The sequence below is a fragment of the Hylobates moloch genome, unplaced genomic scaffold, assembly GCF_009828535.3.
Source record: "Hylobates moloch isolate HMO894 unplaced genomic scaffold, HMol_V3 SCAFFOLD_13, whole genome shotgun sequence".
Taxonomy (NCBI): Eukaryota; Metazoa; Chordata; class Mammalia; order Primates; family Hylobatidae; genus Hylobates; species Hylobates moloch.
The window spans coordinates 9663474-9805776 of NW_026652288.1; the positions used below are offsets into that span (position 1 = coordinate 9663474).

Consider the following 142303-nt stretch of genomic DNA (forward strand, 5'->3'; position numbering starts at 1 on the left):
CGCGCCACTGCACTCCAGCCTGGGTGAAAGAGCTAGACTCCGTCTCAAAAAAAAAAAAAAAAAGTTAAATAGGTGGTCACCTCTTGGGAAAGGAGAATTATCTCTTTTGGGAACAAAGAAAGTGACCATGGAGGCCCCGGAGCTTGTAGCAGCTCTCCGAGTGGTTGTTAGTCCCTTAGAGAAATTAAACGGGCAGGTGCTGACATGCAGTTGGATTTGGAGGGAGAGGTTAATCTAAACCAGAGGAGGAGTTGGGACCAAAACCCTGGCATAAAGCTAGGGGCCCCAGTGATACAGGAACTAGACAAAAACCCCATTGGCACAGTGAGGAAGATAAGAGTTTTAATCCTTCTGGATTCTTAAAAATAAAAACCTTCACATAACTTTGTGGTCTAGGAACTACTCGAAGATAAATGAATCCCCAGTACTGATCCCTAGCCTGGTCGCACAGGATTCCCACACGTGGGGTTCACAGTCCTAAATTAGAAACTCAGATAACACAACAGATAAAAGGGGGAAAAAAGCATGGTATGGTGAAGAAATAGATTTTTGGAATCAGGTAGAATGGGATACAGCATAACTACTAGAGTTCAGGCTCTTAGAGCTATTTCAACACAGTAAGATTAGACATAGCTGAAGAGTGGACTTGAGAGTTGGAAGGGATGTATCTAAGGGAATTATTCTAAAGAAGGTGAAAGAAAGCATGGAGAGAGTGGACAGGCAGTGTTTGAGGAGGTAATGACTGGTGACTTTCCAGAATGGACTCATCCTTGAGATCAGGAAGTCTACAAGGAATCACACATGAGAAGCAAAGACACATTCATTCCTAGGCTCATTTGAATGAAGCTGCAGAACATGAACAGAAAAAACAAGCATTAAACGAATGTTTCAACAGAAGCCAAAAGACTATGAAATCATATCTTCAATGCTGAGGGAATCATTGGATGAAATTATTCAGAAAGAAGATACATTTTCATGCCAAGATTTTACCATTCACATCCCCAAGCCAAAATAATTCCTAACGAATTGAGCCAAAAGAGGATGGTGATGAGCAGAGAAATTGGTTGGTCCACAGTGAATCAATAGAATCAAAAGGAACCTGGGCATCATGGTACATGCCTGTGATCCCAGCTACTCACGAGGCCGAGGCGGGAGGATCACTTGAGTCCAGCCTGAGCAACAGTGAGACCGAACTCAAACAACAAATGGAACTACAATAATGGATACTGCAGAGGGATAAAGAATACTAAGGTCTTTGTACTACTAGGCTTTGGAGATACATGGTTTAAAGTTTAAGGGTGACCACTGGAGGCATAGCACCAGAAGATTTAACTTCAACTTCCAAAGTGGGGGCCCTGGTAGGGGATGGGAGGGGCCTGTGTGCGGGTGTGGGATGTGTTGCAGGGGAGTTAAAGCTTGACGGGTTTAGTAGAAGGTGGAAAGGGTCAGGGGTGCAGCAGAGAAAAAGTCAATGGAAAGCACAAAATAAGATGGTAGAAATAAAAGCAGCACAATAGATGTAAATAAACTAAGAGTTAAAACTCTTAAGGCTCAAATTCTAGCTATAAACGATTGCCAAACTAAACACTTAAGAGTGTAAGCAATTACTATAGGAAAAAGACTTTAAAGCAAAAAGCCCATTAGAGATAGAAGTTATTGGCCTAAAGAATGATTGTTCCTCTGGGAAAACACGACGGTAATAACTGCACCAAGCAACGTGGTCTCTGCAGTGTTTGGGTGTGACCTCATCCCTGCCTCCCCAGGGACTGATGAGTCCTGGGCTCAGGCTCAGTGATGAAGTGGGGTGTTGTCTTGGTGCTGCCGTATTCTCTTTAGTCATGTGTTTTTTTTTTTATTCATTTTCCTCTGGCCCTACACACGGTCCCTGGGTTTGCTTTTATGCCAATTGCAGAGAATCTCCATGGCTCTACAGGCAATTGCTTGAGAGTTCACATTCCTACCGGATGTGAGATGTTCCATCTTTCTGTGTCCGGGCAGCACCACCAAAGTGCGGGGCTGGGGCAAGCCTGGATGGGGTAGGGTGTGGTCAAATGACTGCTCACAAATGAATGGTTTGGATTATGCAACGTGGCCACACTGGAATCTCAATAAAGGGCAGAGAGGTTGAGGCCCAGATGATACCAGGTGAAAAGACAGGTTTGCAGCATGTGCTGCGATGGAGATGCTGGGGCCTCCTAGTCTGGGGCAGTCTGAGCCTTCCTGGGTGTGGGTGGGCCTCCACTGTGTAGGGTGCTGTCCTTCCAAGCTTTGGCAAGATGGAATCTGTTGGGTGTGGATGTGGCCTTGAAAAGGCACGCTCTCACCTAGAGGCCACTGCTTGACCCCCTGTTGCCCTTTATCAGAGGTGCAGGTGGCTAGGTGTGGTGGCTAGTGCCTGTAATGTCAACACTGGGAAGCCAAGGGGGAATCCCTGGCTTGAGGCCAGGATTTCAAGACCAGCTTAGGCAACATAAGGGGACCCTATCTCTATAGAAAAATTTTTAAAAATTAGCCATGTGTGGCGGCATGCATCTGCAGTCCCGGCTACTCAAGAGGCTGAGGCAGGAGGATCACTGGAACCCAGGAGGTTGAGGCTGCAGTGAGCCGTGCTTGCACCACTGCACTCTAGCCTGGGCAACAGACCCACTCTTAAAGACAAATGCCCTGGCCATAGCCCCTGGGAGTCTAGTCTCCATACAACCAGGACCCCATGAACCACACTTTAAGGCTTTTACTTTGGGGGTGGGGGGTGTAGAAGGGGGGCCAAAGGTTGGGGCTGTTGAACCCATGAGAGTAGACCTGTCCAAGAGTGAGGCCCGGACTGAGGAAAGGAGAGCTGATCTACAGAGAGGCTGAAGCCTTATGACATTCATTTTCTGAGTCCAGCGAATCCTGAAGTCCACATCCCACATGTTTCACAGAAGTAGGTCAATACATTCCTGATAGGAGAAGGTTGATTTTCCTGCCACGTGCAGTCAGTTCCACCCCAACAGAATTCACTTGATCTGCACAGCTACCGTGGGGCAGAGATGATCGCCCCCATTTTACAGATACGGCCGGGAGGCTCAGGGAGGCCATGTGCCTCACAGAGGACTGGCCTGCACAAAAACCAGTGGGTGACCAGAACTTGAACCTGTCTACATTCGTCCTCTCACTGCATGTGCCCCTCTTGATGGGAGAGCAGGCACCTGCCAGCCCCATGCTGGTCTGCCCAAGGAATGGCTCCTGAAACCACCAGCTGGCCAGTGAGTTATGTGGAAGGGTTTGGTCATGCCTAGCCTCGTCCTGCCCTTCTTCCCTGGTCACTGCACTGTGGTAGCGGGGAAGGGTGACCTCTGCTTTGCCCCTTGTCACCGTGGCTGTGGGGATCCTGTCCAGATAGGACCAGGGGCTCTCTTACTGTCTGCACTTCACGAGTGGGGGCCACTTTCAGTTTGCTTCTACCTGGGACGCTCTGGGTATCATGCTAGAAAGGTAGCTTATGGCCACAAAGGAAAGTCTAGGGACAGGTACTCACATGCCCAAATGGAGCCTCATGCTTAGGAATGGGGTGAGTGGGAAGCAGCAGCTTCCCTTGGAGGTGGAAAACAGGGAGGTTTCAGTTTCCAGAAAGCCCTGGGGCAGCAGCTGCCTGGGTGAGGTCTTCCCTGAGCCTCTCTGAGTCTTCCCTCTCCTCTACTTCAGGGGGGCTCTAGCCTCTCTTCCAGAAGGGGTGCCAGGACGAGATGGGAGGGAATTTGGAAGGCTGGGAACAGGTCCTGCAGCTGCTCTGGCCTTCCTCTGGACTGATGTGGGTCCCAGTGTTACTGAGGGGCACTTCCAGGTCCTGTTAGTGCAGGGGCCACTGCAGCAAAGGGCTGACTTTAGGCTCCCTCTTTGTTTTGTTTTGTTTTTGAGATGGAGTCTCGCTGCAACACCCAGGCTGGAGTGCAGTGACGTGATCTTGGCTCACTGCAACCTCTGCCTCCTGGGTTCAAGTGATTTTCATGCCTCAGCCTCCTGAGCAGCTGGGATTACAGGCTCCTGCCACCACGCCTGGCTAATTTTTTTTTTTTTTTTTTTTGAGGTAGAGTTTCTCCCTTGTTGCCCAGGCTGAAGTGCAATGGCACAATCTCAGCTCACTGCAATCTCTGCCTCCCGGGTTCAAGCGATTCTCCTGCTTCAGCCTCCTGAGTAGCTGGGATTACGGGCATGTGCCACCATGCCCAGTTAATTTTGTATTTTTAGTAGAGACGGGGTTTCTGCATGTTGGTCAGGCTGGTCTTGAACTCCTGACCTCAGGTGATCCGCCTGCCTTGGCCCCCCAAAGTGCTGGGATTACAGGCATTAGCCACTGTGCCTGGCCAATTTTTGTATTTTTTGGTAGAGATCGGGTTTCACCATGTTGGTTGGGCTGGTCTCGAACTCCTGACCTCAAGTGATCTGCCCGTATCGGCCTCCCAAAGTGTTGTGATTACAGGTGTGAGCCACTGCACCTGGCTTGTCACCTCCCTTTTGAAAAATTGACTGCCCTTGGAGCCAGTTCTCACTGCTTATGAAATGGTTAGGGACATCACATCACTGCTCTCAGCGTCAGTTTCCACATTGTGAACTAGGATTTGTAATCCAGGCTCAACAGGCTTGTGAGAATTTAGATGAGTGAAGTGCCTGGCATGCTTTCATGAGAAACTTTTTCACGTGCCATTCAGTTTGCGCATCTAAAGGGTATGGCTCTTGGCTGGGTGTGGTGGCTCACACCCGCAATCCCAACATTTTGGGAGGCCAAGACGGGCAGATCATTTGAGGTCAGGAGTTTGAGACCAGCCCAACCAACATGGTGAAACCCCGTCTCTACTAAGAATACAAAAATTAGCCGGACATGGTGGTGGGCGCCTGTAATCCCAGCTACTTGGGAGACTGAGGCAGGAGAGTTGCTTGAGCCCGGGAGGCGGCGGTTGTAGTGAGTAGAGATTGCGCCATTGCACTCCAGCCTGGGTGACAGAGCGAGACTTTGACTCAAAAAAAATAAAGGGTACGGTTCAGTGGTCTAGTATATTCACAGGTATGGGCAGTCATCCCCACAGTTGAACATCTTGCCCACCCCAAAAAGAGCTCGTATCCCTTAGTCACTCCCTGTCTCCCGTCTGCCGCCTCAGCCCTGGGCAGCCACTGAGCTACTTTCTCTGGTTTGATCTGGCACTTCTAAAGTAGAAGTTATTATTGGCAAAGGCACTGGCTCTTATTTCTAAGAGATCATTTAGAATGCCAGGGGCAGCAGAGGATGGGTCTGCCTTGCAGAGAGAAGTTTGATTTACATTTCAGAAGGATCTTTCCTGGCATTTTAGGCCACTTGGCATTAAAAAGAGACTTGTGGGGCATTGTCTGGAAGGGGACTTTTGCCACTGTGAGCTGGTGACAAGCTGACTAGAAGTAGGGGTGTCAAAGGCTGGAATCACCACCTTGCTGGGGGCAGATGAGGGGACAGTTAGTGAATTTGGGGTCTGCTCTTTCCCATCTCTCGGTGACCCTTCCCCTCCATCACGAAAATGAGGTGCTGAGCCATCTCTATGGTCCAGGCCTTCGGTTTTGCTCTGTTCGGGGAGTTTCAGAGAGCTGGACTGTCCCAGGACCCTTGGGGATTGGAAGCAAGTCCTAGAACTTTCCGGAACACAGAGAGTAGTCTGTTGGGCCTTCTTTTGCTTCCTCAGTTCCCACCCTCCTCCTTCACTCCTTTCTAAGACTTTCCTTCCTCCACCCCTGGATCCTCCAATGTTAATGGAGCAGGGGTCAGGAAATAGCCCATGGGCTGGATCTGGTTCACCGCCTGGTTTTATACATGCCAGGAGCTAGGAATGTGTTTTAAAAATCAAAAGAATGGCTGGGCGTGGTGTCTTATGGCTGTAATCCCAGCACTTTGGGAGGCTGAGGCGGGCGGATCAAGAGGTCAGGAGATCGAGACCATCCTGGCTAACACGGAGAAACCCCGTCTCTACTAAAAATACAAAAATTAGCTGGGCGTGGTGGCCGGCAGCTGTAGTCCCAGCTACTTAGGAGGCTGAGGCAGGAGAGTGGTGTGAACCCGGGAGGCGGAGCTTGCAGTGAGCCGAGATCGCGCCACTGCACTCCAGCCTGGGCGACAGAGTGAGATTCTGTCTCTAAAAAAAAAAAAGAAAAAGAAAATCAAAAGGACATTTCGTGTTGCATGAAGATTCTATGAAATTCAAATTTCAGGGCCCATAAATAGCTTCGTTGGGGCGCAGCCACACTTGTTTATTTACGTATGGTCTGTGGCTGCCTTCACCATGGATAAGAGACTAGAATAGCTGCCGCGGTCTGTATTTTCTATCTCTGTCTTTACAGAAAATGCTTGATGAGCTCTGAGTAAGGCCTGACCTTGTTCCTGTGGGCTCCGTAGTGGACCTGATGGGAAAGTAGTGGATGGCATTGGTGGTGGCTGAGCCAGCGGGGTGCCCGCTCAGAGAGCCGGTTATTAATGGAGTGCTAACCAGTCACTCTAGATGAGAAATACGCAGATCACATTTAAACACAAGGAAAGCTGTTTACAGGAAAATGATAAAATAGCAGAATGTAAAATTATGGGTATACTGTGCTTACGTTGTCATAAAAATGTGTACGTATGGATAGAGAGGAAGGTGTCCCACGTGGAGAAATGAAAAGGTGCCTTAGGGGGCGGGTTGGGAGTAAGAGCAGTTTTTCTTTCTATTCTATTTTTCTGTTTAAATTTTCCTATAACGTTCTTATAATAAGTGTTGATGAGCACTCGCAGCCACTAGGGGAAGCAGCTACTCAGGCAGAAGGCTGTTCCGGGTCTCAGGTGGGCTTTAGGGAGAGGGACCCTGAGCTCTGGACCAGGGTTAGGAGGTGCCCCGGGCATGTGGCGGCTGGCGGCCCTCGCTCCTGTGAGCTGGAGGCTGGGGCTGCATCTTGCCCACGTTGCTGTCATGGGCGGGGCCCATGTTGTGAGTTGTGTGTCTGCTCACTATTGTGCTGTAGCCTCTGGAAGTTGCTTAGGAGCTTAGGATTTCGTGGAGAGGTGGGAGTCAGTTGCTTCTGTCCAAAGGGGTCAGCCAATGGGGGCCATTCTGAGTTCAGAAACCTCTGGCTTGGAGCCCGATGGACCCAGCCAGGCCCAGCTCTGCTGTTGACCAGTTGTGTGCTCTGGGGGCTCGGGTTAAATCTGCGGGTGGCATAACTGGCGCCTCCCATCCCATCTTCCCTCCATCTCTGCCCCCCACCCCTGTGTCTCACTCCGAGCCTCAGGGAGTTGGTGCCACCTAGGTACGCTCACTGACATGCATCTCGTGCTGTGCTAGGACGTTGTCCCCATGTTAGTGTGCCCTCTCCAGGGAGACTGCCAGCCCTCGTGGGCATGCATCTTCTGCTTCTGCATCCTCGGTCACTGCCAGCAGAGGCCTGGGCACATGGTGGTGGACAGTGGCTATTATCTGTGGTTGTGCTGGAATGGAGGAGGCCTGGTGTCTGGTCTTGGAGTCAAGAGTGCATGTGCTTAAGGGTTCCAAGATCACACAGAGGAGGGCGTGATTAGCTCTGGGAAGCGGGGAGGTAGGAAGGAGGGCAAGAGACCTCGACCTGTTCTTGGGAAGGAAAGAGAAGGTGAGGGTGGGGTGCTGTTCCAAGCACGGGAAACAGAGCACCAGGCAGTGGCCATGGCCCTGGGGCCGGGGCTGGGAGGCGGTTGCTCCAGCATGCAGTCACTGAGCCCTCCTGTATGCACTGCTGCAGGTTCTGGGAGACCGTGAAGTGCAAAGCAGATGGAGTCCAGGCCCTCGAGGAGACAGCACGCCAGTGAGGGAGACGGGGACCAATCATCCACCCAGTGTGCGGTAAGTCAGACGGTGACAAGCTCTGAAGACAAGGAAAGCAGGGAGGAAGGGGCGGGCTATGCCCCTGTGCTCTTTCATGTGGGGAGACAGAGGGAGCCAGAGGATGTGGGGATCGACCACGTGGTTAGGGGAGGAAAGCATGTTGCAGGCGGAGGGTGGGCAAGCACGTGTGTGAGTGGTCAGAGCAGAGTGAGGGGTGGGAGATGGGGCCGGGTCAGTGGGTTGGGGTGTGTACATGGCAGGTCTGTAGACCCAGGTGAAGAGTCTGGATTTCATTTCTAAGGGGATGAGAAGCTCGGGAAGGTCTGACCAGCCTTACGTCTTGAGAGGGAAACCCCTGCCTCTGCGTGTCAGGTGTTACTCGGGGTGCGCCAGTGGAAGCAGGAGGCAGTCGCAGCTTTCAGGTGAGAAATGATGGCCACTCGCACGGTGGGGGAAGAGGGGCCACCGTGGAGGTGGCTTGCGGGGTCTGTCACCTGCTGTTCCCTAGCTCAGTGAACAGGGCCCCCACGCACCCCTGCCAGGTCAGAAATCCAGGTACTGCCAGCCTCTGCCATTCTATGTGTGGCCAGGCGGGGGAGCCTTTGCCCTCCCATGTCCCTGGCCCCATGCCCCAGACAGCAGGGTCCTGTGATCCCCCTCCCATTCCAGTGTGCAGCATAGCTATATCCCTCCGGGGCTCAGGCCCCAACCATGGCCAGACCCACAGCCCCACCTTCACCCTCCCCCAGTCCATTGCACACATAGCCTCTGGAATGTGTGGGCAGTACCTTAGACGATGTGGCTGTGTTGCATGAGCCCCTCCCCTCACCGCAGCTCTCGGCCCTGCCTGAGCCCAGGTGCCCTCAGGCTCCCCCCCGCTCACCTCTGCCTTGAACCTTCCTGAGTCTGAGCTTCTTTGTTTTGTTTTGTTTTGTTTTGAGACAGAGTCTCACTCTGTCACCCAGGCTGGAGCGCAGTGGCGCGATCTCGACTCACTGCAAGCTCTGCCTCCCAGGCTCATGCCATTCTCCTGCCTCAGCCTCCCGAGTAGCTGGGACTACAGGCACCCACCACCTCGCCTGGCTAATTTTTTGTATTTTTAGTAGAGACGGGGTTTCACCGTGTTAGCCAGGATGGTCTCGATCTCCTGACCTCGTGATCCGCCCGCCTTGGCCTCCCAAAGTGCTGGGATTACAGGCGTGAGCCACCATGCCTGGCCCGAGCCTGAGCTTCTTAAACACCACATCCTCTAGCTTCCTGTCTTCACACAGGCTGTTCCCTTAGCCTGGACTTTGTCCCCACCCACCTGCTCCTGATCCTTCAGGTCTCAACTTAGAGGTCACTTTCCCTAGGAACCTCCTCAGACCCAGTGAGGCCAGATTAGGGGCCTCCTCAGAGCCCTCACGGCCCCAAGTGTTTACCACTTCGCTTTTTCATACTATCCAAAGTGTATAGAATCGTACACTTTTCTGATGCCTTGTTCTAGCTGTGAGTGCCCTGAGGGCAGGGATGGGGTCCGTGTTCCCCGGTATGCTCAGCCAGCACCTGGCCGGGCACTCTCAGTGTTGTTGAATGAATGAGCGAGTGAGTGACCTGCAGGGGAAGCTGCTGTGTCTGACAGGGTAACGTGCAGTTGTACTGGGGGGGCTTGGTTGAGATCATGACTGGAGCCCCTGGCCACCAGAGTGGGGGTCATCAGTGGGGCTCGCTACCTCTGCACACTTTTTACTTTTTTTTTTTTTTTGAGACGGAGTCTCGCTTTGTCGCCAGGCGGTGCAGTGGCACGATCTTGGCTCACTGCAACCTCTGCCTCCTGGGTTCAAGCAATTCTCCTGCCTCAGCCTCTTGACTAGCTGGGACTACAGGCGTGCACCACCATGTCCAGCTAATTTTTGTATTTTTAGTAGAGATGGGGTTTCACCATGTTGGCCAGGATGGTCTCGATTTCTTGACCTTGTGATCCGCCTGCCTCGGACTCCCAAAGTGCTGGGATTACAGGCGTGAGCCACCGTACCCAGCCCCTCTGCCCACTTTCTTCCCCTTCTTCCTCCTCTCCCGTCTCCACCAAGTCTGTCTCTGGAGTGGCTGTGGATGCTGACAGAATGCATGTCTGCTCTGCCGTCATTGTTCACGCACAGCACCTGTTGGGGACTCTACTGTAACCCAGAGGGGTGGCGGAAGGATGGAGCTTCAGGCCTTGAGGGCCAGGAAATGAACGTGAAAGACTGAATCCTCAGGGGACCCCAGCTCGGGCCGGGTCTGGGGCTCTGTTCTGAGGACTGGGAGTGGGAGGAGGTGGCAGCAGGAGACGGAGTCTGAGGCATCTCCTCACACTCTTCCAAGGTCAGAGACGAGGTCTCAGATCTGCTTGCTAATGCATGATTTATTTCTTTTTCAATTTCTTTTGGAACCTGTGCTGTGCAGATGTTCGCATGATGTGGTGGGGAAGTGAGTTTTATAAAACCCTTGGCAGAGTACCATTCGGCATCCCTGTGGTTCTAGAGATTTCTGGGGCCTCGGGCCTGTAGCACCAGCTGCAGACAGCTGCCTGCCTTCTTACAGCACTCAGCTTTTGGGTCCAGCAGCTTTCTTGATCCCGAACACGTGTGACCTCACGATTCTGGCCCTTCCATGATCCCCAACAAACTGTTCCTGTGTGTAGGTGGAATTCCTATTTTTAATAGCCAAGTTGTTGAGAAACTGTAGGGCTTCTACTTCCTTTTGAACGGAAGGGCTCCAGAGATATTTATATCTTTGCTTCTGTAGAATCTAGGAGGCCGTCTTCACCCAGGGAGGGTCAGCATGTGGAGAGGGTCACCTGGGAGAGGCCCCGGTGTCAGCCTGCACTTGCCTTCAGTAAATGGTATGACACTGAGCACGAAGGAGCTCAGCCAGCCCCTCTAGGGAAGTCCTAGCTGCCCACTGGGGGAAGAGCGGGGAGGCATGAAAACAATGACCCCACCAGCTGGCGGGGGTGACCCTGTTATGCAAAGTGTGCACCATCTAGCAAGAGCACCGGGCCGGGAGCCCCCAAGACTGCTGGGGAATCAGGGAGACACCAAAGAGGAGGTGGCCTTTCCCTTGAAGGGTGAAGGATCGGTAGGAGTCTGTGGGAGAGTGGAAGCTGCGGGAGGGGAAGGAGGGAGGGAAGGAGGCCTGGAGAGAGGAGGGAGGCTCTTGCATTCCAGGCGGGTATGGGAGCTCCTGGCAGAGTTTGCAGTACCCAGTGGCTCAGTGTGGTTGGAGTTGGCTGTGGGCCAGGTGGGTGGGTAGACAGGGGCCAGGTCTGGAGGGGTTTTTAGTGCTGTGCTGAGGGGTCTGAAGTCCATCCCGACAGTTGTAACTGGGGAGTGGCACGGTGGTGGGTTACAGCCACGTCATTCAAACTTTCTCAAATTCCCGTACATAGAGACCTAGTGTGCACACTCGCAGCCCAGGCTTGTGAGCTGCAGTCGCCCTTGCCATGTGCAGCTCGTTCTGGCGTGTTCTGTTCTGCTTCTATTCTGGCTCATTTGTTCTTTGAACAATGCTGTTTGCAGTCTTCTACATTGGCTTCCTGGCTCCCTGAATGTTTTTGATCTGCAGTTAGAACAACACTGGATTGGCAAGAGGGAGACTGAGGCGGGAACCCAGGCAGAGGCTGCTGTGAGTCCAGCTAGGATGAGACGCGAGTGCCAGGCAGTGGGCCTGGGGCAGACCCCAGGGACTCCACAGTGAAGACCCCACCTCAGTGGTCCTGGGCCCCAGGCCTCAAGAGACTTGGGGCAGCTCCCGAAGCAGCAAGAGGGGTCCTGTCATTGTGAGGCGTGTTGAGGATCCAGAAGCTGTGGTTTCATAACTCAGTCACTGTGTGGTGTCTGAAAGCCATTTCATTAAATGTCACATGGAATCAAAATAGAAATTACATCTCTGGGACAAAGCCCATTGAGCCAGGAGCCAGGGATTCTGAATTGGAACCCGAATAGCCTCCAAAGCTGGGACTGTGGATCCAAGGCTGCCCCCACCCCCTGGGTCTCGCTCACATCTGAACTCCCCAGAGGGGGCAGGTGGTCCTGGAGCCTAGCCTACTTGCTGAGAGTCAGAGGTGGCTGTAAGGGAACCATGACAGCCCTCCTTCTCACACTCATCCTGGGCACCCTGCACCAGCAGAAGGGTTTACGTGGACAATCACCCATCCCTGGCCCCTTCTGGGAGGAAAGCATATCTTACAGATGGCGACCTTGAGGATCAGGGAGGTTAAGGTGCCAGCCTGAGATCACACAGCCAGTGAGAGGCAGAGACAGGGCTTAAACTCCGAACGATGGCTCCAGAGCCCCCTCTCTTTTCCATGCCCTGGGCTGCCTCTTTCCCCAGTGCACCTTGCTTTTTGGAACCAGATGACCAACGTGGAGAGACATGAACTGATTCAATCAGAGTGTATGGGGAAGGGACTTAGAGACCCTGGCATTTTTAAAGCTCCCTCGTAATTCTCACGTGCAGCTAGGGTGGGGCGCCTCTGCTCTGGGGAATAGGGAAGGGGTGTAAGTGGCCCTGTGTCTGCCCTCCGTCCCCACCTGCCACCTGCTGGTCCATCCATTCAGCTGTTGCATGGACTGGTTGCCTTCTGGGGGCTGCTAGCCCCCTCGCACTGGGCGACGCTATGTCCCCTCTGCCCCTCCCCCCAGCATATGCTCCTCGCTCTGCCCTTGCTGCAGGTGGGCCATGCTTGGAGGGGCGCAGGAGAGCTGAGATGGGTTGGGGATGGATCAGGCCTTGAGGGAGTGCCTGGTAAGCCCCGGGAAGGGTAGGGAGGAGGAGAAGGGAGAGGAGAGGGCAGTGCAAGGGCAGCGACCCCCAGCCTTGCCCCTGTTTTGAGCATGGGGAAAGCGTACACAGGTAGTAAGGAAATGCCTGCATTTGGGTGCGTGTTCATTTCTAATCAATTTTCACTTTTTGTGTATTCTTTCTATCTACTTTTTAAGGTTTGTTTCTTTTCTAACTTCCTGTTTTAGATGTATACTTTAGTTTCTTTATTTTTATTTATTTTTTTGAGATGAAGTCTCGCTCTGTCGACAGGCTGGAGTGCAGTGGCGTGATCTCGGCTCACTGCAGCCTCTGCCTCCCGGGTTCAAGCGATTCTGCTGCCTCAGCCTCCGGAGTAGCTGGGACTATAGGCGTGTACTACCACGCCCAGCTAATTTTTGGCCAGGATGGTCTTGATCTCTTGACCTCGTGATCCGCCCGCCTCGGCCTCCCAAAGTGCTGGGATTACAGGCGTGAGCCACTGGGCCCGGCTTAGTTTCTTTATTTAAAGATAAAGGTTTTTTTTGTTTTTGTTTTGTTTTTGAGACAGAATCTCACTCTGTTGCCCAAGCAGGAGTGCAGTGGCACAGTTGTAGCTCACTGCAACCTCAACCTCCTGGGCTCAAGTGATCCTCCCACCTCATCTGAGTAGCAGGGACTACAGGCGTGCACTACCACACCCAGCTAATTTTTGTATTTTTTTTGTAGAGACGGGGTTTCGCCCTGTTGCCCAGGCAACAAGCAAATCTGCCCACCTCAGCCTTCCAAAGTGCTGGGATTACAGGCATGAGCCACCACGCCCGGCTAGAGATACCTTTCTCAAACTCCTGGGCTTAAGCCATCCACCCACCTTGGCCTTCCAAAGTGTTGAGACTACAGGTGTGAGCCTTTGCACTCGCCTTGAATTCCTTTTTCAACAGTATGTTTCCTACTAAAAACACTTATGAAAAGTGTGTATTTTCTCTTACCCCTTCTCCTTTTTTGCTATCTAATTTTAGATTATATTTCTTAGTGTTTGTCTTTAAAATGTACTTATACCTCTATGCTATCTTTTTCTTATTTTTGCCCTCTCCCCCATAAGAAATATAAAGAAATCAGAGACTTAGACCGGGTGTGGTGGTTCCCGCCTATAATCCTAGCACTTTGGGAGGCTGAGGCGGGTGGATCACTTGAGGTCAGGAGTTTGAGATCAGCCTGGCCAACATGGTGAAACCCTGTCTCTACGAAAAATACAAAGTTAGCCAGGCGTGGTGGCAGGCACCTGTAATCCCAGCTACTCCAGAGGCTGAGGCAGGAGAATCACTTGAACCTGGGAAGTGGAGGTTGCCGTGAGCCAAGATCATGCCACTGCACTCCAGCCTGGGCAACAAAGTGAGACTCTGACTCAAAAAAAAAAAAAAAAAAAAGAAAAGAAATCAGATACTAACAATTCGCTCCTTCTTTCTTTTCTTCCCAATTTTTGTTTAATGTATCATTTCTAAATTCAGGGTTTATATTTATATATGTCCTTAATCCTCACTCACGTTGGCCCTACAGGTAGATTCACTGCCCACTGTCAGTTCTCTTGCTGAAGTTTTCCTATTTTTCTCTTGATTTGCTGAAATTGCTTCTCCAGTAGTTTAATCAAAAGGGACTAAATGAAAAAAAATTATTGAGTTATTGCAAGTTCAAAAAGGTTTCTAGTCTTTGTGTTTGATTGACAGCTTTCCAGGATATAAAATTCTTAGGCCACACTTCTTTCCTTGAGAACTTTGCAGATGTCACTTCTGTCTCTAGAGTTAAATGCCATTGTGGGAAAGTCTGAGTCTAACTTCTATTTTGTTACCCTTTATGAATTGATGTTTTCACTTGACTGTCCAAAGTCTTTTCTATTTAGCTGTTTCCCCCTTTCTTTTATATTTTAAGTCTAGTTACTTTGATAGAAATTACGTTGTTATTGACAGATTTTTGTCATTTTCCCCAAGACATGGTGTGCCCTTTCAGTTTGTAGATTTATCTTCTTTTATTTCAGGAAAATTTTCTTGAATGATATCTTTAAATATTTATGTTCCCTTATTTGAGTTTTCTATTCTGGGATATATGATGGGTCCTTTGTAGATCTTCCAAATCTGTAATTTTCTCTGTAATCTCTTTACACCGTTCATTTTCATTTCCTTTTGCTCACTTTCCTCAGTCTTATTCTCAGTGTCTTGATTGTGTTTTGAGCAATATTTGATGCTCCTCTGCGCAGCTTTCCATTTTGTCATGACTTTGAAGATGTGATGTTTTTCCTTCTTTCTCCAGTTCTGTCAGCTCCAGTTTCATGTTCCCCTGAGCTCTCATATCTGCTTTGTGTGCTTGCTTTCTGGAGATGATTGCTGTATTAATTTTTTTTTTTTTTGAGATGGAGTCTTACTCTGTTGCTCAGGCTGGAATGCAGTGGTGGGATCTCAGCTCACTTCAACCTCTGCCTCCTGGGATCAAGTGATTCTCCTGCCTCAGCCTCCCAAGTAGCTGGAATTACAGGCTTGCGCCACCATGCCTGGCTAATTTTGGTATTTTTAGTAGAGATGGTGTTTTGCTATGTTGGCTAGGCTAGTCTCGAACTCCTGACCTCAGGTGATCTGCCCGCCTCAGCCTCCCAAAATGCTGGGATTACAGGTGTGAGCCACTGCGCCCGGCCCTGCTTTATTAATTTTTGTTGTTGTTTAATTTGCAGCGAAAAGTTTGCTGGCAATTTTCATCTGTTCTATGACAACGTTTTTACTAGTGAGTTTTCACTTGCCACTTGTTTTTCCTGTTCCTTTTCTCGTTTTCATTTTTTAATTCTTGCAGTGTCTTCCTGTAGATGCTGCGCTGTTTGCTTTTTTATTTCTCATCTTTGGGCAAGGTAAGTTTTTCTTCAACCATCTATTTGCCAGAGGTTTGTGTGGGAGAAGAAGCGAGGACTACACCCAGTGCCGTGTGCAGTTGTAGGGCTGCTCATGTGCAGTCTGCTGATTCCTCTTTGTGCCTGCAAGTGTGGCTTGTCTGTGTGATTGTCTGTGTCTGATCTGCTGCTTCTGCTTCTTGGTTCCAAGCTTACCTGTGTCTCAAATGCCGCTGTCATGAGATCACAGGCCCCACTCCTGCTCATGCAGATAAGGGACATTGGTTGGTGGGCAGTGCGATCCCTTCTCACAGCTTCTTCCCAAACATCTGTGTGGTATTTCCTGCTCTGGGCAAACCTCTGACTCGTTTCTAGTTTGGGTTTCATCTCTCTTCTGTTTTCATTGGAAATGGAGTGTAGCTGGGCGCGGTGGCTCATGCCTGTAATCCCAGCACTTTCGGAGGACAAGGCGGGTGGATTGCTTGAGCCCAGGAGTTTGAGAGCAGTCTGGCCAACGTGGTGAAACCCCATCTCTACTAAAAACACAAAAATTAGCTGGGCGTGGTGGTGCAAGCCTGTAATCCCAGCACTTTGGGAGGTCGAGGCGGGTGGATCACGAGGTCAGGAGATTGAGACCATCCTGGCTGACACGGTGAAACCCCGTCTCTACTAAAAATACAAAAAATTAGCCAGGCGTAGTGGCAGGTGCCTGTAATCCCAGCTACTGAGGAGGCTGAGGCAGGAGAATCGCTTGAATCTGGGAGATGGAAGTTGCAGTGAGCCAAGATCGCGCCACTGTACTCCAGCCTGGCGACAGAGCGAGACTCTGCCTCAAAAAAAAAAAAAAAAGATGGCATTTGCATCCTGTTTCTCTTTCTCCTTGTTACTGTGGGATGATTTCTTTTCTTTTTTCTTTTTTTGGCTTTATTGGTATATAACTGGCATACAATAAACTGCGCCTATTGAATGTGTTATTAGTAAGTTCTGACATGTGTATACACCCATGCAACTGTCACAGCCATCAGCCACTAGACAACCTGTCACCCTCCACAGCTTCCTTGTGCTGGTTCTTACCTCCACTCCCATTTTCAGACAAACTCTGACCTGCTTTCCATCGCTAGAGTTTACATTTTCTAGAATTTTATGTAAATAGAATCCTACAGTATGTTTTTTTTTTTTAATGTGGTTTCTCTCACTTAGCATAATTTTTTTTTTCTTTTGAGAAAGAGTTTTGCTGTTGTTGCCTAGGCTAGAGTGCAATGGCGCGATCTTGGCTCACTGCAACTTCCGCCTCCTGGGTTTAAGCGATTCTCCTGCCTCAGCCTCCCGAGTAGCTGGGATTACAGGTGCCCGCTACCACGCCCGACTAATTTTATGTATTTTTAGTAGAGATGGGGTTTCACCATGTTGGCCAGGCTGGTCTCAAACCCCTGACCTCAGGTGATCCACCCGCCTTGGCCTCCCAAAGTGCTGGGATTACAGGCATGAGCCACCGCGCCTGGCCTAGCATAATTATTTTGAAGTCCCTCAGTTGTATATAACAGTGGTTCATTCCTTCTTATTGCTGTGTTGCATTTCATTGTATGGCTATGCCATATTTATTCATCCATTCACCTGGTGATGGACATTGGGGCTGTTTCCAGCTTTTGGCTATGATGAATCAAGTTGCTGCCAGTCTCCATGTAGTTTTTTTTTTTTTTTTTTTAAGACAGAGTCTTGCTCTGTCGCCCAGGCTGGAGTGCAGTGGTGCGATCTTGGCTCACTACAACTTCTGCCTCCTGGGTTCAAGTGATTCTCCTGCGTCAGCCTCCCAAGTAGCTGGGACTACAGGTGCCCACCACCATGCCCAGCTAATTTTTTTTGTATTTGTAGTAGAGATGGGGTTTCACTATGTTGGCCAGGCTGGTCTTGAACTCCTGACCTCGTAATCTGCTTGCCTCGGCCTCCAAAAGTGCTGGGATCACAGGTGTGAGCCACCACACCTGGCCACATTCCTGTTGAGGAGATGCATAGGAGCAGAATGACTGGGTCATATAGTAGGTTTCACTTTTTAAGAAGTGACCAAACTGCTCTTCAAAGTGACCATACCGCTTTACATGCCTCTGAGCACATGAGAGCAACACAAGAGTCCCAGTTGCTTCACACCCTTGCCAACACTTGGCATGGCCAATCTTTTACATTTTAGCCCTCTGAGTGGGTGTCTAGTGTATATCCTTGTGGTTTTCATGTACATTTCACCAATAACAAATGGCATGAGCCTTTTTAAATGTACTTATTTTTTATATGTACACCATCTTTGGTGAATTGTTCAAATCCTTTGCCCATTTAAAAATATCAAGTTGTATTATATATTAGGTTTAACAGCTCTTTATTCTAGTTACACGTCTTTTATTAGATATATGACTTATAAATATTTTTTCCAGTCTGTGCCCCTCTTTTTCATTTTATTCAGTGTCTTTTGAAAAGTAAAAGGCTTTTAATTTTGGTGAAGTCCAATTTACTGTTGCTTTTTTTTCTTCTATAGTTTATGTTTTCTGTGTACTATTTTTTTTTTTTTTAATTTTTTATTTTTTGAGACGGAGTCTCGCTCTATCACCCAGGCCAGAGTGCAGTGGTGTGATCTTGGCTCATTGTGGCTTTGGCCTCCCGGGCTCAAGCAGTTCTCCTGCCTCAGCCTCCCAAGTAGCTGGGATTACAGGCGCCCACAAACACGCGTGGTTAAGTTTTGCATTTTTAGTAGAGACGCGGTTTCACTATGTTGGCCAGGCTGGTCCCGAATTCTTTACCTCAGGTGATTCGCCTGCCTGGGCCTCCCAAAGTGCTGGGATTATAGGCAAGAGCCACCATGCCTGGCCCCTGTGTACTATTCTTAAGAAATCTTTCCCTGTGGTGAAAAGGGAACTCCTGGACATGGTTAGTGGGGGTGTCAATTGGTACAGCCATTATGGAAAGCAGTATGGAGGTTTCTAAATAAATAAAAAATAGAACTACCATATGACTGACCAAAGGAAATTATATCACCACCTTGTAAAGATAGCTGCACTCCTGTGTTAATTGCAACATTATTCACATTAGCCATGATATGGAAACAACCTAGGTATTGATGAATGAAGGGATCAAAGGGCTGGGTGCAGTGGCTCACGCCTGTAATCCCAGCACTTTGGGAGGCGGAAGTGGGTGAATCACTTGAGGTCAGGAGTTTGAGACCAGCCTAGCCAACATGGTGAAATCCTGTCTCTACTGAAAATACAAAAATTAGCTGGGTATGCTGGTACGCACCTGTGGTCCCAGCCACTTGGGAGGCTGAGGAAGGAGAATCACTTGAACCTAGGAGGCGGAGGTTGCAGTGAGCCAAGATCGTGCCACTGCACTCCAGCATGGGTGACAGAGTGAGGCCCTGTCTCCAAAAAAAGATCTTTTTCGACTCTACGATACAAAGATGTTTTCTTCTAGGTACTTCGTAGTTTTTACATTTAGGTCTATGCACCCTTGTTAGTTAATTTTTGTGTATAGTATGAAGTTGGAGATTGGGGTTTATTTTTCTGTTTTCTTTGAGCCGGTTTCTGGGAGGAGAGGGAGGACCCACCAGCTCCTCTGCTGTGTCAAGCTATTATACAAGGCCCCATGGGCTGAGGTTTCTATTTTTTTCTTTTCTAGGAAAAAAATAGGAAAAGCCATCAGCAATACCAAGGGAAACAGTAAGCTAAGATTGGCACAGTTCTCAGCAAGCCTCACAGCGATTCTCTGCTCCCTCCCTCACCCCTTGCCTACCTTTAATCCAAAAATGATTTTACTAGAATGTCCAACAAATAAGACAAGACCCAAAAGCACTGAGAACTTTTTCTTGCTGCCAAGTATAAGACACAGACTGGTATAGTGGCTTAAAAAAGCAAATTCCCAGGAAAATTTAGAGAGATGGAAAATAGGACAGTAGAATAGCAGGGACTGGGGAGGGGAGAAGGGAGAGGTGCTGTTGAACAGGTAGAGTTTCTGTTTGGGCTGATGGAAGAGTTCTGGAAAAGAAAGTGTCGATGATTGCACAACATCGTGAATATTCGTAATACCGTTGAATGGCACACTTAAAAATGGTTAAAACGGTACATTGGGTTAGCTATGTTTTACCACAATTAAAGAGTATTTTTAAAAAAGCATATTCCCTCTGGGGTTAGTTAGCTGTAGTCAACATCTAAGTTCCCCAGTGATTAACTGAAGTATGGACCATCAGCATAAATGTGAATTAAAATTAAATATTGCCAGGCAGGCTGGGCGCGGTGGCTCACGCCTGTAATCCCAGCACTTTGGGAGGCCTAGGCAGGCAGATCGCTTGAGGTCAGGAGTTCTAGACCAGCCTGGCCAACATAGCGAGGCCTCACCTCTACTAAAAAAAATACAAAAATTAGCTGGGTGTGGTGGCGCACACCTGTACTCCCAGCTACTTGGGAGGCTGAGGCAGGAGAATCGCTTGAACCTGGTGGGTGGTTGGGTGGGGGGTGGGCATGCAGAGTTTGCAGTAAGCCAAGATGACATCATTGCACTCCAACCTGGGTGACAGAGCGAGACTCCATCTCAAAAAAAAAAAAAAAAAAAAAATTACCAGGCAGTATAAGGTTGCTTGGTTAATATCCTAACAGTCACAAAGCAAGCAAGTGATCTTGAGGGGGAGAAAGGGAGGAGGTGGGAAGAAAGGAGGAGGACCAAGTTCCTCTGAGTGGCTAATAAATATTATTATTAGTATTATTATTTTTTTTTTTTGGGACAGAGTCTCGCTCTGTCGCCCAGGCTGGAGTGCAGTGGCGCTCCCCCGTTCAGTTCCCCTTCCCCAGCCTCTCCGAGAACTGGGATACAGGGCCGCCACCAGCCCGGCTAATTTTTTGTTTTTAATAGAGAGGGTTTCACCTTGGTCGACTCTGACCTCATGATCCGCCGCCTTGGCCTCCCAAAGCGGGATTATAAATGACCACCGGCCTGGCCTTAAAAAATTTTTTTTTAAGTTTCATTCCACAGATAATCTGATTCTTTTTTTTTTTTTTTTTTTTTTTTTTTTTTTTTTTGAGACTGATTTCATTCTTGTTGCCCAGGATAGGCTTACTGCAACCTCTGCCTCCCGGGTTCAAGTGATTCTCCTGCCTCAGCCTTCCCAAGTAGCTGGGATTACAGGCATGCGCCACCATGCCTGGCTAATTTTGTATTTTTAGTAGAGACGGGGTTTCTCCATGTTGGCCAGGCTGGTCTCGAACTCCCGACCTCAGGTGATCCGCCTGCCTCAGCCTCCCAAAGTGCTGGGATTACAGGCGTGAGTCCGGCCTGTAAGTTCATGATTCTTAAGCCTAACATAGTTAAATTGCTCTGTAAAAAAAACAATGGCTTTATATTCAAGGCCATGTTGCTTCCAACTGAATTGGCCACTCACACTGGGATACTGAGCAGCGAACAGGCCCACAAGGAAGACGTCACTCTTGGATCCTGTTTGAAACCAACAGCTACAGCAAAACACTAGTCTTGATTCAGGGCCTAATAGGGTTTCTTTGATTAGCAAGTTTACATTCATGGAGTCTTGTGAAAATGGTTAGATAAATTGCAGAGACATAAATAAGTGTATATCCGAGTATTATTGTTAATTTCCACCTGGCTACATGAGGCTCCCTCCTCTGGGTTTTCTCTCTGTGCCCTTTTGCTGTGGACAGAAGGTACCCTGCTCATTCATCCATCCAGCCAGGGAGCAGCCTGGAGGGAGGAGTGGAGGGGATGTGGGCCTGGAATTAGACCGAGCTGGGTGTGTCCCTAGCTCAGGCCGCACTGCCAGGCCCTGGTTTCATTACTATGAAATGAGGGGTGGGCTGGGTATCTGGCCTCCCACTCCCTATTATTGAGGGGTTCTGGGGCTCTCCTCCACCCTCTGCTTCCTTCCCCTCTTCTGTTCCAGTCCAGAATGCCTCCTTTCTGCCTAAACGCCTCTGATCTTCATTTGATCAGCAGCAGCTGCAGACCCATGAGCCACTGGGCCTGACCTGGGAGACACTGGCCCTCCACTTCCAGTGCTCTCCAGCTGGGATTTCCTCCAGAACAGTGGCAAAGAGTTCGCCCAGAGCTGCATCCCCTCACTGGGAAGTGACTCTGAGTCAGGGTTACCTGGCTCCACTGTGCCCCTAGCGAGGTGAAATTGTACCGTCAAATTCGCACAATGACATTGGTTCTCCGTTAAGGATAAGGAGGCTACTGCCCAAGGAGCTTGTGCACCGCAGGCAGAGCCACTCAGGTCATCTTCCAGAGCGGGATATCTGACTCCAGAGCCCTCCAGCCCACACTGCTCTCCTAAGGACTGGGTTTCTCTGGCCTGAGTCTGCCTGAGTCTACAGGAAGAGCCCTGCTGACACCCCAGTAAGCCCCTCTAGACCTTGGAGCTCTAACTGCTCTCAGAGCTCACTTTTCAGTTAGCCTGTAAGGCAGGGGTGTCCAGTCTTTTGGCTTCCCTTGGCCACATTGGAAGGAGAAGCATTGGCTTGTGCCACACATAAAATACACTAAAACTAATGACAGCTAATGAGCTAAAAACAATTAAAAATCACAAACTCATAATGTTTTAAGAAAGTTTATAAATTTGTGTTGGGCCATATTCAAAGCCGTTCTGGGCTACGGGTTGGACAAGCTTGCTATAATGGATCAGAGATATGTACAGTCTTAAAGAAGAAACAGCTGCCAGGCCTGTAAGACCTATCAGGGTACTCACTGAATGCTGTGAGCAGAGAAAGGGGCAGTCCTGGGCAGTGGGGTCCTCTGTGGGGGTCCAGCTGTGTCTCCAGTTGTCTGGGGAGCTGGGAACAGCACACCAGGGTCTTTGCCTCCTGGGAAAGTTCTCACAGAACAGAGGTGCGAAAGCTAGGTCGTGTTCATTATTCCTTCATTCCCTATTTATTGAGCTTTGACAACGTGAGGGACTGCTTGATTGATTGACTGCTTGGTTGGGACAGGGTCTCCGTCACCTAGGCTGGAATGCAGTGGTGCAACCTCAGCTCATTGTAACTTCCGCCTCCTGGACTCAAGCCATCCTCCTACCTCAGCCTCCTGAGTAGCTGGGATTACAGGCCCACGCCACCACACCTGGCTACTTTTTGTATTTTTTGGTAGAGACAGGGTTTCACTATGCTGCCAGGCTGGTCTTGAACAACCAAGCTCAAGTGATCCTTCTGCTTCCCCTTGGCCTCCCAAAGTGATGGGATTATAGGCTTCAGCCACAGTGCCCAGCCAGAGGAACGTTTCAGATGCTGGAATCAATGGTAACGTGTTGGAGGAAGGGAGTTTCTGAGCTCAGCCCATTTCTTATACTTGGATCTTCCCAAAGTTTCAGTGCCAGGGGCTTCAATGGAAGAGAAGTGAAAAGGGAATGGGCCATGTCCCTTGGCAGCAGGGACAAGGGATGTAGCCTGAGCTTTAGCAGCATGATGGGTCAGGATGGGCCACACCATTGCAGGGAGCGGAAGAAGAGACCCACGTGGGGGCTAGGTGACAGCACTGTGCCTGGCACCTTGGGACACCCAGGGGCTTTATGACTGCCCAGAAAGAGGCCTGGGGTGGCAGATGAAGGGAGGACTGCATCTCTGGGAGAAAGTAGTCCAGTGCTTGTCACAGCTCAGTTGCTCGTTATTAATGAAAAAAATGGCTCCTGGTTTATACATCAGCCATGTAAACTTGGCTAATGTGAGTCTTCCTTGCAAGCTACTATGTGTGCTGGTTCTGGCATGGCAGTGAGGTTTCTGAGTTGGGTCAGCTGAAAGGTAAATGCTACCTGGGAGGCCTCTTGGAGGACAGTCAGCTGGCTTCAGCCATCAGTAGCTCAGTAAGCAAAAGGTCATGTTCAGTTCAAGTGCAAAGATTGTGAAGCCCAGTGGTGAAAAGCCAGATGAATTCAAGTCACCTGAGCTTTTCTCCAGCCTTTGCAGCCTGGACCAGGGCTAGGGTCATGATGTGAGCCGGTGAGAGAGAAGAAAGAAGACCTATATTACATATCCAGGCTCTCTGCCCTATGTGCCAAAACCAAGTGCTGCTAGAGCTGGTCATTCCTTCATTCCAAACTGTGCCACTTTTCCACTGCTCTTTGAGGCCTATGCTATGTGCAGGATGTTGACCTGAGCTCTCTGTGGGGCGGGGAGGTGAGCTGACCCAGTTCTTGTCCTTGAGGCCCTCGGGGTCCAGAGGGGGCTGAAATGGGGCCAGAGAACCGAGCTGCCTGTGTGGGAGGGGGGTGAGTGTTGATCCTACCTGGCTCTTACCTGTCTGCACCTGCTGTCCTTGCTGTTTTGTCTGTTCTAGGGGGCGCCTGCTGCAGGGCCAGCCTATGGCGAGGCCAGCTGTCTGTCAGCAGTCAGGTCCATGAAGCAATCTGGCCAGTGGAAGGAAAAGGGTTTTGGGGTCAGACACAAAATTTCTCTACTCTCCCACTTCTGCGCTTTCCTTTTCTGGACAAGTTGCTGAACCTCTCTGAGCCTTAGTTTTCTCATCTGTAAAATGGGTTCTGAGAAACATATCTAGTAGAGCACCTGGTGCCTGACTGCTTAATTCAGGATAACTCCTCTCCCACAAAGGGCACCCCCTCCACCCCATCTGCTTTGCTTCCCTGATGGACAACCTGATTCAGAAACCTTTTTCTACCCATGGAAAAGGTCCAGGGTAGTGAGGTCTTGGAGGCTGAGTGAAGCCAGGGAGGTGAGTACTGGAACCTTCTGTTGTTTGCCTGATCCATAACCCAGGTCAGATTACCATGAATGCAACATTACATTACACAGTTCTGGGTTACATTGTTGCTGGAAGTTTTGAGAGAATGCACAAGGAGCTAAATCAAATTAAAACAAATTTGCAATCACCGAGTTAATGACTGTGACAATACAAATAATTCACAACCAAATTAATGTGATATCAAATCTCATCATTATACTAATAACCTTTGCACAGCAATACAAAAACAACTGTTTGGGGAGGAATGACTTGTTACATGACAGAACCGAGTTTTGGGAAGCTCTCAGGCTGGGCACAGTAGCTCACGCCTGTAATCCGAGCACTTTGGGAGGCCAAGGCAGGAGAATTGCTTGTATGCAGGAGTTCGAGACCCATCTGGGCAACATAATGAGACCTAGTCTCTACAAAAAAATTAAAAATTAGCCAGGCATGGTGACTCATGTCTGTAGTCCCAGCTACTGGGGAGGCTGAGATGGGAGGATCACTTGAGCTTGGGAGGTTGAAGCTAAAGTAGCCATGATTGTGTCATGACGCTCAGCTTGGGTGACAGAGTGAGACCTTGTCTCAAAAAAGAGGCCAGGCATGATGTCCCACACCTGTAATCCCTTTGGAAGGCCAAGTACTTTGGAATCTAAGCAGTTTGGAAGGCCAAGGTGGGAGGATCACTTGAGCCCAGGAGTTGAGACCAGCCTGGGTAACCTATTGAGACTCCATCTCCAAAAGAAAAAAAGTAAGTCTCAGGGCTGGGCATGGTGGCTCACACCTGTAATCCCAACAGTTTGGGGCAGATCACAAGGTCAGGAGTTCGAGACCAGCCTAGCTAACATGGTGAAACCCCATCTCTACTTAAAAAATACAAAAATTAGCCGGGTGTGGTGGTGTGCATCTGTAAACCCAGCTACTCGGGAGGCTGAGGTGGGAGAATTGCTTGAATCCAGGAGGCGGAGGTCTTGTTCTTCTTCCTTGTCTCCCTCCCCTCTGCAGCCGGCTACAGTCTGGCCCTTATCCATTCTTTGTCCCCAAAATGCTTTTATCAAGTAACTTTTGTGTTGCCAGACCCAAAAGTGGGTCCTCAGGGCCTCATCTTGCATGACTCTCAGCAGCACATGCTCCTGGAAACTTCCACTGGCCTCTGGGACCCACCCTTCCTTGGTTTCTGCCAGCATCACCAGCTCCCCTTCTTTGTTCCCTTTGCTGGGTCCTCTCCCCTCCCAACTTCCTGCACCCCAGAGCTCAGTACCCCCTTTTTTTTTTTGGAGATGGAATCTCGCTATGTCACTCAGGCTGGAGTGCAGTGGCATGATCTCGGCTCACTGCAACCTCTACCTCCTGGGTTCAAGCAATTCTACCTCAGCCTCCTGAGTAGCTGGGATCACAGGTGCATGCCACCACGCCTGGCAAATTTTTGTATTTTTATAGGGTAGTGACGGGGTTTCACCATGTTGGCCAGGCTGGTCTCAAACTCCTGACGTCTGGTGATCCTCCTGCCTTGGCCTCCCAAAGTACTGGAATTACAGGTGTGAGCCACCGTGCCTGGCTAATTTTTGTATTTTTTAGTAGAGATGGGGTTTCACCATGTTGGCCAGACTGGTCTTGAACTCCTGACCTCAGGTGATCTGCCTGCCTCTGCCTCCCAAAGTGCTGGGATTGCAGGAGTGAGCCACTGCACCTGGCCCTAATAGACGTTTTTTAAACTAAATTATTACACTACAGAAAAATGCACATATCATAAGAGCACAGCTCAATGCCTTTTCTCAAAGTGTATGTGCTTGTGAAGTCAGCCCCTAGATGGAGAAACAGAACATCATTAGCACCCAGGAAACCCCTCCCGGCTCCTCCCAGTCCTGACCACACTAAGGCGCCTCCATCTCCACTTCCATCCGCAGAGATGGCCGCTGCTCGGTCTGGTATTTTATGCAGACAGGATCAAGGATGGTACACATTTTGGTGCCCTTTTTTGGCTTGACTCAACATTATGTTTGTGAGACTCTGTTGCAAGTAGCTGTAATCTTACTTTTTTGTTGCTGTAGAGAGTATTCCATTGTTTGACTATACTACAGTTTGTTCATTCTACCCCGATTGGCATTTGTGCATTTCATTTTTAAAATTATGAATAATTCTATTAGAGGCAACTAATGGCTCAGTTTTGCTCCTTACTCTGCAAACCAACCCTGCCCATAGGAACTGAACTTGTGAAGGGGCAGGTGACGTATTTTAGTGAGAACCTTCCATGGCGTAACCTAGTAGAATGCCTAATGTTGGAACCTTGGGCATCACAGCTGGCCTATTTATTTTAAATAAATGAGTTCATGAATAAATGAAGGAATAAAGGAAGGAATGAGAGGAGGGGTAAGTGACTAAACGAATGCATTTCTGGGAAGAGCATTATTGGGTACTCACCTGTGTCAAACACCTCTGGTCATCTTCATAAATGCTGCCATATTTAATCCTTGCCACAACCCTTTGAGCTGGGATGGCTACCTTGATTTTTTGGATGAAAAAAATAACAAGGCTCAGAGAATCCAGGTCATTTAACTCTTCTGAGCTCTCCGTTTTCCCATGTACGAAATGGGTGTCCGTAGAGCTCAGCAGATTGTTGAGCGGATGAGGGGGTGATACACACAAAGCCGTCAGCAGTCCTGGCACAGGAAAGCGCTCACGAACTTCCTGCCCATCATTGTTCTGGTTTGTGCTCATGTAGCCTGTAAGTGGCTTGGCCAGGATTTGAACCTACAGCCTTCCATCATCCCCCTGCACAACTCCTGCCACCCCATGCTGCCTGCCTCTGGGAGATTAGGTGAGCAAAGCGGTCTTGGCCATGTCTTTCCAGCTAAGGCACTCAGTACAGAGGGTGAGGGGTCTCTGAGCCACCTCTGCTCCCTGCCCTAACTCCGGGCTGTGATGAAGCAGCTCTGTTGGATGCAGCAGCCCTGGCTCTGGCGCTCTTCCTCCCCTCACCTTCTTTACCCAGAGGATGAGGTTGGAATACAATTGCAGTGTCTGTGCTCACTAATTTCATTTTCTGTGTCTGGAGTAATAGGGGCCTTCAAACTCATTATGCTCATTTGAATTCCAATAATGAGCAGCCGAGCGTCAGACTAGCATGGGGGCTGGGGCCGTGCTCTGAGGAAGGCCTGGCTGCCCCAGCTGGGAAACGGCAGGGTGCTTCCGAGGAGTGGCCTTCTCTGCCGGGAGCTCGGGGTCAGTCAGCTGGTCAGCTATGACCAGGCAGAAGCTGACACTGACCTGACCCAACCTGGGCAGGCCTAGGAGAGCTCATCCCCAGACCTTCACCTTGGAGAACCAAGTAGTAGTGAGAACAGTGCCGCGGGGGCTGGTCCACATTATCGGTCCTTTGGACGTCTTCTTCCATAAGTGAGTCATTTATATCACACTCTTCTTGTCCAGAGGTGGAAGTCGGTTTCCAATGGGGACCAAATTGGCCCTAATTTTTATTCACCTCTGGTACTGAGAGGTGAGGTGGGGGTGGGTGACATTTTCAAAGGGGCTGTATCCCTAAATGAGATAAGACCACTCCCTCATGGGTGGAGACACCCTCAGCCCAAAGGCTGGAGTGGTTGAAGAGCTGTGAACAGTGGCCAGCAGGTGCCCCAGCTACCCAGACGATGAGCAAAGCCCCAGAGGGACTGGAGGAGGTGACGCCAGCATTTTCCCCTGACTGATTCTCGCCCTCAGCCTGGGAATGTCACGGAGTCTTCAGTTCTTCCAGAGCCCCGTCTTTTGGCTGCTGGCCTTTGCATAGTGTCCACTCCTGTGTCTAATTCTCAGGAGACTGAGGTCTGGCCTAGGCGGGTCTCTCCTCCAACTCAGTTCCATGCGCTGGATTTGACCCCTGGGCCCAGATCAGACACAGCGTCTTTCCACGAGTTCCTGAGCTCTGAGTGGTGTTTTTCAAACAGGATTTTAATAGTGCAGCAAGAAAAGAAAGGCTCCAGGATGACTTAGGTTTAGGCGTCACTGGGTTGAAATGGTTAAAGAGGCTTCCTTCCTGCAGGGCTGCTCAGAGCCTTTATTGGCCGCTGCGTTATGTGTTCACACACACAGAGATGGAGACTGGGGCTTTTCCCCAACACTCAGATCTTTGTTTCCTAGAAGCCTCTCCAGGGAGAAGAGCCCAGCGTTTCAGAAACACTGGCCCGAAGGATCCCTGGGAGCCTGCCCCCCAGTTTCTCTGTAGCCTCTCGGTTGTGCTTTCTGCTGGTGAGGGAGGTGGCTGGAGGTGGGAAGCGCCCAGGAGGCCCAGCTCTCCTTGAGGACACAGCTCTGCTCTTACCCTTTGTGCTTAGTGCATCCCCAGGGCCCTCCGGGGAAAGTCCAGCCCCCTCTCCCTGCCCCTCCAGGCCCTCTGTGATGAGTTTCTTCCTGCTCTTGTGTGATTTCCTGTGTGCTCCTACATCCCAGGCAAACCAGGGGGTTCCTGCTCTTATGGGCTGCCATCTTCTGCTCATGCCGGGCTCAGCCTAGATGCCCTTCCCCATGCCTTGCACATAGTTCGGGTTTCACCTGAGCTGCACCCCTCTCCAGGAAGCCTTCCTGATTGCCCTGTGTTAGCTTTTCATTTCACTGCTCCCCAGCATTTTGTACCAAATCCAAATGCCTTCTGAGCTGACAGCATCTCACTCCCTGATAAGATGTGGGCCCCTGGGGAGCAGTGCCAAAGTCTGGTTAATCCCAGGGTCCCCGATGCCTGCACGGAGTGGTGCTGAGTGGAGACTCCAGGAAACCCAAGAGCTTCACCTTGGGCTTGCCCATCGGGCCCTGCAGCTTTGAGCAAATTGACTGAAGGTGCCTACTGTGTGGAACCCAGCAAGGGAGCCGTGCAGGCTGGGGAGAGGAGGCTGGCATGGGCAGGGGCTCCTCCCTAGAGGCTGCTTGGATTTGAGGCGGTTCCCTCATGCCCAGCTCCTCTCCTTCCTTCCCATATTCACCATAGAGGTTTGGGTCCCCTCTCTCCTCTGCCTCTGCCCCAGGACCACCTGTGCAGACCACCCCCGCCTGCCAGACCAGTCTCAGGGCATCTGACGGCTTCCCTGCCTGCTCTGCCCACATCTCAGGCCAAATCCCTGGACGTCAGGACACTGCACCATGCAGCCCACTGTATTTTCAGTCTTTCCTGGAACCCTGCCCCTGCCAGGTGAGCTGGCTGCTCTCTTGGGAAGCCAGAACCCCCTGGCCACCTCTTTCTGCCCCGTCACCTGTGCCCCTGCAGTGCGCCCACCAGGCTTTCTGAAGTTGGCCTGGCCCTGAGACCCCCAGCCCTGCCTCTCCGTGGAATTGTTTCCTAGCTGGTCACTCTGTCCTTCCGAGCCTCCCTCTTTGGGGCTGCAGGAAGCATGATCTGGGCTACACAGCACCGAGCTCCACCCTGTCCCAGGCTGGTAGTTCCTTTTTTTTGTTTGTTTTTTGACACAGGGTCTCGCTCCGTAGCCTAGGCTGGAGTGTGCGTGATCTCAGTTCACTGCAACCTCCCAGACTCAAGCAATCCTCCCACCTCAGCCTCCCAAGTAGCTGGGACCACAGACATGCACCACCATGCCTGACTAAATGTTTATATTTTTGGTAGAGACAGGGTTTCCTCGCGTCGCCCAGGCTGGTCTTGAACTCCTGAGCTCAAGTGATCCACTTGCCTCGGCCTCTCAAAGTGCTGCAATTACAGGCATGAGCCACTGCACCTGGCCTGGTGGTTCTTTATGAGCACAGGTCCAAGACTTTGACTTCCTTATTGCAGGGCAGATATGGATGTGTATCATATCGCAGGGCAGATACGATATCGCAGGGCAGATATGTGTATGTCATGACCTCCACCACCCGCGTGCACGAGGGGCACAGCCTCCTGCAGGTGTGTCATGTGGCAACCTGGACCAGGAATCTCCCCAGGCCAGTGAGGGGCCAGCCTCATCTCCATTCTACAGATGAGAAAAATACATACACTATTTAAAAACACTTCTATCCAACACAGCCACACACACACACTCATATGCACGCTCACACACGCTCACTCATGCACTCACACATGCACACACACATTCACGTGCACGCTTTAGTTCGAGGGAAATGAACTCACAGGACTCTAATTTGCTGATGCCATGGGAAGAACAACGGGCATTCCTGTCATGTTTTTCATGGGAAGCTGATTCAGAGAGGCTAAGTGGCATCCCTAATATGACACAGCTAAGAGGCAAGGCTGAGGTTTGCACTTCCACTTCTCTGGCTTGGAAGCCCAATGAGGTGCTCAAATTAAAATTAGAAACCTTTTCCTGTTGTCCAGGCAGAAAACCAGGAGAGGGGAGAGGACAGCCACTAGGGCGAGGACCGAGCGCGGCCACTGGGCAGCCGGGGAACCGAAGCTCGCGCCTGGCTGCAGACTTCCCTCTTCAGGCCCTTCCGGCACCATCTGCTCCAGAACCCACAGCTCCCACCTGCCGCTGCAGGTGATATTAGTCATAAGCGCCGGCCCAGGAATCAGAGACGGGGATGAGTCTCAGCTCTGCCATTTCTTGGCTGTGTGACATCTGGGCCTTGATTTCTCCACATGGAGATAGAGAACCCCTTCCTTCTCTGTCCCCAGAAAAAGTGCTGGCCACACTCTCCTTGGCCTGTCACCAGCGATGCACCCACTGTTTAGTGGGAAACTATCTTCTTTCATGAGGTCAAAGCCCTTGCTTTTTTCTGGGCAGGATGACTGTGCACCGTGAGTTAGCCTTAGAGTCAGGGCCAGGAAGACATCAGCCCCCAACGCCCCCCCACCGCCCCCCACCCCCCTGCCGAGGCCTGGGGAGTCACAGCTCTTCCTGATCTTGCTGTGTGGCCTTGGGCAGGGCGTTTGCCCTCTCTGGGCCTCAGGCACTCCATCTTGACAATAAGGCCATTGCACTTGCTGTTCAGATTGGTCCACATGTGCCAGCCATCCACGACAGGGATTCTTTAGGTAGAGACAAATGGCCTGCAGGGGCAGGGGGCCCCCGGGGCATGGTCATCCACCGCAGGTCCCAGGAGGAGCCCCAGCCTGGCTGGCTGCTTCCAAGAATAGAGTAGACAGGGTCTGCGCGGGGCCGCCAGCGGGCCACTCCTGCACGCAGGGCCCCGGGTCCTGAGCTCATCAGCGAAGCAGGTAGTTATGTGTGTGTTTTGTTCCTGCACAAAGGCGCTCTCAGAGAACTTCCAAGAGGCTCTGCTTCCTTGCTGATTTGATTTTTTCAGAACTGGAGTGTGAAAGTCAAGCTGAACCTGCCTAATTGTGCCTGCGAAGGCTATTCAGAGAGACTGCTCTTGGAAAGAAATCAGGATAATTAGCTCTTGGCTGCAGGGAGAGGGGGAGCCAGCGCTTGATGGTGAATGTCAGCCTGTTCCTGGGAGAACCAAAGGGCAGAGCTGGGCAGAGTGGGGAAAAGTGGGGGGGCATCTGCAGCTGTCTCTGGAGGCTGGGGCCAAGCCTACCACCTGCACGGGGCACCAAGCTCCACGCATGGGTGTGGGGCAGCCAGGCTGGGAGCAGAGGCCAGGTCCGACAGCAAGCTCAGGGCCACTCCCCTCAGTCCGGTAAGGGTTGGTTGTGTGACCTTGGGCAAGTCACATAGCCCTCTCAGCCTCAGTTTCCCCGGGTCTGCAAAATGAATGCGTGCAGAATGAGCAGATGGAGCCCACTTATCCCGGGCAGCGGCGGGTGGGAACTGTGGGGTCCACAGCAGATGGTGCCGGAAGGGCCTGAAGAGGGAAGTCTGCAGCCAGGCGCAAGCCTCGGTTCCCCGGCTGCCCAGTGGCCACGCTCTGTCCCCGCCCTAGTGGCTGTCCTCTCCCCTCTCCTGGTTTTCTGCCTGGACAACAGGAAAAGGTTTCTAATTTTAATTTGAGCACCTCATTGGGCTTCCAAGTCAGAGAAGTGGAAGTGCAAACCTCAGCCTTGCCTCTTAGCTGTGTGACATTAGGGATGCCCCTTAGCCTCTCTAAATCAGCTTCCCATGAAAAACATGACAGGAATGCCCGTTGTTCTTCCCATGGCATCAGGAAATTAGAGTCCTGCGAGTTCATTTCCCTCGAACTAAAGCGTGCATGTGGATGTGCATGTGTGTGAATGTGTGTGTGCATGAGTGAACGTGTGTGTGAGTGTGCATATGAGTGTGTGTGTGTGGCTATGTTGCACAGAAGTGTTTCTAAATAATGTATGTATTTTTCAACCTTTTTTGAATGGAGCCCAGGGTGTATTTCCCAAATTCTTTTTATGTTATTTTAAAGAGAGGCAGCAGAGTGTAATGACAGAGAACCAGCTATGGAGCTGGCCTGAGTCGGCCTCTGGGCTCCACCTCACCAGCTGTGTGTGAAACCACTTTGTTCCTGTTTTCTTATTTGTAAGTAGAGATCATATCATCTGTCCACATCTCTGCCTAGGTGTGTGGAGAGCTTAATACACTCGGAAGCCTCAGTGCAAGGACTGGCATTAAGTGCTCAATACATTTTATCATCGTTATTTTTGACGCTGAGGGTCACTGTAACAGCTACATGAACCAGCCAGTGGAGTGGGATGAATCCATTCAGGAGCACACAGGGCTCGGGTTCACTCAGTGCTCACGGGCAAGATGAGCAGGCTGGTATCTGTTTGGATTGGTCTCTGCTTGAACCCTGTTAGTTGTTAAACAGTTTGAATGCCATCCCAGGGTAGAAGAGACAGAAATTTAAGGGCTACTTACAGATGCAGGGACTAGGGGAGAGACGTGGGTGTGGCCAGAGAATCCAGCCCTGGGGACCACCCAGTTCTTATCTGGGTGGCCAGGGCCCTGCAGGAGGTGCCCCCATCACTTACAAGCCAGGGCCCCCACTGCCCCTCCCTGGTCCTGCAGTCCATCTGGGATGTGAGGCTACTCAACCAGGCTCAGTTTTTGCAGCCAGGCACACGGGGGAAGGCTGCCACTGGCTGCCATCACCGACTGTGAGGGGTTCCTCATTCTCAGCTGGCTTTACCCTTTGCTGCTCCTTGAATAAAGTGTTTTGAATTCTGCCACACAGAGGGGACCCCGCTTTACCCTTTTGGTTTCCTTTTGCCCGACACAGCTCACTACAGCCTCAACCTCTTGGGCTCAAGCCATCCTTCCACCTTAGCCCCCTGAGTAGCTGGGACCACAGGTGCACATCACCACACCTAGCTGCTTTTTTATATTTTGTAGAGACGGGGTTTTACCATATTTCCCAGGCTGTTCTCAAACTCCTGAGCTCAAGCAATCTGGCTGCCTCGACCTCCCAAAGTGTTGGGATTCCAGGCATGAGCCACTGTGCCCAGCTTCTTTTGGTTATCTTCATCGGAACAATTGCAGGGCCTTTGAGAGATCCCATCAAGCACATTTCCCTTTGGGCACCTACACTGAATCCCCTGGGATGAAATTTCGGCCAGGAGAGGGACTGAAGTAGAGTCACATGCGGGGACCTCCCAATTAGTGGGCTCCGTAGCTGACGGTCCCAGGACAGGGGCCCTGTGTGGGAAGACGGGCAGACCTAAGCGAAGTCAACAGGGGTGAGGACACAGCGCAGGGGCCACATTTAACCGGCTGGGGACCAGCTGTTTCTAAGGCTCCCGCCGCTCATGTGGAAAAAAGGGAGATAAATATTGTAAAGCTTATGGGAAATAACGGTTTTAAACAAGCTCTGGATAACGTGCCCACAGGCGTTCATCATCATCACCGCTCTCATCCTCTCCTGGGTGACCAGGGTGATGAATGACCCAAAACACCACATGTGAGGAAAAGCAAAGAGATCAGGGACTGGTTCACCCAGAGAGACCGGGATGCTGCCTTCCAAAATGGAAGAGCTGTGCTGGAAAAGCTGCATTTGATTCACTGGAATAAGTGCGGAGGGTCCAGGGCCTGCTGATTGCTTCCTGGTCCCTGTGCACACGCCCTGTGGTGACTCCGTACAGTGCTTCACAGCCCTTTTGCTGAGGAGCTGGTGATGGGCAGGGAAGGAGGCTTGAACTGGGTGCCTAGAAGCTCTGGGCAGCAGCCGCATCAGAGGTGTTTGAAGGCAGGAAGGGCAGCCAGCGGCCCCGGGGGAGCATAGCAGCTGCTGGTGACAGCTTGCTGGGTCGCCACAGGGGCTCTGGAAGGTCCTTCTGCCCTGAGGTTTGGCTCAGCTCGGCGAGGGCAGCGTGGAGGACACCATTCCATCTTAATGCCTTTCCAATAAAGCCTTAAAGATGACAGGCCCCATTTCCTGAGCAGAGCTGAACAGTTGCTTTACACTTCATCTAATTGATTAAAATGACTCCTCTAAATTAACCAGGCCTTCCAGAGCTGAGTGCGGGAGAGTGAAGTCCAGAGACCAGAGCCGGCTGCACGGGCAGGCCGGGGGCCCACAGCCCTTCTCCCAGGCCCTGCTGTCCACCAGCCCCGCTTGCACCCCAGGTTCCTGGTGGCCGGCACACTTAGGTCAGCCGACTGGCTTCTGTGCCCTGCCTCTGAACACCAAGCTGCCCTGAACAGAGCCTGGTCTCTCAGGGTGAGGGTGGGTCAGGGACACCACGTGTGCTCCCTGCTCTCTGCGTCTGTGTCTGGCAAATGGGTGAGGTGTCAGGCATCCCGGGTCTCCTTTTATCTTCCACACTGCCCCTGGGGGTAGAGAATTATGGTCCCATTTGACAGCTGAAGAAACTGAGGCCCGTCTGCGATGCGTAGCTAGGAGGTGCAGAGGCAGGGACCCAGGCTCAGCCTGTTGCCTGCAAAGCCCTCGCCCTGTTCCCTATGGTGCGCCAGCTGCTTGGATGCTCCCATGGAGCAGTGCCTTGTCATCACATTCTATTTGCTGAGCGGCGATGGAACAGGCCCTACGTCCCTGCCCGTGTCCTAAGCACTCCACAAGCATGAGCGTGTCTAGATGGTGACGGTTTGCTCATGGTCTCTCTCTCAGAGCTTTTACCCCGGCGGGGTTGGGAGCGTGGCAATGGGTCACCACTGACCCTGTTAGGAAACAAGTGTGTCTGTACATGCCACTTATGATGGGGACAGGCCATGGTCACTTTGCTGGGGCCAGTGTCAGCAGGATGGCAGATGCCTTGAGAACACGGCTAAGAACTCTGCCTTCTGGAGCAGGATGTCAAATGCTGTTTGATTCATGCATGTGACACCTGTCAAGAGCCCTGGCACAGCTGCTCTTGAGACACGCCTCGACTGCCACTCTCCCACCCCTGCGTGGCACCCTCCCGACGGTTTTATCTGCCTTGGTTTTTCTGGGCCTGGTGTAGCACCTGCCCCGTAAGAAGCGCTCAGTAAATGATTGTTGATAAAAGATTGAACCAATCAAGGAACGATGAGCCAGTGAAGGGCAAATGATTGGAAGCAAAAGGCCCTCTTGATGGAACTGGGAAGAAGCTGATCCGAGGGCCCAGGATAGCCTTCTCTCGAATGCCCTGCTGCTGAGATCTCACTGCTCGGCTTGGACTCGCCTCTCGCCCTGCCTGGCTGCAGAGGACAAATAGTGGGGTAGTGGGTGTGTGTCCATGCCTGTGTATAGGATGTGGTAGCTGGTGAGTGTCAGGGCTCTGAACGCTGTGCCCTGCCTTGCTTCTTTCTCTCCTCTCAGGCTGTGTGTGGTCCTGGGCCAGGTGTTTGCAGTGGGCGCGGCAGTGGGAAGGTCCTCTGTCCCTTGCTCATCCTGTGTCCTGGCTCTTCCTCGTGTCTTCTCTCTGGGCCAGGAGGAAGTGGAGAGGTGGGATCAGGGCCGATGTCCCCAGCCTGGGTGGCAGTGTACTGGACCATGGGTTCCCACCCAGAACTCTTCATGGCAGAGACTTATGGCCTGCCTGTCCTCATTTGAAGATAACTTGACTATTCTCTTCCCACACAAGACCATGGTGGCTGCCTCTGAGATTTAATAAGCCCTTAGGTCAAATGTCTGCTTGGCCAGAGGAATCGTCTCCCGGGCTTTCTTGGAGACAGCTCGAAAGCATGCAAACTACAGCGTTAGGAGGAAAAGCTCTTCCTCTGCCTACTTAGGTTCTGTGTTTGGGAGTCTGAGAAATTTAACAGTCAACAGATAAACAGTAAAGACAAATAGAGATGGGGTCTCACATGAGTCTCTCACCTCTCCCTCCCAAAGTGCTGGGACTACGGGCCTGAGCCACTGTACCCAGCCTGCCTGAAGAGACAGAGTTTATTCATATGCACATGGATTGTGTCTTGGGAAAAACCCTCTCAAACTGTGTTTTTTTCTCTGCTCTCACACGACAGCCATCATCAACACAGAAGACTTCAGTGACTGAATGTGTGGGGGTTCCTCCGGAAGGAAGCCTGGGAGACGATTCTTCTGGCCAAGCAGGCACCAGGTATCGGCACCAAATGGGTGTCCTCCAATTCAGTGCCAACACTGTCTACCTGAAGATAGTGTCAGATCCCACAGGCTGGGGGCTCAGTCCCTAAGACTGCCCTCCCCCCACCAAATACTAGTCGCAAGTCAACCTCCAGAACTTCTGACCAACCGGCTTCAAGTTGGGGTTCCCACAGCCCCCTCTTTGGGTTTGAATAATTTGCTGGAGTGGCTCCTAGAACTCAGGGAGACACTTGTGTTTACTGGTTTATTATAAAGGATATTGCAAAGCATGCAGAGAGAGAGGTGCGTAGGGCAAGGTGTGGGGGAAGGGACGCGGAGGTTCCATGCCCTCCCTGGGCGGCACCCTCCAGGACCCTTTGTGTGGTTCACCATCTTAAAGCTGGAGAACCAGTCCTCTTGGATTTTTATGGAAGCTTCAAGGTGTCAGCATCCCTTCCCCCAGGGTATAGGATGAGACCCTCTCTGGGGAGGGTCTTAAGACCCACAGTCAGGCCGGGCACGGTGGCTCACGCTTGTAATCCCAGCACTTTGGGAGGCCGAGGCGGGCGGATCACGAGGTCAGGAGATTGAGACCACGGTGAAACCCCGTCTCTACTAAAAAAATACAAAAAAATTAGCCGGGCGTGGTGGCGGGCGCCTGTAGTCCCAGCTACTCGGAGAGGCTGAGGCAGGAGAATGGCGTGAACCCGGGACGCGGAGCTTGCAGTGAGCCGAGATTGCGCCACTGCACTCCAGCCTGGGCGACAGAGCGAGACTCCGTCTCAAAAAAAAAAAAGAAAAAAAAAAAAAAGACCCACAGTCAGAAAAGTAGGTGAAGATTAGAGTCCTGCCTTGGGGCAGGAGAAGTTCAGAGAGATTCTGTCTCCTGAGGCCTTAACACCCCATGTTATAACCGAAGACTGTAACAAGGGCTATGAGAGTTATGAGCTGGGAACTGTGGATGAAAACTATATGTATTTATATATATACATATATATATATATATAACACATATGTGTATAGTAACACTGGAGAAGTGGAGGGGGTCTTATCTATAGCAGGGGTCCAGGCTGCAGACTGGTACCTGTCCATGGCCTGTTATTACCCAGTCCACACAGCAGGAGGAGAGTGGCGAGTGAGCACGGCTGCCTGAGCTCCACCTCCCATCGGAGCAGTGGCATTAGATTCTCAGAGGAGTGTGAGCCTTATTTTGAACTGCACATGTGAGGGATCTAGGCTGCGCTCTCCTTATGAGACTGTAATGCCTGATGATCTGAGGTGGAACAGTTTCATCCCGAAACCATCCCCCGCACTGTCTGTGGAAAAATTGTCTTCCACGAAACTGGTCCCTGGTGCCAAAAAGGTGGACGACTGCTGCTCGCCAGCACCTAACTGAACAGGGGAAAGAGAGGGAGAGGAAAGGCATTTATTGAAGAACAAATGGAAAGACAAATGGGCTTTCAGGGGACCAACGTGAGATCAGACAGTCTGTGACAAAGTTTGCTTATGCAATGAGAAAGACTGTCCCCTGGACCAAACTCCACTCAGTCTCCTGGACTCTTTTCCATCCAGGCCTCACTTTTGCACTTCTGTGTTCATCTTTGCATTGTTCAATTTTAGCAAGAATCTAAGGAAGTTGAGCAAGAAATTCCCCACCTCTTCTCTGATCACCCTCAATATCTGATTGCATCCCCACCCAATCCTCTCTCATTCCCAAGGTGATGTCTGATTGCCCTGGCTGCCTTAAGCAAGAATCCTGCTAGGTTGGTTTAGCCAGAGCCCCTTCATTCCTGGTGTTTCCCTTAGTAGTTTTCCCCCGACTAACCCCCACCCTGCTCCTTGGCTATAAATTCCTACTTTTCCTTGCTGTATATGTGGCTGAGCCCAATCTCTCTCCCCAACTGCAGAATTGCATCACAGTTATTCCTATACCTAAGGCTATAGTTCCTTCCCCCCACCCCTGACACCCCCAATAAAATGTGCCTTCTTACCATCATTAACAAGCATCATTGAATAATTTTGATTTAACAGTAGGTTCGAGAGATCTCCTCCACCTTCGTCCTGGCAGGGCTTCCCCTCCACCCCAGAAAGGAATTTATGGCAGTTTCACTCTGGGCCTCCTTACTGGGAGTGAAGCTGCCCCTTCTTGAAGAGGGAGTTTATGGCAGCCTCACTCCCAGAAGTTTCTGCTTTTAGTCAGATAAGGGAAACTCCAAAAATGCTTCTTTCTGGATCTGTTGAATCTCAAATGTCTTCAGTTTAAAATAATCTTGATACCAACTCTGGGGATTGGGGTGGGTCCCACACCACTCTCCTATACATCCCTACCTGCTAAAAAGATGTGCCGGCTCTGGCCTGGCTGGCTGCTCCACCTTCCAGCCCCCTGTCCTGTTTATTAATTTCTTCCCTCTCTTTTCTCTTTTTCTTTTCCCATTTATCCAGTCATTCCTTCCTTCTACCCACCCACCAACCTGATCACCCACTCATTCTTCTATCCTTCAATCCAACCTTTCCTCAGTACCCAACCTGTGCAACTGTACCATGGACTCCTTCAGGCAGTGGCTCCCAACTCCCATCACAGAGCAAATGCTCAACACACACTCCTGTTTCATCTTTATTCAACAAACACTGGTCACTTGCTTCTCTTAGTTATTATTATAATATTTATTTATTTATTTAGAGATAGGGTCTTGCTCTGTCACCCAGGCTGGAGTGCAGTGGTACAATCACAGCTCACTGTAGCCTCCACTTCCCAGGCTCAAGCCATCCTTCCACCTCAGCCTTCCAAGTAGCTGGGACTACAGGCACATGCCACCATTCCCAGCTACTTTTTGTATTTTTTTTTTTTTTGAGACAGAGTCTCGCTGTCGCCCAGGCTGGAGTGCAATGGCGCGATCTCGGCTCACTGCCGGCTCCGCCCCCTGGGGTTCACGCCATTCTCCTGCCTCAGCCTCCCGAGTAGATGGGGCTACAGGCGCCCGCCACCTCGCCTGGCTACTTTTTTGTATTTTTAGTAGAGACGGGGTTTCACCGTGTTAGCCAGGATGGTCTCGATCTCCTGACCTTGTGATCCACCTGCCTCGGCCTCCCAAAGTGCTGGGATTACAGGCGTGAGCCACCGCGCCCAGCTTATATTTTTTTTTGTAGAGATGGGGTCTCACTGTGTTGCCCAGGCTAGTTTTGAACTCCTAGGCTCAATCCTCCTGCCTCAGCCTCCCACAGTGCTGGGATTACAGGAGTGCGCCACTGTGCCTAGCTGCTTCTCTTTGTAAGTTCCAAGTTGAAGCACCCCCTTCAGGTGTAGTTTTAGACGTGCAACATGAGGGGAAATCTTAGATTAATTGCTGGGTCCAGAATTGCTCTGAAAGACAAAGACTGTCTTTGTTCTAGAAAAGTGCTCATAGGCGCTGTGAAGGCCTCGATGTCCCCTGGTGCCAACGCAACAGAGAAGCCAGCAAAATGCTCTGCATGGTACAAGTTCTGGTTTTTGCTACAGAGACTGTAAGAGATGCAAAGCCAAGACGGTGAGGGTGAGCTGGGGTGGGGGAGGCGCAGGGGGATCCCCAGCAGGGGGAGGGCATTTGAAGATGGGGGCGGCTGCTCCTTGGAAGCTGGCAGGCATGGCCACAGAATACGTGCCCCTTTCCTGGTCCCCTCGAGGTCTGCACAGCCCTGAGTGCTCATGCCATGAAAATGAGTGTCTCTGAGTTTGGAGAGCTGGCCTCCACACCCGGCTTCCTGAGGACAGGAGCAGGAGCAGGAGGCTGAGGCCAGGGGGATGGCAGCCCCCAGGGATCTGAGGAAGCCTGGGAGCTGGCTTTGAACTTCTGCCCACGCTGGAACTTGGGGAGAAGAGGGAGATGTGAGTCAGGTTTTCCTAGTTCCTGAGGGCCTGGGAGGCCTTGGCTGGCATCCAGTTTACATAGAGAGTGTCCCCACCTGACGGTTCTGATCCAGATTCTGGTACCCGAGTGAGCTAGACCATGGGAGCAGCTGGTGCCCTTGCTGTCCCTGAAGGCAGCATGGGAGGCCCCCAGGACTGGGGCTAAGGCTTTCCAGAGAGAAGGAGGTGCCTTTCTCTGCCAACTTCCTAGCTTTAAGGCACGCTCCAGACATCCAGAGTGAGCTCCTGCACCTGCCGGAACCCCTTGAGCCGCCTCTACCTTCCAGGATGACCCATTCCCAGTTTTCCCAATTACCTTTCACATTTCCTCTTTGGAAATGGAATTTGGTTTTGAGGTTGAGCAGGTGGCTAGAGACATAGAACATAAATATATCATGACTTGGGAGTTGACTTGCTTATCATGGAAATAAATGTCCTCCCTCCTCAAGAAGGAGTCGCTTGGCCAGGTCACTTCGATCTTGCCCTGTGGTGAAATCAGACGGCCCCTGGCTCGTGGGCGCTGGAACCAGGGGGCAGTTTCAGGGTGAGTCATGAATGCTGGGGGGGCAGGGGTGAATGGGCTGTACTGTCAGCTTTGTTTTCCTGTCGGGCAAGAGAGAGAGAAAGGAGGGGGACAAGAGAGAATGATGCCAAGGAGGCGCCTGGGCAGCTGATGAGCTCAGCCCCAGGGTGACTGCGGTCATTTGGGTCAGCAGTGGGGACAGATACCAGCCCCAGCTGGGTCATGGGTCATTTATGGCCTGGGTCTCCCCCTCTCCTCCCTCCTCCTTCTCTCCAACCTGCTTTCTTGCTGCTGGAAGCGGGTGTGCAGGCTCCCGTGTGCCTGGCACAGCAAAGGCAGCACAGGAGACTCCATGGGGCCTGTGTCCCGCACCCCCACGCCCCTACCCCCAGCCACAGCCCTTTGAGAGCACAGCAGAATGAACTCCTGATTAGGAATCAGATGCCAGAAAGAAGCCGTGTCTGTTCCAAAATCAAGAGACCAGGAGAGGTGGCGTCCTTTAAAAGGAGAGAGCTAAGTGACAGAGAGAGGGCTTGTCCCCAGCCCAGGCACCTCAGGGCTGCAAGCCCCTTTGAGATGCGGGGCTCAGGCCTCACCAGGGGAAATGTGGGCATCTAGGTGACCCTCCACACTGAGCAGACCCAGCACAGGCTGTGCCACTCGTTATAGGCTGCGGGGCCTGCACAGACCCCAGGCAGCGAGCCTGCGATGGGGCAGGGTGTGGTGTGGAGGCCAAGCCCCTCCTCTGCTGGTTGGCAGCTTGGCCCAGCCTCCTCACTGGTGAACAGTCAGCTCTGCCCCTGGGCTGTCACGAGGATTAAATGAGATAAGACATAAACACAGAGCAACTCCTTGCTAAGAGCCATGCTGTACCAAGCAAGGCACAGCAAAGGGAAAGAGAAATCCAGCGGCACCAGTGGGCTGAGAAGCCGTCAGGTTTGGCTGCTGCTGTTGTCTGTGTCTCCTGCCTTCCTCCTGAGCCGTGCTTCCAGGGAAGCCCTGGCCCTTCGTGCCAGCCGGTGACATTTCTGCAATTGTTCCTAAAGAGGGGCCTGTGGGTCGAGTGAGCTAAGCAGGGCTGGGCAAGGTGGTGTCCACCGGTCAGTGCCAGAGTCTCCCTAATGTGGCCTGTAAGACGGAGCTGGTGTTGAACAAAGGAACAGGGTGATCTGGGAGCAGCAGCAGCCGCTGTCCTGAGCATCTGGGTCAGGACGACACGGATGCCACCCCAGGACCCCTGGCATAGGGAGCCGAGCAGGGCAGCCGGGCAGAGGCAGGAACGAATTCTGCTCGGCTGCAGAATAGTCACAGACACCTCCCCACCAGCAATGTCCCTGGAGCAGTCTTTCTTATTAAAAAATATTGAGTGTCAGTTATGTGTCAGGCACTGTTCTGGACACGAGGTCTTAGGAACAAACAAAATATACAGAAACTTGGCCCTTGTGTTGCTCAGGATGAAGAGGAGAAGACAGGAGCTGTGAGGTGTCCCCACCTGTCCAGAGGCTGGGAAAAGATGGTGCTGCTTGTTTAGAAAACCAGGCAGAGGAGCCCTGCTAGTCCAGGCCGGGCCAACGCCCGAGGATGAGGGGAAGCACAGCTCCTTTGGGGTCTGCGTGCATTTGAGCATGAGTGCGTTAACAGGGAATGTGTGTGTTAACAGGGCATGCGTTTGGGAGCCAGACAGACCTGGGCTGAGTCCTGCCCTATCTGCTAACTAGCCTGCTGTGTCGCCTTGCATGGATGAAATTTCTCTGCTCTAAGTCATGGGTGCTGAGGCCTGCCTGTCTGGCAAGGGTCTGGGGGAGGTCGGACGAGATGAAGGAGGCCGGGGCTAGCACCGTGGTGGTCCCTGGGCTGTGCCTGTTTCCCTCCCACTTCCGCTGCCTCCATCTGACCCTGCTCCGGAGGGACCGGGGGAGGGGCGGACGGAGGACACTGCTTCTGCAGCGCTCCTTGTCTCCATCAGTGATTTATAGGAAGCCCGCTCAACCGAGAGCTGAGGGAAGATGGTGAAGGCCCTTTTGTTTTTAGTTCAATTTTGTGAGCAGAATGCTCCTGGGGCCAATAGATTTTTCCAGTAATGAAATTGTAAAAATAATTGAATTATGCCTTTCCAGCTTCAAAGACAACCTGTGCCCTTTCCCCAGCCCTCCGCGTGGCATTAGAGAACATTCGCCTCCTGCTGGGTCGGCCCCTTCCCCTCTTCCTTCTGTCTGTCGGTGCAGCCTCTGAATAGACTCCTGGCGAAGGGAGGGGCTGAGTGTGCTGTTGCTGCACCCAGGACTGCCCGCATCAGTTGCAAAATGCGATGTGGGGCCCTTTGTTGAAAAACAATGAAGCATTTCAAGATGGTGGCAGCAGAGCTTGAAACCGAGCTCAGGGCCCACCTGAGCAGGGCCCCAGTGTGGCCACACAGATCCCACACCCGTGATGCCAGTCCCCTGAGTCCCGGGGAACAGTGGCAAATCAGCACTCAGGAAATATCTGTTGAATGGAAAATCCGGTTTCCTTCGCCTTCTTCCTTGTCTGTCCTCTCCTGCCGCCTCCATTCAACTTTCTTCCTTCTTCTCACGGCACTCGACAGTGTGGACTCTGGCTGCCTGGGTTCAAATGAGCTCACCATTTCCTAGTTGTAAGCCCTTCGGCAAGTGACTTAAACGCTCTGTGCTAAGATTTCCGCATCTGCAAAATGGGGAGATAAAGAGTTCCTACCTCCTAGGATCGTCATGAGAATGAGGTGTGCGAAGCTTGGCTGGCTTGGGTTCCATAGCAGGCACTCAGGGGTGTTGGCCATGAAGATTATTCTTTCTCTTCTCTCTTTTCCATCTTATTTCATCTCTCTCTGTTATTTGGTTCCCCTGTCCTTAGTCCCCTTTCTCCCCCAGTGGCATCCCAAGATGCACAATAGTGGCAAGTGCCCAGCCTGTTTCCGCAGCCTGATCCCCACCACTGGGTTGGCCAGTCGCCCAAGGAGCAGCTGGGTCCGTCATCTGGCTCTAGGGATGACCCAATTCCAGCATCCCCGCAAACCCCCGTCTATCCCCCTACCTCCCTCAGCAGAGGCCCAGCCCAATGCAGGCCCGTGGCTGGATGGGAGTAGCTCTTCCCACCGCCCCTGGGAAGGGCTCTGCGGGGCTTGGGAGCCTCACCTGGAATCGGCCCTCAAGCCTCAGTAGAGAAGGAGAGCGAGTAGAGAGGTGATGGGGCTCCCTGGGCACCCCCAATGCACAGTCTCCTTCTGGGCTTCTGATGGCCACACGGCCGGAAGACCTGCCCCGAAGAATTCAGTATAACCCAGTTCAGTGAACTTGGAGAGAACAAGGGCCTGTGCCGGCTGGGCAGAAGGCAGGGTTCCTGCCCTCTGGAGTCCTTGGCCTGGCGCGGGCTGATTAGGACCTAGATCTGCCTGGGTGGGTGGGTGGCCAAGTGGTGATTGGGCTGGTTCTGTGCAGGGTGTGCTCCCTGGGGGGCGTGATCTGGCAAAGCGTTGGAGGTGGGACTGTGGAGGCACCATTGACTGAACTGTGTCCCCTGCAATTCACATGTTGAGGCCCAAACCCCCAGTGTGGCTGCATTTGGAGTAGGGCTGTAATTATGGTTAAATGAGGTCGTATGGGCGGGTGCTGATCCACTAGGATTAGGATCCTTATAAGAACCTGCCACCTTCTCTCTGCCACGTGAGGACACGGGGAGGAGGCGGCCGTCTCCCACCCAGGAGGAGCCCTTACTGGAAACTGGGCCCTGGCTGCACCTTGACCTTGGACTTCTGGCCCCCAGAACTGTGAGAAGTAGATTTCTGCTGATTACGCTGCCCGTCTGCGGCCTGAGCTAAGACAGCGGCGCTTGGGGAGAAGCAGAATTTGAGGAGCTCCTCAGTGGCAGCTGCCCTGGCCCTGATGTCAACAGAGGGGAACGGCCATCCACTGCTGGCCCCTCACCAGCCGGGCCTTCAGTGAGCTCCTTGGGCAGGTGAGGCTCTCCCAGCTCTGTGTCCCCCGTGAAACAGGCCCACGATTGAGCGCCTGTGGAGTGGAGTGAGGAAGAAACACTCCCCGAGGGGTCACTCTCTTCAGAAGACCTCAATGACTGTAGACTACTGATTTTTTTCCTTAAAAAAAAAAAAAAAAAGGCTAGGTATGGTGGCTCATGCCTATAATCCCAGCACTTTGGGAGGACAAAGGACCACCTGAAGCCAGGAGTTCCAGACTAGCCTGGGCAACACAGCAAGACCCCATCTCTACAAAAAATTTAAAACTTAGCCAGGCGTGGTGGCACATGCCTGTAGTTTCAGGTATTTGGGAGGCTGAGGCAGGAGGATCACTTGAGCCCAGGAGCTAGATAGAGACTGCAGTGAGCTATGATTGCACCACTGCTTTCCAGCCTGGGTGACAGAGTGAGACTCAAAAATGATTAAAAAAAAAAAAGAAAAAATGTTGATAGCTGCTATAAAGTTTCTCTTATGCAGTACCTCCTCATTTTACAGGAAATTTGGAGATAGGGAAGATAGAAAGAAGAGGAAAAGATGCCTAAATATACCCAGAAAGGCCTTGCTAACACACTGCTGTAGTCATTCTATTCCTTAATCTAGGCATGTGGGCTTTTTTCTTATTTAAAAATGTTGATTTAGATATAATTATATGCAGAAAAGTGCACAAATCTGAAGTCTGTAGTTTGATAAGTTTTAGACATGTGCATACTCTGCACCCACCACCTCTGTTAGGATATAGAGCATGGCCAGTGCCCAGAGGGCACCACAGGCCCTGCCCAGCTGCACTCACACTCTCTTCAGTAACCCCTCATTCTGACTATTGCCATAGAATAGTTTGGTCTTTCTTAAACCTCATATAAACGAACCGTGTTGTATGTGGTCTTTGTGTCTCGCTGTTTTTTCCCCTATTTTAAAAATTGTGTTAAAACACACATAAACTTTATCATCTTGACCATTTTTAAGTGTACAGTTCAATGTTATTAAATACGTTCATAATGTTGTATAACCATCACCGCCATCCATCTCTAGAACTCTTCTCATCTTGGAAAACTAAACTCTATACTCACTAAACACTAACTCTCTATTCCCTCCTCCCCACAGCCCCTGGTAACCACCATCCTACCTTCTGTTCATATGAATTTGAAAAAATTTTTATTTTAGTTTTTGAGATGGAGTCTCGCTATGTTCCCCAGGTGGGAGTGCAGTGGCACGATCTTGGCTTACTGCAACCTCCGCCTCCCAGGTTCAAGCAATTCTCCTCCCTCAGCCCTCTGAGTAGCTGGGATTACAGGCATACACCACCACGTTCAGCTAATTTTTTTTTTTTTTTTTGATATTTTTTAGTAGAGACAGGTTTTCACCATGTTGACCAGGCTGGTCTCAAACACCTGACCTCAGGTGATCCACCTGCCTCAGTCTCCCAAAGTGCTGGGATTACAGGCATGAGCCATTGCGCCCGGCTGTGTTCCTATGATTTTGACCATTCTAGGTACCTCCTATGGATGGATTCATACAGTACTTGCCTTTTTGTGTCTAGCTTATTTCACTTAGCATAATGTCTTCAGAGTTCATCCGTATCTGTAGCATGTCTGAATTTCTTTCCTTTTCTTAGGCTGAATAATATTTCATTATGGATATCATGGCATGTTGCTCATCCATTCATCAGTCAATGGACACTGGGTAGCATCCGCCCAAGTTTTAGACATTGGGAATAATGCTGCTGTGAACATGTGTGCACAAAATATCTCTTCAAAACCCTGTTTTCAGTTCTTTTGGGCATATACCCAGAAGTGGAATTCCTGATCATATGGTAATTCTACTTCTAATTTTTTTTTTTTTTTAGACGGAGTTTTGCTCTTGTTGCCCAGGCTGGAGTGCAATGGCGCAATCTTGACTCACTGCAACCTCCGCCTCCCGGGTTCAAGCGATTCTCCTGCCTCAGCCTCCCAAGTCGCTGGGATTACAGATGTACGCCACCATGCCTGGCTAATTTTGCATTTTTAGTAGAGACAGGGTTTCTCCATGTTGGTCAGGCTGGTCTCCAACTCCCAACCTCAGGTGATCCACCTGCCTCAGCCTCCCAAAGTGCTGGGATTACAGGCGTGAGCCACTGTCTACTTCTAATTTTTTAAAGGAACCACATACTGTTTTCCACAGTGGCTGCATCATTTTACATTTTGTATCTGGTGTCTTTTGCTTAATATTGGTCAGGGAAATTCATCAATGTGAACAGCACAAGTTTGTTTATAATTGCTGTGTTAAGGATTCCATTGTATGAACAAAACGCAATCTATTAATTCCCCTATTAATGGACATTTGGATTGTTGCCCATTGTGGCTATTATGAATAAAACTGTCATTAACCATCTTGTACACATTTTCTGGTGGTCATATGCACCTGTTTCTCCTGTGGGTATATTTAGGAATGGAATTGCTGGGTCATAGGGTAGGCAGTTGTTTCACTTTAGTAGATATTAGGTGTAAATTTTGACGTCTTTAAAATAGTACTGATGGAGCCGGGTACAGTGGCTTATGCCTATAATCCCAGCATTTTGGGAGGCCGAGGTGGGTGGATCACTGGAGGTCAGGAGTTCGAGACCAGCCTGACCAACACGGTGAAACCCCTCTTTACTAAAAATACAAAAATTAGCTGGGCGTGATGGTGGGCACCTGTAATCCCAGCTACTCGGGAGGCTGAGGTAGGAGAATCACTTGAACCCGGGAGTTGAAGGTTGCGGTGAGCCCAGATCGCACCATTGCATTCCAGGCTGGGCGACAGAGCGAGATTTTGCTTCAAAAAATAAAATAAAATAAAATAAAATAAAATGGTACTGATCATCACATAAAGTTTTGAGGTCTGCCTTTTTCACTTACTTTCATTTACATTAAATCGTTACTATTTTTAAGATAGAACTTTTATTTTGAGATAATGATAGATTCCCATGTAGTTGTGTGGAGTAACAGAGAGATTCAGTGCACCTTGTACCCTTTTCTCCCATGATAACATCTTGTGAACCTAGAGGCAATATCATAATAACTGTATTGACATTGATTCAATATCCTCAGATCTCCCTAGCTTTCTTTGCATCCATTCGTGTGTGTGTTCCTCTAGTTCTACACACTTTTATCACCTGCATATATTTGTGAGTCCACCACCACAGTTCCAATGCCACAAGGATCCCTCCTGTTTGCTTCTTCCCTTTCCCTTTCTTCCTTCCTTCCTCCCTCCCTCCTTCCTTCTCTCCTTCCTTCCTTCCTCCCTCCCTCCTTCCTTCTCTCCTTCCTTCCTTCCTTCCTCCCTCCCTCCCTGCCTCCTTCCTTCCTTCCTTCTTCTTTCTAGCTGAGATTACAGGCCACCATGCCTGGCTAATTTTTGTATTTTTACTGCAGATGAGGTTTCACTATGTTGACCAGGCTGGTCTCGAACTTCTGACTTCAGGCGATCCACCCACCTCAGCCTCACAAAGTGCTGGGATTACAGGCATGAGCCACTGCGCTCAGGCTTTTTTTTTTCTTTAGACGGAGTCTCGCTCTGTCACCCAGGCTGGAGTGCAGTGGTGCGATCTCGGCTCACTGCAAGCTCCGCCTCCCAGGTTCACGCCATTCTCCTGCCTCAGCTTCCTGTGTAGCTGGGACTACAGGTGCCCACCAACACGCCCGGCTAATTTTTTTTTTTTTGAATTTTTAGTAGAGACGGGGTTTCACCGTGTTAGCCAGGATGGTCTCAATCTCCTGACCTCGTGATCTGCCCGCCTTGGCCTCCCAAAGTGCTGGGATTACAGGAGTGAGCCACTGTGCAGGCTTTTTTTTTTTTTTTTTTTTTTTGGAGTGCAGTGGCACCATCTCAGCTCACTGCAACCTCCACCTCCTGGGTTCAAGCAATTCTCCCACCTCAGCCTCCCAAGTAGCTGGGACTACAGGCACCTGCCACAACGCCTGGCTAATTTTTGTATTTTTAGTAGAGACAGTTTCACCATGTTGTCCAGACTGGTCTTGAACTCCTGACCTCAGGTAATCCACCCGTCTCGGCCTCCCAAAATGCTGGAATTACAGGCATGAGCCACTGTGCCTGGCCATCCCTCCTGTTTGTTTCCAACACAATCATCTACCCCCAGCCTCTGGCAACGACCAATCTGTTCTGCATCTTTATACCTTTGTCACCATAAGAATGGTCTGTACATGGAATCAAGCAACTAGTAACCTTTTGGGATTGGCTTTTTGCAGTCGGCATAGTTCTCTGGAGAGTCATCCAGGTTGCTGTGTGCTGTGATTTGAATGCTGGTGCCCTCCTAAATTCACATGTTGGAATCTCATACCCAATATAATAGTTTTAAGAGGTGGGACCTCTGGGAAGTGATTAAGTCATGAGGGCTGTGACCTCATGAGTGGGATCAATGCCCTTATAAGAGAGGTGAAGGGAGTGCCGCTGCCTCTTTAACCATGTGAGGACACAGCAACAAACTGCCGTCTATGAATTGGAGAGCCCTCAACAGACACCGATTCTGCCGGCACCTTGATCTTGGACTTCCCAGCCTCCAAAGCTGTGAGCAATAAGTTTCTGCTCTTTATAAATTATGCAGTCTAACGTATTTTGTTATAGCAGCTGGAACAGACTAAGACACTGTACCGATGATTTATTCTTTTCATTACTGAGTGGTGTTTCTGGATTTGGACATGCTGCAGTGTGTCTGGCATCCACCCTTTGTTTGTTTGTTTGTTTGTTTGTTTGTTTTGAGACAGAGTCTCACTCTGTCGCCAAGGCTGCAGTGTAGTGGTGCGATCTCGGCTCACTGCAACCTCCACCTCCTGGGTTCAGCTATTCTCATGCCTCAGCCTCCCAAGTAGCTGGGATTACAGCCATATGCCACCACACCCAGCTAATTTTTGTATTTTTAGTATAGACAGGGTTTCACCACGCTGGCCAGGCTGGTCTCAAACTCCCGACCTAGGGCATCCACCCGCCTCGGCCTCCCAAAGTGCTGGGATTACAGATGTGAGCCACCATGCCTGGCCTGACATTCACCCTTAAAAGGACATTCGAGTGCTACCAGTTTTTGCCTGCTATAGTAAAGCTGCTATGGAGACTAGTGTATAGATTCTTTTGTGAACTTATGTTCACAAAAAAATGCAGTTGCTGGGTTGTGTGGTATTTGCCTCATAACTTCAGATGCTTCTTGACTTACAACAGGGTTACTTCCTGATGAACCCACTGTAAATTGGCAGCATGGCTGAGTGGGAGCTGCATCTCTCTGCCTCTGTCCAGCACTGTGAGGGAAGTACAGTTTCTATTGAATGTGTATCACTTTCACACCATCATAAAGTCAAAAAATCCTGAGTTGAACCATCATAAACCAGGGATTGTCGGTATTTTTAGAGGAGCCCAGGGTCATAGGTTACTCTGCCAGTTACATATTCTGATGCAAACATTTTCTGAAGCCTTTATTATTATGACATTCTGGGGACCTCCGTACCCCTCATTTTTGGGGATTAGAGCTTCCCTGTGTCTAATCCAGCTCTAGAGCCACCTCCTCTGGAAGCCCTCCACCCAGAGCCACCTCTCTGTGAGAGCAGCCCCACCAATGACTTTCCTGTGGGATGGTGGAGCCCTCGTGCTGAATAGAGGATAAGCCATCCCACGGCTCCCTTCCCCCAGAGGAGGTCTGGGTCTCAGCTGAGGCTTACAGCCTAACACATCTGGCTCCAGACACACCGGGAGCCCTTTACCTGAGTGTGTCCCTGTCATGTAGACAGAGGCCTTTGAGAAAATAAACAGTGCCGAGAGAATCTCTTCGTCCTGGGGGAAGCTGGCTTGGTCTGGTGAAGACTTGTTCACTTGCTTCCAGCAGAAAATAACTTCGCTGTGAGCCTGGAGGTTGTTATAACTAAATCATTCTGTGAACGACACAGACAGGCTGGGCATGGCCATCGTGTTTCCATCACCCTGGAGAGAAATCTGTGCCCAAATGGTTAAAAAAATTCCAAGTCATTCATTATTCACCCTTGCTGCATAATGCATGAAGGCTGCGGGCCAGGCCCATTTATGTTTTCAACATTGGCCTCAAATGTCAGCCACTGCCTCAGAGAGGCCCACGAGGGCCTTGGCACTCATAGTTGGCCCCTTCTCCCCTCTGGATGAACCTCAGGCCTCCAGGGCTCCTGCCTCCTACTCACTAGGCTCTCAGCCTGGATGGTGCTTCTTTCTCTTCTTCTATGAAGCCCTCTCCATCCTTCCAGGCTTGGAAATCATCTCCTCCCTGTCACCTCCCAGGGCAGGAAGACATCCTCCCTCTCTGTCCCCCCTGTAACACTTTATTTTTATTTATTTATTTTTTTGAGATGAGACGGAGTCTCACTGTGTCGCCAGGCTGGAGTGCAGTGGCATGATCACGGCTCACTGCAACCTCCGCCTCCCAGGCTCAAGTGATTCTTGTGCCTCTGCCTCCCGAGTAGCTGGGACTGCAGGCACGCACCACCATGCCTGGCTTATTTTTGTATTTTTAGTAGAGATGGGGTTTCAACACGTTGGCCAGGCTGGTCTTGAACTTCTGACCTCAAGTCATCTACCTGCCTCAGCCTCCCAAAGTGCTGGGATTACAGGTGTGAGCCACTGCACCCAGCCCCCTGTGGCACTTTAGAATATTGATAACCACCACCACTGTGATCATAACAAGTATGATTTACATAGTTTCTATTCTCTGCTGGACCCTTAACTCACACTATCTCATTTAATTGTCATAATAGCCAGTGAGGCAGATATTCTCTTTCTCAATTTTAAGATGAGGAAACAGGCTTAGAGTGGTTAATTAATTTGCCCAAAGACATGCAGCTGGCAAGAGGCAGCATATTGCAATTTGCCTGCAGGATGGTAGCAATTGTCATCCCTTTTCTTTTCAATCATTCTCACCAGAAATGTATTAGTTTTTGCAGCCTTTTCAAGGAACCAACTTTAGGTTTTGTTGATTGTCTCTGTTTCTTAGTTCATTACATGTGTATTTTTATTTCTAGTCCTGCTTGCTTAGGATTTATTTTTCTGTTCCTTTTGTAATTTCTTGAGATAGATCTTAGTGCATTTCTTTTCAATCCTTCCTCCTTTCTCCAGTTCAGGCTGGTCTTGAACTCCTGGGCTCAGGCAAGCATTTCAGGCTAGAAATTTCCCTCTGAGTACTGCTTTGGTTGCATCCCTGCACATACAAGTTTTGATTGTCGGAGTTTATTATTCCATTCAAAATATTTTCCAATTTTCCTGGTAATGTCCAGGTGGGATTGTGCTCAATCTGACAAACTGCACAGCTCTCTCTCTCTCTTTTTTTTTTTTTTTGAGACAGGGTCTCAGCCCTGTCGCCCAGGCTGGAGTGCAGTGTTGCGATCATGGCTCACTGCAGCCTTGACCTCCAGGGCTCAAGGGATCCTCTCACCTCAGTCTCCTGAGTAGCTGGGACTACAGGAGTGAGCCACCACATGCAGCTAATTAAAAAAAAAAAAAAATTGTGGAGATAAAGTCTCACTATGTTGCCCAGGCTGGTCTTGAACTCGTAGGCTCAAGCAATCCTCGTTCCTCAGCCTCCCAAAGTGCTGGGATTATAGGTGTGAGCCACTGTGCGTGGCTCTTTTTATGATACTCTTTTCTGGCATTGAGCAAATCATTTTCATGTCTGTCCCTCCCCCAAGATCAGTTTGAGACCAGCCTGGCCGACATGGTGAAACACTGTCTCTACTAAAAATACAAAAACTAGCTGGGTGTGGTGGTACGTGTCTGTAATCCTGGCTACTTGGGAGGCTGAGGCAGGAGAATTGCTTAAACCCGAGAGGCGGAGGTTGCAGTGAGCTGAGACAGCGCCACTGCACTCCAGCCTGGCAGCCTGGGTGACAGGAAGACTGTGTCTCAAAACAAAACAAAAAACAAAACTATGAACTAGGTGGTCTAGAAACAATTATTTCTCACAGGTCGTTTTAAGCCACTGAGTTTGTGGTAATTTGTCACAGCAGCCCTAAAAAATAAATATACACAGTTTTAATTGAAATTGGGCTAAGAAGCTGGACGCTAGTCCCAGCTACTCAGGAAGTGGAAGTGAGGGGGTTGCTTCAGCCCAAGGAGTTTGAGGCTAGCCTGAGCAACATAGCAAGGCCTCATCTCTAAAAAATAAAAATTAAAAATTGGGTTAAGAGTTTAGCAGCTAGTCCTTAAAAGGACGAGCCATGAGGACCAGTAGCTACATATCAGTGGTTTGAAACAAATGGTTGCCAACTCGCTCATCTCCCTCCCAGGTCATCACAGTGACATCCTTTTGCCCAGTGTCCCTCCCTCCAGGGTAGCTCAGGTTAGGGGAAACAGCCAACACATCCATGCAAGGAAATAAATGGCCACTCAAATGCAGACTCTTTTAAAAGTGGGAGAGTGGCTGGGTGTAGTGGCTCATGCCTGTGATCCCAACACTTTGAGAGGCTGAGGTGGGAGGACTGCTTGAGCCCAGGAGTTGGAGACCAGTCTGAGCAACATTAGGAAGATCCTGTCTCTATAAAAATTACAAAAATTAGCCAGGTATGGTGGTGTGTACCCAGCTACTTGGGAGGCTAAGGCGGGAGGATGGCTTGAGCCCTGGAATTTGAGACTGCAGTGAACTATGATGGCACCACTGCGCTCTAGCCTGGGCCACAGAGCAAGACTCTGTCTCTAAAACAAAACAAAATAAATAGAAGCAGGAGAGGCGTGAGCATTGAGAGCATGGCCAAAGAGCGGCAGCACTGGTTACCCAGCACTTACCGGCCACATCTGGGCCTAAGGATTTTATGTGCCTCAGGACTCACCGGGCTGATGTGCCATCTGACCCCTGAGACCTGTGGGACTGGGCTCTGAGCCTCTGGGACACTGGAGTGGTGGAGGCAGGTGTCTGGGCAACATCCAATAAGAAGCCTGTGACAGAGTCAACAGTGGCAAGCGCCCTTTGGGCCAGCCCGGCTCATCCTGTCCTGGCTGCCTGCCCCTCTATGGTGAGGTCATTTTCCTTGATTCCAATCACAGCAGGCCTCTGTTGCTCTGTGGCTGATTCATTCAGAGAAGCAGGGTTCTGGCTGGGTACGGTAGCTCATGCCTGTAATCCCAGCATTTTGGGAGGCCAAGGCGGGAGGATCACTTGAGGTCAGGAGCTTGAGACCAGCCTGGCCAAAATGGCAAATCTCTGTCCTACTAAAAATAAAAAAATTAGCTGGGCATGGTGACATGTCCCTGGAGGCTGCAGTAAGCTGAGACTGCGCCACTGCACTCCAGCCTGGGTGATGGAGTGAGACTCTGTTTCAAAAAAAAAAAAAAAAAGGCCGGGCGCGGTGTCTCATGCCTATAATCCCAGCACTTTGGGAGGCCGAGGCGGGCAGATCACGAGGTCGGGAGATCGAGACCATCCTGGCCAACATGGTGAAACCCTGTCTCTACTAAAAATACAAAAACAAAATCAGCTGCACATGATGGCAGGCGCCTGTAGTCCCAGCTACTCGGGAGGCTGAGGCAGGAGAATGGCGTGAACCCAGGAGGCGGAGCTTGCAGTGAGCCAAGATCGCGCCACTGCACTGCAGTCTGAGTGACAGAGTGAGACTCTGTCTCAAAAAAAAAAAAAAAAGCAAAGAAGCAGGGCAGCAGGGTTCCTAGCCCTGGCTCCACTGCCTTTTCTGGCTTGGGGAGACAAAGCTTGGTAACATCAGGACTGCAAACGTCCTGCCATTAGATCTCGGACCAGCACCGGCCTGGTAGTTTGCTGTTTCATCAGAGGGCTTGCAGTTCCTAAGCAATCTCTTCTTTTCTTTTCTCCCAAAGCTGGGCAATCCAAACAAAACTTCCTTCCCTTCCAATATTCCTCTTTACTAAAAATTTGCACAGCCAACTCTCCAGGGAGTGGGGGGACCAACTTGGCTCAGGTTGGCTGGGATGGTCCTGTTTTTAGCATTGAAAATCACAAAAGTAATGAAAGTTTTACGCTGTGGGAGGCCCTGAGTCCTGGGCAAACTGGGACTGTTGGTCCAAACCATCCCTCCCTCAGGAGGCCCACATAGCAGGCCCTTTAAGGCCTGGGGCAGGCCGGACAGAGGCAGCACCTGTCTGGCATGGGGCTGAGGCCTCCTTGCAGCTGCCTCCCGGCCCCTTGTTCTCCTTTATGGCTCCATGCACAGCTGAGGGGAGACCTGAGCTCTCTTGGTCTCCATGGTTTTGGGGCAGGCCCAGAATGGTCCTGAGTCCAGTAACACCAACTGTCCCTGGAAGTGTCACCACCCTGGTCTGGGAGGAGCTCCACGAACATCTCAACCATCTACTTCTTGTGCGGATGGGGAAACTGAGTCAGAAAGGGAGGAGACTGCCTTAAGAAAGATTCTTGCAACTTGACTTTGATCCCGTAGAGTGTTTGTGGGTTTAGAAGAGCACAGGTCTGAAGATGGAAGACTTGGGTTTCAGCCCCGTCTCTGCCCTGTGCACCAGCATGCCCAGAGCGGCACCAACCCAAAGCCAATCTGACGAATGAACAAGTCATTCTATTTACTGGTTTCTTTGATCTATTTATAAAAATGAATATTTATAGCAAATCCTGTAGGATGCGGTAGATTTGGAAGATTTCTGTGCTGTTTTGTTTGACTAATGCTTATTTTCCCTTTTGTATCAGTATTTTAACAAATGCTTTGGATCTCCTCCACGCAGAGGAGAATCAGTATGCAGCTGTTAATTTTGGCTGCTGACTCCAGGACGAGAGAGAGAGAGAGAGAGAGAGAGCGTGAGAGCGAGAGAGAGAGAGAGAGCGTGAGAGCGAGAGAGAGAGCGTGAGAGTGAGAGAGAGAGAGGCAGGAGAGGCTGAGTGTGGGAGGGAGACAGACGGCATCGATTCATTAATATATTCAAAACTATATTCAAAAACTATTTATTTAAAAATTCTGAAATATGTTGACTACATACTTTAAACGACTTTTTTATAATGGAAAACTTTGAACATAGGCAAAAATAGAACAATAGAAAAGCCCAGCGTGTGACATCAGTGTCAACAGAGGTCCATATGTGGCCAGTCTTGTCTCACCCTGTTCCTCACCCATTCACTCCTCTCCCAAATCTGGATGGTTTTAAGGTGATTTTAGCCACCGAATTCCATCTGACTCTGTTCTCAAGTGTACTGGATACATTCTGGAAAATACTCTTGAACGTATTCTTGAGGGTGAGGAATTCTTACAAATGTACATTTTTTGTGCCCCTGTGTCTCCCCTTCCTTGCCTTTCAGCCTCCTCTCTCTGTCCCTTTGTCTCCTCTCCCCCACCCTTCACCTCCCCTCTCTGTTCTCCCCAGTCTCCCCTAAACTCCAAACTTCTACTCTGACCCTCAGTCTCATCTTCTGGGTGACGGGCAGTGCAGCCCCTGCTGAGCTGACCCTCCTCTCTGTCCTTCCTCGTGCTGAGGTTCTCTCTCCTTGACTGTTTCTCCTAGCTGAAGCAGTAGGCTGCTGGACAGAGGCAGGTCCAACATACTTTGAATGTTGTTATGAAGTCCGGTGGAGAAGAGCTAGCCTAAATTCGGCAGAAATCTTCAAAATCTTTAAGAAAGAAATCCCTCCATTATGGATCACTGTAAACTTGTATCAGTTGTTACAATCAATGAACACATTGACTGAACTGGCCTTTTGATATATTGACTGAGAGCTGTGTGATTTTGGATGAGCCGTTTTACCTTTTAGAGCCCCGGTTTCCGTCTCTGTGAGGTGGGGAGGTGTGGACCACAGCAGTGGTTTTCTTTATTTATTTTTATTTATTTATTTATTTATTTTGAGATGGAGTCTTCTTGCTCTGTTGCCCAGGCTGGAGTGCACTGGCGCTTTCTCGGCTCACTGCAAGCTCCGCCTCCCGGGTTAAAGCAATTCTCCTGCCTCAGCCTCCCGAGTAGCTGGGACTACAGACGCGCACCGCCATGCCCAGCTAATTTTTTTTTTTTTTGGTATTTTTAGTAGAGACGGAGTTTCGCCGTGTTAGCCAGGATGGTCTCGATCTCCTGACCTCGTGATCCGCCCACCTCGGCCTCCCAAAGTGCTGGGATTACAGTCGTGAGCCACTGTGCCCGGCCAGCAGTGGTTTTCAAACTGGTTTCGGAAGCAGATTCATTCTTTGCCTAACCAAAGCCTGGTGAACCGTAGTGTGTACAAACAGTTAAAAGCAGAGACCTGCAGGTCCACAGGAGCAGATGCTGAGACCAGGCTGCCTGGGGTCAATGCCCTCTAATCCCTCTGCCTCTACTGTTCATCTGCCGAATGAGTCTCATGATAGTTGAACGGTGGTCGAGAGATTTCCTGGGATCAAATACATGGAAGGGTCTTAGCGTAGGTCCTGCTTAGCACATAGTAAGTGCTCAGCGAACACCAGCTGTCATTATTACTTACTACTCCCTACCTGAAGCAGGGTGGGGCCAGAGGATTGGCTGGACCTTAGCCACTACCCCTCCCCTCACATGGAGCCCGGCCCCAACTCCACAGATCGGGGGCTTGGGGACACATGTCTTCTGTGCTCCATGTTCTCAGGTCCCAGTGAGGCTGAATGCTGAACCATCCAAGTTGGCAGGGCCGGGACAAGGACCCAGGAGCTCTGGTGCCCAGGAGTCCCCCGAAGGGGGGCTTAGAGGAGGTGCGTGCGGGGCTGGTGCTGGTGCCCCTGAGGCCCATGTGCAGCCCCGCTCTGTGGGGCCTTTGCCCAGCCTCCTGGTCCTTCCCAGCGCTGCATGGCGTTTCCTGCCGAGTGCTGGTCACTGAGGGCTCTCAGACAAGGAATGACCCAGGGGCTGGGCCCAGCCTCTCCCTTTTTCTCTGATGCTGCTGGGGCCGCTCCTCTCCACCTAGCAGAAGGGTCCCGCGGGAAGATCAGCTCTGAGGTTAATTGTCCTTCTGGATAGCTGCAGCCCAGTTGTCATGGAAACCGGTCACGCAGGGCTCCGTAGCAGGACCCTCCTTCCTACCTCTCCCACGGTGCCGCAGGCTCACAGGGGGCGTGGGAGCTGCGTCAGGTAATGGTAAGATACTACAGCCATTCTCCAACTACAGGCACCTGGAAGGAGAAGGCGGCCTGGGGCTGACTGTGTAGTGAGAGAGGCTTTTTCTGCGTCTCCCTGCCACTGTCTTGTTTTCAGCAGTGGCCTTGGGGGAGATGTGGATGCTCTGAGGCCTGGGGCTGGCTCTGTGTGTCCAGGTCACAGTGGTGGGGGTCACTGAGAGAAGGGAAAGGCAGGGGCTCTGGCCCCACGTGGATCTTGGTGGCCCTGGCACTTTTTTTACTCTGAGCCCAGCCTTCCTTGTGTGTAAAACAGGGATTGTGGTGCCTACCTCTTGGGCTTGCCCTGCAGATGGGCCGGGCTGAGCCACACCACAGGGGCTGGGCAGGTTCAGGCCCCTTTTCACCTCTGCTGTCCTCCAGCACCATGATTCGGCTGGGGACAGAGGAAGGCAAGGAGAGCCATCCGCTTCCCGCTTCTGACTTGGGCCATTTGCCCAATGCTCCCTGATGCCACGGTTCTCAAAGTGTGGTCCCTGTCCTTGGCCTGGGAGCATCAGCTTCCTGTGGGGACTCTAGAAACCCAAGTTCTCCGGCCCCACACTAGACTGCCTGAATCAGAAACTCGGGGAGGTGGGCTGCCAGAGATCTGTGCGTTAACACATGCTCTAGAGGGTTCCGATGCCCCTCGAATTTGAGACCCTCTGGTCTAATGATTTGTAGGTGAGACACTCTGCGCCTGCTTCCCTGAGGACCCCGAGCTGCAGCCCCCAGGGCTTCCCCCTCCCACTTTGGGTGAGTGTGAGCAGGGCCCAGGTGGCTGGGGTGCAGTGGGCAGCCCGGTGGTCCTGCCTGGGGTCTGCTGCTCCCTCGGTGTCTGTCAGCTCGGGCTGCTCTAACAGAAGGCCACAGACTGGGGGCTCACACCACAGGAATAGATCGTCTCATGGTTCTGGTGTCTGAAAGTCCTAAATGAAGGCGCTGGTAGACTCAGTTTTTGGTGGGGCCTCTCTTCCTGGCCGGCAGGTGGCCGCCTTCTCGCTGTGTCCTCACATGGACTTTCCCTGTCCATGCATCCCTGGAGTCTCGCCCTCATCTGGTGGTCCTTTGTAAGGACACCAGTCCTATTGGATTAAGGTCCCACCCCCAGGACCTCATTTCACATGAACCACCTCCTTAAAGACCTCATCTCCAAATACGTCCCGTTGAGGAGTTGGGCTTCAGCATATGGATTCTGGGGGACACTCAGTCTCCTTGGGCCTCTCAGCTCCTGAGGGGGTCGTCATGAGCCACCTTCCTGCTTGAGGGGGACAAAGGGCAGCTGGGACCCAGGGCCTGGGGCCTTGGGCTGAGGCATGGGGGGGCGTTTGTGGGCCGGTGTTTGAAATGCTCCACCAGCACTGCAAACACACCAGACCCCTGAAGAGAGGGGCAGGCGCTCAGCTAGGAAGAAGGCGCTGCGGAGAGAGTGGTGTGTGTCTTCCTGCGTCCTTCTAGGCGCTTCTGTTTGAGAAGTCAGAAGTCATGAGTTCCCAGTCCTGGCTGCGTTCGGAGGCTGGATCCTTGCGGGGAGGCGCCGGCGCCCCAAGTAGCTGATGTTGGTAGAGCATTGGCTGAGGGCCCAGAGAGCCATGCTGCTGCCTCCCACACATCAATCACTCAGGCCACACAGTCACTGGTGAAAGAGGGCACGCAGGTAATCCTCCAGTTCTTGAATGGGGAATGGAGGCACAGGAGGGCTAAGCGAGGGCCCACGGCCTCAAGATTCAAACGCAGGCACTGTCTGGCCCCAGAACACACGCCCTTCCCACCTGGCCGAGGAGGTGCTCACAAGGGGGCACTCCAGGTGGGTGCAGAGTGGGCCAGCTCCCTCCCTTCCTGCGGGCAGTGGCCCCTGCTCTTCAGGGGAGTCAGATGCATTGATTCTGGAGGCTAAGGCCAGGTGGAAGTGATCTAGAAGGGAGAGGAATGTGAGGCGCTGTCCCGGAGGAGACAGGAATGGCTCATCAGCCACGAGCCAGTGCCAGTGCCATTTAGAAACTGGCAGCCAAAGTGACGAGGCCACATAGGGCAGGAGGAGCAAGGGTGCATGCTTGGAGGTGATGGTATTCCAGCACTGGCATCAGCTCAGCCTGGGCCAGGCCAGTGCGCCCACCAGCAGCCTGCCCCTTGCTGGGGTGGAAGCCTGAAAACAGACCCCAGTGGCTGCTGTCTTTGGTCTGGGGGAGCTCAGGCCAGGGGCTGGTTAGAGTCCCCAGCACAGCCCCATCCTCCATCCCACAGTGGGCAGCAGTGTGAACCTGGGCAGGGGACTTCAACTCTCCTAGTCTAGTTTTTTCATTCATGTCAAGGGAACACCACTGCTGACCTCACAGGGTGAATGTTAAGTCAGATGATGTGCTTAAAAGTCTGGCATGAGGCACAGTGACACTAGATGGGCCAGGGCTTCCTGAAGGCAGGGCCAACTCTGATTCATCTTGACATCTCCAGCTCCTGGCCCAGAGCCTGGCGCATAGTGGGTCATTGAGAAGTGTCTGTTCCCTTCCCTCAAGAGGGGCTTCAAGTGGTGAATGGTGATGATGGTGGTGATGATGGTGATGGTGGTAATGGTGGTAATGATGGAGATGATGGTGGTGCTGATGGTACTGATGATGGTGGAGATGACAGTGATGGTGATGATGATGGTGTTGGTGGTGGTAATGACGGTGATGGTGGTGGTGATGGTGGAGTTGGTGGTGATGATGAGTGTGATAATGGTGATTGTGATGATGGTGGTGGTGATGGTGGTGATGATGATGATGGTGGTGATGGTGATGGTGGTGATGACAGTGGTGATAGTGGGGTTGGTGGTGATGAGTGTGATGATGATGATGATGTGATGATGGTGATGGTGGTGGTGATGGTGGGGTTGGTGATGATAAGTGTGATAATAATGACGGTGGTAATGATGGTGGTGATAGTGGTGGTGAGGATGGTGTTGGTGGTGATGATAGTGGTGATCATGGTGTTGGTGGTGATGTTGGCGATGGTGGTAATGATAGTGGCAATGATGGTGGTGATAGTGGGGTTGGTGGTGATGAGTGTGATGATAATGGTGGTGATGATGGTGATGGCAGAGATGGTTACAATGCTGAGAGTGATGATGGTGATGGTGATGATGGTAATTCAAGTCCCCATACGCACTTCCTCTTCTCTAGCTCTGTCTCTCACCTGCTCTTGCCTGAGCTCCACTATGGCCAACCACCTGTGACCTGTGGATGGAAAGTAATTCTAATTATGACATTTTCCTGCAAAGAACAAACCACTGGGCTTCTCTGGAGCACAAAGGCATGGCGAGATGAGCAGTTTGCCCCACAGGACCCTGGCATTGCCCTCTGAACCATTTTCCAGATGTGCTGAGGACAAGGAAGTCAGGAATGTGGCTTGTTTTCCATCTGCTCAACACTGCTCGTGCCTGGAGCCCCCCACGCTGTGCCTATCAGCCCGTAGGGGGTTGACTGTCAGGGGAGCAGAGAGACTCTTGGGGCAGTGTGGCCTTGGTCACAGCAGAATGCTGGGTTCTGACATTTATGAGCCATGTGACCTTGGCATGCTCCTTGACCTCTCTAAACCTTGCATGACACTTAGGAAGGTTAACAAGATCGCGTCTGTGAGAGGTCTTAGTGCCACAGTAGATCAGTGTCAGTGAGGGTAGGGACTTAGCTCTGTGGCTTGGGAGGCACAGGTGGCAGCGAGTAGCCAGTGGGTGAGACCCAGAGAGGCTGTGCCTGTGAGTGGCTAGGCAGAGTGGGAATGGGTGCTGTCAGCTGGGTGCACAGGCAGAGGAGGTACCGCTGCCCACAAAGGGAAGTCTCTGAGTTGGAGCGGAGCAGGGGCGGGAGAGAGGGCAACTGGGGCCTTCTTGGGTTTGGGAGGCCCAGCACCAGGAGCAGCCCACAGCCAGGGCTCAGGACCCAGGGGCTCACCCAGCCCTCCTGACCAGGCTAACCTTCAGGGTCTGGAGGGAACACGGGCAGCCGGGGCCATGCACACTGGGAATAAGTGAGAGGCTCCTGCTGTCTCAGACCTGGCGTGGGAGCTGTGGGCCTTTCCAGGGTCCGGCTGCTGTGGAGGTAGGGGTTTGGTGTTGGCAGCAGGAGCAGCAAGGACACACTTTGGGACCTACAGCATGGAAGCAGGAGGACGCTGAAATGGCCTTGAATGAGTCCACGACCCCTCGAGGAATCTGCACACTACTCTTGGCTGTCTTGTCACTTAATGTAAGGCCTCAAGCGGCATCTCCTGAGGATTTCATGGAAGCCAGAGGGGACTCACCCAGAAGTGGAGGGATGCAAGCTCAGAGGCCAGGGTGGGCGGGGGCTGGAGCTGCTCTGTGAGAGCCCAGAGCTCCCGGAGGCTGCAGCCACTGTCCCAAGAGAGCTCAAAAGAGGAGGGGGTGGGGAGGGGGAGGTGAAAGCTGTTCAGCCGAGGCTTTCTCAGCCTAGGGACTGACCTGGGTTTGTCCTATTCTGTGAACCGACCCAAACATGTAAATGTCCTGGCACTGAGCAAAGCCTTCCCCAGGGGCGTTTTCCCTGAAGGACTTCTCAGAGCCTTTAATGGGCCAGGGAATCTTGTTACACTCAGGTGATGGTAGAGGAGGAAAGGGCTTCTCCAACCGAGGTGACTCGAGAACCCTCTCCCTATAGCAGCTTGGGGAGCTCCAGCTCTGGGGAACACACTTTGGGAAGCCTTCCCATGCAGGACAGAGGTCTGCCTGCCTGGCCGTGAGCCCTGCCCACTTGTGACCAGGGTTTTCAATCCCCTGGTGTGAGAGCAGCCTCAGGTAGCCCAAGCCTAAGTGGAAAAGGGGCCCGGAGAGGCGGCTGGGCACCCCCTCGCTGGGGCTGGTCTCCTGGGTCCCTGTTTCCTGTCTGAGGATCTGCGAGGAACCCACTTCCACCACCCAGCAGGGGAAGACTGAAAGTATTAGAGGGCCTGTCTGGGGTCAGTCCCGCTGCGGACTTGGGCACTGCCACTCCACCCCCCCGCTGCCACAGGCAGTACCCAAAGGTGGTGCATTCGGACCCTGAACCTCTAGCTTCATGGGTTCTAGGACCCTCCTCTCCATAGCTCAGCTTCCAACTGATGACCCCTCTCCAGAGCCAGCCTCTCTCCTCCAGCAGGAGGTAGCTCTGGCCTCTCTTGGGTCTCTGACCCGCATGTCCCTTCTGTGCTGCAGTCTCCTGGGCTCAGGGTCCTCCTTCAGACTTCTCCAGGGAGGCCACACCCTCACACAGACCTGCCCTGGGCTCCCTTCTCTGCTCTGAGCAGCCCCTAGTCTTACAGGAGCTCTGCAGAGGCCCTTCCGCTGCAGAAGAGCTTAGGTGACAAGCCAGAAGCCTCCGGTGGCCTCCTTGTTTTGCCAGCCCTCCCCCGTCGGTTCCCTGCTTTTTCTACCCAGCTTAGGTCTCAGGGGGCTGGCGTGGATGGATTTTGTCAATGACTCACTTGCCCTTTAATGATCATTGCATTTGGGAAGCCCTGGCCAGAGATGCAAGTGTAGAAGGCGAGGTTGGAATATTCCTGTGCGTCCTCCTGGAGCTGCTGCTGTGGGGCAGGGAGACTTCTTCCTTCTGGTGGCCTCCTCTCCTCCAGCCCCTCCTTCTCACGAGGCTCTGTGAGACTGTTTTGGGCCTGGAGGCGGCAACAGCTTTCCACAGGGCTGGGTGCCGGGTGCCTCAGTGTCCCCCACTGTCCCTCCATTCTGCCCACTCCTCTGCAAACAGCCTCTGCATCACGTGTTCTTCAAGATGCCAGCTGAGCGCGCCTGCAGGAGCCTGTCCTGCTCAGGGGCGGAGGGCTCTGCTCGTGTGGGCACAGCTCTGAGGCGGTCCTTATAGCAAACATCGCTGACTGCCTACCGCACGCCAGGGGACCTCCTGGGCACCTGTCAGTCATGAATGTAACAGGTTCAGGTTACCCAAGTCCCATGCCCTAACTGGGCAGTTGCACCACGGGCAACAACAGACCCTGGGCTTCAGGATGTCCCAGCAGAGCCGCAGCAGTCACAGAGCAACCCCTCTTCCCCCTGGGGATGGGGCTGGGCCTCTGAGAGCAAGCATGAGATTGCAGAGCCAAAACCCAGGCTGTCAAAATGACCAGCAAGAAAGACGTTTGGATTAATTGGCACACGGAGGTCCCTAGACATTTAGATTACGGCTGCTCCTGGGCTGGAGCGTGGAACCCAGAGACATTTCACAAATTAACATAAATCCTGTGAACCCTCTGTCCATTTCAATGCTTAATGCCAAACATAAACAAATGAAAGTCATTTCGGAATCTGTAGGAGTTTGAATAATTCAGTCCCGTCATCATTTACTCCAAAACGCCTCATTTCATCTTATGAGTCATCGTTGAAAGGAAAAGAAGAGATTCTACTTGGTATTAGAACCGGGAGAACTGGAAAAGCTTCGAAGAGGAAGGAGGCTGCCAGCTTCCTGGGTGGACAAGGCTGTGGCCAGCTTCCGGGCTCAGTTGTGGACAAAGGCCTCTTGGACAGACAAGTGGCCTCTAAGCAAAGGCGGCGGTGTGACGCTGGCAGGCCTGTGTCCAACTCCTGGTCAGGCTGCTGACTGGCGGGGCTCTGGGGGTAAGGTCTTGGTCCTGCCGTGCCTCAGCCTGGCTCATCTGTGACACAGAAATGACAATTCCTACTCCCCAGCTTGTGCAGGCCCAAATGGGATGGGGTGTGTGTGTGAGGACTGGGGCCTAGGCCTGTGCGGGGCAGGTGGTGTTACTAATGTCCCCCCGCACTCCCGGGCTAGCGGTGCACTTCTCCGTCCTGCTTCACTGCTTTATGGCACATGTCCATTTCCCCAACCACTGGTGGGCCCCGGGTGGCTTGGCCGGCCTGGTGTCCCGTGCCCAGCATGGGCTCTGGCCCAAGTTAGCACTTGCTGCCTGAGTGCCTCTGCCTTTTCCTCCCTCCACCTGGAGTGGGCTCAGCGGGGTTCCTGCTGGGGCTCTACGGGGGCATCCAGACTTTGCCTTCTGACCAGCCCCACTGTCCTGTCCTTCCCTACCCTGCATCCTCATCTGTCACTCCTTGGTCACAGCCGCCCCCTGACTTTCCTCCCTGCCTCCTTGGCATGGTGGGAAACATGCGAGTTCCATTTCTGGGGCTGCCTCATGCCTGACCTTGGGCGAGTTGCTTGCTAGACCTCTCGGCATCTCTGTTCTCAGTGGTCCGGGTAACCTGGCCCTGTGCTACTGTGTGTGGGTTTACAGCCAAGGCCTGTGAGGCACGTGCCCGCCAAAACCCTCACGAGGCCATGTGGTCGTGGCTACGAGTTTAATCTAAAATTCATTCTGATCCCTCAGCCTTGGAAAAGGCACTTAGCAGGGTGGTGAGGGCCACAGGTGTGGTCTGAGCTCCTGGGGAGCTACCGAGGGCAACAGGCATGTTCTGGAAGACCCACCATCCGAGGGGTCATGTGACAGGTGGGCTAGGTGGGCACAGAATGGGAAGAGAGGCAGTGCGGCAGCCTCTCTGCAGAGGGGGTGCTTCACAGAGGAGGCAGCGGCTCAGGTGGTCCCAGGAGGATGGGTGGGGTTCGGAGGCAGAGGGTTGGACTTGGGAGGAAGGAAGGAGTGTCCCAGACAAAGTGAGCCGCGTTTACCTGGAGACCAAGGGTGGGAAGCAAGGGAGAAGAGGTTGTGGTGAGCCTCGGGTGGACCCATGTGGCAGACCTGTGAGTTGGTCCCCAACAGCCTCCTGCCTTTCTCCCTGACTGCCCAGCAGCAGTGTCCTTGGGCCTCAAGGACGCGTCGTGACTGGCTGAAGGCTGTCGTGGTGGTCCTGTGTAGGACTGGCTGCCACAGGTAAGTAGTGACCTGGCCTGGCCAATGCTGTGTTAGGAAAACCTGCTAAGGGGGCTCTGGAAAAGAATTTTCCTGCTTGGACAAGACAGAGACTCATATGAGGAAATCCCTTTTGTTCCTACCCTCACTTCCAGTGTTGAACACAGTCATGCTAGAAATGGTGCCTGGTGCCACTGCAGCCATCTTGCCACCAGCAGGGCAAGGCAGAGCTGCCCGCCCAGGGACCTGCCACTGTGGGGTGGCCGAAGTGGGCCTGGCACCACAGAGCTGTTATGTGCTGTGGTCAAAAGTCCTTATTAGGTGAGCAGTTAGTCAGATGTGTGGCTTCTCACCCTGTATTTCCTCCGGCAAGACCCTGCGGCACTGCAGACCCCTGTCCTCATATGAGGCCTGAGCAGTGAGGAGCTTCAGACCCGTGGGAAGACAGAGGGCGCGGGGAGCAAAGGTGGCCAGAGAGGGGTGGGATGGGCCACGAGCCCCCACCAACTGCAGGCCCATGGCCCGGCAGCAAGCTGGGGTCTCCCAGGCAGCCTTCTTGCCTTCCTTCCATGGCTCCTTGGAAAGGGCTGGGTTTCATCTCGGGGCGCAGTGGCATTAGGGATCGGCACAGACCAGCAGGAGCCCTGGGTCCAGACTGTGGCTGTTTCTGTGGTGACCAGCAGCCGGCACTGCCTGGCAGTGCCTGGGAGTGGACATTGAGGACACTGTGCCCAGGAGGTCAGTCTGCCCACCCAGGCTGTGTCCTGGCTGCCGGGTGGGGTGTGAAGAGTCCAGGACCAGCCGTTGTCCCACCCAGCAAAACCCTCTGTGTGTGGTCCCCATGGGGGGCCGGGCTCTGGGGATGCACAGCCAGCAGCCCTGGCCTGCACAGCCATCCGGCGGAGGGAGCAGACAAGAAACAGGCAGTGACCGCACAGGGCGACGGGGCCAGGCAGTGAGGAGGCAGGGTCGCTGTGGCCAGATGCCAAGCCAGAGCCGGGAGGCCAGAGGGAGGGCCGCAGCCCGGACAGGAGTGACTGATGCCAGGGCCTCAGAGTGAAGACAGGGCTGGGGCCCCCTGACCCCTGATGGGAAGGAGACTGCGTGGCTGGGGTCCCCGGGAGCGCGTCCCTTTTGAGGCCACGCTCCTCAGCAGCATCTCCCTCTCTCAAGCACCAACACTGGCCTTTTGGCTGTCTGAGAAGGTGCTCCGGGGTCCAGGGGAGCCAGCTCAGCTCACCCCAGTGAGCTCCCCACACTCAGACAAGGCCTTACTCCAAGGCAGCTCGGCCTGCCCCTGCCACGGCGTCTCCCCAGGCCCTAGGTCTATACTCACATAACCCAGCCCCGCATGGTGCTGACTCAGCCTCTGAGCCTCACAATCGCTCCTTCAAGTGGGGACAACATCCCTGCCTCTGAGGGCTGGTGTGCGGATCGAGGGAAGTCACAGGTAGTCACAGCTCTGTGAAGGGTAACGTGAGTCCCTGGCTGGGAGGCTGGGTCTGCAGCTGCCGGCTCTGCGGGCCATCTCTGACTCTCCCTGCCTGGCTCTCCTGGCTCTTCGTTTCGTCATGTTCCTTCTGCCCAACCAGTCCTGGGGGGACATGGAGACTCCTGGGCACAGGGGCTGCTCAAACTGGCCTGGGACAGATGGCCTCCTGCCCTGCCCTAGGCAGAACTGGGCAGCAGAAGGGCTGGAGAGCATTGAGCAAAGCCTGGAGAGAGCACACCTGTGGATGGGCACACCTGTGGGTGGGCATACCTGCGGGATGGGCACACCTGCAGGCTAGGAGGGAGGAGGCTGCACGTGGGCCCAGGGGAGGGTGTCACTGAGTTAAGTGGCCCCCAGTGCTCCTGGTCCTTTCAACCTTTAAGTTGAAGTCACATTTGCAATACTAAAGACCAACAAATTCTAATTTTCACTCCCATGCAGGAACTAAGTGTCTGTTACCTGCTATCCTGCTTGTCCCATCTTAGGGTTTCCCAGGGCCCAGCAGAGCCTTTGCCATACCTTCTCTAAGGCCCAGGCTCTGGGAGGAAGGACACTCAGACTTTCAGCACTGCTGCTGGTGGACGGGGCCCCTCTCAGAGGCCCTGGGTCCTGCTGGGCCTGTCTGCCTGTCTGACCACGGAAGCCTCCAATGGGGCAGGGTCCAGGTTTCCCTCCCCACAAGCACGCTCCTAAGCACATCTGCTCTGTTGTCGTAGGTGTAGAACTCAACAATTACACCCCCCAAAGGAGGAGGAAACCCTCCTCCTTCCCCAGGGCCCATTCTGTGTCTCAGGCCCTGCCTCTCCCCTATATGTACCGCGTACATCCTTTTTGGGGCTATGCACAGACTTCAGGGGAGCCCCACCCACGGGGTGCATCTTCAGCAGGACAATCATCAGAGAACATTGTGGTCCAGGATAGGGCAGTCCTCCACTTCTGGTCCTCCAGAAGTGGACTAACTAACATCTCCTCCAAAGTCATTCTTCTTCCATGTTTACAGTGACCTCTGTGTTCTGATCCTGGGAGAAGCCCTAAGCTGAGCTCGCGGGAGCTGGGAGACCCTGCCGCCAAGCTGGGTCTCACCATCTTTGGCCCATTTATTTTTTAGACAGGGTCTCGTGCTGTTGCCCAACCTGGAGTGCAGTGGTGCGCTCTTGGCTCACTGCAGCCTCAGCTTCCCTGGCTCAAGCAATCCTCCAGCCTCAACTTTCCAAGCAGCTGAGGATACAGGTGTGCACCCCTATGCCTGGCTAATTTTTTGTATTTTTTGTAGAGATGGGGTTTTGCATGTTGGCCAGGCTGGTCTTGAACTCCTGAGTGTAAGAGTTGAAGAAAGAAGAAAGAAACACGAAAAGTGGCTCAACAGTCCAAGACAGGTTTATTTTGGAGAATAAACCTGAGAGGGGCTTCTGGCCGATTTCTGTCAGTAGCATTCTGTCTTATGGACTAAGGGTCTTTAAGGGTTTAGGGAGGGAGAGCTTATCGCAGGTTCGGAATGTTTCTGGTCAGAGGAGAGTTTGATTTCGGGGTAGGAATGTTTCTGGTCGGAGGGGGCTTTATCTCAGGGTTGGAATGTTTCTGATTGGAGATGTCATTTGTGGTTTATGGTCATGCTGACATTAGCCGTTAGGCTGATTTTTTGGGGGCTGGATTTAGGTGGTTTTTAATCAAGGGGAACTTAAAATGGTGGTGTTTATCCAAAATGGCGATGCTCCTGCTTTGTCAATCCAGACCCTATAGTTATAAAAGGATGAGGGGCGATGTGCTCTTTCTGGCTACTTCCTGCTGAGAGAGGGTTGTCGTTGTTATGGGACACTGAACGTGGTGCTGGAGTGGAAGAAGTCAATTTGTTCTGGGTAGCACTCTCTGCCTCAGAGGCCCAGAGGCAGCACCTGCTGAAACATCTAATCTTCAGCTCACAGGGCTTCAAGAAAGCACAGCTTAGGTTTTAGTGATCTCCAGCTAGAAAACAAAAAGGGAAAAAAGGAAAAGAAAAAGGAAAAATTGAAGACATTATTTTTGAGACTTGTAGCCAGAAAAATTAGAATTTAATCCAAACTGTAGAAAATAATAAAAATTGAAAAACCTCAGACAAGATTAGAATTTAACAACAGATGTGCTATAGTTTTTGAAACACAATTCTCTCTCTCCAGTTTCCCATTTTTATTAAAAGACAAATCATGGGGCCAGGTGCGGTGGCTCACGCCTGTAATCCCAGCATTTTGGGAGGCTGAGGTAGGCAGATCACAAGGTCAGGAGATCAAGACCATCCTAGCTAACACAGTGAAACCCTGTCTCTGCTAAAAATACAAAAATCAGCTAGGTGTGGTGGCAGGAGCCTGTAGTCCCAGCTACTCGGGAGGCTGAGGCAGGAGAGTGGCGTGAACTTGGATGGTGGAGCTTGCAGTGAGCTGAGATCATGCCACTGCACTCCAGCCTGGGTGACAGAGCGAGACTCAGTCTCAAAAAAAAAAAAAAAAAAAAAGACAAATCATGGTATGACTAGTTTGCTTTGTCAGATTTTTTTTTAGGTAAAGTTTCACTCTTGTCGCCCAGGCTGGAGTGCAATGGTGCAATCTCAGCTCACTGCAACCTCCACCTCCTGAGTTCAAGCGATTCTCCAGCCTTACTTCCTGAGTAGCTGGGATTACAGGCATGTGCCACCATGCCCAGCTAATTTTTGTATTTTTAGTGGAGATGAGGTCTCACCATGTTGGCCAGGCTGATCTCCAACTCCTGACCTCAGGTGATCCACCCATGTCAGCCTCCCAAAGTGCTGGGATTACAGATGTGAACCACCGCACCTGGCTGTGGCCAGATTATTTGTATAAAGTGCAGCAAGAATAATTATTTTTACATAGGCCTTTTAAATTGGCTTCAAAAAAACTGTTTCATGGAAGGAATCTGAGATAAGACCTTTTAAAAGCCAATCCCAGCCATGGAACTGCACCATCAAATACCTATGAGTTGGGTGAACTCTTCCCCTCTTGAGGCTCCAAGATAACCTGGGGTTCCTGGCCTGTGAGAAAGTGACATTTCTTTACTTACCTCAGGTCAGAAACCTGCACAGGGACTGCGCGCACAAAATATGAGGCCCACAGGGACGCGTGCACAAAATATGAGGCCCACAGGGATGCGTGCACAAAATATGAGGCCCACAGGGACCGCGCACAAAATATGAGGCCCACAGGGACCGTGTGCACAAAATATGAGGCCCACAGGGACCACGTGCACAAAATATGAGGCCCACAGGGACCGCGCACAAAATATGAGGCCCGCCATCTAAGGGCTCCACTGGCTTCACAAGTCAAGTTTGATTCCTTAAAGGAGAGCACACCATTCCAGTCAAAGCCTTGGTAAAACAACCAGTTCTACCAATTGTGTCCTGCCATAAAAGAAAACAGACTTTTGGTCGGGTGCCATGGCTCACACCTGTAATCCCAGCACTTTGGGAGCCCGAGGCGAGCAGACCACCTGATGTCAGGAGTTCAAGACCAGCCTAGCCAATGTGGCGAAACCCTGTCTCTACTAAAAAACACAAAAGTTAGCTGGGCGTGGTGGTGCATGCCTATAATCCCAGCTACTCAGGAGGCTGAGGCAGAGAGAACTGCTTGAACCTGGGAGGTGGGGGTTGCAGTGAGCCGAGATTGCACCACTGCTCTCCAGCCTGGAGGACAGAGCAAGATTCCATCTCAAAAAAAAAAAGAAAGAAAGAAAACATTTTTATTGCACCTATGCTAATAACCGTACTGCCATAATTTTAAGGATACTCACAGGTAGTTTCCAGACTCTGGAGAAAACAAGGCAGAGAGAAATAAGCATGCCTCAAATTTTGTTCGTGGGAGCACACCAAACTGTCAAAAGCTGTCAGTAGCTCAAAAGAAAAGCCTCTTTGACTCTGAAAAGCAAACAAAGGACCAGCAATATTCCGAGCAAAACATCAAAAAGATCACTCCAGTCTATTAGTTCAGTTCACGCAGTCAGTTCCCGTCCTGCCTGATATCAACGAACATTCCAGCTCTTCAAGAGTCCTGAATGTCCTTCCTCTATTCTGATGTGACAATCTCCAAAGTTATCAGAAACCTGCGTTCAAGAGCACCTGTCAGAACTTTATAGCTGATCATAGAACCAGCTTCTACAGATGACCAAAACAAGACAACAATTGTTCATGGATGACAAAAAGTTTTAGGGTGGCTGCAGTTAAAGACACAATTGCCAAGGAAATCTGTTACCTACGTGGCACACAACAATTTTAACATAACAATTATAATTATTACTGATAATGTACAGTAAAACATATCAGGATTGTAGGAGTCTCCCACAACCTTGGAACACATATCAAAAACATACCTACACAAATATAGCCCAAAGAAAGCCAAACACCATTTCGTATTTGACAATGTTTTCTGTAAAATTTTTATACCAAATAAGCCAAATTTCACCTTTACATTAGTGTACTATGAATGTTAAACCGAATTAGTAAATCCTTATAGACATATTTACTCAATTTTAATGTTTGACCACAAGGTAAGATTTTTATAGACTTTTTACAATCCTTTACAATTTTTGTTAAAGAGCAGGTTAGTGCTCTAAGAGAAACCCGCTGTGCTTTTATTTTAATAAAATTTAATTTACTGAAAAACTGGAGGATACCCCTTTTAGCCAATATGTTTACACACAGAACTGCCTCTAAAATCAGCCTTTCACAACTAGCCCAAACCTTCATTTTTATTTTATCCAACTGAAAAAAAATCCTTCAACCTTTAAAACTTGGCAAAAATCCACATTCTCATGCCTCCCTGCAATCTTTCTACCAAAAGTATATTTTACTTTTCCTACGTACCTTGCATGTAAGGACAGTGGCTTGGAATGTTGGAGCCTTTCCTTGGAATGTTCTGGGTTTCAGCACCAAATGTAAGACTTGAAGAAGGAAGAAATAAACATGAAAAGTGGCTCAACAGTTAAAGACAGATTTATTTTGGAGAATAAACCTGAGAGGGGCTTCTGGCCGATTTCTGTCAGGAGCACTCTCTCTTATAGACTAAGGGTATTTACGGGTTTAGGGAGGGAGAGCTTATCACAGGTTCAGAATGTTTCTGGTTGGAGGAGAGTTTTATTGTGGGGTGAGAAGGTTTCTGGTAGGCAGGGAAGTTATCTCAGGTTGGCATTTTTCTGGTTGGAGATAGGTTTATCTCAGGGTTGGAATGTGTCTGGTTGGAGGTGTCATTTGTGGTTTCTGATCGTGCTGACATTAGCCATTAGGCTGCTGTTTTCAGGGTGGATTTAGGTGGTTTTTAATCAAGAGGAACTTAAAATGGCAGTGTTTGTCCAAGATGGTGTTCTCCTGCTCTGTCACTGAGCTCAAGCGATCTGCCTGCCTCGGCCTCCCAAAGTGCTGGGATTACAGGCGTGAGGCACTGTTCCCAGCTGTTGGCCCATTTTCTAAAGCCACATCTTCCTCTGAGACCATCCAGAGCAACACAGATTCTCCACCTCCTCTTTTTCTAAGCTCTTGCTGCAAATGCTGGAGAAAGAACAGCGACTGTTCAGGCTGCAGCTTGGCCAAAAGGCCAGTGAGGGAGAAGTAATTACCCTGGCAATGACAAGCGTTCCATCCGTTCTTCTCCCCTGGAAATATCAGCCATCCATCAGCCAGGGCCAAACACCCACCCACATCTGGCTCAGAAAATAGTGATGCACCAGGAAGCAGCCGTTTTCAAGAGATGCCAGCCCTCTGTCAGTTTACTAGCTTATTCTCTCATTCATTCAACACTCATGTGTTTATCATACCATCCCAGGGGCGGTGTGGCTTAAGGATGGGTCTGGGGCTGGCTTGGCTGCTCCTGTTTCCTGACTGCCACCCACTAGCTGTGTGACCTCAAGCAAGCTGCTTAACCTCCCATGCCTTGGTTTCCTCAACTGTTAAGTGGGAGGTAATAATAGTGGCACCTATGCATAGATTGTTCCTGAGGGGTAAATGAATTAATACATGTGAGGGTTGGCCAGGCACGGTGGCTCACGCCTGTAATCCCAGCACTTTGGGAGGCTGAGGTGGGCAGATCACAAGGTCAGGAGTTCGAGGCCAGCCTGGCCAATATGGTGAAACCCCATCTGTCTACTAAAAATACAAAAATTAGCCAGGCCTGGTGGCGTGAGCCTGTAATTGCAGCTAGTTAGAAAGCTGAGGCAGAAGAACCTCCTGGGAGGCGGAGGTTGCAGTGAGCTGAGATTGCGCCATTGCACTCCAGCCTGGGTGACAGAGCGAGACTCTGTCTCACAAAAATACATACATACATACATACATACATACATACATGTGAAGGTCTACCAGACATGGAGTCCGGCTCCACCTTGACCAAGGAGATGGGGCTTACGGTTAAGTCAAACCCTCAGGCTCTTTCTCCAGAGAATTTGAACTCTGAGCCTTGGGCTGATGACACAAAGATTCAAATGGTGGCTGTGCTTTTCTCCCCCAAGTGCACCCCCAGAGACTGCTGGTACTTCCTGCTAGCTGGATCCCTGGAGCTGCTTGGTCCCTGTTCTAGGTGAGGCCATTCAGCAGTCCTTGTGATTTTCTGAGCATGCCTTAGCCTTCCAGCATACTCCTCTCTTCCCCTAAAATTAGCCAAGATTGGGTTTCTGTTGCTTGCATCCCAACTACCCTCATTGAGACAGAGCCCCTGTGCTTGAGACAAGCAGAAGATAGACTTCTTTCACCTGGGGCCTGGCTTCATCCAACAGCAGAGCCCAACCTCCAGGGGAGACTGACCTGTGATGGGCCTGGGAGCCCACAAAAAGGCCCCATCCAGCCTGTGGGATCAGAGGAGGCTTCTTGGAGGAGGTGATGCTGGGCGAGTGTTAAAGGATACCTAGGCATCAGCTAGGTGAAGAGAGCAGGGAAGGAGACTCCAGGGAGAGGAATGTGTGAGAAAATGGGGAGGAGAGGGAGGAACGGTTGATGGGCAGCTGCCACTCTGTCCACTGGCAGAGGAGCAGCCAAGTCTCTGATGGAGCCCACTGGAGCAGCCTACCTGGCTTCTGTGGTCGCTGGCTGTGACCCCGCCAGCTCTGCTCAGCGCTGTGCCCAGCCCTGGGTGCAGGGAAGTGCGGTTTGCTCTCAGAGGAGCCGCTAGCTGGGAGCAGCCGAGGCCATTAGGGACAGGACGCTAATGCATCGGCGCCCCATTGATTCTGCCTGGCTTTTGTGAACACGTCTGCACTGACTAATTTGTTTAATTACTCATTGCCGCATCCGTTCTCAATTGCACTATGCAGATACTTAGTCTGTGGCTGGGAGCCAAGCCTCAGGGTCCCTTTTCCTCTTCCAAGATGGGTGGCACTGAACTCTGAGGCCACGGCCCCTCCTGATGTGATCAGAGATGTCGTCATGTGCCACTAACATTGAACAGGCATCGCCAAGACCAGCCAGGTGCAGACCTTGGGTGGGTCCTATGGGGTCCTACAGGAAGCATAGGCCTGGTCCCCGGTGGTCCCCAGGAGTATGGCTCTAAAACAGCCGAGGCATAGTGTGAGCAAAGTCAAACGCAGTGGTTAGAAGCAACCCCACGTGGTCTGCTTCAAATCCAGCAAACTTTTGTTTTCAACGCCCAGCTCCCTATGGCTTCTTTGTCCTTACCGTCTCTTCAGAATCTGTCTGCTTCACCCTGAATCTTGTCTATTGTCCTGGCTAGTTCAGCTGGCGGCCAGGAGTCAGAGACCCAGAGAAATGAGGAGGGGGCGTGGAGCAGGGGCTGAGGCCTGAGCTGTGAGGGGGGCTCAGTATTGACAATTAGTGAACCGTCCCCTGGGGAGTCAGCTTGAATGGGGCCTGTGATATCTGTGGCCACTGCCCTCCGTATGTCCCACTCAGCATCCTCCCCAGGTCAGAACACGTTTTGGGGCAGAACCCAGAGTTTTCTCATCACTTTCAGACTCAAGTCCAGCTTATTGGGGATTATGAAGACTTCCACCTCATACTGGATGAATGATTCTCTTCTCCATTCCCTCTGATGCTCGTGGACACTCGGAGGTGGGGGAAGGCTCTATTCTTTTACTTTTCTGGTTCTAGTTTCTCAGGGGATGAGGCAGGAGGAGAGACATGGAAAGGGAGAGAGATACCTTCCATTTCAAGGAATATGCGGTTTGGATGTCTGAAAACGATTTATGGCAGAGATGCTGGATGGAAAACAAACACACAGTTTGAGAGGGTCCTTTTTATTTTTATTTTATTTTATTTATTTATTTTTTTGAGATGGAGTCTTGCTGTGTCACCCAGGCTAGAGTGCAATGGTGCAATCTCCGCTCACTGCAACCTCTGCCTCCTGGTTTCAAGTGATTCTCCTGCCTCAGCCTCTGGAGTAGCTGGGACTACAGGCACCCGCCACCACCCTTGGATAATTTTTGTATTTTTAGTGGGTGGAGACAAGGTTTTCACCATGTTGACCAGGCTGGTCTCGAACTCCTGACCTCATATGATCCTCCCGCCTTGGCTTCCCAAAGTTCTGGGATTACAGGCATAAGCCACTGTGCCTGGCCAAGAGAGTGTCTGGGAGGCCAAAGCGGGAGGATCATCAGGTCAGGAGATCGAGACCATCCTGGCTAACATGGTGAAACCCTGTCTCTACTAAAAATACAAAAAATTAGCCAGGCATGGTGGCGGACGCCTGTAGTTCCAGCTACTCGAGAGGCTGAGGAAGGAGAATGGCAAGAACCCGGGAGGCAGAGCTTGCAGTGAGCCAAGATCGTGCCACTGAGCTCCAGCCTAGGCAACAGAGCGAGACTCAGTCTCAAAAAAAAAAAAAAAAAAATGTTAAACACACGTCTAACCTATGACCCAGAAATTTCAGTTCTGAGTATTTATTTATGCACAAGAAATGAAAATGTATATATCTGCATAAAAAGACTTGTATAAGATTTTTCATAATAGTTGTATTCACCATAACTAAAAATATAAGCCACCTAAACATCTATTATGTGAAGGAGTACCCATGGAATGTATAGCTTGGATACTACTCAGCAATAAGAGAAGTATGAACAAGAGGTAGAATGCAGTTCAGAGACAAACACATGAGAAACACAAAAGAGAGGCAAAAAAAGGTGGCAGTGGAATGAGGAATTCTGACACATGCTTAACCGGAGTTTGAGAAGAAGATAACACAGTGAAGGGGACATGTGATAGTCAAAGGCAGGCCCCAGTCCTCAGATCAGGAACCATAACAATTCTCAGAGAGAATAAATGAACAGAAATCCATATTTAGATCCATCAGAGTGAAACTGCAGAACACCAAAGACAACAAGAAGATTTTAAAAGAAGCAAGTACAAGAGAGATTACCCTCAGCACACCAGCAACAGATTGACAGTTGACTTCACAACAGCAATAATGGAAGACACAGAGCTGGATACACAAAGGAAATTACTACAATCTAGAATCCGAAAGATTCTTGAAGGATGAGGGCAAAATAAAGCCATTTTCGGATACACAAAAGCTGAGAGCAGTCATTGCAGAGACTCTCACTAAAGGGGCTCCACACCAATGCATTTCAGGAAGAAAGAAAGAGGTTTCAGACGGAAGGTCTGTGTGCAGAGGGAATGGCCGTCTCAGAGGCGACTCAAACTCAGTATCTCCAGAACGAACTCACAATCTGCTCTCCCAGCCCCGCGCCTCCTGGGGCTTTGGCCTGTGGATGATGACCACAATCACTCGGGCCAGAAACATAGACATTATCTGGACACCCCTTCTGCCTCACCTCCCCCATATCCAATCACCCCCAGTCCTGTCATCTTTGCCTCCTAATCTCTTTCAACTCTGCCCTTTTCTCTCCATCTCCATGGCCACCCAGCTGCCACTGCATTTTGCTCACCACCTGCAACTGGCCTTCCAGCCCCTGAACCCCTCTGATCCGCTCAGCCCGCTCTCCACACTGAACCTGAGGCTCTCTCTTTGAATGGCAATCTGATAAAGTCTCCCCTCTGTTTAAAACATGAAATGGTATCCCACTACCCTGGGGATAAAAACAAAAACGTTTAAGAGGTTAGAGAGGTCTTCATGGCTCGGTCCCTGACCACCTCTCAGACTCACCTCCCACCCCAGCCTCTCTGGACTCTTTTGGCCCCTTGTGGGTGCCATCTTTTTTGCCCACATAGACTCTTATCCGTGCTGTTTTCACTATAGAGTGGGTCCTTCCCTTCTTTCTTTGTCTAATTCGTGACACTTATCGTTTAGTTCATTTGGCACTTCCTCCAGGAAGCCTGCCTTGACCTCCCTGACTATATCAGCTCTCCCCCATTAAATGTTCCCCTCGTGCCATGGTCCCCTCATCTGTGACATTGATCACATGAGCAATTTCACATTTATTCATGTAGCTAGTTATGGTCTGGATCCTCCTTTGGATTTTAAGTTCCTATAGGTAAAATCCTTCCTCTCCTTTGGCCCCTGAGATATCTCCAGGACTACCATGGACACGCAGTAAACATTCACCAGTTGTTGAATTTATGAGTGAGTGAGTGGTGCCTGCCACCCTAGAATTTCCCTTATTTGAAATTCTAGAATAAGCAGATTCACTTCTTTTTCACATCCATGTGAATTTTTGTTCTTGTATAAACGAATTGTAAGAGCCATAAGAAATAATTGGAGAAAGAAGGAATTGGGAATTGGGAAGAGAAAATAGAGAAAAACAATAGAGGCAGAGCAGGGGCTTTTTGCAGTGATGCTTGGGGAGAAGAAGGAAGCCGTAGGGACAGCAAGTGGGTAGATGGCAGGTGATTGGCCCCAGGTTATCCAGAGCAGAGCTGAGACCACCCAGTCCTAAGGGGAAGGGGCTGGGAAGGAAGCCACTCAGCTCTGCCAAGCAGAGTAAATACAGATCAACAAGAGCCTTTCCCATTTTGAAAATGTACATTGCTCTGTGTCGCTGGGACTGCAGTGAGACCCAGGAGGCAGGAATAAACAATTCTGAGTCATAAAATCATTAAGGCATCAAACATTTGGATCCATGAGCAGACACAAAAGAATATGCTTCCTATACACATGTTAAAAGCCTAACTCTTTTGACAAGGATCTCACCGAATCTCTTGGGCAGAAGGATTCTGTAATGGAAAGTAATTGCACGCCACTCATCTTTGTTAATTTAAGATGAGTAAAGGGTTATTGATTCCCTCTTTGTTTCATGAGCTGTTTTCATATTGAATTTTGGTGAACAAAAATATTTTTAATAAGGATTTCATGGGTTTACTTGGCATCTTTCTCTCCCAAGCTGCAGAGCTATAGATCCAACTGCCAGCTGGACAGACCCAACTCATCTCCAGCCATGGCCCCTCCTGATGTGAGCCTATCTCACGTTCTGGTACCACAGTCCACCCAGTGCCAAGCCAGACACGTATCACCCTGCATGCCCTCTGCAGCCCCTCACCCATCCAACAGATGCCCCATCCCTGTGCCTGCTAACTCCCTCCCTCCTCTCCAGCTCAAGGCCTCCCTCCCACGCACTGGATCCTGCCAGTTCAGACCTGTCCTGTCTCCTGCCTGCCTGGTGGCCAAATTGGCCTCCCCAGTCAGTCCCTGCTGCAGAAAGTGGTTTCTTTTTTTTTTTTTTGAGATGGCGTCTTATTCCATCGCTTAGGGCCTGGAGCACGATGGTGCAATCTTGGCTCACTGCAATCTCTGCCTCCTGGGTTCAAGCAATTCTTTTGCCTCATTCCCCCGAGTAGCTGGGATTATAGGCGTGCACCACCATGCGCGGCTAATTTTTGTATTTTTAGTAGAGGTGGGGTTTCACCATGTTGGCCAGGCTGGTCTTGAACTCCTGACCTCAAGTGATCCACTGACCTTGGCCTCCCAAAGTGCTGGGATTACCCCTGTGAGCCACCGCGCCCAGCCTGGAAAGTAGTTTCTATAGTAGAAAGCCAAGGGTGCTGCTCTCCTGCCCCACACACCTCAGCACCTCTGTGTGGCTTCCTGTGGAGTAGACACTATTGTTTTGTCTGCCCAGTCTCCTCTTTTCTTGTGGGAATATGCTTCTGGAATATTCATCTGGAAAACCCTCTCCTTTTGATAACTGTCTTTGCCTCCCTGGGACTGCAGCTGATGTGCGTGCATGCATGCGTGTGTGTGTGTGTGTGTGTGTGTGTGTGTGTGTGTGTGTGTGTGTGTTGTGTGTGTGTGTGTGTGTGTGTGTGTGTGTGTGTGTGTGTGTGTGTTGGGATCGGCTTCCAAATCTTCCTACTGGGGGAATGCCCATTATCCATTAGATGCCACTCAATGGGAGGCGGTGCCCCACCCATCCATGGAGACCTAAGGGGCTTAATAGACCCTCCCTGCATAGCCAGAGACAGATACAATCTGGGACCAGTGAATCGGTGCTTTGACTGCTCTCACGGTAGCTGAGAGCTTATTCCCAGAATGGCGAAGGTGGCAAAGAGTCCCCGTAGCTGGTATTGTTGGCTGCCATCACCCCTTTTATCCAGGGACACAGCTGAAATCTGTGCCACTTGGCTCTGCTGGCTAGGTGGGATAAATCTGCCCCAGGTTCCGTGCTGTCCCCATTCCTGCTCCTGCTGCCCGGCAGCCCGGAATCCTTCTCCAGACTTCCTGTAACTCTCTCCCCAAGCCAATGCCCTCCCTCGGGTGAACAAGGGCCCCTCTTCGTGGCCCATGGTGCCTGGCTTGCCTTGGCCCCGGTCCTCCTCCCTGTGCTGAAATCATCTCTCTGTGGATCTTTCTCCCTCATGGACTCCAACCTCCTTGTGGGCAGGGACCAGCCCTTGGCCACGTTCCGGCTCCCTAGTGCCCAGTATGTGTTTGATGAATTTGGGGGCATGGGTTGGATGATCTCAGTTCAGTTGCCAAATCTTTCTTTCCCGTCCAATCAGTCTTCCAGGATCTCAACCGGTTCTCTCACTGCAGAGTCTGGAGAAGCCCAGCCCTCAGTGTGAAGTGAGAACCACCGTGGTGCTCACAGCAAGACACCCAGAGTCCCTTCCAGGCAGGGACACCCCTGGAGCGACCCTGTTTCAGTATGAAGTTATCTGGGTGGAAACTCACCAAGCATGCACAGAGGGCGCTGGGCTCCAAGCTTCGGCATATCCTTTCACTGAATTCCACACAGCCTTGCTGAGCAGGTGGGCCCACCATTCTCAGACCCCCAGGGCCCCACAGACAGCAGATGTGCTGCTTTTAACCACACCCACTGCCTCTCATGCCGGAGTGGGGGAAATGGAACCCGCAAAGCGTGTAGGCCAGGGAGGGTGGGAAACTGGGGTGATGTGAGCCCATGGGATGGAGCACTGTGGACTGAATGCCTGTGTCCCTGGGATTCATATGTTGAACCCCTAACTCCCAATGTGATGGTGTCAGGAGGTGGAGCCTTTGGGCGGTGGTTAGGCCATGAGGGTGGAGACCCATGCTGGAGTTGGTGCCTTTATGGTCCTCCCATGTGAGGACAGAGGGCAGCCATCTACAAGCCAGGAAGAGAGGTGTCACCAGACACCAAACCTGCCGGCACTTTGCTGTGAGATTTCCAGCCCCCAGAGCTGTGAGAAATAAATTTCTGTTGTTTAAGACACTCAATATTTTGTTACAGTAGCCCGAGCTGACTGAGCAGATATTCATATGGAAAGTGAACTTTGATCTCTACTTCATGCCATACATAAAAGCCAATTCCAGATTGACTGTAGATACAGATTGGCAAAGCAAAACAGTACAGTTTCCAGAAAGAAACAGGAAAATGTCTTCATGCAGTGGTCAAATATTTCCTAGAGAGGACACAAAAAGCACTAACTACAAAATAAACAATGATAAATTGGACTGCATTAAAATTAAGAACATCTGTTTAACAAAAGACCCCATGAAGAGCGTGAGAAGCCAGAGCACAGAGTGGGAGGAGAAATCTGACCTGAGATGGGAAATTAGAATATGAAGAACTCCTTCAAGTCAGCAAGAAGACAGGCAAGCCAAGAGCAGGATGGGCAAACGACCTCAACAGACACTTTACAAAAGCGATATCCAGGCCAGGTGCAGTGGCTCATGCCTGTAATCCCAGCACTTTGGGAGGCCGAGGCTGGTGGATCACCTGGGATCAGGAGTCCAAGATCAGCCTGGGATCAGGAGTCCAAGATCAGCCTGGTCAACATGTCGAAATGCCGTCTCTACTAAAAATACAAAAATTTGCTGGGCTTGGTGGCGTGCGCTTGTAATCCCAGCTACATGGGAAGTGGAGGTGGGAGAATTTCTTGAACCCGGGAGGCAGACGTTGCAGTGAGCTGAGATCGTGCCACTGCACTCCAGCCTGGGGGACAGAGTGAGACTCTGTATCAAAAAAAAAAAAAAAAAAAAAGATATACACATAAGAGAATATTCAACTTTATTAATCACTGGGGAAATACAAATTAAAGCCAAAGTGAAACAACACTCCTTACCCCTAGGAATGGCTAAAGTTAAAAAGATGGGAATACCCATGACAGGAGGGATTTGAAACAACTGCAACTCCCATACGCTGCTGGTAGGAAGTAGGAGGCAGGCCTCCACTCCAGGGGAGGGGCTCAGATGCCACACACCAAATTGAGGACTAGCTAGAAAAGGGATGGCTGGAAGCAGCTTTCCATAAGACACACCCACAAATGTGCCACGTCAGTTTACCATTGCCATGGCAACACCCAGAAGTTAATGCCCCTTTCCATGTCAAAGACCCGATGACCCAGAAGCTACCATCCTTTTCCTAGAAATTTCTGAATAATCCATCTCTTAATTTGCATGTAATTAAAAGTGGCAATCAATCTGACTGCACGCTGCCTCTGAGCTGCTGCTCTGGGCACACTGCCTATGGGGTAACCCTGCCCCACAGGGAGCAGCCCTTCTGCTGCTGCTGTGCATGGCCACTTCAATAAAAGCTGCTAACTTCACTGGCTCACCCTTACCTTCTTTCTTGGGTGAAGCCACAAACCCTCCTGGGGTAAGACCCAATTTTGGGGCTTGCCTGCCCTGCATCAGTGGGAGTTTCTGGCAGTATAAGTTAAGCTGGATACAAGTGTCCTCCATGGTGTGACTTCTAGGCAGCATATAATCAATTAAAATGCATACATAAGTTACCAAAAGACATGTACAAGAATGTTCCTAGCAGCCTATTCATAACAGCCAGAACTGGGAGTACTCTGGATGTTACCAAGAGGAGAATGGGTAAGTCGATTGTGGTATATTCATGTAATGGAATACTCCACAATGAGAGCAAACGAACCACACCTTCATGCAACAGTGTGGATGGCAATTCGAGTTCAAAAACAGGCACCATTAGTTGGTCATATTAGAAATAAATCTATGCTGGCCAGGCATGGTGGCTCACAACTGTAATCCCAGCACTTTGGAAGGCCGAGGCAGGTGGATCACTTGAGTCCAAGAGTTTGAGATCAGTCTGGGCAACGTGAGGAAACCCTGTGTCTACAAAAATACAAAAATTAGCTAGGCATAGTGGCACATGCCTGTAGTCCCAGGGAGGGAGGCTGAGGTGGGAGGATCGCTTGAGCCCGGGAGGTGGAGGTTGCAGTGAGCGAAGATTGTGTCACTGCGCTCCAGCCTGGGTGACAGAGTGAGAACCTGTCAGAAAAGAAAGAAAGAGAAGAAGAAACGAAGGAAGGAAGGAAAAGAAAAGAAAAGGAAAAAAGAAAGAAAGAAAAGAAGAAACAAAGGAAGGAAAAGAAAAGAAAAGGAAAAAAGAAAGAAAAAAGAAAGGAAGGAAAGAGAGGGAAGGAAGGAAGCAAAGAAGGAAGGGAGGGAGGGGAGGGGAGGGGAGGGGAAGAAGGGGAGGGGAGGGGAGGGGAAGGGAGGGAGGGGAGGGAAAAGATAAGAAAGGAAAAGAAAAGACATAAGGTTGTGTTGGCCGGGGGCAGTGGCTCACGTCTGTAATCCCAGCACTTTGGGAGGCTGAGGTGGGCGGATTGCTTGAGCCCAGGAGTTTGAGACCAGCCTGGGCAACATAGTGGGGCCTCGTCTCTACAAAAAAGAGAAGAATTAGCCAGGTGTGGTGGCAGGTGCCTGCAGTCTCAGCTTACTCGAGAGGCTGAGGTGGGAGGACCGCTTGAACCTGAAACGCGGAGGTTGCAGGGAGCTGAGATCGTGCCACTGCACTCCAGCCTGGGGGACAGAGTGAGACCTTGTCTCAAAAAGAAGGCTGTGTTTACCCTTGGAAGGTCACGAGGGAGGGAGGCTTCTAGGGGTTCCAGCAATGTTTTATTTTTTGATCCAAGTTCTGGTTCTCAAGCATGCTCACTTTGTGAAAATTTACTGGGTGGAACTGTGGGGAAAAGAAAGAGAGATCAGATTGTTACTGTGTCTGTGTAGAAAGAAGTAGACATAAGAGGCTCCATTTTGTTCTTGTTGCCCAGGCTGGAGTGCAATGGCGCGATCTCGGCTCACTGCAACCAATACAAAAAAATTAGCCGGGCGCGGTAGCTCACGCCTGTAATCCCAGCACTTTGGGAGGCCGAGGTGGGCGGATCACCTGAGGTCGGGAGTTTGAGACCAGCGTGACCCACACGGAGAAACCCCATCTCTACTAAAAATACAAAATTAGCCGGGCGTGGTGGCGCATGCCTGTAATCCCAGCTACTTGGGAAGGCTGAGCCAGGAGAATTGCTTGAACCTGGGAGGTGGAGGTTGCAGTGAGCCAAGATCACGCCATTGCACTTCAGCCTGGGCAACAAGAACAAAATGGAGTCTCTTATGTCTACTTCTTTCTACACAGACACAGTAACAATCTGATCTCTCTTTCTTTTCCCCACACGGAACTAAATTTCTATTTTTCAAACAAAGATGTTACACCTTGCAGTTTGTGCTCTGTTAAATGCTTTTAAATTTTACACACAAATAAAACTCCAAGGGATCACATGAGTGACAGAATTGAAACACTCACACTGTTTTTTGGGTTTGGAAACCACCCCCGCTCCATCCCACACGGGGGCTTGCGGATCCAGCTCTGTGCCCGGCCCCCCTCTTGCACACATCCTGAAAGCAGGTGGGCAGGGAAAGCAGGTGGGTGTGGTCTGGAGGACACAGGGGCACAGGCTGAGAATGGTGGGGGGTCTCCTGGGCCCTGCGTGGTGAGAGGAGGCCCAGAGCAGGGCCTTCTAAAATCTGAGGCCCCCACAGCAGGGTCCCTGGCTGCCTAGGTCTAGGGGCAGGACCGAAGGTCATCGAGGACGGGTGGCCTGGGATTGCTGGCACCAATTCCTGTTACCTCCAGGGTGGGGCCTGCCAAAAGGAGGGATTAGGATGAGGAGGCAATGCCTCCCTTAAGGAATTCTGACTGTGACTGGGTGGTTGTAGGGAGGTGGCTGTGGATTTCAACGTGGGCAAGTCAGGCCCTGGGCACATCCTGGCTCCTGTCTTGGAAGCTGGTGAACACCCGTAGCCACTGTGGCCGAAGGCAGCATTCTGGACCAGTCCAGGCCTTCTGCACGGGTATAGCACAGCCCTTTGCCTCTCACTATATGGGCTGTGCCGGGACATAGTACCTTGACCTTCAAGTTCTTTTTTTTTTTTTTTTAAATTGAGACAGGGTTTTGCTCTGTCATCCAGGCTGGAGTGCAGTGGCACGATCTCAGCTCACTGAAACCTCCGCGTCCTGGGCTCAAGGGATCCTCCTGCCCAGCCTCCTGAGTAGCTAGGACTACAGGCACCTGCCACCATGCCTGGCTAGTTTTAAAAAATATTTTGTGGAGACAGAGTTGCCCAGGCTGGTCTCAAACTCCTGGGCTCAGGCAGTCCTCCCATCTTTGCCTCCCAAAGTGCTGGGATTACAGTTGTGAGCCGCTGCACAGCCTCCCAGGTTGTTATCACTCATCACAGAATGTTCTCAGCTTGTTCTTCTGTGTGTGGCCAACCTGGAGGCCCAGGACTGGGTTCCCATGTGGCCTCCTTGCCACAGGGTCCCGGAAGGCTGTTTCCAAACTCTCTTGGCAGGAAGATACACTTCTGGTGGGATTCAGGTGGAAAGAGGCCCCCTCACTACTGGAGGGCAGGCTGGGGTCCGTGCACTTGGATAGTTATCCCACAGAGAGGGACTTTACAAGCCCGAGAGAGAACAGTCCCACAGGAACAGAGGAGGAGCGAGCAGCAGAGAGACACGGACAGGCAGGACTTTTCTGAACAGTCATTTGAACCACAGAACAATTTTTCAATGGACAATAAACGTTGCATATAATTGAAATCTCGGTTACATTCCCTGAAAAGTGCTTTCTGTACAACCTGAGATAAGCGACTCTCCTGGAGCTGCAGTTACACACGGGTTATAAGGCCTTGCTGTCTCCATCAGGGATGACTGGGAGATTCCTCTGGAAAACAACTACAAATGCAAAGATGAAGTATTTGATGATGTGTATATGAGCACTTCACAGTGGGTTTTGTGGTCTGTGGGCGTCTCCATAGGTCAATAGGTCTTAATAATTTAAAAAAGATTCCTTGGTTAATTAATCTGATGCAACACTGGGTTAAACACAGTCAAGCAGATTTCCTTATTGCAGGACTTCTGAAGGCCTTTAGTATGTTAATATGCATTGAAAATTGCCAGAAGAGGGGTATTCTATGTGGCATATCTCAGACATATTTACCTAGAGAAGGGGGTGTGGTATGTGTGTGTGTGTGTGTGTGTGAGAGAGAGAGAGAAAGAAAGAAAGAAAAGAAGAAGGAAGGAAGGAGAAAGGAAGGAAGGAAAAGGAAGGAAGAGGAAAGGAAGGAAGGAAGGAGGGAGAGCGGGAGGGAAGGAAGGAAAAGGAAAGGGAAGGAAGGAAAAAATTTCATGGGGTTAGTTCAGGGAAATTCTGTGGTAAACTTCAACAGCAAGTGAAGAATGCGTTCTACATGGATGCAGGTATTTTTTCCACCATGTCAATTTTACAGTGCAAACTGAATCTAACAGGTCGGATTAATTTGGAGATACGCATTGCTCCACTCAGACAGTCACTGCATAGATTGCCAGGGCGATGGGAACTAATTCAGAAAAGCGGAGGAAGACTGTGGCTTGCAAAACCCCCAGATCCGTGGCTGCTTTGAGGATTTTCTTTTGCTCAAAGGATTTAGGGTGGGGGTGGGGAGTGCGGAGGACGGGAGGTGCTTCTTTTGCTTAGAATAAAATTGCAACCTGGAGGCCAAATGACAGAGGCTTCTCAGCGTGTAGCTGGAGAAGTGCAAATGAGAAACAGTTCTGTTTTGGTGAGTGTTTTGGCTTTGCTTTTGATGAGTTTTGATCAATCAGTTTGCTTTTTTCTAAAACAATTTTTTAAATGCTCTTATAAAACACATTTTAATTATTGAAATTTCTGCAAGAGAATGTGTTATTGCGTGTATAAAGCACTCTAGGTCGGTCTTAACTCCTCATTCCCAGAGACGCGGTGTTTTCCCATCATGCATTTCAATAACGTGAGGTTTCTTCGGTGCATCCGGTGACCTTTGGTCATAGCAGAGTAGCCTGGGCTGTGTGGGAGACAGGTTCTGGGTGAGTGTGTGCAGGCCGAGGCGTGGGCCCTGGTTCCCTCTTGGTGCTGTTCCGTCTGCTCTTTCACTGGAAGAAGTGAAGCCTCTCATCTAATTCTGTCACCAATACTAAATGGCCTTTCTATATTTTGACACATTGAATCACCATGTCCGAGTTTGTTCCATTATGTATGATGGCTCATGTTTGGGGATGATGAATCATGACTTTTTTTTCTGAGCCCCTGCCTCCTGGCAGGGCCTCCCTCCTCTCCTATTCACCCTTCTTTGAAGCTGGACCCCTGGGCGCGGGGCCCACCGGGAGGACCACGACAGGTGGAAACGCAGATGAAAGAGCAGCTCTGGAATCTCCCAGGCCTGTGAGCACGCAAATCCCCGCTCCACAGACAAATGGCAGAAAGACAACTGGATGCAGCAGAAAACAGAGCATCATTGGCTCAGGTCTCCATGGCAGCTAGGAGGGGAAAGAGAGCCGCTCCCCCTCCAGCCCTCACCTACCACGGAGCCTGGGGTGCAGACAGCAGAGCCCGGTGCGGCAGCCTCTTCCCGCTGCCACACATCTGCCTGCCCAGTTCCAGGCTGGGGTTCAGCCCCCACCTCAACTCTCCTGGGAAGACATGACTCTTAGGCAGCTCCAGGCCTGTCTCCTGGGCTCCTTCCCCATTTCTTTTTTTTTTTTTTTTGAGACGGAGTCTCACTCTGTCGCCCAGGCTGGAGTGCAGTGGCGCAATCTCGGCTCACTGCAAGCTCCGCCTCCCGGGTTCATGCTATTCTCCTGCCTCAGCCTCTCCAAGTAGCTGGGACTACAGGCGCCCGCCACCACGCCCGGCTAATTTTTTTGTATTTTTAGTAGAGACAGGGTTTCACCGTGGTCTCGATCTCCTGACCTCGTGATCCGCCCGCCTCGGCCTCCCAAAGTGCTGGGATTACAAGCGTGAGCCACCACGCCCGGCCTCCTTCCCCATTTCCTGGGATGGCTGCACGTGGGGCCTGGGCCTCCTCATGCTTCCCTAGCCTCCATGTGGTGCCCAGGCCTGGGTGAGTGGTCTGTGGGGAGGGCACGGGCTCACCAGCGTGCAGTCGCCGCCGTAACCAGCCCCCTGCAGCTCATGTGTGGGTGATCAGCCAGCATGTCCTCGTCTGAGACTTGGCTCAGACCCTGACTAGGTGGGAGGGCCGCCCATGCGATGCTGTGTCGGACCAGCCCCTGAGAGGTCCCTCCCCAGCCTACCCCTCTCTCAATCTGTTTTACTTTCCCTTCCTTCAAAGGGCTCCCTGGGCAGCTGCCTTGGGCCTCAGGCTGGGGCAGGGCCATCCCCTCTGCTGCTCTCTGCTTTTCAGACACTGAGTGAGCCTTTACTGTCATCACCCATCTGGGGCAGCCTCCCTATTAGACCAGGATTTTATTCACTTTCACATGCCCGCCACTCAGAGCACCGAGCTAGTAAGCCCACTGGCTTTCCGGGTCTGAAGGCTGCCATCCGGTCAGCACAGCTTCCCCACTGCTGCCAGTGCCCGGCCTGTGTGCAGGGCCGCTCGCCACTCCAGGCCACCTCTGGCCGGAGCAAGGACACAGGACCTGGTGGTACAGGAGAAGGCTGTCCTGCTAGAAAAGGGGGGTGGCCCTTGCCATCTAACCTGTAGCCAACTGCACCTGCCACGCTGGCCCTTCTGTGGCAGCAGCCCAGGTTCTGGCTGCCTGTGCCCAGGTGGTCCTCCCGTGAGCACCTCTTCTAAGGACTTCTGCCTTGCAATGGTTGCAGGACTGCCATGCTGAGAAGCACAGGCACTGTGCACAGCCTTGGACATCTGGGGCCAGTGCCCCAGCAGGGGGTCGGAACTCTTCTGCTCCTGGGGGCCTGGTGTCTACTGTGCTGGATGGCCCCCCCCAAGCATCCCACCCCTCACTCCCCAGGTGCTCCTATTTGGATTTGAGCTTTGCTAAGCACCATCCCTACTCTGTGTTGGGTGCTGGGGCATCTCCCAGAATGCCCCACCATCTGTGACCCCATAGGAGGAAGGGCTCCGGGGCTCTCATTTGCTGAGGCCTTCAGAGGCATGAGTTCATGCCATTCTTGCAAACCTCCAGCAAAATTAGTGTTGTATTTCTGTTTACAGATGAGGAAACAGAGAAGTTAGGTGCCTTGTTCAATGCCCTAGAGGTAGTAAGTGGCAGAGCTGGGATTCAAACCTAGAAATACCTGTCTCCTTATTGCATGCACCATGTCAGACTCTGGAGAAGCCTTTTGTGGATTGTCTCTGCCATGAGACCTCACAGACCCTAGGAGAGAGACGCTGTTTGCTACGGTTTGAATGTTTGTCTCCTCCAAAACTCATGTTGAAATTTAATTGCCCTTGTAGCAGTATTAAGATGTGGGGCCTTTAAGCGGTGATTAGGCCATGAGAGCTCTGCCTGCAGGGATGGGATTAATGCCATTATAAAAGGCCAAGTTCAGCTTCCTTCTGTCTCTCTTTGCCCTTCTGCCTTCTGCTGTGTGCTGAGGCAGCAAGAAAGCCCTGGCCAGAGGTTGGGTGTTGGGGTTGGGAAGGCCTTGGACTTCCCAAGCCCCAGACTGTGAGAAAATAAATTTCTGTTCATTAAAGATTGCCCAGTCTCAGGTATTCTGTGATAGCAACACACTATTGCTGCACATTACAGACAAGACACTATTGCTGTCTGTTTTACCAGTGAAGAAATTGAAGCCCAGAGAGGCCAAGCAGCTCACACAGCTGGGAAGAGGCAGGGAGAAAATTGGATCCCAGTCTGTCTGTCTGGAGCTGTGATCACGCTGCCTGCTGCCTGCCACCAGCTGAGCACACAAGAGGCCCGATCAACCCTTAGGGGTGCCATCCTTCAGGAGACCTCGCCTCTGTCTGCAGGACAGGCTTGGCACCATGTGATGAGCTGCAGTTTCCTTTAGAGGTGAACCCTGTCCTCCCCGGAAGGAGGCAAGCCTTTTCTCTTTCAATCTTTTTTTTTTTTTTTTTTGAGACAGAGTCTCACTCTGTCACCCAGACTGGAGTGTAATGGCGCGATCTCGGCTCACTGCAAGCTCCCCCTCCTGGGTTCAAGCCATTCTCCTGCCTCAGCCTCCCGAGTAGCTGGGATTACAGGCTCCTGCCACCACGCCCGGCTAATTTTTTTGTATTTTTAGTAGAGACAGAATTTCACCATGTTAGCCAGGATGGTCTCAATCTCCTGACCTCGTGATCCGCCCACCTCGGCCTCCCAAAGTGCTGGGATCACAGGCGTGAGCCACCGTGCCCCGCCTTCTCTTTGAATCTTGATCATGGCTTCCTACCTCCGCTCGGCTGAGGCTAGCTGTAGCAGGGCGTGGGGTTCAACAGACAAGAGCAATTAAGGCCTCTGAGCCATTTGTGCTGATTTTCCTATTAAGCTGTTGTTACCATCCAAGCCGAGGCGGCCAGACTTGGGATAATGACTGGTTTTGCAGATCAGCAGGGTGTAAAGGAGATTCTGCTGTGAGTAAACAGTTTGGCAATTTGAAGAGCAAATTGTGGCCTGCACGAGGATCGGGGCGGATGCCAGGCTACCCCCGTGGAAACACTGGGGAAGGAAGCGGCATCTGCAGCAGGGGCGAGAGACTGGAGGGAGAGAGGTGATGGCAGGAGGCAGGCGGAGTTGGCATGGACTGGGCGCCATCTCCACAAACTTCCAACCCTGTGGCCGCCAACGTGCTGGGGCTGAGGGGTCTTGTTCTGGCATTGTGGTCTGATGGGAGACAGACACATGGGTGGGTTCTTAAATACAACACACGACCACAGTGCGACACCACTTCACACCCACCAGGATGGCTACTACCCCAAATCGGAAAATAACAAGTGTTCGTGAGGATGTGGCAAGGTCGGAACCCTTGTGCACCATTGGTGGGATTGTAAAATGGAGCAGCTGCTGCGGAAAACAGTCTGGAAGGTCCTCAAGATTCATTGCAGGATTATCAGAGCATCACAGAATTTTCATATGATCCAGCAATTTCTCTTCCGGGTATAGGTAAGAAAACTGAAGACGGGGACTCAAGCACATTTTTGCACAGCTGTGTGTACAGTAGCATTATTCACAATAGTCAAAGTTGGAAACAACTCAATTGTCCATCAGTGATGAATGGATAAAAAATGTGATGTGGTCTCACCATACAGTAGAATATTATTCAGCCTTATTAGAAGGGGAGGGAATTCTGACGTATGCCAGTAAATGGATGAACCTTGAAGACATTGTGTAAAGTGAAATACAGCAGTCACAAACAGACAAGAGCTGTGTGATTCCACTTCTGTGAAGTGCCTAGAGTGGTCAAATCCATAGAGATAAAGGCAGAATGCTGGGTGCCGGGGCTGGGGGGGTGGGGAGCTGCTGTTTAAGGGGTAGAGAGTTTCGGTTTGGGAAGATGAATCAGTTCTATGGACGGATGGTGGTGATGGTTGCACAACAATGTGAGTGGACTTAATGCCACTGACCTGTACGCTGAAAAATGATTAAAATGGTAAACTTTATGTATATCCTGGCAATGACAAAACAAGGCTCAGGTGGGAATTCTGGAGCCCCAAATCTGCACAATGAAGCTGCAGCCAATTCCTCTGGGGGTGGGGGGTGGCGGTGACAGTTCTTGTAAAAAATACTTGTGGTGAGGGCTGGTTAACTCATTCATAAACCAGCACGCACTGGCTGCACCTGGTCTCTGTGGGACCCTGGGAGACGGCCAGCTGTGGGTGCCCGAGGGTGGGTTTCAGCACCACTGCAGGTGAGGAAGAAGGGTTGTGGGGATGGGGTTGGGAGGTCTCCCCAGGCCTCAGAGGCCAGCTGGCCCTGCTGCCATCAAGGGCAAGCAGGGGCTCCCTGCGGGGGGATTTGTGCCTTTCCCATTAGGCCCTTATCAATAGCGCAAGTAATTTCAGATTTGGCTGGGAAAAATTCACTCAATCAGCCGGCGTCTATCATTTCCCTATAATGACTGTGTTTTGCTCTGGCTGCGAGATGCCCTGGAGCACTTATTTTCTTGAACTCAGAGCAGCTGCAGGGGCCGACTGTGTGAGCTGCCTTGGCAGGGGTCACACTTCCTGCCTTTTTCTTTCTCCTGCAGGAATTTAGCTGTCAGCGCCAGGCGAATCGGGTCCTTGTGGCGGGTTCCTTCTCCCCAGCCCCCTGCTCAGCTGTCGGGATGGAGGCTAGAAGTCACCTCTGCCGTGGCCCCCCACCAGAGGGGAGGTGGTTAATCAGGGGGATGATGATGAAGATGGCAATGACCCCTTTGAGGTGCACAGCCCTTTACTGTTGACACGTCCTATTCCTGGTTGATATCTCATTTGAGGTGCACAGCCCTTTACAGTTGACATCCCCTATTCCTGGTTGATCTCATTTCATCTTCACAGCCATCCCAGGGGTTCAAGGGTTATCCTTATTTTCCAGGGAAGGCTCAGAGAGAGTCAAGAAATGCATCGCCCAAATGGCCACTGGTACAGACACTCTAACACCAGCGTGACTGATTCCATCACAGAGCTCACCCCATGCAGTGGGAGTTAGGGACTTTGTGGCTTGATGAGAAGCCTTTTGTCCTCCATAAAACAGGTGTGACATGCCTTCCCAGTTGGCCTCCCGGGCATGGTGAGAAGAACCAAAGAGACATGGTGGATGGGGCGGGAGGGCATGAACTGGGAGGAGCCACCTGATGGGAGAAAGGGTCAAGGGTGGCGCGACTGCAACTGACCTCCAGCTAATTCACTCCACCTGCCTCAGGACAAGTTCCAACGCTGGGGGTCAGCCTTGAACACCGGGAAATGGGGGTGGGGCGCAGGCAGGTTTCATCATGTTGGCCAGGCTTGCCTCAAACCCTGACCTCAAGTGATCTGCCCGCCTTGGCCTCCCGAAGTGCTGGGATTATAGGCATGAGCCACCACGCCCGGCCACATCTCTGTTGTTTGAAGCCACCCCGTCTGTGGAACTCTGTTAAGGCAGAGTCATAGGGAACTCACACACCCTGTAAGCTCAGCGTGACCCGGCCACCGGGATATGCAGCTGGGAGTGCTAAGTGGGGAAGCGGGGCGGGTGAGGGAGGGAGAGGACTGCCCACTCTAGGTCATGAACGCCCCAGAGTCAGCCTTGGCCCATTAAGGAAGGAGTAATAACACCAGCCTGCTCCCCTGCCCTCTCCTGAGGCTGGGCTGTCATCACAGAGCGCTAATGACACCTTCCCTTTGAATTGGAAACAATGTCCTCCCAGCTGCAGCGCCTGAGCTAGAAGCACAGGAATGCTTTCAAAGGAGGGAGGGTGTGACCCCAAGAGAGGTTCAGATGTTCATTAAGCAGGCCGCCCTGCACCTGGGCTGCCAGGCTGGGTTAACCCCCTCCACCCCAGGAGCTGTCAGGCAGCAAGCTCCCTTCATTCAAGGCTGCTTTGCCCCCCAGGCAGACTAGCCTCGGCCTCTCTCACTCCTCTCCCCTCTCCCCAGCCCCCCTGACTGCAGTTGCTGGTGGCTGCTTTGTTCTGAGGCTGAGTCCTCCCTTTATCCTCTGTCCCAACTCCGGCGGCCTGGCTGGGAGGTCCTGGGCTGAGGCCACAGGCCCTTTGCACCCGGAGCCTACCTCCCAATGCCCCTGCTGACCTGGGTCTTGGTTTTGTGCTCTCAGTGGGCCTCACCGCTCTGCCCCATGCAAGGATGCAGCTGTGCCAAGACCCCAGCACAGACTTGCGCGACTTTGTGTCACTCCCTGAGACATTCCCAGCATGTGAAGGTCCACGAGTCACTAGAAGCCCAGGTGGCTGTTCCCCAGCCTGTATCCTCTGCCTTCTGAGCCTCCAGAGTACACAGCTGAGTTGGTTATGGCCCTGAACTTTGCAAGCCTCTAAAGCAGCATTTCAGCTGCGACCTGGAAGCTTTTGAAACATTAAAATCTTATTAGCTCCCTGAGCTTTTCCAGGGCTTCGGATTCCAGTGACTTCCTCTGGTTTCACAAGTCAAATTCAGGCCATGGCCGTTCGCCTCCCTTTGCAGGGTGAGCTGGGGCTGCGAGAGGACGCCTCTCCCCGTCTCCGTCACCTGCCCTTAGCTCTTGGCCTGATGCCCGGTGAAGATTTACGGGTCCTCTCCTGATCCACCCTCACCTTGGCTGTGGCATTCTGACAGGGAGTCCTGGCAGCCGCAGCGGCCCCCACAGCGGGCAGAGCTCTGACCCCACTTTATTAGTGGGACCCAGCCCGGGCTCGCCAGGGCTCTCTGTTGCCTGACTTGGGATTTCTGCCTATGTTCCACGAGTCACAGCAGACGAGGTGTTCCAGTTATCTACCGCTGTAAGAAATCACCCCAAAACACGGTGGCTTAAAACACCAAGATTTTATTCTCTCTCATGGCTTCTGTGGACGGGAATTTGGGACACACCCAGCTGGAAGGGCCTAGCCTGGGACCTCAGATGGTTGCAGTCAGACATGCCTAGAGCTGGAACAGTGGGGCTGAAGCCTCTTTTCTTGTAGCCTCTCCTCTCCCCCAAGCCAGAGGAGGAGGCACAGAGGGTTGCTAAGTTCCCTCCATACCAAGGGAGGAAATTTAAAAAAATAAGGACCCACTCTCCGTTCTCCCCATCACTTCATAAAAGAATGGATGTGCCAGGTGCAGTGGCTCATGGTTGTAATCCCAGCACTTTGGGAGGCCAAGGCAGGAGGATCGTTTGAGCCCAGGAGCTTGAGACCAGCCAGGGCAATATAGAAAGACTATGTTAAAAATTTAGTCTCTACTAAAAATTTTAAAAAGTAGCCGGGCGTAGTGGCACGCTTCTACAGTCCCGCCTACTCTGGAGGCTGAGGTGGAAGGATTGCTTGAGCATGGGGGGTTGAGGCCACAGTGAGCTGTGATCATGCCCTTATGCCACTGCGCTCCAGATGGGGCAACAGAGTGATATCTTATCACTTAAAAAAATGGATGTAGTTATACATCTGAGTGTAAAGGTCAGTTATTCACAGTGGACGTATTTGCTTTAGAAAAAACTCACCCCACAGATATTGTTCTCCTTTTGTTCCACACCAGCAAAAACTTGATCCCAGAGGCACATCCCTGGCCCTGGACTCCCCTTTCACAGGGTTGGAGCAGGACTGCAAGGTCAAGGTTCCTAACAGCATGGCCCAACCCCAGGCAGCCCCTGTACGCTTCCTCCTGCCTGCAGGACAGAGACCTCTGGCCAGTCAAGGCCACGGATTTCAATAGAAAACCCGTCAAGAGCTGCTTGCCTGTCTACGGGGGAGGGAAGATGCTGAAGGCAAGGCTCACACAGGCCCGCGCCCCTGCTAGCCTGTGAGAACAGAGGCACTTAGTGTTGTCCAGGATTCACTCTTTTGTCTCCTAGGATCCCTCCCCTCAGAGCTGCCTTCTTAGAGTCCCTCGCTCTGAGTCACTGCCTGGCTCGTCGCCAGCTGCAGGAAGCCTGTCCTTTTCCTTGGAGCTGAGCACTTCTTGCCCCTTAATTGAATGACCCCATACTGTGGTTTGTCCCCTCATCTTCCATTTGCAGGAAAGTGTTTCTTTTCTGTCTCCTCTTCCGAAAGGTCATTTAAAATCAGATCTTAGCTGTGGGGTACAGGCTTTGAGACTTGTTGTTTTGACAGCCTGGAAGCTTCCTTCTTGTTCTGTTCTGTTCCAACTAGGAGAGGTTGCGCCCGGGTGCCTCGTGCGCGATGGACAGTTAGAGCCAGCTCCATGGTTCCCGAGAGCCCGGAATTCCATGGGAGGAATGGTGCAAGCTGGTTGTTGAAATGTGGTTGCTTGGTGGGAATATTTACACTACTGAAATGGGAACCATCCCACGCAGTGTCTGACCCCACTTAGTGAGGGGGGTTCAGCCCTGGCTCGCGCTGCAATGTCTGGGAGGCCTTTATGTCAAGTGCCTGGGCCGCACCACAAACTAATCAAATCGAAGTCCCTGGGAGTGAGGCGGGTGCACTGGCATTTTAAATTCCCCTGGAAATTTCAATGCACAGCCAAGGTTGAGAGCAAGGCGAGGGGCTCCTGTGTAGAGATGTCTGCCCTAGGAGACACGATTGATGGGCCAACTCCCTCCCAGGCCCCACTGCTCACTGCCCCAAGCAGGGCTGGGGGCTGTCTGGGAGTAGGGGAAGACTTCTCCTTCATTGAAAAAAGCTGATCTATGTCCCAGACCAGCACCTGATTCCAAGGCCAGTTATTTACCCAGTTATTTAACTAAGCTCTTTATCTTCTTGGTCAATAAAAAGCACCATAAAAGCTCTGACATCAGGGAGGGGTGGCCAAGCACACCTTTCCTGGGAAGCACAAATACACCGTGTTTATTAAGGTGCTTGGCGACCTGGGGCGAGTCCCTGCCCTACCCCGAGCATCTGTCTCCAGGTGTAAATGCGGGTGTTTTGCTGAGAGATGGCAAGGCCTCGCCAATGCTGCCCCCTCAGACTGCCCAGGCTGAAACCATGGCCTTTTATCTTTTAAACACACTGACTCAGAAGGGAGGAGCTCAGCCCAAGGCCCCAGGGAGGGGAGCTGGGCCGGGCTGCCACTGAGGTATGGGCTTTAGGTGCCCTGTCTCAGGTGGCTCTGCAAAGAAGTTCTGAGACTGGGCCTCCAGGGCCTGAGGAGAAGTGTGAACAGGGGGAGGGTGGGGGGCTCCACAGGGGGTCAGGGGCTGGAGGATTGGGGTGGAGCAAACCAGGAACCCACCCTTTCAGGATGTCTTCACGCTTCTTGTTGGCAGCAGCCTCAAAAGCTGAATGGAGCCAACTTCATTATCCTCTTCTAAATGATCTGATTCAAGTGGGGCCTTGCTGGGGAAACTGAGGCCCAGCCACCAACAGCAGTCACGATGCTCCTGTAGCTCCCTTCCCCCAGTTTGCTCCCAGAAAGGACTACATTGTCAACAGCTGCAGGGCTGACCCTCATTCCCACGTCCAGGCCTTGGCCAGGGCCATTGCTGGAGCCCAGCTAGGTGCTTCTGCTGTGCCCCACCTGGGAGCCGTGCCCCATCCCTCTTCCCTGCAGCACCCACTGACTCGCCTGGCCCCAGGGCCTGGGCCCTTACTGTCTGTTCCGTTTCATTTGGAATTGTTCTTCCAGTGTTTAGAGTGTTCCTAGAAAGGGACTGTAAGCTCCACCAGAAGAAAGGTCATTTGGTATCCTGTCCCGATTACCATTTCAGGCAGCACGGAGAGAAAGGAAGTGAGTGGGACTTGGGCCCAGAGAGTCCTGAGTCCAAATCCTGATCTACTCCGTTAGCAGCCTGAGCCTCTTATTCACCCACAGAGCGGATGATCCCTCCCTGTAGGAGAGGCTGCGAACTCTTCCCTAGATATCCATTTCCTTGTCTTTCCAGGTACACTCCACACCCCCTCCATTTTTTTTTTTAGACTAGGTCTTGCTCTGTCACCCAGGCTGGAGTGCAGTGGATCAATCTGGGCTCACTGTAGCCTCAATCTCCCAGGCTCAAGGGATCCTCCCACCTCAGCCTCCCGAGTAGCCAGGACTACAGGAGTATGCCACCATACCCAGCTAATTTTTTTGCTGTTTTGTAGAGATGAGGTATCACTATGTTGCCCAGGCTGGTCTAGAACTTTTGGACTCAGGCAATCTGCCTGCCTCAGCCTCCCAAAATGCTGTGATTACAGTGTGAGCCACCACACCTGGCCTCCAGGAGCACTGTCCATCCTCCTAACAGCTTGGTGTGAGTGAGCTTCAGTCAACTGAAGGCAAACGGAGCAAGGCATGCAATTCCTGTGTCAAGGATGTTATTATAGAAATAGCTGGGTCCCCTCCAAGCTCTGCCAAGCTTTTCCCAGCTGAAAGCAGGGGAGATTGAGGCCCTCGTGGCTGGTGACCCTGGGATGGAAGGAGCCTGGGTCTCTGTGTGGTCACTGCACAGAGGAGAGCTTCTGCTGGCCAGGGACATCTGCCTTGGCTGGGTGTGAGCAGTAAACCCCTGTTGTCGAGCCAGTATACATTTTGGGTCTATTTGTTAGAGCAGCTAGAGTTATCTGAACTAATACGCTGCCTCACAGCTTTGTTGGGAAGATGAAACGAAGTATGTGAAAGACCTGGCATAGTGCCTGGGACACAGCAAGTGGGTCACTTACGATTTTAGTTTCTTTCTTTCCTAATTAAGATTAATCGTTCCCAAGCACATAGGTAGACACGGCCTCAGTCCTTTTTTATGACTCTGAATTGAAGGCTTAGCTTTAAATATTATTAGTTAATATAAATGACATACATAATCGTAAGTATTTTACAATTAGTAGAAGCTTAGACTTTCTTAGGAATCCAGTCTTTAAGGTGCCACTGGCAAAGCTGCACCAATCAAGAGCTTTGGGCTGCAAGCGACAGAAATCCATTTGAAACTGGCTTAAGCAGCCGGGCGTGGTAGCTCACGCCTTTAATCCCAGCACTTTGGGAGGCCGAGGCGGGCAGGTCATCTGAGGCCAGCAGTTCGAGACCAGCCTGTTCAACATGGTAAAACTCCGTTTCTACTAAAAATACAAAAATTAGCCAGGCGTGGTGGCGGGCGCCTGTAATTCCAGCTACTCAGGGGGCTGAGGCAGGAGAATTGCTTAAACTCAGGAGGCAGAGGTTGCAGTGAGCCGAGATTGCACCACCGCACTCCAGCCTGGGCAACAGAATGAGTGAGACTCCATCTCAAAAGCAAAACAAAGCAAAACAACAAATAAAAAAAGAAACTGGTTTAAGCAAAATAAATGATTGAATGATAGGTAAATCCACACATAGCAACGGATAGGCTTGTGATGTGTCATCAGGTATGGCTGTATCCCAGCACTTAGATGGAGCTTCCAGAGCTCTCTCCCCACCTCTTGGCTGTTGTAGCTTATTCTGCAAAAGGATTCTCATGTGAGGTGGGCAGGATGGTCCCGAGAAGCCATATAGCCACATCCTGTCATGATAATAATAAAACTGGCTGACGCTGGTGGCTTCAGATTTGAAATGAAGTGGGTTTGCCACCACTTCACCCCTAAGCTAGGCTGAACTGCCTGCCAGACCTGGCACTGCTGGACGAACACAGGCCTCCCTGAGGGCAGGCAGTGAGCAGCGCAGACCCAGCCTGGCTCAAAGGGGAGGAAGGCCTGGAAGGGACGGAGCCTGGAGCTCAGACCCTTCTGGAAGCGCCTGTCAGAGGTGCTTCTTCTCCCTCTGCCCCTCATGTTTGTGTTTCGAAAAGAGGTTTCAGTTTTGAGTAACACACAGTCGGCTGCAGATTGAGCCCTGCCATCGACAGGTATGAGACAGACTTACTGAAGCCTCCAGGCCCCTTCCTAAAAACTCAAAGCAGAAATACCTTCTTCTTGCCCCTACGGCTAGTTGGATGGAAAACGAGGTCTCGAGGAATAAGCAGAAGGAAGTGGGAAAGTTCTAGGCTGGAGCAGTGACACTTGTGGAGGTCATGAGGGCCATCCTCAACCTCCCTGTGCCGTGCAGCTCTGGAAGGGGGCCCTGGGATGGATACAAAGAAGCTGATTTCGCTCAAACAAAGGAAGCGCTTTTTGGAAGTCAGGGCAGCCAGTGCTGGAAGGGCTCCTCTGGAGGCGCCCAGGGCTCTGTCAGCGGCCGTTGAGAGTAGGAGTTGGGAACCTCAGGTGGAATCCGAATCTGAGTTCTGAGTGTGCAGGGTAGGCCATCGCAGCCACCAAGGCCATGTGCTCATCTGTGTGGAAGGGAGAATGCTGTCCTCACAGGGAGATCAAATGAGGGTAATTGGGGTGGTGCTTTGCAAACAGCAACATGCTAAGCAAATATTACCATCCTCAGCCCAGGAGACTTCAAGGGCTAAAGGCAACTGGAGCTTCAGGGTCAAGGTGGGGGTGCACCAGTAGGTGGAGTCAGGCCCCGGAGGCCGCGCAGGGCTGTGCTGGCTTGTGAGCACAAGGTGCCCATGGGGTGCTGTTGGCCAGAGCTCTGCAGGTCCCTACAAAATGCCAGGGCTGGCCCCCGGCCCCAAAGGGAGCTCACATCCTAGTGTGGAGGGGAACAAAGATTGAACAAGGAAGTAATAATGAGTGAGCTGTGTCGTGGGAGAGAGGGTGGGCAGTGCAACAACGGCCCAGGTTTATTTCTTTAAAAAAACAACAAAAGTCCGGATGCGGTGGCTCACGCCTGCAATCCCAGCACTTTGAGAGGCTGAGGCAGGTGGATCACGAGGTCAGGAGATTGAGACCATCCTGGCCAACATGGTGAAATCCCATCTCTACTAAAAATACAAAAAAAAAAAAAAAAAAAAAAAACCACAACAACAACAAAAAACAAATCAGCTGGGCTTGGTGGCATGTGCCTGTAGTCCCAGCTACTCAGGAGGCTGAGGCAGGAGAATCACCTGAACCCGGGAGGTGGAGGTTGCAGTGAGCCGAGATCACGCCACTGCACTCCAGCCTGGCGACAGAGTGAGGCTCTGGCTAAAAAAAAGAAAAAAAAAAAAAGAAAAAAGGTGGTGGCGGTTGGTGCTGTGAAAGAGAAAGTACGACAGGATGAAGATTGTGAGTGTGCATGTGTGTGTGTGTGAGTGGGTGAAAGTGAAAGTGTGAGAGTGATTGTGTGGGTGTGAGTGAACCATTGGGGGTGTATGTGTGTGTGTGAGAGTGGGAATGGGTACGAATGTCTGTGACTATGTGAGTAAATGAGTGTGTGTGGGTGTGAGTGAATGGGTGTGTGACTGTGCGTGTGTGTGTGAGTGTGAATGAGTGTATGAGTGAGTGGGTGTATGTGTGTGTGAGTCAGCAGGTTGTTGAGCCGTTATACATTTTGAGTCTGGTGAGTGTGAGTGTGCATGAGTGTATGTGGTGAGTGTGAGTGGGTGTGAGTGTTCATGAGTGTATGTGGGTGTGAGTGTTCATGAGTGTATGTGGGTGAGTGTGAGTGGATGTGAGTGTGCATGAGTATATGTGGGTGAGCGTGAGTGGGTGTGAGTGTGCGTGAGTGTATGTGGTGAGTGTGAGTGGGTGTGAGTGCATCAGTGTATGTGGTGAGTGTGAGTGGGTGTGAGTTGTTCATGAGTGTATGTGGGTGAGTGTGAGTGGGTGTGAGTGTGCATGAGTGTATGTGGGTGAGTGTGAGTGGGTGTGAGTGCATCAGTGTATGTGGTGAGTGTGAGTGGGGGTGAGTGTGCATGAGTATATGTGGTGTCAGTGGATGCGAGGGTGCATGAGTGTATGTGGTGAGTGTGAGTGGATGTGAGGGTGCATGAGTGTATGTGGGTGGGTGTGAGTGTGCATGAGTGTATGTGGGTGAGTGTGCATGAGTGTGGGTCGGGGGAGGCTGCAGTACTACATACAGGCCTCAAGGAGAAGCTGGGGTTTCAGTGGGAAGTGGAGGACTGGAAGGGGAGAGTTGGGGTGAAAAGCCTCGGTTGGAGCCGGCTGTCTTGGGGAGCACGGGAGCCCCACTTCCACTCTAGCCACCTCCTCTACCGCAAGCTGAGCTCAGGAGCCTGGCAAGAACAGTGGTGGGGCCGGGAGCTGGGGGACGAGTGTGAAGGCCAAACTATGCCAAGTGGAGGGACGTCTTTCCCATGGTCTCCAGGGAACCTTCACGTCCCCGTAGTGAGAGGGCCCTGCAAAGAGACAGCTGCAGCTCTTACCTGCGGGGGGCACCTTGAATTGGAGCCCCACATCCGCCCTCACCCCTCGGCTCTCCCCCCAGCTCCCAGCAATGAGGGAGCCGAGCACAGCCCAGGAAGCACTCGGGGAGCCCCAGGTGGCCAGATGCCTGAAAGGGCCTGGCTTGCGCCATGGCCGTGGGCGGGGAGTGGTTTCCCAAAAAAGCACTGGGCTGAGGGGTGTGAAGGAACAGCCCCGGGAGTTGGGTGGGGAACAGGAATCAAGGCCAGTGGGGCTTCTCCTGGATCCCCCCAGCATCGTTCCCCTGCCCTGCCACCCTATGGCTTTGCAGCTGGGAAGACGCAAGACTCACCCGCTCAGCGTCCTCCCCGGGGCTGGAGAGAGGTTTGCCTTCCCCAGTGCTGGAGGATGGTCACCAGCAGGGGAGGGGGCCACACAGTGGCCGCAGCTTGGAAGGCCCCAGGTTCGAGGGGAAGCTGCCCCCATGGCGGGTCAGTGGGCCTCCTTGTCTCAGGAGGAAACCAGGTCATTCCAGGTCACCACAGGAAGTGATGGATTCTCCACCCAGCAGGGCCTGCGGACGTCGTTTTATCAAACTCTCTGGAGGCACAAATCCATGTGGGTGTCCTTCTGGCTGCTCCCCATCAGCTGGGCTCTAGGCCAGACCCTCCCTACTTTCCTGGAGACATCCTTGGGGGAGGCGGTGGGCTACAGAGCCAGGAGCTGGCCAGTCAGGCACAAGAGGATCCTAATCCCCCTGGGCCCTGGTGCTGGGGAGTTGACTTTGGGGGCCTTCACTTCCTTCTCTGAAAATGGGGAGCACAGATACCTCCTCCTAGGGCGGGGGTCCAATGGGACCATAAAGAAGGCCTTTGGCCCAGCGCCGGTTTGACGAATTGCTCAGTAATTCCAAGCATCTGGGGATGTGGGCTGAGGGCTTAAGCCTTGGACTGGGCTGCAGAGGTCTGGATTCTGGTCCCAGCCACACCACTAATAAGCTGTGGGGTGGCAGGCAAGCCTTTCAACGTCTTGGGGACTGAGTTTCCTCATCTGCACCCGGGAGGTGCCATGCCAATTCCATGCAGAAGAACCTTTGGGACCGTCCTGGGATAGCAACTGGGAAGGGCTTCCCGGGTAAACGTGAGGCGTGACCGGGCATCTCTACTCGGCTCTAGTCGGAGGTTTCCGAGGGCTCCTCACTAGCTCGCCGCCCCCAGAAACGTCCTCCTCTTTCATCCCGGTCCGTCCCTGAAGGGGTAGGTGGTGCCGTCTGTCATGAGGCCCATGGCAGTGCCTTGTGGCTTCTGATGCGTGCCCTGTGGTTTACAGGCAGATCCACAGCTGTTCTTTCCTTGCCTTGCACTTCCTGTGGGCTACGCATGCTGCACCCATTTCACCAACAGAAGACTGAGGTCCAGAGGGTGTGGGTGTTTGTAGGGGTGCACGCTGCTGAGTGCCGAGCCAGGGCTAGGCTAGTCTCCGGCATGTGTCCTGTGTCCTGGACAGCTCCGGTGGGCACCTACCGCACGGGGACAGTGGAGAGAGCCCTCTCCCTCTCAAGGTGCCTTACTTGAATGCTTGATTCCAGGGCCTAAAACAAAGTCCACTGCAGTTTCCATCACCTCCCAGCTGATTCGATGGGGCTCCACACAAACCGGGGATCACCGTATTTCCCAATGAATTGGGGTTGGGAAGCGGGGAGAGGTGCCTGTTCCCAGTGGGCACTGTCCCCTGCCTTCTGCCTCAGGCAGATTTTTCTCAGCTTGGCCTTTGCCAGCGCCAGGGGATGACACCCTTCCCGCCCTCCTCCCTCTTCTCCATCCTCCTCAGGGCTCCCTGCAGCCCCAGCCACCTGTGCCTCCCCAGCTGCTCAGAGGCCACAGGCAGGACCTCAGGAAAAGGCAGCCATCTGTATCCACCCCCACCCTCACCGCAGAGGACCCGTCTTCATCCTTACCCCCGTTCTTCCCATTGAGGGACCCATCTTCCACTGACCCCCACCAGTCCTCACCATGAGGGGCCTGTCTGCATCCATATGCAGAGCCCCAGGACCCCAGCGAAGTCAGCCAGGTATCACCAGGTGCCACCTCCTCCTTTCCAGCTATGTCCAGCTAACTCGTGGTTCCCATGGCACCAATGGACATTCAGAGAAATGTTCTAGATCGGGGGGTGTTGGACAGAGTAGGAGGGATCCCCTCAATTCACATCCAAGCCTGTTGAGGGTGTAATGGAGCCCAGGACCTGTCTCTTGTGGAAGGTGGTTCCCAAACCCTGTGAAGTTCATGGCTTCTTGGCTGTGCTCAGGTACCCGGCTGCCGTGGGTGGGGTGAGTCATGCCCTGCTCTGGAATGGCTCCCCAGGGGCTCCATTCTGGGAGCATCCTGGAAAAGTACAAAGCCATTACTTACAGGGCAGCACGATGCCAGATTTCCTTGCCATTGTTGTTGGTTGGGCTGCTGCAGCTGCATACATTTCTGAAAATGCCTCCAGTGGGTGACACTTATCAAATCAAGTGCTTTCTAGTTTTATTCCCCAAATACATAGCCAATTCTCTTTGCAGATCATGCTGCCAGCCCGCCTGGGTCTGTGCGGCTGGGTGATTTGGTTGGAGAAGAGGTGATGTCTCCCACCAGCAGAGGGAAAAGTGGCCACAGGGCTGGGGAACTTGCTGATGTGAAAGCAGGTCCAGCCATTTCCTCCCGTTGTCGCCTTTTCTAAGAGTGGCAGGGAGGAGGTGATGGGGTGGGATTGAAAGATCCTAGCCCTTTTAGTCTTGTGCACACACAGATGCTGGGAAAATACCCAGGCCACCTCTTGCCTCCCTGCAGGCTGTTCCTGTGCCCCGGGCACCATGGCTCAGCATTGTCTGGGAGGAGCTAGAATGTGTGGGCAGCAGCTGCCCTGGCCTAGAATGCTGGCAACTGAAGGGGGCTCAGCCATGGGCCAGCCATCTGCCTGCCCACAGCAGCAGAGGAGAGCTCAGCCCTGTGACCCCACCCTGGTGCACCTTCCCTTTGCCACCTGTTTGAAGAAGAGTTGGCTAAGGAGGATGTGCTGGAGTCCCCTGGCACCTGCCCTGGGCTCTGGGGGCTAAGGAGGATGTGCTGGAGCCTGCCACAGCCCCCCTGGGCTGAGGGCGCACTCCCTGCGGCTGCCACAGCAGTGCTGACTGCACTCCTACTGCGTACTCAGCTATGTACAGCTGCCCCATTTACCCCTTAGAGGCAGAATTTGGTCTCCTCCCATTTTATGGGCAATAATACAGTGTTTCCTTCCAAGGTCACCCATCTGGTGTTGGTCAGAGCTGGGGTTCCATCCTGCCTCCTCCCCCAGCACTTGACCTTAACATTGTGACGCCTGCTCTTCCTCTGGGCAAACCCTGGCCGAGCTTCTCCCGGGGCTGACCCTGCCTCTCAGGACACACTGGGGGAGCCCTTGGCAGAACCTCTGGGATGGAGGAAATCAGCTTGAGACTCAGCCTCACTCCTGACCTTCGGGAAGTCGCTCCCCTTCCTCTATAGGAAGGGCACGGAGAGGCTGAAACGGTCTCCAGGTCCCTCCGGTCCCCACGCGAAGCTGTAGGGCCTTCGACTGTTCTGGGAGGGGCAGGAGGCCAGTCCTTTGGAGGACGGTTCCTTCAGGGCAGCCCCTAAGCAACGGCAGCAGCAATGCTCTAGCCGTGTGGACAGCACTGGGTGTTGGCAGAGCCAGTCTGAACGTCCCCTCTGATTCACTGGTGGCTCCTCGCCTGCGACCCCTGAGCCTCGCAGGAGGCACAGCCACACCTGGGAGTCAGGTAAGGCGGTGAAGGCCAACGTGAGGACTGTGTCCACTGCCCCTTCCGGAAGGGAAAGCCCTTTCTCCAGCCTCTGCCTCTGTATGAATACAGCATGGAAGAGGGGGCTGTGGAATCTCAGGTGGTTGAGGTCACCTAATTCCAGCCCATCTCTGTGGATAAGAAATTGAGGCTCAGGGTGGGCTTGTGCCTTGCCCAGGGTCATGCGACATTGGTAGCAGAGCCGTCCAGCAGTCCTGCTGTTTGGATGGGTCTCTGCAGCTCACATGTATGTCTGAGGCTGGGTCAATCATGGCGGCGTGTCTCTGGCCTGGACCTCCCCACCTCCTCCTTAAAGACCCTCTGGTTGGCGTCGATGGTCCTGACATCCTGACATCCTGCTACCGTGGACTACTACATCGTTGGCCTTGGTGTTTGTTTTGAGACAGGGTCTTGCCCAGTCACCCAGGCTGGAGTGCACTGGCACGACCACAGCTCACTGCAGCCCCAACCTCCTGGGCTCAAGGGATACTCTCACCTCAGCCTCCAGAGTAGCTGGGACTATAGGGGCATGCTACCATGCCTAGCTAATTTTTAAATTGTAGAGACGGAATTCTGCCATGTTGCCCAGGCTGGTCTCGAATTCCTGGACTCAAGTGATCCTCCCACCTGGGCCTCCCAAAGTGCTGACATTACAGGCATGAGCCACCGTGCCCAGCTGACCTTGGTGTTTCCAGGGCAGCACTTGGCCCCCTATTGCTCGTCAGTCCTGAGCCTGAGTGAGGCCAAGTGTCTGTGTTTCCTTGCGGGCTCGGCGGCAGCCCCTTCCTACCCCCCATGTCTTGCAGAGGAGGGTCCAGGGCTGTGCTTGGGTCCTCTGCGTCCTGGAGTCACGCAAGGCAGGGCTCCCAGGTGGGCCCTGCATCTAGGCTTTGGGGCCAGGTCTCTCTAGAGCCCACCTGTCATGGGGGGAGCTGGCCAGTGGGACATCTGGGTCCCCAAAATGAGCTGTCCTCTTTGGTTGATTCCCATAAAGTCCCTTCCTCCACACTCCCAGCTCTGTGCAGGGTCTTCAGGCTGCACAGGGAGCAGAGGGGCCTCCTTGGGTCCCTGCAGAGGCTGGCTGGGCTGGCCGGGCTGTCTTGGGGTGGAGGCACCCGCCTCCGTAGGCTTCCATCCCACTCCCACCCCAAGGTCCGCAGGCAGCATGTCCACACCTGCTTAATTCTCTTTTAAATGGAAGGGAAAAAATAGCAAAGAAAAGTCCCAGGTGCTCTAAAAGGCTTTCACAGGCTCCGAGCAATTAGGAGGCTGGGCTGCGGGAAGCGCTGAGTGCTGGGAGGTTACTCAGGGAGGCAAAGTCACGCGCAGAATTTTCCATTTCGCCCTCCTCCAATAACAGCGTGTCCATGTGAGGGACACGGGGGAGTTCACACTGCCCTCCCTGTTGGTGTCCGGGGGCATGCAGGCAACGGCCCCTCCCGAAAGGAGAAGCACCAGCACTGGCCGTCCTTGGGAGCCCTTCGGGGCTTCTTTCTAGTTCCTTCAACCCCTACTGTGTGTGCTGCCCCTGCTGGCGGGGCCGGCCCCCAGCGCAGACAGGGCCTCATCGGTAGCTGCACTCCGGGTGCTGTCGGGGAGGAAGGCACCAGCACTGCACACCTTAGCCCAGCCCAGAGTCATAGGCCCTCCTGTGTGCAAGACCCCAGGGAAGCGCAAGGCTTCAGAGGGGCTTAGTGTGGTCCCCCTTATGATCGTGGACTTTCATGGGGGAATGGTTAGAAGGAGGCAGAGAGCCCACTCTTGAGGAGTACCTCCCACCAGATGCCCTTTGCCTCTTCCCCAATAGCCTCACAGTGCAGGGTCTCAGCCTGCGGACAGCTCAAGGGACCTGGCAGTGCTGGGCCTGGCTGAGAACAACACATGCTACATGGACCAACATGCACCCCACTCACACCCCCACGAGAACCACCTAGTACCTGCAGCTGCACCGGGCCAGAGGCCCAGGGTCCTCTGCAGGTGTCTTAACTTCCCTGAGCCTCCGCATGCTCGCGGGTCAGAGGGCAGAAGCCTGGGGACCTCTGCAGACATCTTAACTTCCCTGAGCCTCCGTGTCCTTGTGGGTCGAACAACGCCAGCCACATTGACCTCCCTGGGAAGTGCCATCCTCCCAGGCATGTCCCCAGAGGCCGGCCTAGCACAGAAGGGGCTGGAAAGGGATGCGGCTGCCATCAGACGTGCACAGCACGCACACACGTGCACATTAACAACCCTACCTCAGGGAAGCAGAGGGCTGAGCCGAGGGCCTGTAAGGAAGCCTTGGGAGGGAGGAAACTGAGGCAAGCACGGGGCCTGGGTCAGCATATCCAGGTGGAAGGGGGTGAGGCTGAGGGCTGGGGGGGACTGGGTGCAGGGTAGGAGGGGGGTGCTGGAGAGACGGGGTTTCACACTCCTGCCCTCCCCACAGAGGAGCTGCTTGGGTAGGCTGAAGCTGTGCCACCTGAGGCCTTCCTCTTAGCCTATTCTTGCTTGCCTGTCCCTGTCCCCTGAGCTATCCTAGAGCACCCACCCTCCTCTTGTGTCCAAGCGACTAGAATCAGACCTGAAAGAAGGAGGTTCCTTAAGGCAATGTTTGAGAAAAGACCAGCTGGGGCCAGCATAGAAGATGCTTTTACCCTAACCCTAGCCCTGACCCTTCCTGTGGGGAGCTCAGCCCTTCGGCCCTGCCTGCTGGTCCCCTAGGCCACCCTCTTAGGTCCCGGGCCTGGAAGCATGTGCCCTGCGTCCCAGGGAACCCAGGAGTGCCCTTCCTGTGCAGGCCCAGAGGAAGGGCCCTGCACCCAGCATGGGGTGAGGGGCAGCAACAAACCTCTCTAGAGGGAGACCCAGAGCTTCCTCCCTTCAGCCATGGCTCCCATAATCAAAAGCCCCAGCCCGTGGCCATAGCAGGCGTTACCCAGAGCCCAGAAGCAGAGATTAATCAGAGGAGCAAACACCACCAGCCCCGTGGCACATGGCAAACAGGAGGGCTGAGGCCCGGCCTGGGGGCCGTGGGCAGAGGCCACCGGGGTATGGCTTCAGTCAGCAGGCCCCAGCAGGCTGGCCACGGCCACTAAAGGTGCCACAAAACAAGACCAGGAGGAGTAGCCTGGAACTCTGGTGCTTGGAGTGATTCATCCTCATACCCACCAGGGGCAGGGCTCACAGAGGGGCTGGGGATGGGGAGCCTGGACTGTCCACTTCATGAAATGTGCTCTCAAAACTCCCCCTCCCTTGGCCAAACCGCTGCCCGCAGCCCCTGCCTCGCCGCATCCTTTCAAGCAGCCTCTTCTTTTTGGCCCAGGGATTTTTGTAAACCAGGTCAACCAAAGGCACTTCGGACTCAACCTTGCATTTCTAATAATACTCAGATTCATGGGCAGCGCTCACCAACAGTGGATTGGCCCCACACCTGCTGCTGAGCACCCGAATCACTGCTTTCCATCTGCCTCCAGGCCAGGCCCGTCTTGAGCCAGCCATTGGTCTGAAGAAAGATCAAGAGGGTTGCCTCATTTCCCAGTTGTTGAGCAAGGAGTTCACTGGCTGTGACGCAGGGCGTGCCCGATGCCGCAGCATAGAGAGGGACTCCCATTTCCTTCCTCACTCTTGTTGCCGACTCATGGAGCTGAGCTTCAGATTTTAGCTGAATCTTGCCCTGGTTATCCAATCCCCTCTCTGTGCCTCAGTTTCCCCAACTAAAAGTGAGAAGGTTGCAGCAGACACCACTAAGCCCTCTGGTAGCCCTGGTCCCATATCTGGTGAACTCAGGGCCTTTCTGAGGGACACCCAGGCTAGCGTCCCCATCCAGATTCCATGTGGCCAGTTGGCTAAGCCATGTCCTGACCAGATATAGAGACCCTCACTTTCAGCCTCCACCCTAAACCCAGATGCCCCCTGCCCAGAGCTGGGAACTGAGATAGCTTGAAGCACCCTGTTGCTCCCCCTTTCTGCAGAGGTGGGCACGGGGAAAGGAGGTGACCCCAAGAAACTGCATTTGACCTTCGCTAAAATTAGGTTCCAAGCCCCAACGGGAAATTGAAATGAGGATGAAATGAGAAAACAAATTGAGGGCATTGGCGGATGTTAAAAATATGTGACTATATTAATGGAAGCAATGGAAATGAGAGTTCCTGTAAGCAAGCAAAGCGCATGCGGCTGTCATTGTTTCCGATGCAGAATCATGGAGCACCCGGTTCCTCCGGGTCCCACATCCTGCAGAGACGGGGAACTGAGGCCTGCAGACAGCGGCGACACCCAAGGCCTTCACAGAGAGCAATACCAGAGCCGGGCCAATCAGGCGGGCACCATCTCTCCCTCCAGGAGCTTCCTCTGGTCTAGGAAGTCAACAGTCGGGGAGGTCCCCTTGGAGCCTGGGGTGCATCCCTTGCTGCTCGCTGAAGGAACTGGGCTCCACGGGGAGCTGGGAGGCTCCTCAGGGCCCCACGGGTTATGACGAGCTTATACAAAGTGATGACGACAATGAGCTTCTGGCAGTGACTGGTATATAATAGGTGCTTAATAAACCTCGGTTATTATCTTCATGATTAATATTGATCGGTGGAGTGGAGTGACGTGGAACAATATTTGCAGGAAATTATTTCTCCTCTGCAGACAGAGTAGGAAGAGTGATGCCAGGGCTGGCCTGGCTCCAGGAGACCTGAAACACTCTGGGAGCCAGTGTGTGGGCAAGGCGGGGTCTCTGTGGGGGATTCACACGTGGCTAGGACAGCCCCTTCCCCCACCCCAGCCGGGAGTGATTAAAACCAGGCTGGGTCCTGAGCTCTGAGGAGAAACCCCGTGCTCTAAGAAAACACAAGAAGCGCTGGCCCTGCCAGGTGCCCTGGGGAGGCCATCCTCACTGGCGACGACACAAGAACTTGACCTGTTCCCTGTGACCTGGGGAGAGGGGCTGACAAGCAGAGATGCTGGCAGGACACCTGCCCATGTGTCACTCCCACAGCATAAATGGCACCCCTTGGATGTTGGGCTCTAGGTTGGGCACCAGGGAGGGGCTGGAGAGAGACAGGCCCGGGCCGGGAGTCGCAGCCTGGTGGGAAAGGCGAGCTCAGAGCCATAACCCAAGGCAGAGCGGTGGGGCAGGTGGTGCCCGTGCTCCGGTGTCCAGAGAGGGAGGCCACACCAGGAGGGGAGGGCCTGAGGGCTTCTCAGAGGAGGTGGCCCAGGCCTGGCCACCCTGCCCATAAGGTGTGACCCTACCAGTGAACCTGTGGCATAGGCAGGACAGAGATCAGTGACCCATTAGGTTCAGAGAGGTTGTGTGACTTCCACAACGCCACACAGGTAGAGCAGGGCTGGAGCAGGAGCGTACCCCCAAGGCATAGATGTTATGCCCCACACTCTATCACTCCCCACAACCCACAGTCAGTCACCGGGGCATGCCGGGTCCACAGCCTCTCTGAACCCCTGGCCTCTCCCCCCACTCACATCCTGTCCCGTCTCACTGCGATGCCCGCCCGAGGCCCCACGTGGCCTCCTCGCTTCCACTCTTGCCTCTCTACGAGCTGTAATTCCTCCGCAGCCTGTGTGCTGGTTCAGAATCCAAAATTGTACTCCTCCTCTGCTTAAACTCTCCAGTGGCTTCAATCATAGCTAAAAGCCACACTCTTTACAGGGTCTTGCAAGCCCGATCTGGTGGCCTCTGTCTGCTGCACCTTGGTCACTCTCCGGGCTTCTTGTGCTCCCTGAACGCCCCGGCTTGCCTCCTCCCAGGCTCTGGTGCGAGCCATCCTCTCTGCCAGCAGCGCTCTTTCCTCCGACTGGCAGAAGTCTGGTTTTTCCTGTGGCTCAGGCCTCAGCTTCGTATCACCTCTGCAGAGAGGCTCTCCGTGGTAGGAGACAGAGTGCTGGGATGTGATGTTTGGGGTGATGGTGGGGAACTGGGAGAAATATGGCTGCGAACAAGAGATGTGCGAGAAAGTCCCATGGGCATTGTCCCTACCTACTGAGGCTTCCCCAATCGTAACGTCTCACACAACTATAGTACAATACGAAAACCAAGACACTAGCACTGGTGCAATCCACAGATGTTACCGGTTATACACGCGCTCCTGCGTGTCTGTGTGTGTGGCTCTATGCAATCTGATCGCACACGCAGCCTTGCATAATCCCCCCCAGAATTAAAAGCTGCCCCACTGTGCCACGCCGGGCCCCCTCGGCTTACTCCTTCACAGCTACACCTGTCCCTTCCTCGCCCAACCCTAATCCCTGGCAAACACGAATCTGTTCCCCATTGCTATGATCACGTCATTTCATGAGTGTTGCATAAATGGAACCGTGCAGTATGTATCTTCTCAAGCTTGGCTTTTTCTAATCAGCGTCCTTCCCTTGCATTTCATCCAAGTGTTGCGTATTAGTAGTTTTTTTTTTTTTTTTTACTGCTGAGCGGTATTCCATGGTATGGGTGTGAAAGAGTTCGTTTAATCATTCACCTGTTGAAGAACGTTGAATAGTTCCCGGTTTGAGGCTACTGTGAATAAAATAACCTTTAAAAAAAAAATCCTATAGGCCACTATATAGAGAATGGATTAGAATGGAGCAAAAAATGGAAGCAGAGGGAAGTGCTTTTTCCGTGGTCCAGGCGAAAAATGATGGTGGATTGAACCAGGCTGCCTTTGGAAGAGATGGGCGAAAGGGGCCATAGTCAGGTCATGCTTTGGAGGTGGAGTCAATAGGACCAGTTGATGCTCCCAAGGAGTTGGGGAAGAGGGAAGAGGTGGATGGGGGTTGGAGACAGGAGTTGAGTTGTGGTAGACTTGTAGAAAAGCTTATTTTTGCCCTGGGGGAGGCACTCTAGTTTCGCTTGGGCCCTGGCAAGCCTGAGGCACCTGTTGGTACTCTCGTGGAGGTGGTTTTCTGAGAAAAGCCCAGGGCTGAGATACAGATGAGAAAGACTGGAGTCTAAGACCCAGCAGGGTCACTTGGGCATCGCCGGCCCAGCCATCAGCAGGAGGAGACAGAGAACACCAGGCAGCCAGAGGGGGCCGTGGGGGTGGCTGCAGAGGGAAGAGAAGGGAGTGTCCCTGAAGGAGCGCGTCGCCAGCCCCACCAAATGCCCTAGGAGCTCAGGGAAGATAATGACGAAGAAGTGACCATTTGACTTAATGACAGGAAGTCACTAGTGACCTTGTCCAGAACAGTCTCAGAGGATGATGGGAAGAGCCTGGTTGCAGGGGTGGAGGAGAAAGCCAGGGTAAGGATGTTGGGCAGTAACTAAAGATGATGCTTTTAGAAAGTTCTTCTGGAAAAAGGGGTGGGGGGCTTAAGGGGTGCAGCCCATGAGGGGGCTTTTGTTTCCCGTGATGGAGACAGCACTGTACCTGTGTGCACCAAAGGAACGACGCCCGAGCGAGAGCAGGACAGAGGGACCTAAGAAGTGGGTGCACTGAGACCCAGAACACAGGTGGGAGCCTGGCCTCGGCAGGGAGCGGGGACGTGGCCTCCGTGGTGACAGGAGGGGAGCAGAGAGCTGGGCCCAGATGCCTGAGGCTGGTAGCCTCAGAGACGCGGCCATAGGAGCACGGCAGGGTTGCCTCTTGCTCCTCAATTACGAGGCAGAATCATCCACTGGTAACGTGCAGGAGCGACGGCAGTTGTAGGTTTGGAGAGGAGGAGGTGTGGCATTATTTGTGACATATTTGAGTCGGGAAAAGAACATATTTGAGAAGAACAACACCGAGTGCCCATTGATATTGAGCCTTGAAATTTCTGGCCATGACTTTGGTCTGTGACCATTCAGAGGATTCTCTGTCTCCAGGAATGTTGATCTTCTCAGATAGAGACATAGAGCTTTAACTGGTACTGGGGCCTGGGCCATGGAGTTCCATGAAGAGAGGAAGAGCTGAAGAACCTAAGTGAGTTTGCAATGCAGGGATGATGATGAGGAGCCACGGGTTTGCAGTGGGTAAAGCGGGAAGTGTAGACATGAGGGTGACTGATAGTGAGGAGGATGAATTGTCAGTAATTGGGGGTCTAGGTGAAGTTCAAGAATTGATTAGTGGCCCGGCTCACACTTGTAATCCCAGCCCTTTGGGAGGCTGAGGAAGGCAGATCACTTGAGCCCAGGTGTTTGAGACCAGCAGACCAGCCTGGACAACAGAGACCCCATCTCTATTTAAAAATGCAAAAATTAGCCTGGCGTGGTAGCACGCACCTGTAGTTCCAGCCACTTGGGAGGCTGAGGTGGGAGGATTGCTTGAGCCTGGAAGGAGGAGGCTGCAGTGAGCAGGTCACACCACTCAGCCTGGGCAACAGAGCAAGACTACAGAGCGAGGTACCCAGGAAGGGCCCTCCCACTACCATACTGATGGATGCTGGAAAAATTACAGCAAATATATTTCTTAATGTATTGCTGAATTCACAAGAGAGTTAAAAAAAATCTCCAAGCAATGTCTTCATGTCTGCTAAAAAGCTGAAACCTGAATAAAGGATTGTAAGCAAGTGAGAAATGGGGAAATGCCAACTCAGCTCTGAGACTGGGAAGTTAAGCTTTGGGACCACTATAAGATTGTGAAGTTAAGGCCGGGCGCGGTGGCTCACGCTTGTAATCCCAGCACTTTGGGAGGCCGAGGCGGGCGGATCACGAGGTCAGGAGATCGAGACCACAGTGAAACCCCGTCTCTACTAAAAATACAAAAAAATTAGCCGGGCGTGGTGGCGGGCGCCTGTAGTCCCAGCTACTCGGAGAGGCTGAGGCAGGAGAATGGCGTGAACCCGGGAGGCAGAGCTTGCAGTGAGCCGAGATTGCGCCACTGCACTCCAGCCTGGGTGACAGAGCGAGACTCCGTCTCAAAAAAAAAAAAAAAAAAAAAAAAAAAAAAAAAAAAAAAAAAAGATTGTGAAGTTAAACTTGAGACTTCTACATTGCTGTGGGACCTGTGATGGGGCTAAAGGGTTTGGAAGTGGTAGAATTGCCTAGTTCCCCAAAGAAACGAACGCAAGCCCTCTCTGGAGGACAACATCCCTCATTTAGGCCCACAGGGTTCCCGCACATCAAATGAAACAAATATGAGTTCATAATCACAGATCACCACATGCATAAGGAAACAGGTCATCATAAATCGTAGAGCAGAAACAGCCACAAACGATTTAGTCTCCCAGAGATGTCGGATATTGAAATCGTCAGATACAAATTTGGAAACAGTTGGATGGAACAATTAGATAAAATGTTTAAAGAATAAAGGATAGAATCCCAAAGTGGAACAAACAACCAAAGCCTATTTGGTATGATCAAACAGATGAGAAAAAGAGCTAAATGAAACATTTAGGACCAAAAAATATAATCATTGAAATAAAAATTCTATTGGATGAGTTAAATAGAAGATTAAACACAGTTGAGGAGAAAATTAATGACTTAATAATACAGCTGAGGAAATTGCCAGAACACAGAATAGAAAAACAAATAGTTAAAAAGTGTGAGAAAGAAATTAAAAGATATAGAGGACAGGGTGAGAAGGTATATAATACATGCTATGTGGAGTTATATAAAGAGCAGATAGAGACACTGAAAGAGAGATAATGACAAAATTTTCTGTATTGATGAAAAACAAAGTCTAGAAATTTCCCTAACACAAAATTCTCAAGAAGAAGAAACAAAAAGAAATCCATACCTAGTTAATTCCTTGTAAAACCTCAGATCCCCAGTGACAAATAGAATATATATAGTATATATATATAAAATTCTATTATATATATTCTAGATATATTCATATATATATTCTAGATCTATTCATATATATATTCTAGATATATTCTACATATATTCTATATATATTCTACATATATTCTATATATATCTATACTATATATATTCATACATATATTCTATATATATTCATACATATATTCTGTATATATTCATACATATATTCTGTATATATTCATACATATATTCTATATATTCATACATATATTCTGTATATATTCATACATATATTCTGTATATATTCATACATATATTCTGTATATATTCATATATATATATGATAGCTAGAGACAAAAAGCAGAAAAATCGAGGATGGAATAACAATTAGGCCAACAGCAAATTCCTCAACAGCAACAATAAAATTGTAAAATGATATCTTCAAAATTTCAAGAATAATGTTCAAATAAAGGTATTTTCAGATAAAGAACAGATGCTCAACTTCATTAGTAATAAAGAAAATTAAAATCGGATCACATTGAAATACCACTTTACTCCCACTTACATTGGTAAAAGAAGTCTGACAATACTAGCTGTTAGGGTGAATATGGATGCTATGGAAACCCTCATACACTACTGGTGAAAATATGACACTCAGGGGCCTATTGTATTGGCCATTGCTATATTTTCTTTGGAGAACTGTCTATTCAAATCCTTTGCCCATGTTTTGATTGAGTTTTTTTTTTTAATGATTGAGTTGTAAGAGTCTTTCATATGTTCTGAATAAAAAATCCCTTAGTAGGCTCATGCCTGTAATCCCAGCACTTTGCGAGGATGAGGTGGGTGGATCACAAGGTCAGGAGTTCAAGACCAGCCTGCCCAATAAGGTGAAACCCCATCTCTACTAAAAATACAAAAATTAGCTGGACGTAGTGGCACGTACCTGTAGTCCCAGCTGCTTGGGAGGCTGAGGCAGGAGAATCGCTTGAACCTGGGAGGCAGAGGTTGCAATGAGCCGAGATCATGCCACTGCACTCTAGCCTGGGCAACAGAGCGAGACTCCATCTCAAATAAAATAAAATAAAATAATAAAATAAAATTCTTAGTAGACATAAGATTTGCAAATATTTTATTTCATTCTGTGGGTTGTCTTTTCACTTCCTTGATGGTGTCTTCTGAAGCATAAAAAAGTTCTTGAAAATTTTGATTAAGTCCAATTTATCTTTTTTTATAAATCATTTGTGATTTTGGTGTCATATCTAAGAAACTATTTGCCTATCCAGGAATCATGAAGATTTATGGCTGTTTTCTTCTAAAAGTTTTATAGTTTTCACTCTTACAATTAGGTCTTTAATCTATTTTGAGTTAATTTTTATTCATAGTGTGGGGTGGGGGTCCAAATTAATTTCTTTTGAATGTGCATATCCAGTTGTCCCAGCACCATTTGTTGAAAAAACAATCTCCTTCCCCATTGAATTGTCTTGGATCCATTGTCAAGAATCAATTGACCATAAATGTAAGGGTTTATTTCTGGACTCTCAATTCTATTCCATTGGTCTATATGTCTGTTTCTTATGCCAGTATCACATTGTCTTGGTTACTGTGGCTTTATAATAAGTTTGAAATTGGGAAGTGTAATCCCTCCAACTTTGTTCTTTTTCATGATGTTTTTACTGTTCCAGGTCTCTTGGATGTGAATTTTGTAGGATCGGCTTATCAATTTCTGCAAATAAAGATGAGATTTTGCCAGGAATTGCATTAAATCTGTAGATCAATTTGGAGAGTACTGTCAGCTTAACAAAATTAAGTTGTCTGATCTATGATTATGGGATATTTTTTTCATTTATTTAGGTCTTCTCTAATTTTTTTTCAACAATGTTTTGTAGCTGTCAGAGTATAAATCTTGTACTTCTTTTGTTAACTTTATTCCTAAGTACCTTTTGATGCTATTATAAATTGAATTATTTTCTTGATTTTTTGGATTGTTCATTGATAGTGTATAGAAATATAATTTATGTTTGTACACTGATCTTGTATCCTGCAATGTTGCTGAACTTGTTTATTAGTCTTGCAGTTTTGTTGTTGTTTTTTTCTTGGTGGGTTCCTCAAGATTTTCTGTATATAAGCTCTTGTCATTGGTGAATAGAGGTAGTTTTTCAATTTGGATTCCTTTTATTTATTTAATTTATTTTTAAAAATTTTGGCCAAATTATCATGGTAAAAGCTTTCAGTACAATGTTGAACAGAGGTGGCAAATGCAGACATCCTTCTCTTGTTCTGGATCACTGGGAGGAAACATCCAGTCTTTCACTATTAAATATGACATTAGCCATGAATTTTTCTTAGATGCCCTTAATGAGATCAAGAAAGCTCCTGTCTCTTCATGCTTTGTTAAGTGTTTATCATGAAAAGGTGTTCCATTTTGTCAAATGTTCTTTCTGTGTCTATTGAGATGATCATGTGTTTTTTGTCCTTTATTCTGTAATTACAGTGTATTACATTGAGTGACTTTCATATGTTGAACCAACCTTGCATTCCTGAGATAAATACAACTTGGTCATGGTATATAATTCTTTTTTATATTTCTGGGTTCTGTTTGTAGTATTTTGTTGTGTATTTTTTTGCATCAATATTCATAAGGGATGTTGGTCTGTAGTTTTCTTGTGATATCTTTGTCTGGTTTTGATATCTGGATAATACTAGGACCTTATTGAATGAATTGGGAAGTATTCGTTCTTCTATTTTTGGAATAGATTGTGAAGGATTAGCATTCATTCTTCTTTTGTAGCATTTATCAGTGAAGCCATCTGGGCCTGTGTTTTACTTTGTGGAAAATTTTTAAATTACTAGTTCAATCAGTTCATTTGTTTTGACTCTATTCAGATTTTCCATTTCATCTTGAGTCAGTTTTAATAGTTGTTTATGCATAGTAAGTTTTTAAAGAATTGCTAGAGTAGAGATAATAGAGGAGGTGAGGTAGAAAGAAATGAGCTGTTCCCCAGAGGGTGTGATGCTTAATGTTAAGATTTCAGATGAAATGTTTTTATTAATGACAACAGGGTCAAAGGAAAACATTGCCCTTTTCTTGGCACCATCCTATTCAACCTTCCCATCTCATCCTAGCTACCATGCTCCCTAATGGCTTCCTGGATCTCTCAGTCTGGGTTAGGTGCACCCCCGAGCGCTTCTCCTGTAAAACACTTGTCATGCTGCATTGCAATGGGATGTTCAATAATCTCCTCCTGTAGAAGTTTTGTGGGAAGAATGGTTTGTTTGCCATGTTTACCCAGTGTTTGGCACATCACAGGGCTTCCTCAACACCTGTTGAATTTGATTGACAACGTAGGCCATCATCCTGAGGATTTCCTTTGCCTTTCTTTTATATTCAGTCCCCCATTTCCTGAATTCCATGTGTTTCTATTTCTTAATTTGCTAGTTTGCTTTCTCATTTTGAGGAACATATGTTCCAGTAGCTTCTTAAGGAAGGAATATGCAATATAGTCCTTTCATATCTGAACTGTCTCTCTTCTACCTTCACACTGATATACATTCTAGTGAATAAATGAATATTCATTCTTCCAGGACTGCTGTTGGAAAGATGGGTGTTGTTCTAATTCTTATTTTTTTTTTGGATGTAGATTTTCTTTTTTCTTCTGGAAGCATTTTAAGAACTTCTGTATCTCAGATGTTTGGGATTTACTTGATGGAGCACCTTCATATGCTAGGCCAGCGGTTCTCAACCTTTACCTTACACACATCAGAATCATCTGGAGGGAGGGATGTTGCTGCTGTCCAGGGACCACTCTTTGTGAAGCACTGTGCCAGGCCATCAATGTGTCTTCAACCCAGAGTCGTGTCTTTCAGTCCTAGAAGGTTCAGTATAATTATATATAATACATATAATTATATATATTTGTATATTATAATGTACATATATGTATATATGTATACAAATATAATTATATTTTTATATATAATTATATTATATATAATTATATTATATAATGTATATAACATATAGATATAGTGTATATATAATTATATATAAAATATAATTATATAATATTTGTTGGCATCTTGGTTGATTGGTCTTTCTTCTTCTTCTTCTTCTTCTTCCTCCTCTTGTTCTCCTTCTCCTTCTCCTTCTTCTTCTTCCTCCTCCTCCTCCTCCTTCTTCTTCATCTTTGTCTTTGTCTTCTTCTTCTACAGGATTTCACTGTCCCCCAGGCTAGAGTGCAGTGGCATGATCATAGCTCATTGCAACCTTGAAGTCCTTGGGTCCAAGTGATCTTCCCATCTCACCCTTCTGAGTGTCTTGGACTACAGGTGTGCACCACTATGCCAGGATAATTTTTATTTTTATTTTTTTTTAGAGATGGGGTCTTGCTGTGTTTCCCAGGCTGGTCTTGAACTCCTAGCCTCAAGTGATCTTCCTGCCTAGGCCTCCCAAAGTGCTGAGATTACAGGTGTGAGCCACTGCACCCAGGCTGATTGGTCTTCTAACCTTCTGAAATTCCTATTAACATGCTGAACCTCCTAGAATAATCTCTTCATTTGCTTTTCTCTCCATTTCCCCCCAGTCATTTTGTTAATCTTTCAAGGAGATTTTAGCTTCCAATTCTTTCTATTGAACTTTTCCTTTGGGTGATAATATTTTTGATTTTCAGCCCTTTCTTGTCTATGAATTTTTAAAACAAGCACTCTGTTCCTACTTCATGATTGCAATATCTTCTGTATTCCTCTGAGGATGCTGATTTGGTTTTTTAAAACTTCTCCTTGCAGAATTTACTCTCCCCACTCCACCTCCAAGTTTCCCCAAGCTGGTGTTTGTCTTTGATATGAGAGCTTTTCTCAGACGTCTGGGAGCCTTGGCTTGACTCATGTGTAGAGTGAGACACCAGAGGCTGACTGGAAGACTTGTGTGTGCATGCGTGTGTGTGTTGTGTGTGTGCCTGTGTGTGTGCATGTGCGTGTGGTGGTGGGAGGGGTGCTTGTTGACTGATCTGTGTCACAGAAGGGTGATTAGGAGGCCAGTTGGCTTTTTGTCTGTGAGAGGTCCCTCAGAATACCTTATCTGCAGTTATTCCTCTTAGGGTGATTCTGTTTCTCTAGTAAAGAGTCCTCTCATCTCCTGCCAGGGGATATATCTCCGGCTGCTGGGGTTCTAGGAGGGGCACCCCACAACTCCCGTGGCACTTGCCTAAACCACTCCCACTTCATCCACCACCTCCTACTGTGCCCGGAGTTCCCAATTCCAGAGCCTTCTTGAGCTCTCCAGTGGACGGACCTCCTGCCTCTCCTATGGTGGCAGCAGTGGGGAGAGGGGCAGGAGGAAACCCTTGGTGTTTGTGGTTGTCTAGGGAACGTAACCACCCTACATTTGAATTGTCATCCAATCTCCCTGCTCATTTTCTGCCCTTCCCTCTCTGCTGCCTTCTGTGGGACCTGGTGCCTCCAAGTTCACCCTTCTTAACTTCCTTTTCTGTTATTTTAATAGCATTCACTGGAGGAGGAAATAAACAGTTGTGTTTAAGTGGACGTTCTCTGGGTGATTTTTCTGTTTTTTTTTGTTTTGTTTTTTGAGACGGGTTTCACTCTTGTTGCCCAAGCTGGATTACAATGGTGCAATCTTGGCTCACTGCAACCTCTGCCTCCCATGTTCAAGCGATTCTCCTGCCTCAGCCTCCCGAGTAGCTGGAATTACAGGTGTGTGCCACCACGCCCGGCTAATCTTTTGTATTTTTAGTAGAAACGGGGTTTCACCATGTTTGCCAGGCTGGTCTCAGACTCCTGACCTCAGGTGATCCTCCCGTCTCAGCCTCCTGAAGTGCTGGGATTACAGGTGTGAGCCACTGCGCCCGGCCCCCTGGGTAATTTTTCTGTCCCTGAAGTTGGCATATGCCCACCCAGCGTCAAATGGAGCTCTCTTAGCAGGACAGGACTCCCCAACAGCTGCCTGCGTCTCGCTCCGTGCTCTGACTCCAAGGGGCACACAGTTGCTTCTTCAAGCCTCTAGCCTTTTTTTTTGAGACGGAGTCTCACTCTGTCGCCCAGGCTGGAGTGCAGTGGCGCAATCTCGGCTCACTGCAAGCTCCGCCTCCCGGGTTCACCCCATTCTCCTGCCTCAGCCTCCCAAGTAGCTGGGACTGCAGGCGCCCGCCACCACGCCCAGCTAATTTTTTTTGTATTTTTGGTAGAGACGGGGTTTCACTGTGTTAGCCAGGATGGTCTCGATCTCCTGACGTCGTGATCCTCCCGCCTCTGCCTCCCAAAGTGCTGGGATTACAGGGGTGAGCCACCGCGCCCGGTGCCTCCAGCCTTTTGCTCACGCCATTCCCCTTCCCAAAAACACCCTTCCTGGTGAAGGTGCGCCTCTTCTGGAGAGCTGCAGGACTCTTCCTGTTCCAGCCCCCAGGCTCCTGTGTTTGTCTCCCGTTTGTTCCCTACTCCTGGAGGGCAGGAGGGAGCACCAGCTTTAACCCACAGGGGAGGCTCTTCACACGCTGCCTGACCGAGCAGGACTTCCCAGCAGCTCCTCCTTCCGAGGAGCCCAGAGGGCTGGGCTGTGTTTGCGGGCGGTGGGGCCTGCGTGTTCTAGAGATTGCCGCCTCAGGTCACATACTTGCCCTGTTTACTTCCTTGGGCTGTCCCCTTCCTTGGAGGCTCTCCAATTTGAATGTTCATGGCAGTCACTGTGAACAGGCAGCCCAGGCCCAGCCCAAGAATTCCAGTCAGGGCAGAAGGTCGAGCAGGACTCAGGGCTCTCGAGGTGATTCTGGGGCAAGAGGCCCTCAAGCCGGGTCTTCCTTGTCTACAGAGGGCTAGGGAAGAGGCTGTGGGTGCTTGGGCCCCAGGATTAAAGGAGAAGTGAGCCCTGAGGCGAGTGTGGTGGCCGCTGCCTGGAAATGGGGGTCTCGGGGAGCGAGGCCAGCTTTGGCAGCAACTCCGTCTATGAAGAGCTCCGGTCCCCCTGACTGCCTGGAGACCAGGGTGGGCGCTGGGAGAGAACAGGGTGTTGGGAAACCCTCTCAAAGGCCTTGCCTCCGACACAGCCTCCCAGGTTCTGCTGGCCTGGAGGAGGAAGAGGGCTGACGGGTGGGGCTGGGTGTGGTTGACTTCTGGCTTGAGATGTTGCTACCAGCGACTTCATGAGACTCTGATCTGGAGCCCCACATTCGGAGCAGGGTGACACACTGGAGACATCAGCCTCCCAGGCAAGGGGACAGAAGACTGTGATTCCCCCGGAGGCTGGAGAGAGCTGGCCCAACTCAGGACACGGCATTCCTGGCAAGCTTGCCCTGAGCCGGGTCTGGTGGGGCAGTTCAGATCTTCCCAGCACCGTGTCACTAGGGATGGGGGGAAAGGCAGAGCTGCGCAGGTGGGTGGCCAGATGAAACAGAGGACGCCCAGTCAAGTCTGAATTTCAGATAAACACCAAATGAGTTTTTAGTATCTGTCCCCAAAGGGCATGGGGATCCCATATTTTCTTCTGCTCCATCTGGCAACCCTGCGTGCAGGACTCTAGCCTGAGATCTGAATTTCCCCAGCAGGCCTGGCCCGGGGCCGGCTCACCCAGAGGCAGCTGGAGGGCTCCTGCGTTCATCAGCCTTGCTGGGGCTGGGTTCTCAGCTGCTGAGTCACAGGTGCAGGGAGAGGCAACCTCCTGGGCCTCATTCATCTGAAGCCTGGGAGAATATGGGCTTGGAGAATCAGCTGATCCTGAGGGGAACAGTGAGTTTTTCTGGCAAATGATCTGATACCCTGGGATACCTGGAATACCCTGGGGTGCCCCGGGTGCTGCTGTTAGTAACGCTGTCAGGAGTGCTCTCCGTGACCCGTCTCTGGGGGGTCCTGGGGAGCGGACACTAGTGTGTTCTCCTCATTGCCGATGGGGACTCGAAGGCCCAGGGAATGTGGCAGGAAGACTGGCTGGAGGGACTCAGAGCCAGGGCTGTCGGAGTCTAAGCCCCGACCAGGAGCCGGGTGGACTGGCCCCTCCCTCTGGTCACAGCTACAGAGTCTAGATCCTGACTCAGCGGACAGTCGCTTGCTGTGTGCATGGCACTGGGGTCAGCCTTCACCCCCAGAGGCCCCCTTACTGTCGACCCACTTTATGGATGAGAAAACAGAGGTCAAGAACGTTAAGTAACTTCTTGAGAGGCCCACGCTAGGAAGCAGAAGAACCGGCTTCAAGTCCAGGGCTGTTGGCGCTCAGTCCAGTTCTCCCAGAGGTCCTCTGTCCCATGTGCTCCTGAGGACAATGCCATGTCGGGCTGGCAGAGCCCTCTTCTGCGGTGGGGGCAGGATGAGGTTATGAGGTTAAAGAGTCTCACTGGAGAGGGAGTCACACCCTACAGAGCCACACTGACCCCTCAGGGCCTGGGAGGCAAGCCAGCTGGGAAGGAAGGGGTGTCCTTGGGCACTGAGGCTGGTTCCTGGTGTGCAGGGAGCAGGGCCAGGCTGTGCTACCAGGAGGGACAGACGCTTCCTCATGCAGCGCAACATGGTTCACTCCTCAGGGCAAAAAATGGATTCTTGCCTTAGCCAGGTGAGCTTGCTCTGTGCCACCTCTGCCATAGCAGGTCAAGCTCCCCTGCAGGGAGGTCACACTGGAGTCTGCGTGCACCCCCCAGCACCCACACATGGGCCAGAGCCCACATTTCCTTCTTTGAAGCCAGCCCAGCTAGGGCAGAGCACTTCTAGCCAAAGCCTGAAGCTGCCCGTTCACCCAGAAACAGAATCATCCCCCTAAGAGAGTGACAGCGCTCCCCAAGGGAGGGTCAGAGAGTGCCAAATTGGGGGTGGGGTGGGGGTCGGAAAACGAGTGTTGGGAGGGGCGGCTTGCTGAAGAGAGGGCACATCCAGGCCAACTCTGTCTTCAGCTGGCCCTAGTGTGCAAGGCCTCCTTCCCACAGGCCTTGGAGGAGTGGAGAACCGTCATGGGCAGGGTTGGTGCCCACATCCTCTGCCCTCGCTGCTGGGAGTGGTTCTGCCGGCAAAAAAGGAACTTGGGCAGAGGGAGCCCAGCCTGCAGGCCCGCAGCCACCAGGAGAAGCCAGGGGAGGGCAGGTATGGGAGCAGCGGCTATCCAGGCATGGTGCCTGAAGCTGGGGGCAGGGCCAGAACCAGTTCCTGGGTGCCAGCATTGGGGTCTGCATCTGCAGTGTCAACCTGAGAACTTGGGGCTGGAGCAGAGATCAAGGTGGGCCCCATGGTGGACAGGGACACAGGTAGGTCCAAGGAGTGGGTGACCCGGTGGGGAAGCAGCTGGGTGAGATCCGAGCGATGGATGCAGCCTGCATGGCAGGTGCCAGGGGCCTGGGGGAGAAACAGGCTGGACAGCCCAGGCCTCGGCTCCTTCTGCTTCCTCACTCCCTGTCCCCAGTGCAGGGTGTCTGCTGACCTCGTCCCTGCAGGGTCTGTCCTGACTGGGACCAAGGGGCAGCTGCCTAGCGTGTGGCCGTGGCCACAGGGGTGGCCTTCTGAGACCCTCCACCGCTGGCCTGGTGGCGCCTCTCATGGGCAGTGTGTTTGCAGCAGCTCAGCACCCAGCATGCTACACTGCAGAGGTAAACAGACTCTGCCTTCCGAGGCGAGGCGTTCACAGCTCTGGGCCCACCACAGCTACTGCTTGGGCTATTGCCAGGAAATGAATGTGGTTAAGACTTTCTAATCTGTGAAGTGAGAATGCTCGCTCCCAGGGGCATGGAGGGGAAAGGCTGCAAGACGTGCCTCCCTCACGCAGCACCCCCTGATCAGCAGATGCGGGAAGCACCAGGACGTGCCTCTCCCTGCCGCCCCCCTCTCCTCGCAGGGACCAGTTCTTCCTAGAGTTCTGCTCTTATAATCATGTGCAGCATTTGACCAGGATGAACCAAGCCATGCCGAGGGTTAAGGAGTGACTTGGACTCCGCAGCTGAGGTACACAATGGGCCAGGTCTGCAGAGGGCTTATGGCAGGCCCAGACCTGTGGGACCCAGAGAGACCGCTGCCTGGACCCTCAGGCTGAGCGCGGAAACTCTGCACTGTGAGTGTGCGGTCACCACCCCTGCCATCTCCCCCACCCAGCTGCCCTCCTACCACATTCACTGTCCCCATCGTTGTCACTGATATCTCTGCCATCATGCATTTGTCATGTCCTATATTTGGTGGGCATGGCTATGCACCCCCCCACACACACACACCCCGTTTACACCACACCTTGTTGGTGTGGCCCCAGAAAAAAGGGCACAAACAACCATGGGCACAATGCGTTCAGCCCTACACAACACGCTGTTGCCTTGCTGGCCTGCACCGTGCACAGGGACATCATGGGATGCCCATGCAGAGAGAGGGAAGCGGGGAGCAAAATGAGCCTCGCTGCCCGGGGAGGATGGGGGCTGTGGTGGCGGAAGTGAGGGCAGGGAGGAGGCACAAGGCAGAGTTCTGCAGCAGACCCTGCCCGGGGCCGCCAGTGCCCACGCCTTTGGGTCTGGCTGCCCCTGCTGCAGCTGCCCCTGCTCCTCCTGAAACTCAGAGTCTCTCTCTGTTCTCTCCCTGTGCCTCCACACCCAGCCGAGGCCCGCGGACACCCAGCCAAAGCTGCTTCTCCGAGGCATGTGTCGGGTGGGTGCTGCTGGTGGACACAGTTCGTGGTATGTGATGGACTCATCAACCCTCAACTGCCCACTGAGGATTCTGGAATATTCTGTCCAGAGTTCAGAGATGCATCTTAGCTGCCTCTGGCCTGGGAAGAGAGTGACCCTCTCACTATCTGGGAAGGTCTTTTCTGTGGCCCAGGAACTGCTCTTGTGGAAAAGGGAGACTCCATCTGAGGCGATGACCACGCTCACAGCCGCTGACAGTTTCCTAATGACGCCCGTGGGCCGTAGTTTAGAGAGGGAGGAATTTTAGCCTCGGCTGAAAGCGGGGTTGTCTGGGCTGCACTTACAGCTCTCTTGGCTTCGGAAGCAGAACCTACTGCCCGCTGTGGTGGGAGTCGCGTTGCTGGTGAAATGCGGGGTCCCTTCCTCCTCCTTGCTCACCTTTGAACTCCTGGGGGCTCCCCTGCTACAGGCAGAGCTGTTATTTTCTCCAAGACTCTCTCCCAACTCACCCTCTACCAAAATGCCTTTGAGAATGTCGAGAGGGAACTGAAGGACGCGGCCTTGTTGAAAAAAGATGCAGACCCTCCCTCCCCGTAGGCTCTGGAAGGAGAAGCTTCACCCTAGGGGTAGCAGAGCACTGGGGACCCCCTTCCCCTCAAGGTCCTTCCCTCATTGGGGCCCCACTCTGTCCCCACAGGGCTCTGCACCCTGAGCGATGCCCTGACCTGCAGCTGCCCTGAGCTAGGAGGAGGACAGCAATGACCTTGGCCTCCTTATGAGGGATTCCCACCTCTCCGCCCTCCGACCACCTTCTAGTAGTAGGAGGACCTGGTCAGGGTGGTTTTCACAAAGGAGATTTGCAAACTGCAAAGCACACAGGAAATGGGTCATCTGTCCAACATGAGTTGTGAGATCTGATGGTATTAAATGGAACTAAAATGTGTTTGTATTTGTTCATGCAACGAATATTTGTTCAGTGTCTACTATATATGTGTACTGGGAGTAAGTAACTAAAGCAACCGATCATCTTGATTTGCCCAGCACTGAGAAATTCCCTGGGATGCTAGACTCAATATGCAAGACTTTCAATCTTAAAGCCCCGGACAAAATGGGACGGCTGGACATCCTAGGTGAGGCCAGTGTCTCTATCCTCGTGGAGTTCATATGAGGGGAAGAAAGTAACCCTGGCCATTTGCCACTAGACCCCTCTGTCTGCTTCCCCAGAGCCTCCCTTTTATTTTTTTATTTTTATTTTTACTTTTGAGACAGAGTCTCACTCTGTTGCCCAGGCTGGAGTGTAGTGGTGCAGTCTCTGCTCACTGCAATCTCCGCCACCCAGGTTCAAGCGATTCTCCTGCCTCAGTCTCTTGAGTAGCTGAGACTACAGGCACGCACCACAACGCCCGGCTAATTTTTCTATTTTTAGTAGAGATGGGGTTTCACCACGTTGGCCAGGCTGGTCTCAAACTCCTGACCTCAAGTGATCCACCCGCCTCGGCCTCCCAAAGTGCTGGGATTATAGGTGTGAGCCACTGAGCCTGGCCAAGCCTCCCTTTTAAATATGAGTGGTGACAGGAATTTCTCCCCAACTGCTCCTTGGACTTCACCATCCCTGTGGCCTGGGTGGGAGGGGGTGGTGGGTGTTCCTAATATCCGTGCACTGTGTTAGCACAAGAAACAAATAGGACTCAAGTCTTGGGTTGATCAGTAATTCCTATTTCTTAAACCACGACAAGCAAACCTGTGTCTGTTGCCATTTGAGCCCAGATGTGCTCTCTCCAAAGTCACATAAACCTGTGACCTAAAGCAAACCCATAGGGTATTGTGTTCCCAGCTAAAATGCTTTCAGAAACTGCCCAGTGTAATCAGAGCTCACGCTAAATAGCGCATACCTTGTGCAGAGTGAGGTCTCAGAGCCCAGGCGCCTGTGCATGGAAGTATGTAGTGGTGAAGTCTGGGGAATCTTGAGGCCTGTGCACTATTTTCTATCTAGAGAGCAAAGCAGAACAGCCATCACTAGTGCTGGGGGCTCCTGTGTTCCGGGCCTGTCTGTGTGTATGCCAGCTTTATAAGACGCCTTCTCAGACCCTGGCAGCAGCACCCCACGAAGGAGGCATTATGAGTGCCATCTTGTAGATGAACAGACTCAGTGTGCTTAAGCCTTTGCCCAAAAGGACAGAGCAGGCGATGAGGGAGCTGGGATTTGAACCGGCTCTTTCTGAGTCCAAAGGGCCTTCTCACCTGAGGCTGTCCTTAAGTCTTGGAGCCTGGCCCTGGCTGGAGAGATCCTTAGAGGGTGATGGAGGAGCCAGGACCTCCCAGAGTCAGCCCCCTCCACCTGCCTCAGTTTACCGATCCCAGGGACACTTGCAGTCAAGATTTATGGGGATGACAAATGTGAGCCTTCAGAGCTGCAGGGCACAGCCACTCTGGGAGGATGACTAATGCCCATCTTTTCAGAGCACACTTTGACCGTCTGGCACCCAGGGGTGGAGTGAGCAGTACTGGGAGGGGTGCCATTAAAACAGTTATTGCTCTATTAAATTTCTCAAGGAACAAAGAGCATCCCTCAGCCAGAGAGAACTGCAATTACAGCTGAGCAAATTATTGCCTTTTAAACAATTCTCCATTTCTGTGACGCCCTGGGTAATGTGTTCCCAGGTGGGAAATCACACCCACCCGGCTTCTAGTTCGTGGGCTTCCAGCCTTCTCTTCCTGTGATTCTGGTTCCTTTTGCCACTTTCACCATCCCCCAATTGCCTTTATACGTTTTTGTTGATTTTGTAGTAGAGTCTTGAAGAACTGCACTGCACTGAGAGTGCAGGCTTTCGCTTTGTTGATCAAGACCTGTAGCATCACTGAAAGCAAATTGGACTAGAATGGGAATCAGGAGAACTGGGCCTGACCTGTCTCTACTAAAAATACAAAAATTAGCTGGGTGTGGTGGCGCGTGCCTGTAACTCCAACTACTGGGGAAGCTGAGGCATAAGAATTGCTTGAACCCAGGAGGCGGAGGTTGCAGTGAGCCAAGATCACACCACTGCACTCCAGCCTAGGCAACAGAGCAAGACTCTGTCAAAAAAGAAAGAAAGAAGGAAAGAAAGAAAGAGAAAGAAAGAAAGAAAGAAAGAAAGAAAGAAAGAAAGAAAAGAAAAGAAAAGAAAAGAAAAGAAAGACACATCTTAAGAGCCAGGAGCCTTTCAGTTGCCTGTGGAAGAAATCAACATAAAAAAGGAATTACAGTCTTTGGCTTGTATGATTGGGAGTCCACGGGCTGGATCCAGGGGCCTTAAGTTATGTTTTCTGGGCTGTCTCGAGCTCCTCCATTTCTGAGTTCTGCTCATCTCTGCTGTTCTTTGTGTGTCTGCTTCATTCTCTCTGGCTTCAGACATGCTCTAGACTTAGAGGAACAGACAGCTCCATCCAGCATGAAGCCAAACCAAGGACAAAAACAACCTTGTCTGTCTTTATTCATTTGCTGTTGTTTAGAACAAAATATCTGAAACTGAGTAATTTCCAAAGAAAAGAAATGTAATTTTTACAGTTGTGGAGGCTGAGAAGTCTAAGGTTGAGGGGCTGTATCTGGCGAGGGCCTTCTTGCTGGTGGGGACTCTGCAGTCCTGAGACGGTGCAGGGCACCACATGGTGAAGGGGCTGAGTGTGCTAACTCGGGTCTCTCTTCCTCTTCTTATAAAGCCACCAGTTCCGGTCCCATGTTAGCCCACTAATCCATTAATCCATGAATGGATTAATCCATTCGAGAGGACAGAGCTTTCATGACCCAATCACTTCTAAAAAGCCCCACCTCTCAGTATTCCCACATTGGGGATTAAATTTCAATGTGAGTTCTACGAGGATCAAACATTCAAACAAAGCACTCCCTTTCAGCAGACATACGTGAAATCTCATGACAGAATGATCATGCCTGTTAGCTTTTGCTCCCAAGCAAACCTCTACAATTCAGTGTCTTTTTTTTTTTTTTTCCCTTGAGACGGAGTTTTGCTCTGTAACCCAGGCTGGAGTGCAATGACGCCATCTCGGCTCACTGCCACCTCTACCTCCCAGGTTCAAGCGATTCTCTTGCCTCAGCCTCCCGAGTAGGTGGGATTCCAGGCATGCACCACCACACCTGGCTAATTTTTGTATTTTTAGTAGAGATGGGGTTTCACTATGTTGGCCAGGCTGGTCTTGAACTCCCAACCTCAGGTGAACTGCCTGCCTCAGCCTCCCAAAATGCTGGGATTACAGGCATGAGGCACTGCACCCAGCCAATTCAGCATCTTAAAGGTTGTCTGGGGATCAGCTGATCCAGGCCGGGTTCAGCTGATCTGTCTCTTCAGTCTCTGTATTCAGCTGGACTTTTCTCCCCTCTGAAGTTTAGGCCTGATCCCTACGTGTGGACTTTGGGACTCAGACTGAGAGAAAGTGGCTACCTGGAGAAGCATGGAAACCAGTTAGGAGACTGGAGATGTTGAGGCCAGAACTAGTAAAGGGGGGGTGCAGAGAGGGAGTGGATCAAGAGCCATCTGGCACTACAGTGGACAAGGCTTGGTTTCTGAGTAGGGATGATGAGGCAGAGGGAAGAGTCCAGAGTGATGCCCAAGTATACTAGAACAGGTAGTGTTAGCTGCTGTAACAGATGAATTCAACACATCTCAGTAGCGCTACACAACCAAAGCTTGTTTCTTGCTCATGCAGTTGTTTGAGTTGGGTGTCCCTGGTGGGGCAGCTCTCCTGGGCAGCTATTTTCCAAGCGATGATTCAGGGACACAGGCTCTTTCCACCTGTTGGAGCTCTATTTCCACACGTGGCTCTCCGGGCCACCCTGGAGATTGTCTCCCTTGCAGCCACTAGAAGGAAAAAGGGGTGTGGAGGACTAGGAGGAGGAGGTTTTTATGGGGCTGGCTTAGAAGGGTGATAAATCACTTCTGCCTAAATTTCTCGAGTTCCATCTTGGTCTCATTGCCAGTCCCACTGTGTGTCCAAGGAGAGGAGATGGCTTTGGTGGTCAGCTGGCAGCCTGTGCCACACCAGGCTTTGGCTTGGAGGAACCAAAGCGGGAAAGGTTGAAGAAGAATGAAGTTTGTGGAGGTGATGAGTTCCGAGAGTCTCATCATGAGCGACCTGAGGGACGTGTAAGTGAATGCATTGGGAGACAGTTGAGGCCATGGAGGTGCAAAGAGCAGAGGTCAAAAACCTGCAGGGAGCCCCCTCTCAAGGCCCTGAATAGGGGTAAGGCAGCTTACCCGGGAGTCTGAGAATGTAAGGCCAGGAAATGTGAACTTGATTCTGGGGACAATGGGGAGCCCTGAAGAGTTTTGAGCAGAGGAGTGACCTAAACAGAACCCTCTTAAAGGAAGACTCCCCTCTGGGGTCGCCGTGGGAGTGAGACGCCGAGGGGTGGAGGCCTGGGGCCAGGTGAAATGAATGTTCTCTGAGCCCACGACACAGGATGCTGGGTCTTGGCTTTTTAAATCTTGTGCAGAAGCTTTTTCCTTGTCTTGAAGCTATTTTTGCTTCTTGATTAAAGCCAAATCCACTGAAAGGATTCTTGCTAACTGAAAGCTTCAGACATGAGAACTGGGGGAGGGCAGTGTTGGTCTAGACTCCAGTTAATCAAGGTTTTCTCTTCTACACATCTTCACTGTTCTATAAAATATGTGACTGCTGATAGTGCAGCCCTCTGTGATAGCAGAGAAAAATGGATTTTTAAAAATCAGGAAATTAATTTTCTTTCTGTCTAATTGAGGGCTAACCTGTTTTTTTTTCATTTCCTCATTTATTATACACCTCCTTTATTCCATTCTTGAATTCTGTTTAAAAAAAATAAAGGCACATGCACACGTATGTTTATTGCGGCACTATTCACAATAGCAAAGACTTGGAACCAACCCAAATGTCCATCAATGACAGACTGGATTAAGAAAATGTGGCACATATACATGGTGGAATACTATGCAGCCATAAAAAAAAGATGAGTTCATGTCCTTTGTAGGGACATGGATGAAGCTGGAAACCATCATTCTCAGCAAACTATCGCAAGAACAAAAAACCCAAACACCCCATGTTCTCACTCATACGTGGGAATTGAATGATGAGAACACTTGGACACAGGAAGGGGAACATCACACACCGGGGCCTGTCGTTGGGTGGGGGAAGGGGGAGGGAAAGCATTAGGAGAGATACCTAATGTAAATGACGAGTTAATGGGTGCAGCACACCAACATGGCACATGTTTACATATGTAACAAACCTGCACGTTGTGCACATGCACCCTAGAACTTAAAGTATAATAATAATAATAAAGACTCTTTGAAAAGCCATGCTCCCCCTTAAATTTGGACTTCATGTGGCCTTGTTTGGACCTCTCCAAGGCCACCAAAAGGCTCTGCTAGACTTGGGGAAAGGTTAGCTTTGAGAAGGTCTGACTCAAAGCCAGCCAATAGCCAGAGGTGAGCCTGCAGCCTGCAGGTATAGCTGGAAGGGCTGATGTGATGCCGGAACCCACAGGGGATTAAGGCCGTGCTGACCCTAAGTTTTGGAGGATTTGGGAGAAAAAAAGACTTGAGCTCCCAACAGTGATGGGATTTCTACAGTCAGCTGGGAGGAACTGCAGGCTCAGGATCCACCCTGTCTGGAGGTCCCACCCTGTCTGGAGGTCTCACCCTGTCTGGAGGTCTCGGGTTGGAGGTCTTCCCTCTTCACTACAACTGGATTCTGAAGCCTGCCAGTTGTCAGATGCCTGCCAGGGTCGGGGGTGGGGGAGGGTCATACCCTCGAATGAATGGGGCCTTGACCTTCTCAGGCCCCCCAACACCACCAGTTCCACAGGCACACGATGCACTCGCCTTGGTTGGGGAGCCCATGGCATTGCCCTTGCCAGCCCCTGCCTTCCACCTGCACATTCCTGGGCTTGGCAAAGCATCCCCCATGGGGCTGTATGGGGTGTGGTAAATCGTGGCTTCTCAGACCTGAGGGTCACTTCTCCAGTGGACGGTGTATCTGTTTCCTGTGGCTGCTGTGACAAAATGCCATTCATCTGATGGCTTCAAACAGCACACATTTGTTCTCCTTCAGTTGTGGGGGTCAGAGTCTGAAATCCATTTCATGCAGCTCAAACTGTGGTGTCATGGGCTCTGGGAAAGAACGGCTTCCTCCCCTTGCCCAGTTTCTGGGCTGCGTTCCTGGCATCTCATCCCGTGGCTCACGGTTCCTCCCTCCACCTGGCTCCAAGGCCAGCAGTGGAGCAGCTTCCAATCTCACGTCTTCACAGCGCCCTCTCCTCTCCTTGCCTCCCTCTGCCCCCGTCTTAGAGGAGACTTGCAGCTGTGCCTTGGGCCCATCCTGATGATCCAGGATGATCTCCCCGTCTCCAGATCCTGAATGTACTCCCACCTACAAAGCCCTTTCCTTACACCAGGGAACACCCCCAGGTTCCAGGGATTGGGACATGGGCATCTTTGGGGACCATTATTCAGCCAACAACAGGTAAACAGGAGTCCTGGGCTGCACAAAGGCCCAACAGTCCAGGAAGTCCAGAGTCCCTCCCTGTGACAAGAACACCCCTCCCTGTCCCCTTCCCCTCTGTGCTTACTCCCCAGGGTCATCTTGAGGCCAGCCGCCACAGGGACCCCGCTCTGTTCTTCCCAGTCCTGGCAGATCTGAGGCTGGAGGGGCCTTCACGAGGATGGCCTTCTCACCCGAGGACACCGTGAAGCTCACAGTGGGGGCAGTGGGCAGAGTTTGCTCAAACCTTCAGCCCCTAGGTGACAGGTCAGACCTCGAACCCAGGACCCATGCTTTTAGTCTGAGGCTTGGCTCTCTACACTGTCACCCCCTGCAGCTCTACACTGTCACCCCCTGCAGCTCCAAGTCCTGACGCACGGCTTCCCCAAGAGAGGCTCCAACACCTGCTCCGCTCCCACTCCCCCCGGGGCCGCTGCAGGCTTCTGCACGAGGTGGGTTGCCCTGGTGTTTTGAAGCCTCCCAGGTTTGGGGCCCAATTCTTAGCACCAGCTGACGTCTGTCCTGCTGGCTGGGTTCTGTGGAGCCTGCTGTCTTTGTCAACAGTTTGAGGAAAGAGTCCAGGGTGGCATTGACAGACTTAAGGCCAGTTGTGTTTCCCTGGACCAGTGGCCAAATCCCTGGGCTCAGTGTTCTCACGCACAACGCGAGGGCAGGCTCTGCGTGCCACCACGCCAGCCCCACATCCCGCTACCAGCCAGCTCCCAACTTCATCAAACATTTGAGCACTCCTGGGGGAGGCAGCGTCTTAGTGTAGCCCAGGGGCTAGAAGTGTCCTTGAAGATTCCTGCTTTTCATTGGATACGTGGGCAGGCACACTTTCTGCCTTCACTTCAATAAGCTATTCATGTTTGCCTTAACATAAAAATCGTGCTTCTCTTCAAGTCTGCAGCAAAGGATGGCCCAGGAGGGGGTGGTGTCCATGTGTGGCTTTGTTTGCTTGCACCCTACGGCCCACCCGAAGGCACTCACACCCCTATTTGAAAAGCCCACTTTCTCAGATACAGTGTTTTTGTAAAAAAGATCTTCATAACCCCCCAAAGTGAGTCATCAATATGAGGCTTTTAAAAACGATTCCAGGATGACAGTAGAAAAGCATGTGTACAGCCAGGCATGGTGGCTTGAGCCTACAATCCTAGCACTTCAGAGGCCAAGGTGGGAGGATCACTTGAGGCCAGGAGTTCAAGACCAGCCTGAGCAACATAGCGAGACCATAACTGAATTTTAGAAAAGGAAAAGAGAAAAAGAAGCCCAGGTACCGTGGGATGCCTGTAATCCCAGCACTTTGGGGGATGGAGCCCGGGAGTTTGAGACCAGCCTGGCCAACATGGTGAAATCTCGTCTCTACAAAAAATACAAAAATTAGCTGGGCATGGTGGCAGGCACTTGTAATTCCAGCTACTCGAGAGGCTGAGGTGGGAGCATCACCTGAGCCGGGGGTCGTCAAGGCTACAGTGAGCTGTGATGGCACCATTGCACTCCAGCCCGGGCCACAGAGTGAGACCCTGCCTCAAAAGAAAAGAAAAGAAAGAGAATGAGAAAGAGAAAAACATGTGTACATGTGGTTGTGGGAGGAGGGTCTTTCCTAGCCCCCCACATCACCACCTGCCTCCACCTGCGACATCTCAAGCCCTGCCTGGGAGGAGGATGAAGACCCAGACATACAGGCAGGCCCCTTTCTCCACAGAGGTTCTGAGCACCTTTGAATTACCAGGAGGCTGCCCTGGTGTCTGACCTTGTTCTCCTTTTGCCTTTCTTAAAGGCCTATGAGATTTCTAGAATTTTCCAACTCATGGCTGGCAACTCCATGAGGAAAGCCCCAGTGGCTGCATGCAGGCTCTGAGAGTGGCCAGGTGAGCCCGAGCCTCCCGTGTTCTAGAGAGAGCGGCCTTGGAACCCTGTTCTGTTCCGAGGGTGGGTTCCTCACCTCCTCTGGAGAGATCCTGCTCAGCTTTGCTGAGAATTCCTGGACACTCTGGCTGCCTTAGCTATGAGTGTCCAATGAGTTCCATTTTTAGGAAATCTAATTTAGAGAAGCCCATGTGTGTGACGGGGCTACTATCCTCAGTCCACAGTCAGACTCTGCTGACTCCGTGCAGCTCCTCTCAATATGCGCTTCTTGATGCATTTAAAACATTCAGTTCTGCAAACCCTTATCAGGTGCCAAGTGCTGGGTGCAGGGCTGGGGTTCCCAGAGACCACAGGACAAGGGAAAAAATCCCCAACAACTGCGACAAGGCAGGGCACCATGTCCGGGTGAGGGAGGGGCTGGTTCCCTGGGGGCTGGGGGGCCCAGGACATCCGTGCACTTCCCTGGAGCCACAATGTTCCCAAGTTCCCTCCTCTTACAGGGACCTCCCAGTGACACCTGTCATTCGGCCCAGGCTGCAGCCCAGCGGCCTGCACAGCTCCTTTGGGCACCAGGCGCTGCCGGAACACAGCCTCCTCTGAGTCGAGTTATGCCCTTGGCTTTGCCGAGCGACAGCTGCCCTCCGTGGGATGCCCCTCCCCAACCCTGCCCTCCACCTGCTCCTCAGGGAACAGGTCTCTGGAAACTTCTTTCTTCACTGACAGGGAAGGGCCTGTCGGCCTTCTTTATCTGGCATCTGAGGGTTGGCTCAGGGCCAGTCCTGGGCTGTGTGGACAGACAGGACGCTCTCTTTCCCTCAGATGCCCACAGCCAGGTGGGGAGGCAAACCCATGACAAACAGTACGACAGCTTGTCCCTGAGAGCTCATGTGTACTAGGAGGGTGCACGGGGGCCCACAGGAGGGGCGAGCGGCGGGGCGGGGGCGGGGGGCAGGTTGTGCTGCACAGAGGAGGTGTGCTGACTCGCTCCTCCTGCCCGGTGGCACATTGGCCTGGTCAGGGCTCACCCCAATCCAGTGCCCCGCACTCCATCCTGGGTTCCATTAGGTTCCAGCTACCTGCCACTCAGGCCCTCGGAAGCTGTGTGGAGAAGCAGTCCCAGAATCTCCCTCTGGAGGCAAGATGGCATCCAGAGGTTCGCCACTGTGAGGATTATAATGTGACGCCTCTGGCTCTAAGATTCTGTGAACTAAAAAATGCTCCACTGAACCAAGCATGCGGGGACAGGCGCAAACCAAGGGCAATTGGGAGAAACACTTGGATTTCACAAATCCTGTAATGTGTCGGCGGGGAGGGGGATGCATTTTAGAGTCAGGAGATGTCGGAATTGGCTTTGTGAATGACTCAGACCACACTCAGAGACTGCAGTGCAGTGATTCTCATAGTGTGGCTCAGGGGCACCCCTGGGAATCCCTGAAACCCCTTCAGGAAGTCTGTAGGTCAAAACTATTTCCAAAACAATACTGAAATATTATTTGCTTTTTTATTCTCATTGTCTCACACATGTGCAGTGGAGTTTTCCAGATCTGTGCACTATTGCAGTAGATTAAATGCAGAAGCAGGTATGTAAATCCTCTGTGAAGCCAGACATTCAAGATACTTGCACAAATGTAAAATCATGCCATGCTTCTCTCTAAACATTTTTTCTGTTTTGCAAAATATTAGTTTTTTTATCAAAAATTATTATGTTAACATGTAACAGACATTATTATTTTTAAGTGAGTTAAAATATTTTTAGAATTTTTCAGTTTTAGGTGTTCTTTTTTTTTTTTGTTTGTTTGTTTGTTTGTTTTTTTGGAGGTGGAGTTTCACTCTTGTCACCCAGGCTGGAGTGCAATGGCTCAATCTCAGCTCACTGCAGCCTCCACCTCCTGGGTTGAAGTGATTCTTCTGCCCCGGCCTCCTGGGTAGCTGGGATTACAGGCGCCCACCACCATGCCCGGGAAATTTTTGTATTATTAGTAGAGATAGGGTTTCACCATGTTGGTCAGGCTGGTCTTGAACCACTGACCTCAGATGATCCACCTGCCTCAGCCTCCCAAAATGCTGGGATTATAGGCATGAGCCACCACACCTGGCAGTTTTAGTTTTAAACACAGTAAATCAGTAGATACAGCCCTTATGTGCAAAACATGTTTGGAGTCCTCACTACTTTTGAAGACTGAAAGGGGTCCTGAGACCAAAACGTTTGAGAATGCAGCGTAGTGCTTCCCGTCCAAGCCAGCCCCACTGCGGCCTGAGAGCTGTGAAGCCACATGGGGGTGCCCTCGCCGACTCTGAACTCAGATCGGATCTGAGGGTTGGAGGCAGCCTCTGCCCCACCAGGGCCCAGTGGCTGTGGGCAAATCACTGAGTCTCTCTGAACCTCCGTCTTCTCCTCTGCCCAGGGAGAATGATAATAGGACCCAGTTCAGAGCCACTGAGAGGATCAGAGATAAGGCAGAGTGTCGGGAGAGAGGGGAGCTACGCTTCTGAGCTGCATGCTCTGTGCAAATAATAACTCTTCATCCCCTCCGTGGGATCTTCCGAGTCCCTGGGTATCAGGAGTGTGTCACCAAAAGCAGCCCAATGATGACGGAATCTCTGCGTAAGCGGCAGGCAGGGAGTGCTCTCCCCTCCTTCCCTCCCTCCCCACCTCCACTGCTTCGTCCTCCCCTCCAGGCTGCTCGCCAGCTGTGCCTTTACCCCAAGCCCTGGCATAAGCCAGGTAGGAAAGGCTTTCTGACTTTGAAAGGTGGGAGGCAGTGAGGACAGAGAGGAGGCCAGGGGTGTCCTTGGCTGGTCCCAGCCTTGTAACTGTTTCCAGCCAGGCAGAGCCAGGCCAGGGCTGTGAGTCCCGGCTGGGAGAAGGGCCTTCCCTCCCGTGGCTCCGGCTTTGGCTGGGTTCACCCTTGCCAGGCCACCCCCTCTAGACTCACAGTGTCCTGAGTGCCCAGGTCCGGAAACGCAGGGATAGGGGCACCAGGGCAAGCCTGGAGACTCGGCGGAGGGAGTGCAGGGCTTGCCACCCGATGCCTGCCTCTGCAGCTGACCAGCCAGGTGACTTTGGGCATGTCCTTTCTTCCCAGGCCTCAGTGTGCTAAGCTGTGACATGAGGGGGTTGGACTCTGCTCTAGGATCTGAAGCCTTTCCCCAGGGGCCTCACCCAGCCTACTAAGGGCTTCTCCATCAGGAAGGTGCCCAGGGACTGAGCCCATGAGAGCAGCCTGGCTTCACCTGGCAGACAGGTGGAGGGTATCAGCCAGGGCTTCAGGGGCCCTGTGTGTGCCAACCCCCTTCCTCAGACCAGCACAGGAGCCTTATATGGCCAGTCCTGCCCAAGACACCCCAATCTGGATCTTGCAAACCCAACATCTCAGGCTGGGTGGGTGTCTGTGTGTGTGCATGCATGCGCACACGGGCCCTGCCTCCATTCACACTGGAAGGACTCCTCGTTGACCTCAGGAAAGGGGCAGAGCGAAAGGCCTCCAGCCAGTTTCTCAGCTCCTGCCCCAGGGGGCAGGCTTGTCCCAGAGACCCCGTGGGAGAGGGCAGAAGGGAGGTGCTTCCTGGGTTTAGAGGCTGGGAAGTTCCCGCAGAGCCGTCAGTGCCAGCCCTGCGCCGTGGAGGACCATGTCCTGCAGCCAGTGGGCCCTAAGTGATCCGATCATGCTCCCTGCCAGGAAGGAGGTTTCTTGCACCCCAATAGGTACACAGTGTTCGTTTACAGATCACGCACAAGTGTGCAAATTATGAAACATTCCACAACTAAAATTTCACAAAGATGAGGTCATTGTTCTCAGGGACTGGCTGTTCACAGGTTCACTATGCCAAGCTGTGAAGGCACACACTCCCCGTGCATCTGGAAGTCCAGGTGAGGTGGGAGAGAGTCCCAGGGTAACCTGCCTTCGTCTTCCCACAAATCGGAGTCCAGCACTTGCAGCAGAGCTGGCATGAGGCTGTAATGACCCTGATGTCAAAGGTCTGATGTCAAAGGTCCTTTTTAGGCCAGGTGCAGTGGCTCACACCTGTAATCTCAGTACTTTGGGAGGCCGAAGCAGGAGGATTGCTTGAGCTCAGGAGTTCAAGACCAGCCTGGGCAACATGGCAAAACCCCGTCTCCACCAAAAATATAAAAAACTAGCAGGGCACGGTGGTGCAGACCTGTGGTCCCAGACACTAGGGAGGCTGAGGTGGGAGGATCGCCTGGGCCTGGGAAGTGGAGGTTGCAGTGAGTCGAGATCACACCACTGCACTACAGCCCAGATGACAGTGAGACCCTATCTCAAAAAAAAAAAAAAAAATTGGTCCTTTTCAGTGGTTCAGGGGACATTGTCAAACGGGCCAGAGCTGTGTTGGGCTGATGGGCTCCAGGAAGGCAGCCCCCCACAACACACATAGACACATGCACACACACGCACACACGTGTTAGCACACATGCACACGCAGACATGCACACACGCGTGGGCACACACATGTGCACACACACCCACACACATATACACATGTACACACATGCACATACACGCACATGCACACCCAGACCCACGCATGCATGCACACATGCAAACACACACGCAAACACACACATGCACACATGCACATACAGACACACTCACACACGTACACACATGCACACACACGCACATGCACACAGATACCCACACACATGCACACACGCAAACACACACACGCACCTCTCCCCACAGTTGTGCGCTCAGGCAGGGGAGGGGCTCGCCGGGCCTTGCTTTTCTCGTTTTCCTTCAGACTCTGGGCGATTCCTATTTTCCAAAAGGCCTAGTGGCTCCCCCATCCCTTTATCACTCCTGCGCCTGTGGTTGGTTAAAAAAAAATTCCCAACTTCCTTTTACTGTTTCCAGCTGATTTAACTTTCCATGCTCAAGGCCAAATGACACACAAGCCCTCCCTTTTGAGTCACCAGTGACAAGTGTCCCGTGGCTTGGTGCATGGCGTTGGCTCTCTTTGCAGAGGTGGGACCTGAGGGAGGCTCTGGGAGGGAGAAGGTGGGCGGCGTGGAGGGGACCCAGGGTCTGCTTCTGGAACAAGGAGGGCTCCCCTGCCTGCCCCACCCTCCACATGCTGAACGGTGGTGGTCCCTCCTGCCCCCGCTGCAGCTCCCACAGAGCTCGTCTCCCCACCCTATCCCTGCCTGGTCAGAAAAACTCCATTCATCCTACAGGGTTCTGCATGATTGCTCCCAGAAGCCCACTAGGATCTCCCAGGTAAGTGGATGCCTGTTCCTCCCTGTTACGGGTGGAATTGTGCCCCCGTCTTGAAGTCCCCAGTACCTCAAAATGTGACTATACTTGGAGATAGAAGCTTTTAAAAGGTCATGGAAGTAAAATGAGGTCATTTGGATGGGCCCCAGTCCAACAGGACTCATGTCCTTTAAGAAGAGATTAGGGCACAGACACACACAGCAGGAAGACCATGTGAGGACACGACAACAATACAGCCACCTCCTAGCCAAAGAGCGGCCTCAGAATACACCAGCCCTGCCGACACCTCGATCCTGGACTTTCAGTCTCCACGACTATGAGAAGGTAAACGTCCATGGTTTCAGTCACCAGTCTGTGGGACTTTGTTACGCACCCAAGCGGACTGAGACTCTCTCCTGCGCTCCTGTGCCTCCGGGCCTCCTCCAGCCCCGTGAGCACCAGGCCAAAAGGTTCTTTCCCTTGTCTCCCTCCCTGCACAGGGACTGGCCTGGAGAAGAATTTGTCTGAATGCCTTTGGTGCCTGGCTCTGCAGGTGTTCAGGAAACACTTGCTGAAGTGAATTAAATTCTTTTTTTTTTTTGAGATGGAATCTCACTCTGTCGCCCAGGCTGGAGTGCAGTGGCACGATCTCGGCTTACTGCAACCTCCACCTCCTCCCGGGTTCAGGCGATTCTTCTGCCTCAGCCTCTGAGTAGCTGGGACTACAGGCACATGCCACCATGCCTGGCTGATTTTTGTGGTTTTAGTACAGACGGGTTTTCACCATGTTGGGCAGGCTGGTCTGGAACTCCTGACCTCAGGTGATCCACCCACCTGGGCCTCCCAAAGTGCTGGGATTATAGGCATGAGCCACTGCACCAGGCGTGAATTAAATTCTTCTTGGCCTAAACACACATACTTTATACAGCTCTGAGGCTCACAGAAGAAATACACAGTTGGTGTGTGTGCAGTGACTCTGGGGTCACCAAAGGGTACATCAGGCCTCATCGGATCTAGCCAGCGATCCGCAGCCCCCAACAAGCCCTCTCGGCTGCAGCCTTCTCCCCATGTGCCCACGTACTTGGGCTGCTATGGCTGCCTGGATCTGTTCGCTTGTCAGTGAAGTTTCCCCAATCTGTTTATATTAGTTATGCTTATCATAATGGCATTGTGTAATTGAGTATACATAAAATGATAAAATATGAATATGAAAGTGATTTCTATGCACACTCATTAAATGCCTTGAAAACATTCATTAGAAGTGAATTGCTTTACAAAATTGCTGTTGAGTTAAGCTTGGCACGACAGCCAGTCTCCAAGATGGCCCATGCTTCTCATCTCTTGGAGTTCACACCGTGTGTGGCTCTCTCCCACGTCGAATCAAGACCAACTGGGAGACATGGAACACCATGGGAGTGACACTCTGTGTGCTCCAAGGCTGGGTCACAGAAGGCGTTGCAGCCTTTGCTTGGTTCTCTGGGGTCTCTGGCTCTGGAGGAAGCTGTCACACCATGAAGATGGCTCTTTGGAGGGGCCACATGGAGAGGAGCTGAACCCTCCCACCTGCAGCTAGCACCAGCCTCGGGAATGAGCGGCACATTAAGTTAAGAAGCAGAGGCTCCGAGTCAGGGGTCCCCTGGGCACCACAATGCCAGAGTTGGTGTGTACTAGAACCACATGGCCCAGGCCCAGGGAAGGCGTTGCACAGACATCCAGATTTGACGGATGAAAGTACTTTTGTATGTTTTAGGTTAAAAATAAAAATATAAGGATATATGTGAATATTAAAAAAAAAAATTTAGGCCAGGGGCGGTGCCTCACGCCTGTAATCCCAGCACTTTGGGAGGCCAAGGTGGGCGGATAATGAGATCAGGAGATCGAGACCATCCTGGCTAATACAGTGAAACCCCGTCTCTACTAACAATACAAAAAAATTAGCTGGGTGTGGTGGCGGGTGCCTGTAGTCCCAGCTACTCGGGAAGCTGAGACAGAAGAATGGTGTGAATCCGGGAGGCGGAGCTTGCAGTGAGCCGAGCCGAGATCATGCCACTGCACTTCAGCCTGGGAGACAGCGAGACTCCGTCTCGAAAAAAAAAAAATTTCTCATTGTAACCAAATTTTTGCTAAACAAAACCAATGCTAGTCCTAAAAGTTTGGGAAGAACATTTCTGAGGGTTTCTCTGAATACCTGTGGACGTCCCTTCATGCAGTGACCTGAAAGTTGTGTGTCAATCAAAGTTTCAGACATTCGAATGACACTTTAAATTGTCCAATTAATTAGGCAGCTTTGCACAGAAGGGGCCCATGATGAACCCTTTTGTTACCAGAAAGGGGTCCAGATCCAGACCCCAATAGAGGGTTCTAGATCCAGACCCCAATAGAGGGTTC

The 142303-nt window shown here is 51.6% G+C and overlaps 1 non-coding gene and 1 pseudogene across 1 annotated transcript; one reads left to right on the plus strand and one right to left on the minus strand.

Annotated features, from left to right (window-relative positions):
- The first annotated feature begins 7772 nt into the window (after window positions 1–7772).
- LOC116480541 (putative uncharacterized protein C2orf48) lies at window positions 7773–80391 on the plus strand (annotated as a pseudogene).
- Window positions 20835–20970, minus strand: LOC116481340 (small nucleolar RNA SNORA2/SNORA34 family). The gene has a single exon (XR_004251506.1). It is a non-coding gene; the product is annotated as a small nucleolar RNA SNORA2/SNORA34 family (small nucleolar RNA).
- Window positions 80392–142303: the final 61912 nt, after the last annotated feature.